At 31.3% G+C, this 138,957-nt stretch overlaps 18 protein-coding genes, 1 long non-coding RNA gene, 1 other non-coding gene and 1 pseudogene across 22 annotated transcripts; 11 read left to right on the top strand and 10 right to left on the bottom strand.

The window, feature by feature from the left end:
- Positions 1-2,068: 2,068 nt before the first annotated feature.
- On the bottom strand, positions 2,069-3,328 carry LOC25486200 (probable F-box protein At4g22030). Its single transcript, XM_013607411.2, has one exon. The coding sequence runs from the start codon at positions 3,326-3,328 to the stop codon at positions 2,069-2,071; it is 1,260 nt and encodes a 419-aa protein (XP_013462865.1).
- Positions 3,329-5,004: 1,676 nt separating this feature from the next.
- On the bottom strand, positions 5,005-10,115 carry LOC25486199 (peroxisomal membrane protein PMP22). The gene is made up of 7 exons (XM_013607410.3): positions 9,942-10,115; positions 9,611-9,709; positions 7,327-7,428; positions 6,850-6,925; positions 5,671-5,741; positions 5,483-5,568; positions 5,005-5,243 (listed from the first exon to the last, which is right to left on the bottom strand). The coding sequence occupies exons 1-7, from the start codon at positions 10,011-10,013 to the stop codon at positions 5,192-5,194; spliced, it is 558 nt and encodes a 185-aa protein (XP_013462864.1). The 5' UTR covers positions 10,014-10,115; the 3' UTR covers positions 5,005-5,191.
- Positions 10,116-21,901: 11,786 nt separating this feature from the next.
- LOC25486197 (probable F-box protein At4g22030) lies at positions 21,902-31,312 on the top strand. 2 transcript variants are annotated; one of them, XM_039830341.1, is made up of 2 exons: positions 21,902-22,987; positions 31,036-31,312. In XM_039830341.1, the coding sequence occupies exons 1-2, from the start codon at positions 21,978-21,980 to the stop codon at positions 31,295-31,297; spliced, it is 1,272 nt and encodes a 423-aa protein (XP_039686275.1). In that variant the 5' UTR covers positions 21,902-21,977; the 3' UTR covers positions 31,298-31,312. The 2 variants fall into 2 exon arrangements, with proteins under 2 accessions (XP_039686275.1, XP_039686274.1); XM_039830340.1 differs by having other exon boundaries at positions 21,902-22,998; positions 31,047-31,312.
- Positions 27,045-28,497, top strand: LOC120578140 (probable F-box protein At4g22030). Its single transcript, XM_039830339.1, has one exon. The coding sequence runs from the start codon at positions 27,076-27,078 to the stop codon at positions 28,348-28,350; it is 1,275 nt and encodes a 424-aa protein (XP_039686273.1). The 5' UTR covers positions 27,045-27,075; the 3' UTR covers positions 28,351-28,497.
- Positions 31,313-38,939: 7,627 nt separating the features above from the next.
- LOC25486194 (probable F-box protein At4g22030) lies at positions 38,940-40,403 on the bottom strand. The gene has a single exon (XM_013607405.3). The coding sequence runs from the start codon at positions 40,304-40,306 to the stop codon at positions 39,014-39,016; it is 1,293 nt and encodes a 430-aa protein (XP_013462859.1). The 5' UTR covers positions 40,307-40,403; the 3' UTR covers positions 38,940-39,013.
- Positions 40,404-44,048: 3,645 nt separating this feature from the next.
- Positions 44,049-45,396, top strand: LOC112419280 (probable F-box protein At4g22030). Its single transcript, XM_039830946.1, is given in 2 exon segments — positions 44,049-44,133; positions 44,224-45,396. Coding segments are annotated over 2 exon segments (1,089 nt in total). The 3' UTR covers positions 45,228-45,396.
- Positions 45,397-49,005: 3,609 nt separating this feature from the next.
- LOC25486192 (probable F-box protein At4g22030) lies at positions 49,006-50,458 on the top strand. The gene has a single exon (XM_013607403.3). It carries the CDS (start codon positions 49,037-49,039, stop codon positions 50,309-50,311), a length of 1,275 nt encoding a protein of 424 aa, XP_013462857.1. The 5' UTR covers positions 49,006-49,036; the 3' UTR covers positions 50,312-50,458.
- A 4,566-nt stretch (positions 50,459-55,024) lies between these two features.
- On the top strand, positions 55,025-56,490 carry LOC25486191 (probable F-box protein At4g22030). The gene has a single exon (XM_013607402.3). It carries the CDS (start codon positions 55,117-55,119, stop codon positions 56,368-56,370), a length of 1,254 nt encoding a protein of 417 aa, XP_013462856.3. The 5' UTR covers positions 55,025-55,116; the 3' UTR covers positions 56,371-56,490.
- Positions 56,491-57,001: 511 nt separating this feature from the next.
- LOC112419041 (probable F-box protein At4g22030) lies at positions 57,002-57,734 on the top strand (annotated as a pseudogene).
- Positions 57,735-57,804: 70 nt separating this feature from the next.
- Positions 57,805-58,339, top strand: LOC25486190 (probable F-box protein At4g22030). The gene has a single exon (XM_013607401.3). The coding sequence runs from the start codon at positions 57,805-57,807 to the stop codon at positions 58,324-58,326; it is 522 nt and encodes a 173-aa protein (XP_013462855.1). The 3' UTR covers positions 58,327-58,339.
- Positions 58,340-60,306: 1,967 nt separating this feature from the next.
- LOC25486189 (probable F-box protein At4g22030) lies at positions 60,307-61,757 on the bottom strand. Its single transcript, XM_013607400.3, has one exon. The coding sequence runs from the start codon at positions 61,687-61,689 to the stop codon at positions 60,391-60,393; it is 1,299 nt and encodes a 432-aa protein (XP_013462854.1). The 5' UTR covers positions 61,690-61,757; the 3' UTR covers positions 60,307-60,390.
- Positions 61,758-65,708: 3,951 nt separating this feature from the next.
- Positions 65,709-67,250, bottom strand: LOC25486187 (probable F-box protein At4g22030). Its single transcript, XM_013607398.3, has one exon. It carries the CDS (start codon positions 67,129-67,131, stop codon positions 65,857-65,859), a length of 1,275 nt encoding a protein of 424 aa, XP_013462852.2. The 5' UTR covers positions 67,132-67,250; the 3' UTR covers positions 65,709-65,856.
- Positions 67,251-79,020: 11,770 nt separating this feature from the next.
- LOC25486186 (cytochrome P450 716A67-like) lies at positions 79,021-83,235 on the top strand. Of its 2 annotated transcripts, none has more exons than XM_039830338.1 (6): positions 79,021-79,625; positions 79,766-79,980; positions 81,393-81,637; positions 81,729-82,116; positions 82,391-82,835; positions 82,948-83,066. In XM_039830338.1, exons 1-5 carry the CDS (start codon positions 79,343-79,345, stop codon positions 82,820-82,822), a joined length of 1,563 nt encoding a protein of 520 aa, XP_039686272.1. In that variant the 5' UTR covers positions 79,021-79,342; the 3' UTR covers positions 82,823-82,835; positions 82,948-83,066. The 2 variants fall into 2 exon arrangements, with proteins under 2 accessions (XP_039686272.1, NP_001391981.1); NM_001405052.1 differs by having other exon boundaries at positions 79,025-79,625; positions 82,391-82,848; positions 82,948-83,235.
- Positions 83,236-85,103: 1,868 nt separating this feature from the next.
- Positions 85,104-86,678, bottom strand: LOC25486185 (probable F-box protein At4g22030). Its single transcript, XM_013607395.3, has one exon. It carries the CDS (start codon positions 86,569-86,571, stop codon positions 85,300-85,302), a length of 1,272 nt encoding a protein of 423 aa, XP_013462849.2. The 5' UTR covers positions 86,572-86,678; the 3' UTR covers positions 85,104-85,299.
- A 5,703-nt stretch (positions 86,679-92,381) lies between these two features.
- On the top strand, positions 92,382-93,916 carry LOC25486184 (probable F-box protein At4g22030). The gene has a single exon (XM_013607394.3). The coding sequence runs from the start codon at positions 92,457-92,459 to the stop codon at positions 93,750-93,752; it is 1,296 nt and encodes a 431-aa protein (XP_013462848.1). The 5' UTR covers positions 92,382-92,456; the 3' UTR covers positions 93,753-93,916.
- Positions 93,917-102,417: 8,501 nt separating this feature from the next.
- Positions 102,418-104,590, top strand: LOC112419074 (uncharacterized). Its single transcript, XR_003009102.2, has 3 exons — positions 102,418-102,476; positions 103,905-104,260; positions 104,514-104,590. It is a non-coding gene; the product is annotated as an uncharacterized lncRNA (long non-coding RNA).
- Positions 104,591-110,082: 5,492 nt separating this feature from the next.
- On the bottom strand, positions 110,083-111,258 carry LOC25486182 (glycine-rich cell wall structural protein 1). Its single transcript, XM_013607392.3, has one exon. It carries the CDS (start codon positions 111,256-111,258, stop codon positions 110,083-110,085), a length of 1,176 nt encoding a protein of 391 aa, XP_013462846.1.
- Positions 111,259-116,681: 5,423 nt separating this feature from the next.
- Positions 116,682-117,332, bottom strand: LOC25486181 (glycine-rich protein 5). Its single transcript, XM_013607391.2, has one exon. It carries the CDS (start codon positions 117,330-117,332, stop codon positions 116,682-116,684), a length of 651 nt encoding a protein of 216 aa, XP_013462845.2.
- A 4,696-nt stretch (positions 117,333-122,028) lies between these two features.
- On the bottom strand, positions 122,029-123,501 carry LOC25486180 (berberine bridge enzyme-like 17; the record flags this gene model as incomplete). The annotated part of the gene is made up of 1 exon (XM_013607390.2): positions 122,029-123,501. A coding segment is annotated over one exon (1,473 nt), but the record flags the coding sequence as incomplete, so codon positions are not given.
- Positions 123,502-125,164: 1,663 nt separating this feature from the next.
- LOC25486179 (protein PHOSPHATE STARVATION RESPONSE 3) lies at positions 125,165-129,638 on the bottom strand. Its single transcript, XM_013607389.3, has 6 exons — positions 129,171-129,638; positions 128,859-128,935; positions 128,645-128,681; positions 126,908-127,001; positions 126,628-126,757; positions 125,165-125,568 (listed from the first exon to the last, which is right to left on the bottom strand). The coding sequence occupies exons 1-6, from the start codon at positions 129,454-129,456 to the stop codon at positions 125,428-125,430; spliced, it is 765 nt and encodes a 254-aa protein (XP_013462843.2). The 5' UTR covers positions 129,457-129,638; the 3' UTR covers positions 125,165-125,427.
- A 3,487-nt stretch (positions 129,639-133,125) lies between these two features.
- Positions 133,126-133,198, top strand: TRNAF-GAA (transfer RNA phenylalanine (anticodon GAA)). The gene has a single exon. It is a non-coding gene; the product is annotated as a tRNA-Phe (tRNA).
- Positions 133,199-138,957: the final 5,759 nt, after the last annotated feature.

Below are 138,957 nucleotides of genomic sequence, written 5' to 3'. Positions count from 1 at the left end.
TTGATACCACCAAAATGAATAGAAGATTTCATTGCGTTTATAATCTGACTAGAACAAACATCATATCTAGAAAAAATAGCTTCATGAGCCTCCAGGCTAGATAGCTTACCTTTGTAGTATACCATAAAGTCATTAGCATAAAAACAATGAGAAGGCACCTGCACATATCTAAAGCCTCTATAAGATCAATTTTACCTTCATCCACAAGCCTTGACATTCCTCTACTGAGAACTTTTTATGCCAAACAGAAAAAGGAGAGGGGATAAATAAAGAGTCACCTTGTTTGACCCCTCTCTTGCAATTGAAATAGCCATGTTGAGCTCCATTGATTGAAATTGAAATGGTTGTTGAGTAAGATGGTTTCAATTCAATTGCAAAAGACTGTACTTTAAGAAAAAACTCCCAATTAAGAGTATCAAAAGCTTTGGAAACAGCTATCTTGAGGGCCAAGTTACCACCGAATCTCTTTTTATCAAGCAGATTTATGGCTTTAGAAGCTAAAGCAATGCAATCTTTAATATTTCTACCTTCGATGAAACCTTTTTGTTATTTTGAGATAATAGAAGGAAAAATTTAAGCAAGCCTATCAACAAGGATTTTTTAAATAATTTGAACTTAAAATTGGCCAAAGCAAATGGTTTATATTTGTCAATGGAGTCAACATTAGGACTTTTGGGAATAAGAATGATGGTGTTAGAACTGAAGTTGGGAAGCAACCAATCAGATGTAAAGAATTCCAGAACAATATCAACTACATCGCACAATATTCCATTATGTTTGAAAGAAACAAGCTCTAAAGCCATCAAGTCCTGGAGCAACATCTTTAGTAAGATAAAAAACTGCATTTTTAATTTCCTCCTTAGATGGTAGCAAGGTGACCAAATTATTGATAGAATCATTAACCATATTAGGGATAATTTCCTCCAAGAGCAGTTGATCTTGCAAAAAAAGGTTAGAAGAAAACAAATTCGTATTGTAACAATGTGGCCTCCAAGAGCAGCTCATGATAACCACATCATCATTTCAGATTGATGAAATTAACTTGGTTTTTATTTTTTATTTTTGTCATTCTATGAAAGAATTTGGAGTTCCTCTATGACCTTAAATATGCCAACTCTATTATTCCAACAATTAGCAATGAAATCTTTACAGTTCTTACGGAGAGTCTGCATTTTCAAAAATTTCAAACTAGAAGCAAATAGCTGATTATCTGTATTGAATTCTAGCATGACAGACTTGTGCTTGATTAGAGTTAAGCAAGAGATAAAAGAGCAACAGTCAAGCCAATTTTGATTGCACACAACACGATCCAATCTTCTAATTTTTTTTTTTTTGAGGGAACAATCCAATCTTCTTTTGATATGTCTTCTACCACTTCTGCCATTTTTCCAAGTGAAAGCTACTCCCCTAGTTGGCTGATGAAGCAAATCATCATTTTCTGTCCAAGATTGAAAGTCCACCATAGTAGGTCTAGCTGGAGTATGAGAACACCAAGGTGCATCATTTTGAGACTGCACATTACTTAAAGCCTACAGAGATTCTTTCTCTTCAAGTAACCAGTTGAATCATAAATAGCTGATATAAAGAGCTCTTTGTCATTAATAAAAATAGAAAAGGAAAGATATCGATAATCGATGACATATTTGTTTACTTTTACTTTCATCAAATGAAATTTAAGGTCTCTCAATTTATCGAGAAGGAAACTCTTGTGTTGACATATTGGATTCTTTTGAGGTTTTTTCTCAAACCTTCACATGGTAGGATTCAATTCCTGCTTTTATTAGCTCGGACTTTTTCCGCCAATGTTGTTTTTACTTTTCTAGGCTAGGTTTATGTCTCTCCAAAATATTTGTTTTTCTTTTTCGTTCAATGGTGTCAATCTAGGATGATTGATCCTCTCTAATGCTTCTTGCTTTAAAAAACTCAAATGTAAAAACTCATGCAATGACACAACAATTCTACATTCAACCTTCAAACTCATGTATATTGACACATAACAATTCTACATTCAAGATTTAAGCTTAATTATAATTAACATTTATACTACAACACATCACATGTAATAATACTAGAAAAGCTTGCTAGCAAACTCTTCACAAGCATTATCATCATCCTCAGATAATACATCAGTAAATTCTCTGAGTTCTGAGACACTCCTACCAAGTTGTAAAGCAACTTTGATTTCAAACAACTCCCCATTTTCTCTTTTAAGAGGATCTTCTTCATTTATATTTAACTCAATAGTCTCTTCCATAAGCTTAAAGAAGCCACTAGCTGCTCTACAAGACTCAAAAACCATACCAACTTGCCCTCCATGTTCTAATGTGTTAACAACAGTTGCCAAAGCTCCACATATGATCCCTAACATCACAGGCCAAGGTGCATTAACAGAACCCAAAAAAATAGAACCAAAAGCTGCAAGACAAGTTAGTATTGGACCAGAAAAAGCTAATATCTTGTTAAACATCAAAACTTTTGTACTCAACTTCAAATAATCTTCCATATCTTTATTTTTCAAAACGTTAACGATCTTCTTCATTTCTTCTTCCAACTTTAGATTCCATCCATTATTTTTTCCTCCTTTTTCTGTTTGATATTTTTGCTTCTTCATTTGTGGCCACCATGTTGCTGGTTTCACAATTTGAGGGAATTTCTCAATCATCGAGCCTAACAAAGGAAGAGGGTAAGCTTTATCCAATGCCAAAACTTTCTTCATTGCTTCATTGACATCAGCTTCACTAAAATTCCCAAGAGCAAGCTTTGTTCTTACCTCTCCTTGAAGCTGCTTAAAAAATCTAGTAGCATTTCTTTGTTCTTCTGCAAGCTGCGATGGCTGAACTTTGTTCATGAACAGAAGTAAACCAGTTGCAGCCATGTAAAGAATTGTGGAAGAAACTTTCAATGCTACAAGTGATGCTTCACCTCCGGTCGAAGCAACCGCTGCAAGACCAACCATTGATGAAGCAGAAAGTGTCATCATGTTAATTGATGACAGTAAAAGATTATTCCAATTGTCGCGCTGGATTCCGATAATCTTGTGCATCTCTAACCTATCTGATATGACTTCCATAATCAAATGAAGCTTAACAACTTCCTTTGAATTTTGGTTAGATGCTATTGAACTGTTGTTGACTTTGGAGTTGTATGGATCATCCTTTATTTTGTAATTATTTACATAATTCAATTCTGCCACCAAAGATCTATTAGGAAGCCTTGGAATGGAAAATTTGGTCAGCTGAATCTTCTGCACCTTGTTTCTTGCTGAAATTCCTCTTGTATTACAATAACAAAAAGAAGAAATTCTATCTGAAATCAAAGATTTTTCCATGTGCTATAGTATCAAATGTGTGTCAGTATTTAATTATAGATTGTTGTTCTATATATGAAGGCTTGAACTAATGTATAGAATTGGTATGAGAATGAATTATAACATGATCTTATATATAGAACATGCATATAATTTATTTCACATTTCCTAATATTGCGGAATTAATACTATATAGTTTGAGGCATTGAAATTTATGTCGTTTTCCCTTTGTCCAGTTCTTAATATATGCTGACTTTGAACAGAATTAACGAGTAAGTTAACTACTTTAATACCAACTACATAAATATTTTGTTAAATAATTAAGAATTAAGACCATGCTAAAAAAAGTATATTAAATAATATAAAAGCCTGCAAGCTGAATGTTCAAAACCAGCTTTTTCCACAAACAACAACCAGAAGAAGTAATATCACATCACATGGTTATGTCGTTATGTGCTTATTGCTAACTAGTACATTATTTAATTAAGTGCATGGCAATGCATATAATTGTTAAATATTTTGACTGAGTTTAATTACGGATTACTCTAAGTCTTATTTTGTACAAGTTAGTTATTGTGTTCAAACATGTGGGTAGGTAAATGTTTTTCCACGGTTGATGACTAGCTGGAGCCGTGGTTCTTCACAATCATCACATTCACAGTCCATGTTGTAACTCATGAGAATGTTGGACCATTTTATTACTATAAATGTCTAACCAATGTTACCAATTTTAAAAACGTGTACTGTTTTTTGTTCCCATAGTTTCCTTTCATTCAAGTAATTTTGTTTTATGCACTATCGGACACAAAATGTGAACACCTCTCTTATTTGGGATTCAAATTTTCAATTCGCTATTTTGTTCCCATTGTTCCCTTTTATAAAAGTAATTTTATATGAAACACTATCCGACATTAAATATAGACAAATCGCTTAGTCCAAAGTCTTTTTTTTTTAGTTCGCTACCTTAGTTGAGTTTAGCTAATTCTGCTAGATTCAACCCTCATTGATGTGTATTTATATCCTTCCTTCACTCCAAAATCATAGTAATTGACACCTCCATTTCTTTGTATCCTAACTTTTTTGTCAAAATAAATCACGAAGACCCATTCTCTTATTTTAAATGTCAACTAACTTCATTACATGGAAATTTTATTTTCTTTATTTTTTTTATAAAAATATTTATAAATGCAGCAAAAATAAAACACATGAGTTTCAAATAATGAAATTTATAATTTTAAACTAGAAGTATGATCCATTTTGTATATTTAATACAAGAAAACCACATATACACGCTCTATAATACACGTCTAATTTTGTCAAAAAATAATAATACACGTCTAAAGTTTAACATTGCTACATTCTTACTCAAATTGGTCAAAAGTTTCTTCTTCTGACAACTCACGTTTATCATTTTTTGAGCATGTAAATGGAGCCAAAGATTTCTGTCATGTTCACATATATATCCGTTACTTGTTTCAATGTTGAATATTATACTTCACATTTTATGTTAAGTATTTGGTTATTTTTTACAATTCAATGCATTGCCAACATTTACAAAAATATTTAAAACAGTGATATAGAAATCATATTACTTTATTCATAAATTTATCATAGCATTTTAACTATGAATGAGCATCTAACTGGTAATGGTCATGAAGAGAGAAAAAGTACTTTCTCCATCATGAAGTACAAGGAAATTTCCCAAAAAAAATGTATTCTCTAATGAACAAAGTTGCAATAAACAATAATGTCTTGCTTGATTACTGTTTCATCTCCAATACTCTTCGACAATTACACACAAACACACAAATAAAATAAGGACAAAACAAAATACTAAAGGAGTACTAGTAGGAGCATCTACTATATATTGGAATCTCATTTCCCTCAAGATTTAGTCAATGTCATAGATCGTGCACGAAGGTTCAAAAATATTCCCCTGAAATATAACAGACATATAATGAATGATCTCATTTCAGTTGTTGTTCACTAAAAAGAACGACGATTTAGCGTGTTTGTTGCGTTGGTGTTGGCAGAGGCCAAACAGCCGTTAGTCTATAGCAATTATTAGCTAAGTTCAGCGGTTGATATGTTTTGCAAAGCACACAAACCACAAACTATACACATTCAATAAGTTAAGAAAAGTTGAGTGAAAGACAGGAGAAAAAAAGGGTGTACCAGACAAATGCTACTAAGCTGTGGAAAACAACACGGAAATGAAGAGGCATGAATTTGTAATTTATCCACCCAACAACAGGCCAGAACTGCAGTTCAATTCAATGGAGGTCTTTCTTAAAGTCAGAAACAATATAAACCAATTCTTGAAGTAAATTTTGTTTGATATTACAATTGTACTACAAGATTACCGTCCATGATGCTTTCTGCACTGATGGATAACCCTTCTTCACTCTAGCTTTCACATTGACCCAAGGTTGGCCTGCAGTCCACTTTTTCATTATATACATAACTACCAACAAGGCATCCATTTTACACATAAATGGCAATGGGATAAAAATGGGACGGATCGTATTCCAAATGAGATTGATCTTGATGCATAGTTTGTGTAAAACTTTTTACATTGGCAAATAATCACAATCCATCTTTCGTACGACTTTTAAGATACATATGATTAAAATCAAATGTTTTTGGAGATCAAACGATTATGATTAATTGAGAGCCTAAAAAATCTTTTTTTATACTGTAAATGCATATCAGTTAAATCTATTCCAATATACATTTTAAAACTGATATGTTAGAATTTAAAGCTGAGCCATCCAATCATCATCAGACAGGTGAAATCAAACAGCTGCGTGAGTACATGATTTTCTTTACCGCCGAGGGTCGGGTCCATTGTATCGTGCATACGCGTGCATACCGTTTTTTCTTTCTTTCAAAGACCACTAAGCTTGTGTTTGGTATTTTCAAAATTCACGTTACAACCGCACGTTCAGCTGAAGCTAGCAATTGCAGCTTCAAGAAAATTGCGGTGGAAAGGGTTTAAATGTGAGGTGGCAGTTACCCACTTGGTTACCAAACACCCAGTAATTTAAGTCGAGTTGACCCATTATAGAGCTCTCATAATACCAACATGTGACAAGAGACCTTACTAAAATAAAATTGAGCTTCTTACTACTCCGATAAGTAAGTTTATGTCCACACATCATTTTAGAATATATTGTTCAGTTTGTTTTTAAGAGGGGTAACCTTGGCGCAACTGGTAAAGTTGTTGTCATGTGACTGGAAGGTCACGGGTTCAAGTCCTGGAAACAGCCTCTTGTGTAAAACACAGGGTAAGGCTGCGTACAATACACCAAATGGTGGGACCCCTTCCCGGACCCTGCGTATGCCGGAGCTTTAGTGCACCGGGTTGCCCTTTTATAAATAAATAAATTACTAGTTGAATAGGAATGTCATTGGGTTGGGTAGCCTATCTTTGACACTGATGACAATTATTTTATTTGTCCATACTTTCCATATGTATTTGACTGTGTATATTCATGCTCCTTCAACTCAATGAAAAAGTTAGATGTTTAAAAATGACTAACCTTCAATAACTAATCCATAGTATATCATGAAAATCAAATTGTTCAAAGGAGAAGATGTCAACTGTTCAATCAGAACCTGAAAAAAAAAAAATCAAAAGAAAAAATAATTTAAAAATGCAAGTTACTTATCATGTTTTTCTCCTTTGTTGTGTGCATTAGGGGTGTGTGTGTGTGTGTGTAATAAGTTATATACATATATAACTTATTAAACTACAAATAAAGTCATGTGTAAAATGTGTTTGGAATAGTATTAACTTAAGAACTCAATTCATTCACATAGCAATTTGAGTGTAATATATCACATTTTGTAAGCCCTGAATTTTTAAGTATTTCCATACACTGCATGAGTTAGCTGATTATACATGCTATAAACACTTTGAAGAAAAGCAGATTGACAACAATTAACATGAGTGCCAGGCCTGAATTTAGGTCATGGATAGATGCAGATAATTAGAAGAAAAGGTTTTGTAGTATCACCCTCTTGATCACAGTTTTTGAATCTTTCTTTCCTTTGAAAATCTTTTCCAGTATTATATGAAAGTAGTGCCCAAACGGTCCAAGATAACCGGCTCCAAGAAGCTGCACCCAATAAAAAAAATTATATGATTCCTAATGCATATATATTTTATATATAACAACAAAAGGCACAAGTCAATCAATACTGCAATAATAAAAATGCAAATGACTGTATACGAAAGGAAGATAAATGTGATGGAAAAAAAAAAGAGAAGCAGAGATATACAGTAATTGTAAAAGAAATGGTGTGAAATAGTCAAAGCTCCGATTAACAGCAACATTGTAGAAATAGACCCTTTCAGAAATTTTTGTCTATATACTTTTCTTTTGGCAAATCCAGATAAGAAATAGAACCAATTTTAACATTTTAAACAGCTTTTTATCATAGAGGCCTAATTTTTTATCAAACCCAAGCCCATCCTCAATAATCTAGTACTATCTCTTCCACATGAATATTGGAGATTCAATAGAAGGTAACTGCAGTAACCAACTTAGTGATGAGACAAACTTCTCAACTAACACACCAAAAACATCAAAAGAAAATCTTTTGAGCTTTCTAAAATATAGTTTGTTGTATGAGTTTGAAGTTGGCCTTTCGGATCTCTACACAAGTTCCGTCCTTCAGAGACTGTGTACTGGGGACTTGTACCAATTCACCCTTTCCTCAAGTTTTTTATCTTTTCAACATGGATTGAACCAGGAACCTTCCACTTGAGAATATCCATGTACACATTCTTACATTCTAGACAAATTTGGTCGTGACCTATGTAGCACTGACAATTCAGACTAACAGTGTGTTTGGCGCGTTCAACAGAGACACATGTGGTTACATTCACTGATGATGACCACTAGTCCAAACCCTTTGGGTAAGTTGAAATTGGGTTGTAGACGTGTATCTAATCATCTAATTTTTTTTTAAATGGCAAAATTTATTCATGACAAGTACATGCAAGAAGCACTAAAAGACTTGCGGTAAACGGGAAAAAATACAAGTAGGTGTCGCATATATATGGAACACTGAAACACGAAAAAAAAACCCCTAGAAAAACCTCGGAAACAGGTTGTGAGGCCAACATATACAAGCTATAAACTGCTCGCATACCCCTGCCTCACACCCGAACCGCCCAAGAAGGAATCACACCAGCAAAACAAACAAGGGACCGCAGCTACTGATAGCAAGCCAGGACAGCACGGAAATGCAGCACCAAAAGGTCCTACCAGGCAGAACCGCAAGGCAGCAGGGTTAACCAAGAGGCTAAACAGAAGGACCTCACTGATACCCAACACAGACAGCCATAACAGTGCCACCAAGCTACCAAAAACACTACCGCCGCATCACTTCCCTACCAAGGCACAATTGGGGGTTCCAACATCACTCATAAAAAAGGCATGCCGGAATATGCATCCTACTCAACATCCATCTCCAAGACAACACCTTCACCTCCTCCACAATCTAATTGATTCCTTTAAAAAATTTATCATTCCGGACTTTCCACAAAACCCATATGGTAGTATGCCAAATCAACCATAAGCCCTTTTTAACATTTTTATTTCTTCCCCCCACTCCAACATTCCCAATGGACGAAGAGATTTGGAGGAGTAAGAAAGAAACGGTCTAGCCACCACATCAATTTTAGCCAAACCAAACTAGCCAAATCACAATGAAGGAAAAGGTGAATGGATGATTCCTCCATCCTACCACACAAAACACACAACTTCGATTCCTCCGGCCTAATAACATTCCTCAAAACAAGGTTGGATTTAGTTGGAATAGGTGTCTGATCATCTAATAACATACTCATATTTCATATAATGAAGATGTTGTAATTTGAACTGTAGTATTTAAATACAAATTTAACATTGTAAACCGTAATCTTTCACTGACAAAGGAATTGCAGCTGCCCTCCCATCGGAGACATAGGCAAAATTAACCGAACTTCATTAACAAACATCGTGAGTTCATTGTTTGCATTTATCGTTTTTTTAATTTTTTGTACCAAGTTTCTGTTCCAACACTATAATTTATTTTTGAACGATAAAGATAAGTATGTTAATTGTTATGTTAGTATTTTTCTCCTTACCAGGATTTGAACCTCGACCTTTAACTTCTCAACTCATTTAATCTTTGAGCGCAATCCAATTGAGCTACCCAACCCCCCTAAAACTATACTTTTAATTTGATTAAAAAAATCTCATAAATTAGAGCCTAACTCAAATTGAAAAACAAAATGGAAAAGAAACTAACCACTTTAAGAAGAAGTCTTTTGACTTGAAGTTTCTGTATCCCAGTAAGCTTCTGAGACACTATGTCACTTATCCCTGACAACACCCCTGCTGTAATTACCTGTTTTACCCCAAAATGATGAATGTCAAATCAGGTAGCCACAGTAAATGAGAAAAAAGTTCATGAATAATTTCAATTTGAATCAAAATAAACCCACCAATAATTCAATACCTAAAAGACTAAAAGTATATTTTTTTATACATGGGGTGAAGCAAATAAGATAAACAAAATATGGGATGTATAATAAGGGAAATTGAAAGTGAAAGAGATCGAGAAAGAAGAGGAAACTTACCTTGGTTCTCAAAGGATGCTCTTGAAGCTGTTTCACGTAACTGTTGAGTCCATTCTTTGCAACAGAACTCATCTTCCTCTGTTCGGTTGTTTGGTTTGACCGGAAAGATGAGTTGCGTTTGTACTTTGTAGTAGTTGGTTGTTGTTTTGTTTGAGACTGTTTTGTTTCAAACGTACTTTCCAATGTCCTAATAAGAGAAAAAACAACTATTGAAAAGTGATACTTTAGTCTTACATTTGACTTGAGTCAAAATCAAATAAAATTCTTACATGTGAGTGACTAATCTGAAATTACTAATGATGCAATTATAAATTTATCTTTTTATGTTCATTCAATTGATGATATATATGATCCATAATATAAATCAAATATATTATAATTGAATAAATCTACAAAATTAAATTTACTTATAATTAGAAATGAAGGGAGTATGTTATAGGTAGGGTTGGAGTTTAAACTCTGAACTCTCTACTTATTCACTTTAAAAATTAATATATAATAATGTATTTTTTGGTAGATAAAAATATAATAATGTGTGCATAAGGGTCCGATCGGTGCGACCAAACATGTTCGTTGAACTGAAACAACATTTTGTCAAATTGGATGGGGAGAGACGATGCATGCAAACAATGGTGAAAAAAAGCGTAATACTCCTTTCGATCTCAATTATAAGTAAAAATTAATTTTTGAATTCATTGAGTAATTAATGTATCTGATTTGTTTACACACCAATTACATTAGCTATTCAATGAATCTAAAATAGGTCAGGCAAGACCAAGAAAAATAGTATAGTTACAAACGATGTAAATTTTTTCGTAGGTCAGACTCATACCTTTTAAAGTCTGGCCTGATTTAACATTTTCCCACCCTAGTTACAAACGATGTCCTTCGATGTCTGAATTTGGTGGTTGTTGCGAGGCGTCATGAGTAGTTGAAGTGTTACGAGTTGGAGAGGATCTGAATCTGGTGATTTGTTTTGTTGGATTGGGCCCTTGTGATCATGAAGAATATGGGCCAAAAGCCAATTGAGAGAAAAATAAAGGGAATTACTTTTACCACCCTATAATCTTCTCCCGCGTCCTGTAAAATTTCCAAAAATGCCCTTGTGTATTCTGGATTTTAAAATTTGGATTCATGTTTACTATTTTGGATTTTATAATTCAGACAATTCTTATGTATAATCAGCCATCAGACTCTCTCACATTTCAGCAGTTTTGAGTTTTGCTTTTAAAAACAACAAAAAAACTAAATAAAAAAATGCTAAAAACATATCAAATAAAATCATAAAAATATAAAAATAGCACAAAAAAATTCTAAAAAACAAATAAAACTAATGCAAATCGAACGGTCCTCACCATTACAACAATTTTACCAAAAAGTTGTTGTAGAGAATAAATGTCTAGAAAAAAATGAAACGAAGCTGGCAAAAGGTAACAACAAATAAAGAAGACACAATTTGAGCGGGATGAATACATGCAAATGAATCCATCTTTAAAACCATGGGAGGGTAAAAGAAAACCGAAGAAACCTTAAAAACAATGATTAGCTTTATAGAACTTTACCAAGAGAGGTGGTTTAAAAAATGGAAGTATGGTTGTTTTTCGCGCCGTACAAAGTGGCATGTTATTCACTTTTTACCCACTTCGCTTCGTCTAATTCGGAGTATTGGGTAATTATTTTCTTTGTTATTAACATATTTCGTGACATATATTTAATAAATGTAAATAATAGTAAATATACTTCATAAACTATATTATATGAAATAAGTCAATTTAGTTCTGAACGGGTACAAAAATCTCTAAATTATTTTGTCTCTAACACCTTAATAACATGGATTAAAGTAACAAATTTTATATACTTCAGGGATTACTTATTATATTTACACACTTTAGAGACTAAATTGACGAAAGCGGTGGGTGATTTAAAGACTAAATTGATGACTTATTCGGAAAGAGTTATTATAATTATTTGTTTTAAAATAAATGTCATTTTTACTTTTTAATGTAGAGTTTATATAGAGAAAAAAAAAATCCAATTCTGCCATCTATACTATATGTACACTGCTCTCAAAATATTATATTTCACTTTGTTTTTATGATGGTGAAAAACACAACATTAGTTAACAAAGTTAATTTAGCAAAAGTTTCATGTCTTCATAAAAGTTTATTGTATTTCAGAATTTGTATGCAAAACCTTAAACAACACGGGGTGTAACCAGGCGGATAACAAAAGGTCTTACGATTTTGAGGGTTCAAATTTTGAGTTCTTTGTGAGAATATTTGTGTAATATAAGCATGGAATGTTTAATAAAGTTGATATGATTTTAGTTATAGCTCATCAGTTGTGTGTGAATTAAAATGTGTTGACAATGGAATTCGAACCAGAGACGTTGACTCGAAAATGCATTTTGTAAACCACCGAACCAATTAAGAAATCATATATTTTTTTTAATGAAAATAAGAAATTGTTTCACATTTAGGATTTTAACAATATATAAAGGTTAGTTTACTTGGTCCCATTTTACATATTTGATGTTATTGATGTTTATTTTTAATGAAAAAAAGATGTTATTGATGTTAGTTACACGGGTGACTATTTTTAATATTATTGATGTTATCAACAATATACATAGACGATGAGTCTTTTTCTATATATAATGGTCCTCACTTCTACAATTGTTAAACCATGCAGCTGTTGTAGAGAATACATGTCTTGAGAAAGAGAAACGAAGCTGGCAAAAGCTAAGATCCAAGAAAGAAGACACAATTTGAGCGGGAAGAATATGTATGACGAAGTACATGCATATAAATCCAAGTTTGAAACCGTGTGAACTGTTAAAGAAAGCCAAAGAAATCTTTAAACCAATGATCAACTTTAAATAACTTTACCGATAAAAGTTGCGTTAAAAATAGAAGTATGCTTGATATTCGCTCCGCACAATGCGATGTGTCATTCACTTTTTGACGACTTTCCCTCTGTATACTTCAGGATATTGTTTAATTCCTTTCCTTGTTAGTAATGTATTTTGTGACATATATTTATAAATGTGAATAATAAAAAATACAGTCCATAAAATATATAAAATTTGTCAATTTAGTTCCTTTTTGCCACACCTAGTTTATAAGCAAGTATAAACAACTTTTTTAAATGAACCCTCCGGATCTTAGGAAAAAGTTCCCTTATTATAATCTGGAGTTCAATTGAAAGTAAAGTAAAGTATGATAAAGACATTGTTTCACTCAGACATTAAACTCGGACTCTCACAAACAATTATACTATAAGAAGTTCATTAATACTTGACTCTAATTACTTGGTTATTAGCCTCTCACCCGTCTTTCTTTTGTGTCCGTAACTCTCTTTTCTCTCGCTCCATCCCCCCCCCCCCCCCCCCTCACTTCAATTTTGTTCATCAGTTTCGAACTAAAATCTCAATCTCTCCATAGTGAAGTCGAGGTATATCTTCTTCATCTCCTCTGTCTTTGTGGTTATAATTATATGTACATATATTAATTCCATACCATATATATACATTTTTAGTTATTAGTTTGATTTCATCTAATTATTTTCATACTGACAAACATAAAAGATCTTATACATGTTGTTTCATTGGCAACCAAAAAGTGAGTTAACTTAAACAGTTTTGGTTGTTGTGAACATTGCATGTAAGAACAACTCACAATAGTATATGTGTGAGTGATTTGATATAGGTTCATATAATTAGCTTTTCTATTCAAAATTACGAATAGTTGATAAAAAGTTTTTATAATGATTCAATTTTAATAGGGATTGTCCTTTTAATAGTACCACATATGAATTTTTTTTCTAAGATTAATTTTTATTTTATTTTATATAGTAATTTTGAGGAGACTTCTTTGATTTATATAGCTGAGGTTCCAATATATTAATGGAGGATCTACTAAATTTTTTAAATTGGGACTCAACCTACCGAATCAATCAAGTTGAATCGAGAACCAATCAATTTGTAGGTTAGTTTCATTCACGTAACATTGAAGTTTATGTGAAAATAATTTGTCGAATTGAATTGAAGTTTAAGCAATTTGACTGCAACTCAATCTTCTTTCTTTTTTTACATTTATTAATTGTTAAACAACTTTTTTACTAGAATATAAAAATATTTACGTTGTACAAAAACAAAACATTTTCTTACTTTGTTTATTTGTCATTTAGTTCAATTATAGTTGAACTGGTTAAATTATTTAAAGTAGGACTTAGAGACTTGATCGGTTCGATTTCAATTCCTCTTTTTAAAACATTTCTGTATATTGATGGTTTCCTTTCAATAATTTAATTTTCTTGTCAAGAATGTTTTAATTTGTTTCTTCTGCATATAAATGATCAAAGAATATATATTTTGTAGTCCATAATAACAACATGGATCAAAAGACACAAGAGGAATGATACACCAAACACAAACACAAACAAATGGCGAGAACCAAAACCAGTCAAACCAGATAGTGTCACTATAACATGCCCTACTTTTCACACTGCAGGTGCTTCTGCCTTTTAATGGAAAGACCATGTGAGCAATTAAATAATCCTGAAGAAATCTTAACAACAATGATCAATGTTATAGAACTTTATTAAGAGAGGTTGTTGTAAAAATGAAAGTATGCATGTTATTCGTTCCATATAATGCGGCATGTTATTCACTTTTTTGACTTCACTCCGTAATCCAGCGTATTGTGTAATTCTTTTCTTTGTTATTAATTAATGTATTTTGTGACATATTTTTTATAAATATGATAATAATAATAAAAATAAATATAGTCCATAAATTATATAAAATTAATTAGTTTTAAAGTATATGAAATCTGTCAATTTAGTTCGAAAAATATACAAATATTATATTATGAAAATTTCAATTGCTTTTTGATGGTCGAATTTAGGCAAGTGTACCAAATCGTTTACCAAGTAATAAAGTATAAGTAGATTATCGTATCCACATGGATTGTCGTTCCAACTAGACAACTCGCGTTACTTATTTAAAAACATAAAAAATAAAAAAGGTAAGGAGGGAGTTAGTGCAATTTGATCTGTTTCCTCATAGCGGGAGTTTAGAAGTAACCTATGTTGATTGTAGAATGATAGAGGCGGTTAGGATTATTTGAATCCCCTCTATTCATTTGTTGGAATTAAATAATGGTCAATCATTATTCAAGGATTGATTATATGTCTTCCATTTAAGTGACAAGTTCATGGGGTTTTATTCCCTTCCAGCTGTCAAGTTGCACCTATTGATCATACTAAGGTTATACGCGCGTTGCGTTATAGGGTCATCAATCCTATAGGGTCCGTACACCTTCGTAAGGATCATTAGTGTGGGGCCTTACCCTCTCAAAGGTAATTTAAACAAATAAGAAGAAGAATTCTTAAATTTTCATCTAAATGCTCTCCCTAATCTATGAATCTTAGGAGTACATCAACATACTCTCTCTTTCGGTAGTTCTACAAACGGACAACCCTATCTCGTCTATCTTACCAATGATGTAAGAAGAGTAAAATTATTATGCTAGTTCCTAGGTTCAGTTACCGTTGTTACTACTATTTTTCTAATTCGAGTGGTGACACAGTTATCTTAGTTACTTCCTAATTCGGATAGGTTTTCACCAATAATAGGTATGTCACTTCCCCAATTACTGTTATCTACAGGTTGGTTCGCTTCGAGTGAAGTTAAGAATTTGCATAATAAAATTAAACTAGATTCATTAAATAACTGAATAAAGAACTTAAATTAAATAGATCCAACAAATAAAATAGAGGTTCATCTTAAAACTCTACCCTATTAGGGTTTAGTTGCTCATGGTAACTAAACACAAATTACAAAAGAAATTAAACATACCCTAGAGACATAGAGTGAGGAGAATACTCCTCCCTTGAAGCTCATAGTGTTTGCCTTCTTATTGAACTGTTTCGTTTCGAATGAAAAATTATGAATGAGAGAGTTGTATTTATAGGCTTGATTTCCACCTGAGTTTGGGCCAAAAATTTTGGCTTTTCCACTTAAAAGTAGCAAAAAATAGATATTTAATGAAGTCATCATGCCTACATGGGTTATACGGCTTAGGCACCCAAGTGTTAATTTGGCATGCTCGGGGTGCATGAAACACTCCCACGGGCGCCTGAGTGTTATTTTGCGTGCCCGAGACGCCTGGCTCATGCCCATGGGGTGCGTCGATGCATTTTCTTGTGCGTAACCACTCGTTTCTTAGTCATTTGGGTGTTTTCTTTCATATAACTTGGCTTGGGACTTGAAACAGAATTTCTTCCCCTTGTAATGTCTTTAGAGGCATCTTGAATCTTCATTTATTGTATTCCTAAATCATCTAATGTCTTCAAGATGTTTTGCTTTGCCGATTTGCATAATTTCTTCTTGAATTACATCAAAAACACTATAAAATTGCTATGTCCCGAAAACACCATAAAAAACACCATAGAATTACATAAAAAACACTCGAAATGAAAACATTACAAAATGTCTCGAAAAATAATAGACAATTGCTCTAAAACTCCTCACTCTTGGATCAAAACTAACTAAAAAATATGTTAAGAATAACATAAGATGACATGTCATCACTTTTATTCGGTGAACGTTTCTCTTTAGACCCCTTAATATCTCTAAAACCCCCTAAATACACATTCGATAATTATCTACCAGATGTGTGTGTATGTATATATATATTTTTTTAAAAGGTACATATATATGGTAGATAACTACCATATTTGTATTTAGGGGCCCTTAGCCATATTAGAAGGCCTAAAGAAAAATATTCTAAATCTTTAATGATGTATTTTTTAGACTAAATTACCTTTTTTGTCCTCTAACTATTTAATTGGTATCGGATTAGCACTCTAATTAAAAATTGATTTACTTCGGTCCTCTAAGTTTATCACAGTTACTACATTTAGTCATTTAGTCATTTGGTCCCTTAACTAAAAAAAAGATTGTTTGAGTACTTTAAGTATTCTTAGAGCCAAAACGAGACTTAAAAAAAAACTTAAAGTGCTCAAACAATCTTTTTTTTTAGTTAAGGGACCGAAGCGATGCCAATTAAATACTTAAGGGACCAAAAGAGCATTTAAGCCATAAAACTAACAGAAATGACTAAATGTAGTAACGGTGAGAAACTTAGAGGACCGAAATAAATTAATTTTTAGTTAGATAACCAATCCGATATCAACTAAATAGTTAGAAGACCAAAAAGGTAATTAAACCTATTTTTTAATTGCAAGCTTTAATGGAGTTAAGATGCATAAAGATAAAGGAATTCTTTTGGATAAAGAATTTTTTTTTAAGTTGGTGGTCACATTACGTATTATATTCGGATGCCATTGCTTAATTACAAGCTTGATGAATAAAGGAAATTTTAGATACAATTAATTTAAAATTTTAAAATAAAATTTTAAAAACGTCATTAGATGTTTTAGATCTTAATATATTAGTATATTGTAATAAAATCGACACTTATTGGGTCAAATTAGGATCAAGTCTGAGTTTGCCCAAAAGATAATTAAAAAGAAATTTTAAGTAAATATTATACTTTTTACTGGTATCTTTTTTTTTTTTTAATTTTTTTTTTTATCATGTATTAAAAATATTGCTATGCACAGAAGCTAAAATTATCATGGGAATCAAGATTTCATTGATTGGTTGATAGTGAATTACTTTTATTTTTGAAGGAAATATAGTGAATTACTTGAAGCTTACAATGAGAGAAAGGTTTATATACAAGTTCAGTGATAATTGTTGATAGATCATACTCCCTCCGTCCCAAATTGTATGTTGCTTTGGAAAATAAATTTGTCCCAAATTATATGTCGCTTTACAATACTAATGAAATATTAATGTTACTTTTTCTATTATATCCTTAACTATTAATTACTCTCTCTTCTTTCAATTATTTCATTTATCTTTTCCATACCATTTATTAAGGATAATTTTGTAAAACAACTCATAATTTCTCTTCCCCACTTTAATTACATTTCTTAATACTTGTGAAATGGCCAAAACGTCATACAATTTAGGACGGAGGGAGTACTATCTTACAACACTTTGTAACACTTACAAAGTGTTGCTTATCCAAGTTCCAAGACATAATTATTACTACCTCTGTTCCTTTTTAATTGTCACTTTTTGACATTTTACACAAACCAAGACAATCAATAAGTGTACAATTGTTTTTACTTTTACTATAATGACCTTATTAATTTAATATTTCATTTCATTTGTTTCTCTCTCCGCAATAAATATCTAAGGGTAATATTGGTAAAAACAACATTTAATTTGCATTGAACTTTGAAAGTGACAGTTAAATAGGGACAAAAAATTTCTTCAAAAATGACAATTAAAAATGAGCGGAGGGGGAGTATATTAACTTTCTTAATGCTCTTAGGAGCGGTGAAACTAACTATGTTTTCGTGAGAGGGCAAAATCAAAATAACTGAAATTAAATATATTTTAATTGTTATTTTGATAAATTTTATTATTAATTAAGCTCCTTTGCTTAAGACATAATACTTCTATTAAACAAGTGGTTATTTTTTTAGCTTTTCTATTTCTACTAGCTTTTGATAAATAAACTTTTTTTGTAGCTAAATATATATTATTGGAATAACTAATTACATAGTATATATACCAACTTATTCAAATAAAAATAAATAATTTGGGGTAATCAAAACTACCCCTTTAAAGAACCCACATCCATACCACTTATATGAATGGTATAAATAGACCCCACTTAATTTTTTATAATATTATTCACTTTCTAATTATTTAAACTACTCAATTATATTTTTTAAATATCAATACTACTCATTCAATATCTACAATAGGTCCCACTAAATTCACAACAATCAATCACAATCCAACATGTATGTGTTATTTGTGATTTATATGTTTTTTTATTCTAACACAACATATACCACGGTGACAACAATTAAAGTCACTTTTCAAAGTTAAGTGCCATATTTTTCTGACAACTTCAGTAAAATCACAGTTGTTTTTCAACCATATTGATGCTCTTAATACTCATAGTTTCGCTCCTAGCTTAACGGTACTTATTAACATTTTTCTCAAGCTAAATATGGATTTTAAGAGTTGAATTGAAAATAACTTTAGAAGAACCGATAGAGTTTATAAAGAGACCATGTTCATATTTCCCACAATGACTTGATCATTTCCATGATTAAGAGAACTTTGGAAAAAATTGTGTTGCCTCGATGCAATGTGACGTTTTCAAAGAGTAGAGATTCTCTCAATTTCCTATGATAAATGGTAATGTCAATTATTATAATTTTGTTGTATAAATGTTTAAATAATGTCACATATTCTAAAAAAATGTACATTTATATCATGTATTTACTACAAAATTATAGTAATGAAAATTGCCATTTATTCAAAGAAATTGAGAGAATCTGAACTCATTTTTAAAGGAGTATATAACAATTACTCCCTCTAGTCACTATTATAAACAAATATTTTTGTTTTTAAATTCATTCAATAAATAATATATTTGGCCAAATATATTATTTATTGAACAAATATAAAAAAAATTAATTTTTGCTTATAAGTGACAGGAGGGAGTAGGCAACAAGCAGCTGCTTAGTTGCTCAGTGAGCGAAGGTGCCATTAAATTGCAAAGCCAAGGACGAGATTTTTTGCCACACTTGATAGGTAGGGTGTGGCCCACTAAAAACTGACAGATTGAGACGTGTTATCACTAATCCTCATTAATATATTCCTAAATTTTAATCAGGCAATTATTTAAACCATAATCTAGTTTTAGATTCGAATAAACCCAATGCTTATGAAAAAGGACTATGATGTATGTGCAAAACACTTGCGATGCATAGGTAATATGGTAAGAGTTAAAAGTAGTACAACTGATTAGAGGATAGAAATGTAATTATCAATTATAAGTAATACAATTCTTGCATTTTGTTTAAAATAAAATTTGACAAATTTTTATTTACCCATCAACATGTAGGTAGAATTACCCTTGTTGAATTTACGCCAAATAAAATCATTTATTTGTCTTATAACATAAATAATGGAAGACAAATGAATGATTTTAATTGATGTTAAATCATAATGAATAATAGTTTTCGTTGATGGTTAATGTAGTTGTCATTTTAATACTTCTTTGTAACACTCATCATAGTGTATGAAAAAAGATAAGTCAAAGATCGAGTTATTTTAAAATGAGATTTACTACGGTCAAAATTTGATGCGTTCATACATTCAATGCATCTGTGTTGTTGGACCAAGATCATACGATTCAGATTTCAATCTAGTTATTATTTTTGTAAAATAAAAATGGGTAATGCTAATGAGTGTCCCTGAACACCGATTAAGGAAGCCAAAAGAGGAAATTTTAAGGCAAAAGAGGAAGCATTTAAGCCCTGTTTGGATTGAGCTTATTTTGAGCTTATGAAAAAGTGTTTATGCAAATAAATAAGTTTTAATTTTAATTCATAAATTCTCACTAAAGAAAATTGTACCTTCATAAACTACATTAACAAACTTATAAATAATACATAAAAACATATTTATTTGCATAAGCTGCTTTGCATAAGCTCTAAATGAGCTTAATGTATTGATTACACAACTTTTGAATGCAAATATTACCCATTTGAAGTCATTATTTAAGCATTTAATACAAATATTACTATATTTGACTTCTTAACCAATGCCCCAGGGACACCGATAAACATGATCTAATAAATAATATCAAACTAGAGATATGAATCGTACTATCTCGATCCAACGATCATAAATGTGCGGATTTTATAAATACGTGAAGCTTGTGACATGGTCTAGTTATTTCGTGCTCACTAGTATAATTGCTCAACTCCACCAATGGAATATTGAGATCCCTAATGTAAGCGATTGGAGATCTATACGTACACGATACATCATCGAGAGTTGAAATTATTCTTGTTTTCTTTTCTTAATAGATTTGCCACTAAAAAACAATACACTGTGCTTTTTTTGTTCCTAAAATATTACCACATTCATCCATTGGAGTATTAGTATATATGACTATATAGTACTAGTATTGATAAAAAAAGTATGACTATATAGTATAGGAATATAATAAGACGATACGTAATAGATGACTGTCTGAAAATTGATATATGGCAGTGTAGATATGAGACAAGATGTATATTTATATGACAAATAGGGTATAATCTGTAATTAATTTATAACATACGATTACAACAAATTATTATATTATGACGTTTTCAAAATAGTTAACGAGAATGATGATTTTTTTAAATAAATAATTAAATTATGATTTTTTTATTTACCATAGCTTATCTCGAGGACACTTTAATGATGATATGTAATGTTAACGTTTGCTGAACTTTAAAGTTTGTCATAATCTCACGGAGCCTCTTGATCGAACCAAACTCACATAAATATTAGGTTATAAAAAAAAACCCTTAACTTTAGATGATTCAATTCGACATATAATTAGATATATTAAATGCAAACAATTGCCCATCTAAAAATTCAAACATTATTCATCACGTTAGGGGAGTCTCGCCTCTTTTCACTCGGACCCAACACCCTTGTTATAATTCCTAGTAAAATAATTTTATAGTTAAATAAAAGTATATCACATCACAATAGTATAATAATCCATGCATCCTAGCTATGCAATGACACCTTCAATGTTTAATAAACAAAATTCAACTATTGATGTATAAATATAAAAGAAATCCATGTGGGTAGGAGTAGTTGGTTGGCTTTACTACTTCTTGGTCCCTATTGAACGTTGAAAGAAGCCAAAACAAGCTTGTTGAATTTATTAATTAGAATACATAGAAAAGTCAATAAAAAGGCCAAGTCTAATCTTACGGTTAGTTGTGACTTCTTCCCATCTATTCTAGTTTTGATCCATTCTCTTCCCTATCTATATATATACCACCCACTCCCATTCATTGTTTTCATAAACTCTCATCTACAATTCATACACAAATTTTTTAAGCTCTCAATTCTCATCAATACAATACATGGTTTGTTTACAAATCTCAGCAGCAGCTAATTTATGTTCTTTGAGGACAGTTAATGCTGCTATCCATCTTCCAAAACTACCAAGTTTGTCTAATTTATCAATTCCACAATTATCAAAAACAAGAAAACTAATTGAGGAATTTAATGGATCCAAAGATCAAATAGAAAGGAATAATAATGTTGTCCTCACAACACAATCACATGATGAGTTGTACAGACAAAACAATAAGAAGTCAAATGCTATTATTAAATTATATGCAATCTTGGAAGCAGTTTCTGATAGAGTTGAAATGCATCAAAACATTGGCGAACAGCGTAGCAATTGGAACACTCTTCTCTTGAACTCCATCAACATGATTACTCTTACTGCTACAACCATGTCTGGTGTTGCTGCTACTGCTGCAGCTACTTGCTCTGATTCATCACTTTTGGCTTTGAAGTTATCTTCTGCTCTTTTATTCTCTGCAGCCACTGGATTGTTGCTTATCATGAACAAAATCCAACCTTCTCAATTGGCCGAGGAACAAAGAAATGCTACAAGATTGTTCAAGCAACTTCAAAGTCAAATCCAAACTAAAATTGCTATAGGAAATCCTACCGAGGAAGATGTCAAAGATGCAATGGAAAAGGTTTTGGCACTTGATAAAGCATACCCTCTTCCTTTATTGGGAGCAATGCTTGAAAAATACCCTTCAAAATTTGAACCTGCTAATTGGTGGCCTATGTCAAAAAAGGTAAAAACACAAAGCAAGAAAATGGGGAAAATGAATAATGGGTGGAGTAAAGAATTGGAAATGGAAATGAGGGAAGTTGTTGAAGTGATAAAGAGAAAAGACGCTGAAGATTATGACAGACTTGGAAACATAGCTTTGAAGGTAAACAAGAGTTTGGCAATTGCAGGGCCATTGCTCACAGGAATTGCAGCTATTGGATCGACGTTTGTAGGTAGTGGTTCTTTCGCTGCATTTGTTCCTCTCTTGGCTGGTTCATTGGCTTCTGCAATCAATACTTTTGAGCATGGTGGACAAGTTGGCATGGTTTTTGAAATGTATAGAGCTTCTGCTGGTTTTTTCAACTTGATAGAAACTTCAATTGAATCAACTTTGGGAGAGAAAGATTTAGAGAAAAGAGAAAATGGAGAGCTATTTGAAATGAAAATGGCTTTGCAATTGGGAAGAAGTGTATCAGAGCTGAGGGAACTTGCATCAAAATCAGCTTCTTGTCGCATCGAAGGTGTTGACATAGATGAATTTGCCAGCAAGTTATTCTGAGATAATCTTTAAGACTAACATATTACTTTGTTCTTTCATGTATAGATCCCAATTCACATTCTTTTATTATTTTATGTATAAACATTGTTAGTCCTTTGACATAGAAAGCAAATGTAAATATAGCCAACAGAGATCTGATTTTGCAAATATAATTTCAAACTTCATCCTCCAATTGAGTAGGAGAATTCATAATAACTATACTCTTTTCCCAACTTTGCTTCATTTAGTCCCTAGTTATCGAACTTAAAAGTTAGGCGACTATTCAGCTAATAGTTCTCAACAGTGATTTCTTTTTTGTCAAGTGATTATGCCAAATAAACGAACTATGTCCCGTAACTGTGTTGTCTTTAGTTCTTCCAAAGAGTATCTAAACTAGGAAAGACATAAGTTGAAATGTATTACATGATAAACCAAGACATTCCAACCATGTTGACACCATGCACCCCTTGGCCGCCACTTACCAAAGCACTACAGAAAAAGCTTTGCTATCTGTGGCGATCGGCACAAGCACAAATACATCGCGATTATATTTCAACCGATAGATGTTCATTTCAAACAATACATGAGTGGAGGAATATAAATAAAAGACTTAGCTACAATACCATTCATGCAGTATAGGTATGCATTGTCGTAGTGTCATTGGGGCAAATTTTTTGCAACATGTAGCATTTTTTCTTGATAAGTATCAATTAATTTTCATAAAATTACATGTTTATTCATGACACTTATTAATTGTTTTGCAAGTAATCTCATGAAAAAAATCCCCAATTTCATGTAAATACTAAGTTCTTATATCTTTTATGCCGGATAAGCTACTTTTACCTGTTTCCCTTCCTTTTTGCAGGTCTTTTGAGTTCTATTGCGAAGGAGAAGGAAAAGAGCAAAGATTGCGAGTTTAAGCAATTCCACTAAGCGAGCCAAGGCGATCTAGAAGTGAGTCAAGGCAGAAAGTCCAAGATTTTTCACTATTTAGAATCTTTTCAAATCCGTTCGGCGAATAGGAATCCACTAGAAATAATTGAAGACGACTAAAAAAGAGTTTTCCGAGCTGAAAAACGCTGAAACCTGAAGAAAGGTCAATCCACTAAGAGAATTTTGGCTTGTTGAGAAAATTCTCACTTTTCTTAATTTATAAAAAAGGCTCATATCTCATATTTTGACATTCTGAAAACAACTGAGGAAACACACACACACACACACACACACACACACACACACACACACACACACAGAGTAATGCAAAGGAAGATGGCCAAGGCGAAGGAGATCAAGGAAGCAACTTCAACATTAAATCTATTTTCGTCTTGCTATGTTGATGATTTTATTTCTGTTCTTACTAACCATAGGGCTAGATTTGCTAACCATAGGGCTAGATTTGCACACACATACACTGTCTGATCTTACTATCATTGAACTGATTAACTGAACGAGACATCAATAATTAATAGGTACAATGGATCTCACGTTTGCCCGCCATGGAAACGAATGATGATGGACATGTGGAAGCATAATTGAAAATTAGAAAGTATATAATCGATAAAGGAAAAGCATTAGATGATTAGTTAAGGAGGAACGATTCCTGCAATATTATCTTTTTACTCTTTGTTTTCAATTTTAACTGCAAAGATCCCACTCATGTACAAATAAACCCTACTTTCATAATCTGAATACTTATTTTTGATGCCTCTATAAAAGCAACTCATCAAATGGCGTTGGGACTTGTGTTTTAAGATATTGGAGGATCACAACGATTTTTATTGTTTTGAGTATATTAGTACATTTTTTTTAATATTGTATAGCAATATTTGTGTTCATCACTAACCCCTCTTTGCTAGCCAAGTAAAATCTTCTTGTTAGTTATTTCCTTTTCAGATTCTCCATATGAGATAGAGCCATGACTGATCGTGGTTACAACAACTTCTAAACTCAATTTGAGTATCAATTATACAACAATACAATCAACATCCTCCCGAGGAAGAAAGACCGTAAAAAATATAAGATGTTTTGAATTAATTCATGCAATATTAGTCCATGATAAACATGCAAAGAAACAATGAAATAATAAACAACTTAGCATATGTAATAGGACACATGAGTACACAACTAACTTGCACATCAGAAAGCATGAATGTTCGAATCAATGCTAGAACCATTCATGATGAACAAGACAATGTTACTAGTACTGATGAAGAATTTGGAGAGAGTATTGATGATATTGAAGAGGTCAAGATGATTTTGGGGAAGAGAAAAATGAGGAAGAAATAAAACACAAGATATGATAAGATTTTATCATGTCTTTGTCATATCAAAATTTAATTCAATTCTGTTATTTTTCTCCATTGTTATCATATGTAGCTACAAATGACATTACTTGTGCCATTATTTTTAGTTTGAAATGGGTATCCCCTTCTTCGGAATTATATATACTAATAGCATAATATGATTACAACACGTGGCAAGATTTTTTTTGTGATCAAATAACTTGGTAACGAGAATAAACGACGTTAAGTGTGGAGAAGGGCATAATCGTAGGGTTCGAACTTGCATGACAACAAATCGAATGTTCATGCAACTATCAAGTGAGGCGTACTTACAACCTCTTTCAAGAGTTTTAACATGGTTATATTTCCGAAGCTGAATTCCAACCTTCTTAAATGTGTAAAAACTAAATCTGGATTCGAACTCCAAAACCTCTAATTAAGCCGAAGGAAACTTGAATCATGTCATATAATTAAACACTAGAGTTTATTAGGTAATGCCATTTAGGTGTTAGTTAAATATGTAACAAACATTTTGTTAATAAAAAAATATCTCTAACTCACTATGTCTATTTCACTAAGGCTTTATTCGGAACAAATAACGGAAAATCGATAAATTAACTGATAGCTTATAATTGATGATTGATGGCTGATAGCTTATAGCTAACGATGGATGACTGATATTATATAAATTATAAGTTATAAACTAGCTTCTTGATCTTATCAAACATACTCTAATATTCTCGGGAACAAATAGTCTTTCTTTAGTGCCAATATCTGAATTCAGTAGTTTTTATATTTTACAACATTTTAGAATTTGATAGTGGATTGCTTTAAATTTAGGTTGGTATCCTCTTTGCACTTTTTAGGTTGACATGCTTGTTTCCATTGCAAAACATTGATTTATTAATTATTCAGTCCTCTTAAGTCAATGTTGATTTCAAATATTATTTTTCCCTAGTCTTCAAATTTTATTTGATAATAAATTAATTAAGAAAATAATGTCCATACAAAAGAGATATAGCAACGAACTGAAAATTCAAATTTTATGAAATTATAAATGTTGAACATTTTAAGACCTATGGTATATGGCCAGTTGAGTCAAAACAATGTTGGTGTGGCCAAACTGAAAGACACTTCAAAATAAAAGACATTTCTAAAATGGAGCATTAGCCATAGATTATATTGACAATTTAAAAGTAAAAGGATTAAATTGGTGAATGAAGAGATAAAGTCCATAGTTTTAATTTGTTATATGCTAATTACCAAGCTACTACGTAGTTTCGTTTTTCTTGCATGTAACGCAGTACTATTGTTCAGTCTTAATTATGGTTTTAATTTTACTATGTCGTATGTTGAGTGTGACCCAAACTAAGGACAAGGCTGGGAATTTTGAACAGAGACTATTTCAATTAAACTGGTCAATCAGGGTTTCTTTGTTTCATTCTGACCCCTTCTCTTTCGTTCTTTGCTATATATATAAATATTCATACCACCTTACACATATTAACATTCAACTAAAACCTTTCATATAAACACCCTTCAAATAATATTAATTCATATATATCATGGCTTTATTACAAACTTCAGTTCCAATTTCTTGTTCTTTATCATCATCTTCAAAGAAAGTAATTAATGCTTCAATCCATCTCCCAAAACTCACAAATATTTCATTGTCAAAGATACAAACTAGAAAACAAGTTGATGATCAAGAACTAAAAGTAATCAAACAGTACAAAAATACTCCATTATTAGAAAACAACAACATCACACAAATATTACAAGATCAACAACAAAAGCATTCTACAAATTCTAATGCTACAGTTCAACTCTATGCAGTCTTGGAAGCTGTATCAGACAGAATAGAAATGCATCACAACATTGGCGAACAACGTAACAACTGGAATAATCTTCTATTAAACTCCATCAACATGATTACTCTCACTGCTACAACCATGTCTGGCGTTGCAGCTGTCACAAGCGGGGAAGGTGCACCACTTATGGCTATGAAACTGTCCTCTGCTCTTTTATTCTCTGCTGCCACTGGATTATTGCTTATCATGAACAAAATCCAACCCTCTCAACTCACAGAGGAACAAAGAAATGCTACAAGATTGTTCAAGCAACTTCAAAGTCATATCAAAACTACAATTGCTATTGGAAATCCTACCGAGGAAGATGTCAAAGATGCAATGGAAAAGGTTTTGGCAATTGATAAAGCATACCCTCTTCCTTTATTGGGAGCAATGCTTGAAAAATACCCTTCAAAATTTGAACCTGCTAATTGGTGGCCTATTTCCAAAAAGGTAAAAACTCAAAGCAAGAAGATGGGGAAAATGAACAATGGATGGAGTGAAGAATTAGAAATGGAAATGCAGGAAGTCGCTGAAGTGATCAAGAGAAAAGATTCTGAAGATTATGACAGACTTGGAAACATAGCGTTGAAGGTAAACAAGAGTTTGGCAATTGCAGGGCCATTACTCACAGGAATTGCAGCAATTGGATCTACATTTGTAGGCAATAGTTCTTTGGCTGCATTTGTTCCTCTATTGACTGGTTCATTGGCTTCTGCTGTTAATACTTTTGAGCATGGTGGACAAGTTGGCATGGTTTTTGAAATGTATAGAGCTTCTGCTGGTTTTTTCAACTTGTTAGAAACTTCAATTGAATCAACTTTGGGAGAGAAAGATTTAGAGAAAAGAGAAAATGGAGAGCTATTTGAATTGAAAATGGCTTTGCGATTGGGAAGAAGTGTCACAGAGCTGAGGGAACTTGCCTCAAAATCAGCTTCTTGTCGCATGGAAAGTATCGAAATAGATGAATTTGCCAGCAAGCTCTTCTGAGATATTATTTCTTCAAGACAATAGACATTCTTTAATTCTTTCATAACATAGAAAACAAATGTAAATATAGATTACAGCGATCTGATTCTGTATATAATTTTTAACTTCATATATAATGTAATTGAGTAGGAGAATTCATGATATATATCTTTTCTTCCCCAATTTAGCTTGAGTCGGAGTAAAGTTGAGATTTTTTTAGTAAGAATGAGGGAAATGTACGAATAATGGTGGAAAAATTAAGGAATATGTTAAAATAGAAGTGTTAAAAAATTTGGGTAAAAATATTTTAGCTTAAGAATTAATAGACACTATTTAAACAATAAGAAAATTAGCGTCCAAATTTAGTAGACGTTAGAAATAATTAGCTTTTACGATTATAGTTTATAGCGTCCGCAAGACTGACGCGAAGATGCGTAAAAAAAGAAAGAAAGAAACATTTGTGTTAGATTTAGTGGATTCTAAATATATACTATGCTATTAATATCATAAATGGTTTGACGCTAAAATGTTTGATGCTAAATTGCAGTTTTCTTTTTGTGTGTACGTAAATTGATTATGTTTTATTAGATCTGAATGTTATGATTTGCCCGAATATTTAAATTGATTATATGTTTTTTTTTTTTAAAAGATGATTATATGTTTTTTTAAAGGTTTTTTCTAGATTATCTTTGAAGAATGGTGGATAATTTACCTGCCAACCAATGAAAATGAGCAATTTGTTGGTGTGGTCAAGATAGTTCATGGATACCACTTTAAAATATACTTATGTGGCTAATGTGTATTGGTTGGGGTAAATTACCCACCATTTCTGACGAAAAACAAACTCTAATATGTCTATGTTTGTTTCACAAATATTCTTTGGTCATAAGAACACAACTCAATTCCCCTGAACATTTCTTTTCTATAGTAATTCAACCCCAAATCTTTATTGATAGTAGTTGCTTTAAGGTTGGTATCCATCCTCTTTAGACTTTTTAGGTTGACATGTCTTTTTCCATTCCAAAACATTTATCTATTATTCAATATTTTTTTTGGTAGATTTAGTCAATCCTTTTATATCTATATTGATTTGAAATTATATTTTCTCATTCTTCAAATCTTAAATTGAAATAATAAAAAATCAACCAAAAAACTAAAATAACAGAATGTAACATAAGTGGTAGATACTTGATTCTCTATTTGATTCAAAGTTTAATTATGGAACATTAGTTGAGAGTGCATCTTAATTGTTTTGACTACCAAAACAAAAGTCCACATAGAAGAATATTCAAATTTTTAAAATTAAAATGCTGAAGATGGCTTATATATTGACAAATGGTATGACCAAACCCAAAGATACTTCAAAATCAAAGACATTTCTAAAACTAATGGAGCACTAGCCATATATAGCTTATATAATGACAAATGAAAAGTAAAAAATTAGTGAATGAAATGAAATAGAGAAAAAGTCCATAGCCTTTGTTGCAGGCTAATTACCAAGCTACTACTTAGTTTCATAATTCTTGCATGTAACGCAGCCTTAATTGTGGTTTTATTTGTACAACGTTGCATGTTGAGACCACCCAACATACACAAGGCTTGGAATTTTGAACAGAGACTATGTCAATTTTTAATTAATTCAATTGGTCAATCATAGTTTCCTTATTTGATTTTGACCCCTTCCCATTCTCTTTGGCATATAAATATTGCATACCACCTTACAAAATATAAAACATTCAAACAATATTACAAAAAACCAAAACCTTTTTATTTCCCCAACTATACACTATCCTAAATTAACACAAAGCAAACATCTTCAAATATTATTAATTTGTATATATCATGGCTTCAATATTACAAACTTCAGTTCTAACTTCTTGTTCTTTATCATCTTCAAAGAGAGTAATTAATGCTGCAATTAATCTTCCAAAACTCCCAAATATTTCATTGCCAACTATTCAAACCAGAAAACAAGTTGTTGATCAAGAATTAAAACTACAAAACAATGAACACATCAACAAAACAGAAATATTACAAGATCAACAACAAAAGCATTCTACAAATTCTAAAGCCACAATTCAACTCTACAGTTTTAGAAGCTGTATCAGACAGAATAGAAATGCATCACAACATTGGCGAACGTAACAACTGGAATAATCTTCTTTTGAACTCAATAAACATGATTACTCTCACTGCTAAGACTATGTCTGGTGTTGCAGCTGTCACAAGTGGGGAAGTTGCACCACTTTTGGCTCTGAAACTATCTTCTGCTCTCCTGTTTTCGGCAGCCAACGGATTGTTGCTTATCATGAACAAAATCCAACCCTCTCAACTCACAGAAGAACAAAGGAATGCCACAAGATTGTTCAAGTAACTTCAAAGGCAAATTCAAACTACAATTGCTCTTGGAAATCCTAGTGAGAAATATGTTAAGGGTGAGATGGAGAAATACAAATCGTCCAATAAAATAGGAAAAATGAACGAATGGAGTGAAGAATTAGAAATGGAAATGAGGGATGTTGTTGAAGTGATAAAGAGAAAAGACGTTGAAGATTATGATAGACTTGGAAACATAGCATTGAAGGTAAACAAGAGTTTGGCAATTGCAGGGCCATTACTCTCAGGAATTGCAGCTATAGGATCTACATTTATTGGCAATAGTTCTTTGGCTGCTTTTGTTCCTCTATTGGCTTCTGTAATTAATACTTTTGAGCATGGTGGACAAGTTGGCATGGTTTTTGAAATGTATAGAGCTTCTGCTGGTTTTTTCAACTTGATAGAAACTTCAATTGAATCAACTTTGGGAGAGAAAGATTTAGAGAAAAGAGAAAATGGAGAGCTATTTGAAATGAAGATGGCTTTGCAATTGGGAAAAAGTGTATCAGAGCTAAGGGAACTTGCATCAAAATCAGCTTCTTATCGCATGGAAGGTGTTGACATAGATGAATTTTCCAGCAAAATTTTCTAAGACATACATATATTTTGATATTTAGAGCTTTGCAAATAGAAAGACGCGACCTTACAACAATTTTTTTTTTCACACACAACACAAAAATCATATATTTTGATATTTAGAGCTTTGCAAATGGAAAGAAGTGACCTTACAACTTTTTTTTTTCACCGTTACCAATTATATATTGCATTTTATTATTCGTATGTCAATCCTTTACAATAAACCCAAGCGGAGCACGAGTCAAAAATCTAATATATAGTTACAATTTAGATTACAACAACGACTGTGAGCCCCTTGCCTCTCTTCCATTTCTATATATGAGTCATACTCAACAATATTCACTTTGATGAATATCAAACCTTATGGAGTTTTTCTGCATGATGTGCACTACTAGAAAAAACAAAATTAGCGGGGGAAATTAGTGACGGAAAAAATAAAATTCCTCACAAATTTTATGATCGTAAAATTTAGTGACGGAATTAGAGAGGGATTTCACGTTTTCCCTCACAAAATTTCCCTCACTAATTTTTGTTTTTTAGTAGTGGTGCTAGAATTTGAAACATTAAGATTTATAACTAAATTACATTTTTTAGGCTTTTTTTTTTTATCCAAAATTTTGAAGCATCTGGAGCAGATGTTTGCTTTGTATATTGTAGATGTGTAAAACACATTCACCTCCTATATATTGAGTTAGAAATGCCTAATAATCTAATGCAGAGGAGACAAACACACGAGACATATATGTTGACATGTTGTCTTGCGTGTCACAAATTCACAATATAGTATTTAAGAATAAGAAACATACGATACGAGACATGAGTCTTACTGTATTTCATTAGTATATGTAACTGAAGCGAAAGTACTATAGGGCCATGCATTTATTAGAATGTTAATTGATTGATATTAACGTACACCAATGATGGGATGGGGTTTCCATTTATGGCTTCATTACTTTAAACAGGAATTGGTCAAGATTATGACATAAGCACGTATCTAGCACCTTCTTTTCTAGTCGTGATTAGTACAAATAATTATTATTGTTTTGACTCAATTATTAGTATAAATAAAAAATTTTATGGTGAAGTTGTAAGAATGATTTTTCTGATAAAGTTAAATGACAACTGTTGCTAATACTTTTGAACAAGTTGGTATGATGTTTCAGATGTATAGAAACTGTAGTGGATTTTTTGAGCTTTTGGAAGAGACGGTTGAAGAAACTATTGAAGATAAAGATTTGAATAAAAGAGAAAACGGGGAAGTGTTTGAAATGAAGATTGCTTTAAAATTGGGAAGAAGTGTAATGGAGATGAGAGAATTTGCCTCGAAATCTGCTCTCTATCGGATGGAAGGACGTGAGATAGATGAATTCGCCAACAAACTCTTCTGAAAACAACATTTTTTTTTTGTTTGATTCATTCTTTTCATACGAATTCTTTCAATTATTTTGAAAATAAAACCGTTGAACGTTTGAGGAGTAACTTTAGAGAATTGTATAATGTACTCCCATTTTTCTTATAGTAAATACAACGGGTACGATAATGCTTGTGGAAAATACAACGATGCTTGATCTGTTTTGGCCACCTAGATTAGGTGGTCACATTGAACCAAGTGTTAGGCATTGACACAACCTGGATAGGGAAACACTCTCCAGGATAACAAAATCATTTATCCCCTAATTGACGAAAAATGCCATATTCATATGCATGAATCTTGGGAATGTTAATGAGCATAGGAGACAAATGAATAGCGACATGGTTCAAACATAGTTCTAAAATGCCAATCTCGACATTAACCATTATCGTTTGCCACCATTGCAATATGAGAATGTGAACTGTTATTGAGCAGTGACTTGTATGTTCACCAAAATCCTTTAGTAGATGCGTTAGGGCGCATCATTTTAGTCAACCAAATGGACCACAATGTTATCAAGTGGTCGAGCTAGGTCTCAATAGGGTTGGTTTTGACGTGGAACATCCTAATCATTCGTTCTTTACTTCTCCATCTTCTAAAAGGGCACAACACATGTTGAAGTCCCAAGAGGCGCTAAATATCCCAAATTGGCCATGTTCATAGGGGATATTGGGGAATCAATCATTAAACACATTGCAAAATTCTCCACAAAAATATGGGAATTTGCAATAGTTAAAATGAGTTTATCCCAAGTTCTTTAACCAAGAATGCATTCTCATGGCTATCCACCCTAAGTGAAATTCTATTCACTCATGGACTCGGTTAGAATTAAGGTTGTCAAAATCGGGATTTTGCTTTAGGTCGAAAGGGAATAGAAAAATCAAAAATTCTAAAATCGCAATCAAAATCGAAGGATTTTGCTCAACTATTTTTGTAGAATCAATATCAAAAATCGTAAAATCGCAATACAAATCGATGAATTATACCAAAACAAAAATAATGCTAACTATATATTATAAATTATATATAGTCATAAATTACTCGGTAAGTCCACAAAATATTTATACATAAATGACTAAAAAAAGTGGACTAAATCTTTCAAAATCCTTCAATTTTGTATGAATTTCGGGATTTTGTAGGATTTTGATACGATTTTACTAAGATTTTGCCTATTTTAAGATTCTCCTATGAATTTGAGTCATTAAAGGTAAGTAAAATCGCAAAATTTTAAATTTTAAGATTGAATTCTGAATTTTGACAACAATGGATAGAATGTAGTTTCCATAACCAATTCTTCAGAGGTGACCTAAAGGTTACATTAACCAATATTGATGGATTAGTACAATATCAAAAGAATTGGTAACGATTTTGCCGACAATTACCTATAAAGGTTTAGACATCATAATGGTTGTAGATTGGTGGTTTAGATTTTTACATTAGAGAAAAATTGGTCAATCAACATCTTGTTGACTTGGTCCAATTAGGAGAAAAAGTTCGACAAATTGAACAACTTAGGGCTGAAAAGTATCAAATTAATATGTTTTAAGTCCTCAGAATTGTCGGACCAAGACACTTGTGAAACAAATCTTACCAAGTTAAAGAATGCTCTTTCCTGTGTTTGTATCCCATACGAGGCTAAGATGAAACGCATATTTTAATAGAAAGGTTTATAGATGTGTTATTTGAACAATTATTTTGGTGGCAACTTTTGGAACAACCATAAATTTATAAAGGAAATTAGTTATTGACACGAAAACCAAAATAATAGAGAGAGAAAGTAAAAGTATAATGTAAGTATGAGAGAGAAAGTTGTCACAAAAATTGTCAAAAAATAGATGTTCAAATATCATTTCTCAAAGATTTATACATTTGGTGTCACTAAAACCGACAAAACATCTGACATCTTGTTGAAAGATACACAAATGAAATGTTATGATTGATAGGATTTTGGTAAATGTATCAAAATTATCGAAGTAATATTAAAGATTGTATTTATGAGGATTTTTGTTTACTTTTACTTAACAATTTCATTATTTAAAGGATGTATTAAATTTAAGGTTGTTCTAAGTAGTTGGGTTGGTATTTGTAACATAAATTGTTTAAAGCCGATAAAAGCTTTGGTTGTAGAAATTTATGAAAAAATATAGTTAAGACATTCGAATCATCCGATGTTCTTATTTGGTAATTTGCACCCCTGTTCAATCAATGTCTTTCTAGTTTAACAACAGATTAATAAAATGGTTCTACTCAATCTCTTGACCTAGAACCCTGTCTGCAAATGACAATCCCTTAAGGCGTGTTTGGATTGAGGGTTTAGGAGGGAAAGGGAGGGGAGAGTTTACTTTTCATTTTTAAAGTACAGACGATATAACATGTTTTTCTAAAATAAATTAAGTGCGATTGAAGTATTATATGATCATTTATCATGTTAACTTTTTAAAAAACATTTCATAGTGTCCTTAATTTAAAAATTAAAAGTAAACCCTCCCTTCCCTTCCCCTCCTAAACTCTCCATTCAAATACACCATTAATCTCTTAAGTGAATTCGAAACTTTAACAATCCGTTAATCCCTAAATCATAACCTAATAATTTTCTATCTCTAGCTTAATTACTTAGGTTAAACATGTTTCCTAGATCAGATATTCAAAAACCATGGCTAGTGGTCTTTTAAGTTCTAGGATCAATTTACACATTCGGGATGCTAGTGCTAGTAGTCAATCATAAACAAACATATAAACAACATTAAACACAAGGTAATAAATTAAAATAGACTTTCATTGATATATTCAAGAGAGTTCATACAAATTAGGTCTCCATAAAATTACACCAGTTTCATCTAAGTCTCAACCACAAGGAGATTAGTTACTCATAGCTAAAGTACAAATAACTAATGCGAAACCAAGATTCACACATGTAATGGAGGACTGACTATGAGTTTTGATGGCCTCCCACCAGATCTTCAATGCTTCAGCTTCAAAATATGTCTTTTTTCTCAAAAATCTCGAACCCTTCTTCAGAAAATGTGTTTGCCTTAAATAGATCCATCGAAAATCAGCCCCCGAAGTGTTAAAATCGGCCCCCGAAATCTTCATGAATTCAAATTTCAGCTGCACACTCCTGCGAAATCGGTGGCCAAAAAATGTCGAACCAAACTGGTTCTTGTGCCTTGAAATCGGCGCCCGATGGTAAGAAATTAAACGCCCGATTTTGCTTTTCTCAAACTTCCTGCTTACTGTTGTTTTTAACTTCCAACTCCCATGTTTACAATGAGTTTCACATAAAAAATGACTAACAACAGAGAGATGACATGACAGAGTGTCATCAATGATCACATGAATTCAAAAACGAAAAATATCACAATAGAATCAGTCACGCAACTAATAAATATTGTTTATGTTTTAAGGACATTTTCCAGGTAGCACCATTGAAAGGTTAAAGGTCCTATTCCTATAAACGTCAGCAAGATGGTGAACATACGCCATTATGATCAATAATAGAAAAATTTAATTACACTTTTGGTTCTTGTGTTTTGGTCTACTCACGAAATTGGTCCTGCCCTTTTAAAATAGAACAAAACTGTCCTTCAATTATCATTTTTGTTGCATTTTTCGTCTTACCCCCAATTTTATTCTCCAAAAACGCAGAGAAATGACAGTTTTAGACCTACCCCTATGATTAACCATGAAATAAACAAGGAATAAAGCATGTGGGTACAAAGAATCCACTTTATTTTATTCAACACACTAACCAAAAAAACCCTAATTTCTAAGATATTTTTCAAATTAGGTTTTTTTTTTTGTTAGTGTGCTGGATAGAATAGATTCCTTGTACCCACATGTTTTATTTCCTTGTTGATTTCATGGTTGAACATAGGGTAGGTCTAAAACCGCTTAAAACTGTCATTTCTCTGCATTTCTGGAGTTTGAAAATAGGAGGTAGGACGAAAAATGCAACACAAATGATAATTGAAGACCGTTTTGTTCTGTTTTAAAAAGGTAAGACCAATTTCGTGAGTAGGCCAAAACACAAGGACCAAAAGTGTAATTAAATCTAATAAAAAATCATTTCCACTCTACTGCTAGAGGCTTAGGCACCATACGATAAATTATGTGATTAATCACTTGTATTCTTGCTTACACTTTCCTTTATTTTTATGTTTTCTTTATAACCAGACTTTGTTGCTAAAAATTGTAAATATGCATGAATTGATTATATGTACAAAATCTTAAAATTATAAAATTGAAGTGTTGAGACCCGGTCCAAGGCTTATTAATAGCAGACTAATTGTGAATGCTCAATGGTCCCAAATGGCTTGACACCAAAGAGTGATTATGACTAGTTATAATCAATAACTAGTTGGTGTACAAAATGTCTAGACATCGAGGACTAATGAGTAGTTGATGGTCGTTAAAAAAAGTGAGTAGTTGGTGATTATTAGAAATCGTGGTTGAGCTTAACACAACCCCACAAAACTGGTTTGTGAGGTGATGATTGCCCCCACTTATAAATAAATTGTCAGACCAACTCCTAACTGATGTGGGACTTTTAACAATGATTAACCTAGATACGAAAAAATCTTACTTGTTACGTATAATTATAATAATATTGGTGTTGTAAAAAATAGGAATAAATTATCTCTATAAATAATAATCATCATACAAATAAAAGCATGAATTAAATATTGAAGAGAATAAACAAGAGGGATATCAAGTAAACTCATCCGTTCTTAAAAATAATTGAGGTAATTTGATCTCGGCAAAATCAAAGTAAACAAACACTAAACCATGAAAGTGATAACCTGCAAAACAGTAAACCATTACATAAACCTGAGACGTGATAGGATCACTGTCGTTAAGGATTCATCTGCCTCATAAGCACATTTTCTCTTAGGATACAACATGTTCTTCTCTGATATGAATCATTCTCTGATATGAATCATACTAGAGATGACAGAACAACTTAAATTTGATAAACTCAGGAGAGTCTGCCATGTAAAATAAAGGATATAGATATTTATTATATAAAAGAAAATGGTACTGCCAATTCTTCGAAACTAAAACGTGCGTTCCTGTTAATAGATGAAATTGGCAGTTTTAATAGTGAGAAAAAGTAGGCATTAACTTCTCAAATATAAAAGCAATTGATACTAAAAATATAACGTGCCTTTAATTATTTTCGGTTGCAACAAATGATAGTATAAATACTTAGATTTAACCAAGTCAAAATGATGTGGCCAAAAGAATTAGACCAAGTCAACTATTAATTTTAATCATAAATAAAATAATAATAATTCTCTATTAACTATATATATATTATAAAACTTTTGAAATATACAAAAATTACAACAATTGGTTGGTGGTTAATTAAATTTAGTTTCTATACAAGCAAATGTACACAAAAACTAGAGGTGTACGTGGGTGGGTTTGGGTTGGGTTTGACCAAACCCAAAACCCGAACCATATAGAGTACTCCGGTTTGGGTGAGGTAAAATGTCCATCCGTTATATTACTGGGTGGGTCTGGACAAACCCACTAGTTTTCGGTTTGGTTTGGGTTGGATGGTGGGTTACCCAAGTTATTTTTTTTTGTTTTTTTGTTAATACTAATGACGCATCCTCCTATTTTTTTCTCATAAAATTTACTCAACTTTTTATTTTCTTAATAAAATTGTGTAACCTATTTCACTATATTTTAACGTTATAAAATAATAAGTTATAATATTAAATAATAAATTTCATCATAAAATAAAATATTTGCAACAAACTAAAGTGGGATGGCATAAAATTGCTTTAACTTCAAAATAACTAAAAAGTTCAACATCATAATTTGTAACTCTAACATGTTTTTATTTTCAATATAGAGGATGTGTTGTGTCAATTTTAGAAATTAGACATTGATTTTCAATATAGATGATTTATTGTGTCAAATTTAGAAGTTAGACTTGGTTTATAACCATTTTATTTTAAAGAAAGATTATAACCAAAATCTTTGTTATTCTCCTTCCTCCCTATGAAAATGAAAATGAAAAAAAAAATAAACATTATTGGGTAAGTGGGTTTATTGGGTTTGGGTTTGGTTTTACCCAAAACCCGTTATTTTTTATGAGTTTTTTATTTTTTAAAACCATATCCACCCAATCACCCAACCCAACCCACTTTTTTGGTTTTTTTTGGGTGGGTTCGATGGTTTTTTGGATTTACCCAATCCATGAACACCCCTAACAAAAACAATCAAAAGGACACCAATGAATTTGTAAGAAATAATCATAATTGAATCAAAGAATTGTTAAGTTAGATCAAGAAAAAAGTAAACTAAAAACAATTAGAAAAGCTTGCTTGCAAATTCATCAACTATAGTTCCCTCAACACGAGAGTAAGCTGATTTTATAGCAAGATCTCTTAATTGTGACAAACTTCTTCCCAATTTCAAAGCCAATTTAATTTCAAACAAATCTCCATTTTCTCTTTGTTCTTCATCTTCTTCTAATATATTCTCTTGAATTGAACTTTCCATCATTTGAAAGAATCCACCACAAGCTCTATACATTTCAGAAACCATACCAACTTGTCCACCATGCTCAAAAGAATTAACAGCAGTAGCCAATGCTCCAGCCATAACAGGTACTATAGATGCCAATGAACCTTGACCAACAAATGTGGACCCCACAGCTGCAATTCCAGTGAGTAATGGTCCTGCAATAGCCAATGTCTTATTTATCTTCAACACCAAGTTTCCTAATCTCTCATAATCTTCCATATCTTTTCTCTTCATAACTTCTAATACATCTTTTACTTCACTTTCTAATCCTTCATTCCATCCATTTTTCTTTGTTTCATTATTTTCTGAATGAAAACTATTGTTGCTTCTTCTAGATGATTTTTTTGTAGGCCTCCAATTTGCAGGTTCATATTTTTGAGGGAATTTTTCAATCATAACTCCTAACAAAGGTAGTGGATAAGCTCTATCAAGAGCTAGAACTTCTTGAATAGTATCCTTTATATATTCCTCTGTGGGGTTCCCAATTGCTATTGTTGTTTCAATCTGGGACTTAAGCTGTTTGAACAATCTTGTTGCATTTCTTTGCTCCTCAGCAAGTTGTGAAGGTTGGATTTTGTTCATGATAATTAACATACCAGTAGAAGCTGAGAATAAAAGTGCGGAAGATAATTTGAGGGCTAAAAGAGGAGCACCGGAGCCGCTTATGGCTGATATACCTGCCATGGCGGTGGCGGTGAGAGTGATCATGTTGATGGAGTTTAATAGAAGGGTATTCCAATTATCGCGTTGTTCGCCAATGTTTTGATGCATTTCTATTCTGTCGGATACAGATTCAAGAATTGCATAGAGTTGAGTAATGGTTTTTGTTTTTGTTTTTGGTGATTTAGAAGAAGGAGAATTGTACTTGGGTGAATAATGATAATCATTTTCTTGAATCATTATTGGGATTGTGTGTATGAGTTGACCGTTTAATTCTTCAAACAGCTTCCTGCTTGGTCTTGTTTTTGGAACTATGGAAAGAGCTTTAGGGAGTTTTGGAACATTGAAAGAGGATTTAATCATTTTTTGATCTGAAGAAAAAGAAGAAAGCATAGATGAAACTTGTAAAGAAGCCATATATGTGATCTAATGAGAAATTAGATAGGTAGATGTTTGTTATGTGTGTTGAATTTCTTAAGGTTTTCTTGTGAAATTTTGTATGGTTGAATAAATGTGTGTGGGTTGTGTAATATATATATATATATATATATATATATATATATATATATATAGGTGATGACTGATGTGTGAACAAGAAGAGAATGAATGGGTCAGATAAGGAAACTATTTGACTGGGTGTTACTGGTTGACTTCATTTTGTTTGATTATTCAACTCTTACTGTTCAAACATTTTCACCTCGTACACGGTTGTATGGATACGTTCAAAAATTACATCGTGCGATACGAGATCAAAATTCAAAGGCTTTTCCTTGCTCATGCTTGATACTCCCCGTCACAAAACATGTGACCTAATTTCATATGTCGTAATTAATAATACATTAAATCTCATGAGATGGTGACATTTATAGTTTTGAAATGTCTTTTTAATATAATATTGCTATCATGTTTTTCTCTAAGTTGTCAAAATCATAATTTTAATGGTAATCTTAATATTTTTTTTTTGACCCAGCCATTTTATTATTTTTGCCACATTCTTTTATCATATATTGTTAACAATATTTGGCTTAGAAGAGACAAAAATATAAATGCTAGACTATGGCTGTCAAACTCGTGTAGATTCAGACTCGGGTAGTTTCAGATAGACTTGTAAATACTTTCATAGACCTGTGTGTCTGTGACGAGTTTGAGCCCATGATTTTTTTTTAGCAAATGATCAATTTGGTCCATGACTCGCATCTCACTGTCACAAAGGTCATTGACTCAGGATTAAATACAAAGTAGTCTCTGAATGTGTAATCGGTTTAGTCTCTGATGTTAAAAACTTCTATTAACTTACGAGGTGGTGTACATGAGGTGTCACAAAGATTAAACTGAAAGTGGAAAATAGTCGTTTGGTCCCTAAATTGAAAATCAATATTCCGAAATTGAATCTCAAATTCCTAAATCCCGAATTTAATCATAAAATCCCTAAATTTCATCTAATTCCCTCTTTTGTTCAAAATGAATTTTTTTTTGTTGTTGTTAATTATATGGACTGTACTAAATTCTAATGTTTATTAGAAATCACCACATTTTACTCATCAATTCCAAAAAGTATAATCTTTCTCTCATTCTATAGTGAAAATGCACTGAAGCTAATTAGTACGTTTTTACATGCATGTTTGATAAATGTGTTTTAGTACAAACTAAGATATGGTTGAAGCTATTTTGATCATGTTTAGTTAAGCCAAAGTTTGGAGGCATACTCAATTGTTTGACGGTTACGAAACATGCATAGATTTTTTTACTAAAATCACATTTGACATGAGACATACTATTAATTATAATAATCGACACCATATAAACTAAACTCTTTTGATTGACAACACAAAAGATTTGGAGTTTACTATGTTCATTTCTTACCACAAATCTCCACTGATTAACAACAGCTCAAAAATGAAATTGATATTGAACAAAGAGGAAATTAGATGAGATTTAGAGATTTAAGAATTTGAGGATTAAATTCGGGATTTAGAGATTTAGGGATTTGAGATTCAGGGATCAAAGTGACTAATTTCTTCTTTCACTTAGTCCGTGTGACATCTCATGCACGCCGCCTCATCAGTTAACATAAGTTTTTTAACATGACTAAACTGATAACAGAAGTGCACATTCAGGGACTACTTTGTATTTAATCTTGACTCAGGGACATTTGTGACCGCGAAATGCAGAGTCAGGGACCAAAGTGACCATTTACTCATTTTTTTAAATAAAAATTTTGTTGAAAAAAAACCAAACTAAACAAAATTTGAAAGAAAAAAAAAAAAATCTAGAATCCTTTTTTCTCTTGTATCATATATTTATGATTTTTTTTTTCTTCATAAAATAGTTAATGTTTTTTTAAATGAATGATTATGTTATGATATATTTTTCTTATGGGTTAAATAAGTTTTAGTTTCTTTAAAATTTTCAAATTTTGCCTTTAATCTATCTAAAAGTTTTCTTCAATATTTGGTCCTTAAAATATTTTTAGTCATTGAACCCTGCTTTTAAGTTTACTCATGTGTATTATTTAGAATTTTGATTTTTTTTTTCAATCATATTCAGTTCATTAAAGAATTCTCTCTTAAAAAATTATTGAGTATTTAAATTATTTTGTTTTTGACACTTAAAAACTCTTATTTAATTCATGTTTTGTTAAAAAAAACTAATTCTTTTGAAAAAGATTCTTATAATTCCAAACATTCTTTAAAAAACTCATTCAAAAATATGAAAAGTATACATGTGACATGACCTGACATAAAATTAGAAAACAAAAGTGTTGATGGAAAATATTTGGAGGACCAAAATTTTTAAAAAAAATATCAGACAGACTTGAATCAAAATGCAAACACCACTTTATAAGTATCAAAAACTTATTCATACCTCTTTTGATTTACCAGAAGTTTTCTCCACTTGAGCTAGTTCAATACGTCGAGTAAATGCAAACACCACTCCTTGTCAAATTCGAACATTATTCACCTCTACATTCGTTGTCATGATAAAATATTATGCCCTAATTAAATTAAAAATAAAAGGAAACAACCGACCCTAATTTTTTAGAGAGATAAATTTCATCTTCTCTCTAAATTTTCTCTTTCTTCGTTCACTGGAAATGGGGTGATCTTGTATATATTTTTTTTTGTCTGAAATCACTCATCTATATATTTTTTCTTCCTTGTTCTAAATAAGTAGTTTTCACATAAACTATAATTTTTTTTGGTGTCTTTTGGTGATTTCGCCACTTCAGCGTAACATTGATAAGGTGGTCATCTTGGTGCGATGTTGTTTGATGTTGTGTCATGGTACGATGTTAGTTTGGTTGATATTGACATATAAACTTCAATAAATGATTATATCGTCAATATTGTAGATTCATAGGCATGAATATTTCTATTACTTTGATTTGTTCGCAGATTTTTTTTTTTAGGGATGTTACATCCATGTTTATTTATGATATACTATTTCAATTTGAATGAATAACATTACTTTTATAATAAAAGAAAAATTGACTCCTCTATTGTTTAATAAATAAAAGGAAAATGATTCTTAGACATCCGAACTTCAATCTATAAGAGAAAGAAGTAAAGAGACTAATGTGATAATTTTGATAAGGAGAAATGCTAGTTCTCCCGAATTGTTTGGTCACGATAAAATCACTATGTGAGAAAGTAATTGCTGCAATAACCCCTTTTAGTTTTTCCCGCCCATGTTTTCCTAGAAATTGCCTGATCTAACGGTTGCAAATTGTTCGTGATCTCTTCTTGATGATTTTATCGCTATGTATAGCAATCCTCTTTTGATAAGTTTGTGATGTGATATGAGTAACGAGATTTTGAACAGATGTAATTTTTGTTGAGGGTGTACAAATATAAGTGATGTAAATAAAATTCAAGTATGATGCATAAAAGAAATCCAAGTGGGAAGGAGCAGTTTGTTGGCGTTACTACTTCGTGGCCTCTCTGTTCAATGTTGAAACAAACCAATGCAACCAAGCTTGTTGAGGAAGTCAATTATGAGGCCAAGTCTACTCTTACGGTTACGTATGACTTCTTCCCACATTTTCTGATCCATTCTCTTCCCTTGCTCTATGGTCAATTATATATATAATATATCATCCACTCCCATTCATTATTTTTCATAAACTCTCTTCATTTGAAAAATAATCTCTCATCAATACATGGTTAGTATACAATTCTCAGCAGCAGCTAATTTATCTTCTTTGAGGACAGTTAATGCTGTTATCCATCTTCCAAAACTCCCAAGTTTGTCTAATTTCTCAATTATCAAAAACAAGACAACTAATTGAGGAATTTAATGGATTCAAAGATCAATTAGAAAGGAATAATATGCAGTCTTGGAAGTTGTTTCTGACAGAATTGAAATGCATCACAACATTTGTGAACTACGTAACAATTGGAACACTCTTCTCTTGAATTCCATCAACATGATTACTCTCACTGCTACAACCATGTCTGGTCTTGCTGCTACTGTTCCCACTACTTGCTCAGATTCATCACTTTTGGCTTTGAAGTTATCTTCTGCTCTTTTGTTTTCTGCAGCCACCGGATTGTTGCTTATCATGAACAAAATCCAACCTTCTCAATTGGCCGAGGAGCAATGAAACACTACAAGATTGTTCAAGCAACTTCAAAGTCAAATCCAAACAAAAATTGCTCTTGGAAATTCTACTAAAGAAGATGTCAAAGAAGCTATTGAAAAAGTTTTGGCACATGATAAAGCACACCCACTTCCTTTATTGGGAGCAATGCTTGAAAATTACCCTGCTAAATTTGTTCCTGCTAATTGGTGGCCTTCCAAAAAAGGAAAAACACAAAGCAAGAAAATAGGGAAAATGAACAACGGATGGAGTAAAGAATTAGAAATGGAAATGCAGGAAGTTGTTGAAGTGATAAAGAGAAAAGATGCTGAAGATTATAACAGGCTTGGAAACATAGCTTTGAAGGTAGACAAGAGTTTAGCAATTGCAGGGCCATTACTCACAGGAATTGCCGCTATTGGATCTACATTTATAGGCAATGGCTCTTTGGCTGCCTTTGTTCCTCTATTGGCTGGTTCATTGGCTTCTGCAGTTAATACTTTTGAGCATGGTGGACAAGTTGGCATGGTTTTTGAAATGTAGAGCTTCTGGTGGTTTTTCAACTTGTTAGAAACTTCAATTGAATCAACTTTGGGAGAGAAAGATTTAGAGAAAAGAGAAAATGGAGAGCTATTTGAAATGAAAATGGCTTTGCAATTGGGAAGAAATGTATCAGAGCTGAGGGAACGTGCCACAAAATCAGCTTCTTGTCGCATCGAAGGTGTTGACATAGATGAATTTTCCAGCAAGCTATTCTGAGATAATCTTCAATATTAACACATTATTTTGTTCTTTCATGTATAGATCCTAATTCACATTATTTTATGTATATTCATTGTTAGTACTTTGACATAGAAAGCAAATGTAAAGATAGCCAACAGAGATCTGATTTTGCAAATATAATTTCAAACTTCATCCTCTAATTGAGTAGGAGAATTCATAATAACTATATTCTTTTCCTTATTTTGCTTCATTTAGTCTCTTGTTATCGAAGTTAAAAGTTAGGCGATGATTCAACTAATAGTTCTCAATAGTGATTTCTTTTTCGTCAAGTGGTTATGCCAAATGAATGAACTATGTCCCTTAACTGTGTGGTCTTTAGTTCTTCCAAATAGTGCAATGTATGAATTTTTGGAGATTTTGAGAACTACTAAATTTAGGAAAGACATAAGTAAAACTATTCTTTGATTGATTGAGAGTATTGAAAACAATTTTTCTTTTAAACAATAAGATATAATTCCATAATAAGTGCAAATGTACTACATGATAAGCCAAGACATTCCAACCATGTTGACACCATGCACCCCTTGGCCGCCACCTATCAAAGCACTCCAGAAAAAGCTTTGCTATTTTGTCGCGAGTGTCACAAGCACAAATACAACACAAATATATTTCAACCGATAGATCCTCCTTTCACACGATACATGAGTGGATATGAATACAAATTAAGACTTTGCTACAATACTGTCAAGTATGTAGTACATGTATGCAGTGTCATAATGTCATCAGGACAAAATTTTCAAAATATGTACCATTTTGCCCAGATAAGTACCAATTTTCTATTAAATTACATGTTTATTCATGACAATTATTAACTTGTTTTGCAAGTAATCTCAAGAAAAAAATTTCAATTTCATGTAAATACTATGTTCTTATACCTTTTATGCTGGATAAGCTACTTTTACTTGTTTTCCTTTTTTTTTTTAGGTCTTTTGAGTTCTATTGCGAAGGAGAAGGAAAAGAGCAAAAATTACAAGTTTAAGCAATTCCACTACGCGAGCCAAAGCGATCTAGAAGTGAGTCCAAGCAGAAAGTCCTAGATTTTTCACTATTTTGAATCCATTCAAACCTGTTCGGCAAGCAAGAATCCGCTAGGCAAATCTAAGGCTACTTAAAAGGCATTTTCTGAGCCGAAAAAGGCTTAACCCTGAAGAAAGTTCAATCCGCTGAGCGAATTTTGGCTCGTGGAGAAAATTCTCACTTGTCAATTGTCATAATTTATAAAAAAGGGCTCATATCTATATTTTGATATATATTGGCATTCTTAAAAAAGCTCAGAAACACACACACACATATGGAAGGAGAAAGCCAAGGCAAAGGAGATGGAGGAATCAACTTCAACATTAAATCTCTTTTCTTCAATCATCTCTATTATTGAGATTAAGTCTAATTGTTATGGTTCTGATGTAGATACTTGATCTGGCTAGTTATATAGAATATAATAATCTCTATTTTATTTTTGTTCTTAATGTTTTTCTCTGGCGTGCAATCCAAAAATAATATTTTGATTTAGAAAGTGCGAGACGTCGACTTTTTATTTACGGGATCTAAAATAATTTCATTTGTGAATGCTAGTTGCTCGGCATAGGGCTAATTTGCACTCACATTCGATGTATGATCTTAATGTCATTGAACCGATTAACTGAACGAGACATCATAAGTTAATATGTATAACAGATCTTGCGTTGTTTGCAAGGCATGGAAACAAATGATGAGGGACATGTGTAAGCATAATTGAACTTTAGAAATATATAATCGACGATCTAGGAAGGGCATTAGATAACGAAGAAAAATTCCTACAATATTATCTTTCTGCTCTTTGTTTTCGATTTTAATTAACTGCAAAGATCCCACTTATATGTACAAACAAACCCTACTTTCATACTCTGAATACTTTTTTTTTGAGGGAACTGAATACTTATTTTTGATGCCTCGATAGAAACAACTCATCAAATGGCGTCATTGTTGGGACTTGTGTTTAAGATATTGGAGCATCACAACGATTTATATTGTTTTGAGTATTTATAATTTTTTTTTTATAGTTTAGTATTTGTGTTTGCCACTAACCCCTCTTTTTCTAGCCAAATAAAACCTTCTTTTTAGTTATTTCCTTTTCAGATTCTCCATAGGAGATAGAGTCATGACGGATATGATCGTGGTTACAACAACAACTATATTGAATATGAGTATCAATTATATCAATTGTACTATCAACATCCTCCCGAGGAAGAAAGACCGTATAGTATATAAAATGTTTTGAATTAGTTCACACAATAGTCCATGATAAACATGAAACGAAACAATGAAATAATAAACAACTTCGCATGTCTAATAGGAGACATGAGTACACAACTAACTTATACATCAAAAAGCATGAACGTTCGAATCAATGGTACCATTCATGACGAATCGAACAAGACAATGATACTAGTAATGATGAAGAATTTGGAGAAGTGCATAATCGTAGGGTTCAAACTTGCACACCAACAAATCAAATATCCATGCGGCTATCAAGTGAGGAGTAATTACAAGACCGCTTTAGGAGTTTCAACGTGGTTATATTTCCAAAGCTGAAATATGTAAAAACAAAAGCTGGATTTCAAACTCCAAAACCTTTAATTAAGTCGAAGGAAACTTGAATCATCTCATGTAACTATCAACCCAAGTGAGTTGATAGTTTTTTATTTGACAACAGTTCTGAATTTGAAAGTGGATTGCTTTAAATTTAGGTTGGTATCCTCTTTGCACTTTTTAGGTTGACATGCTTGTTTCCATTGCAAAAAGCAGAAGAAGCAGGCGAACAAAGTGAAGCCTACTAGCTTCAACTCAACCGGAATGAGGACCCGTGCTCAAAAGGGTACCTCCAAAGCTGTCCTGCCATATACTGAATAGTTGGTTCAAATCTTTGTGAACATGGTTGTTAAGCTAGTAGCTTCTGCCATTTCTCTGTTGTTCTTCTTTTAGCAGTATCATTGTTAGTTTATTTCATTCACGATTTGCACAAGTCTTTCTTGTTATAGATCTCCGTGATATAATGTTTTGCACCTTCTTTTTGTTTTGATGTAAGCTTCTTTGTTGTTAAGGGATCTGGCCCTCTCCAGGTCTTTTATAGTATTTCTTTGCTTGATCAAAAAAAAAATATATACTCAATTGATTTCAAATATTATTTTTCCCCGGTCTTCAAATTTTATTTGATATATAATAAATTAATTAAGCAAATTAAGTCCGAACAGAAGATATATAGCAACGAACTGAAAATTCAAATTTTATGAAATTATAAATGTTGAACATTTTAAGACTTATGGTATATGGCCAGTTGAGTCAAAACAATGTTGGTGTGGCCAAACTGAAAGACACTTCAAAATAAAAGACATTTCTAAAATGGAGCATTAGCCATAGATTATATTGACAATTTAAAAGTAAAAGGATTAAATTGGTGAATGAAGAGATAAAGTCCATAGTTTTAATTTGTTATATGCTAATTACCAAGCTACTACGTAGTTTCGTTTTTCTTGCATGTAACGCAGTACTATTGTTCAGTCTTAATTATGGTTTTAATTTTACTATGTCGTATGTTGAGTGTGACCCAAACTAAGGACAAGGCTGGGAATTTTGAACAGAGACTATTTCAATTAAACTGGTCAATCAGGGTTTCTTTGTTTCATTCTGACCCCTTCTCTTTCGTTCTTTGCTATATATATAAATATTCATACCACCTTACACATATTAACATTCAACTAAAACCTTTCATATAAACACCCTTCAAATAATATTAATTCATATATATCATGGCTTTATTACAAACTTCAGTTCCAATTTCTTGTTCTTTATCATCATCTTCAAAGAAAGTAATTAATGCTTCAATCCATCTCCCAAAACTCACAAATATTTCATTGTCAAAGATACAAACTAGAAAACAAGTTGATGATCAAGAACTAAAAGTAATCAAACAGTACAAAAATACTCCATTATTAGAAAACAACAACATCACACAAATATTACAAGATCAACAACAAAAGCATTCTACAATTTCTAATGCTACAGTTCAACTCTATGCAGTCTTGGAAGCTGTATCAGACAGAATAGAAATGCATCACAACATTGGCGAACAACGTAACAACTGGAATAATCTTCTATTAAACTCAATAAATATGATTACTCTCACTGCTACAACCATGTCTGGTGTTGCAGCTGTCACAAACGGGGAAGGTGCACCACTTATGGCTATGAAACTGTCCTCTGCTCTTTTATTCTCTGCTGCCACTGGATTATTGTTTATCATGAACAAAATCCAACCCTCTCAACTCACAGAGGAACAAAGAAATGCTACAAGATTGTTCAAGCAACTTCAAAGTCATATCAAAACTACAATTGCTATTGGAAATCCTACCGAGGAAGATGTCAAAGATGCAATGGAAAAGGTTTTGGCAATTGATAAAGCATACCCTCTTCCTTTATTGGGAGCAATGCTTGAAAAATACCCTTCAAAATTTGAACCTGCTAATTGGTGGCCTATTTCCAAAAAGGTAAAAACTCAAAGCAAGAAGATGGGGAAAATGAACAATGGATGGAGTGAAGAATTAGAAATGGAAATGCAGGAAGTCGCTGAAGTGATCAAGAGAAAAGATTCTGAAGATTATGACAGACTTGGAAACATAGCGTTGAAGGTAAACAAGAGTTTGGCAATTGCAGGGCCATTACTCACAGGAATTGCAGCAATTGGATCTACATTTGTAGGCAATAGTTCTTTGGCTGCATTTGTTCCTCTATTGACTGGTTCATTGGCTTCTGCTGTTAATACTTTTGAGCATGGTGGACAAGTTGGCATGGTTTTTGAAATGTATAGAGCTTCTGCTGGTTTTTTCAACTTGTTAGAAACTTCAATTGAATCAACTTTGGGAGAGAAAGATTTAGAGAAAAGAGAAAATGGAGAGCTATTTGAATTGAAAATGGCTTTGCGATTGGGAAGAAGTGTCACAGAGCTGAGGGAACTTGCCTCAAAATCAGCTTCTTGTCGCATGGAAAGTATCGAAATAGATGAATTTGCCAGCAAGCTCTTCTGAGATATTATTTCTTCAAGACAATAGACATTCTTTAATTCTTTCATAACATAGAAAACAAATGTAAATATAGATTACAGCGATCTGATTCTGTATATAATTTTTAACTTCATATATAATGTAATTGAGTAGGAGAATTCATGATATATATCTTTTCTTCCCCAATTTAGCTTGAGTCGGAGTAAAGTTGAGATTTTTTTAGTAAGAATGAGGGAAATGTACAAATAATGGTGGAAAAATTAAGGAATATGTGAAAATAGAAGTGTTAAAAAATTTGGGTAAAAATATTTTAGCTTAACAATTAATAGACACTATTTAAACGATAGGAAAATTAGCGTCCAAATTTAGTAGACATTAGAAATAATTAGCTTTAACGATCATAGTTTATGAATTTGCGTAAAAAAAGAAAGAAAGAGACATTTGTGTTAGATTTAGTGGATGCTAAATAGATACTATGCTATTAACATCATAAATGGTTTGACGCTAAAATGTTTGAAGCTAAATTTCAATTTTTTTTTAGGCTTTGTTTGGGAGTTTGGAGGGGAGGGGAGGGTTTTGGAAAAAAATGAAGGAGCAAGTTGAGGAAATAGAAGACATTGGGAGGAGAGGGCTTTGGAGGTTAATTTTTTACTTATAATAAAAAATTCCCCTCATTTGGGGGAACTCAAAAATTGTATTGGGGGTGGGTTTTGGGGGGTTATGGAAGGTTTATATGAATTTTTCAAATTCAATCTATGTTGTTATAATATTCTTAAAATTAAAAGTATATTAATCATAAGTATTAATTTATCATTCTCTAAAAAACCTGTTCTTTCAAAAAATGTGAATTTTTTGTCCATTTTTCTATATATTTCCAACCCCCCAAAACCCTCCCCTCCCTTCCCTCCCCTTCCAAACTCTCAAACAAAGCCTCAGTGTGTACGTAAATTGATTATATGTTTTCTTAAATTGATTATATGTTTTATTAGATCTGAATGTTATGATTTCCCGAATATTTAAATTGATTATATGTTTTTTTTTTTTTAAAGATGATTATATGTTTTCTTAAAATTAAGGTTGTTACTATCTAATCAAGGACGTAGCTAAAAGGGAGACCAACACTCACTAACAAGTGACAATGGTCCTCTCAAACTTTTCAATTTTTTTTATACTACTATGTTATTATGTATTTTTTTTCTCTGTTTTTTTAATATGAAATTGTAGCTATTGGACATTTTTCTAACCAAATATATTGGGCCTAAACACTTGTTTCGAAGTTTAATTGCACCATCCTTAACATGAAATTATACGCCATACCCCTACAATTATACTCTCACCCTAAAATTTTACATAAATTATCCATTTTACCCTCAAACTACTTCAGATTTTTTTTTGTCTATCTAGCCCTTCACCCCAAAGTTTCAGGTTTTTTTTGGCTTTCGCACCGGTTTCCGACCCCCCAAAAGTGGGCGACTAATCCGGCTCGTGCGTAGAGGCATGCGCACTGGCCAAGTGTTGTTCCCCCTGGGAATCGAACCCGATATTCTCCGGGTACGTCCTTGGAAGGAGCTCCTTGCCACTGGAGCCCAAGCAACTTGGTTACCCCAACAATTCTATACCAGACAACTTCTCCCTTTCCGAAAAACAAACTTAGGTTGCACCCCAACAACAATATTCATCCCTTATAGAAACTTTCTCCCAAAAATCAGTGAATCACTGATTTTCAAGTCAACGAAAGTGAGTTCTAGAATCATTAATTTTATTCTTCTAGTTTGCGTTTTACTGTCGTAAACATCCCCTATGGCATTCAAAAACATGGATATGTGTTTCTGTTTAGGATAGGGTTAACAAAGATTGCAGTTTAGATGTCGTTAGCGGAAAACGCATATCACGATTCAGGTTCGGATTTGGTACAACTTTGCTGCAATTTTGACACAATTTTGCGACGGTTCTACGATTTTGCAACGATTCTAGTTTGTGTTTATGCGTTTACGGGAAACGTCTATAAAGAATTCTGAAACGATAATTTTTTTTTATTAAATTGTTAAAAATAATGTTTTTTTATTATTAATTGTTTTCTAAAATGATTGGAAAGAATTCCAGAAACATTGTGTTTGTAAACAATCAACATGGAAATCATCATAAAGAACGCAGGTACCAATTCTAGAAACATCATGCTTAGTTTTACGAGAATCAACAACAAATGGATAACTTTATTGTTGTTTTCCGGTTTGAATTTTTTGAAAGGTAATATGAATTTTTTAAAATTAAAACAAACCGGAAACATATTTGATAGTTATTCGGTAAAATATTTAAAGAAGTTGTTTGAAACATATAATGTCATGTACGGGTGAATTGATGTCAAAAAAAAGGATAAAATTGGAATTATAAATGATTTGTAAGGGTGAAAGTACAAATGTGGGGGCATAGGGTATAATGTTCTCCTTAACAACAGAAAAAAAAAAAAAAAAAAAATTTGTCGAAAATTTAAAAAAAAAAAAAAAATCCTTAACCAGAACCAAGTTTATGAGTTCTCCTCATTGCAATGTTGCTCAATTGTTTTGATTAATTATCCGCAATTTTGTTTGTGCACTATCAACAATTCACCACTTGCAATTTCATCGTAAACTCATCCACATACGTTTGCAATTTCATTATATATTTTCTTTCTTTGCAATTCCAAAATTGCTTTAGTCTTGTCATTTCATCGCAAGCCTCAAGGTGCTCATCTTTTATTATATCCTTGAAATAGTATATTTATTTCCTCATTTATAGGCTAGTATTATCCTTGAAAATTAAATTGCTAAAAAATTTACTTGCAATGAAAATCAATGATTTTAACTCTATGAAACAATGATGACCAAAACTTGAGAAGTAAAAATTAGACCTTTTATATTTGTTTGACAATATTAACTTTGAATACATCTTATAATTTTTAAAAATTTTCATATAAGTTGTACATTAGAAAATATATTTTTTATTTTTTAAATTTATTTATTTTCATAAATCGATCTAACTCCTCGTGATACGAGATTGGCAGTTGGTTAGTAAGTAGTGGGGTCAGTTAATAAAATTGCATCACATTTTTTTATGGCTAAGGATAAAAGTCACGGTATAAGATAAGTTACATATCAGATATCTTATTTAAATCCATTATTCGATGAATCAATATGGTATGATAAGATATTCACGAACCTTAGAATATCCTACCGCTCTTGTTTTTTAAAATGTTATCGTAGATAGAGACTAGATTAGAAACAAACATGATAGGATAAATAATGAAATAATTTACTAATTTTTTCATATAAAATATAAGTTTTCAAAAAATAATCAAATCAAATACTCCTATAAACATATATTATAAAATTAATATAAAATTGAAAATTAAAAATATTATTCTTTACGATTAACTTTAAACAAATGTTGTATGATTTTATCTTGAAAATATTAGTGTCCGCCCATTTTATCTTTAAACAAATGTAATGTCATTTGGTACTCCTTTGATTTTATCTCTTCTAATTTGTTTTGTCATACTATATAATCTAGAAAATTAACAATCAGATGAAATTAAAATATTAAAAATAAAAAATAATTAAAATCTGAATTTCAATTTTTTTTTTTAACAATTTTTTTATAAGGTAGTTTTGTTATTTACCTATAGATATATATTATATCACATGTACCTTATATTAAGTATACAATAAAATAATACACATTCCTTCAAAAAATATAAAATAATACATATCATGATCTATTTCAACCACTCTTTTGGATTTACAAGTGGTATATTTAGCTGTTAGTTAAAGAAATAATAAAAAAAAAAAAATGCTCACGAAAAAACAAACTCTAATATGTCTATGTCTGTTTCACAAATATTCTTTGGTCATAAGAACACAACTCAATTCCCCTGAACATTTCTTTTCTATAATAATTCAACCCCAAATCTTTATTTGATAGTAGTTGCTTTAAGGTTGGTATCCATCCTCTTTAGACATTTTACGTTGACATGCTTGTTTCCATTCCAAAACATTTATTTATTATTCAATATTTTTTTTGGTAGATTTAGTCAATCCTTTTATATCTATATTGATTTGAAATTATATTTTCTCATTCTTCAAATATTAAATTAAAATAATAAAAGGTCAACCAAAAAACTAAACCAACACGATGTAACATAAATGGTAGATACTTGATTCTCTATTTGATTCAGAGTTTAATTATGGAACATTAGTTGAGAGTGCATCTTAATTGTTTTGACTACCAAAACAAAATTCCACATAGAAGAATATTCAAATTTTTAAAAGTAAAATACTGAAGATGGCTTATATATTGACAAATGGTATGACCAAACCCAAAGACATTTCTAAAACTAATGGAGCACTAGCCATATATAGCTTATATAATGACAAATGAAAAGTAAAAAATTAGTGAATGAAATGAAATAGAGAAAAAGTCCATAGCCTTTGTTGCATGCTAATTACCAAGCTACTACTTAGTTTCATAATTCTTGCATGTAACGCAGCCTTAATTGTGGTTTTATTTGTACAACGTTGCATGTTGAGACCACCCAACATACACAAGGCTTGGAATTTTGAATAGAGACTATGTCAATTTTTAATTAATTCAATTGGTCAATCATAGTTTCCTTATTTGATTTTGACCCCTTCCCATTCTCTTTGGCATATAAATATTGCATACCACCTTACAAAATATAAAACATTCAAACAATATTATTACAAAAAACCAAAACCTTTTTATTTCCCCAACTATACACTATCCTAAATTAACACAAAGCAAACACCTTCAAATATTATTAATTTGTATATATCATGGCTTCAATATTACAAACTTCAGTTCTAACTTCTTGTTCTTTATCATCTTCAAAGAGAGTAATTAACGCTGCAATTAATCTTCCAAATCTCCCAAATATTTCATTGCCAACTATTCAAACCAGAAAACAAGTTGTTGATCAAGAATTAAAACTACAAAACAATGACCACATCATCAAAACACAAATATTACAAGATCAACAACAAAAGCATTCTATAAATTATAATGCTACAGTTCAACTCTATGCAGTCTTGGAAGCTGTATCAGACAGAATAGAAATGCATCACAACATTGGCGAACAACGTAACAACTGGAATAATCTTCTATTAAACTCAATAAATATGATTACTCTCACTGCTACAACCATGTCTGGTGTTGCAGCTGTCACAAGCGGGGAAGGTGCACCACTTATGGCTATGAAACTGTCCTCTGCTCTTTTATTCTCTGCTGCCACTGGATTATTGCTTATCATGAACAAAATCCAACCCTCTCAACTCACAGAGGAACAAAGAAATGCTACAAGATTGTTCAAACAACTTCAAAGCAATATTCAAACTACAATAGCTCTTGGAAATCCTAGTGAGGAAGATGTTAAGGGTGCAATGGAGAAAGTTTTGGCCCTTGACAAAGCATATCCACTTCCATTATTAGGAGCAATGCTTGAAAAATACCCTGCAAAATTTGAGCCTGCTACTTGGTGGCCTTCCAAAAAAGGAAAAACACAAAGCAAGAAAACGGGGAAAATGAATAATGGATGGAGTGAAGAATTGGAAATGGAAATGAGGGAAGTTGTTGACGTGGTAAAACGAAAAGACGCTGAAGATTATGACAGACTTGGAAACATAGCTTTGAAGGTAAACAAGAGTTTGGCAATTGCAGGGCCATTGCTCACAGGAATTGCAGCTATTGGATCTACATTTATTGGCAATGGTAGTTCTTTGGCTGCATTTGTTCCTCTCTTGGCTGGTTCATTGGCTTCTGCAATCAATACTTTTGAACATGGTGGACAAGTTGGCATGGTTTTTGAAATGTATAGAGCTTCTGCTGGTTTTTTCAACTTGTTAGAAACTTCAATTGAATCAACTTTGGGAGAGAAAGATTTAGAGAAAAGAGAAAATGGAGAGCTATTTGAAATGAAAATGGCTTTGCAATTGGGAAGAAGTGTATCGGAGCTGAGGGAACTTGCATCAAAATCAGCTTCTTATCGCATGGAAGGTGTTGACATAGATGAATTTGCAAGCAAAATATTCTAAGACATATAAATTATTTAATTCATTTTTTAATGTGTTATTCTTTCATTCTTTGTAAGTTACATGACTTTGTAGAAAAGAAACTTTCTATACGACATAGTTTATTGAAAAAAAAAAGGATAAATCGTAATTTTTGACTAAATTTTACTCAAATTTCAGCGAAACAGGGTGTCCTTTTTTCTTGAAATCCGGAAGTTGTTATTAAAGAAAAAAAAAACTAATTAGTACATTTTAATAAATTTGGTCCGATAATAGATATAATAAAAAAAGTGTTTTTTTTGTTTTTTTTGGTACTCAAATTTCAGCGAAACATGGGTGTCCTTTTCACAGTGTTTTTTTTTGTTTTTTTTTTGAGAGAATTATACAGTGTTTCTTTGAAAAGAATATTATACTGTATTTTTATCTAACTCAATATTATTTAGCATGATGGTGATTCCATTACATGGCTTCAATATTTTGAAGAGGAATGGGGTCAAGATTATGACATAAGCAAATATGTCAAGGGTAAACTGGACCCCCACATGTTAATGTTTCCGTATCCAGCACCTTCTTTTCTAGTTAGTTAATTATTTGTATAAATATATACATATACTAAAATCTTCAATCAAAAGGCTAAACACAAAATATTTGCAACATGCATTCATTAAAATTTTCATCACCACTTAACTGTTTACCTTCATCTAATTCTTCTTCTTCTTCATCTCATCTATCGTTGAATAGAATCACATGCTGTATCAATTTCCCAAAACTACCAAGACTTTGTTTATTTTCTGTTCCAAAAGCATCTAAGACAAGTGTGGTAATTAAGAAAAATACACAAAAAATATTACAAAAGATTATTGAAACCATAAATAAACTACACGAAAATGATCATGGTGATTATGATGAAAGTATATATAATTCTTCAAATTTTAATATTACTACTATAAAACTCTATGCAATTTCGGAGGCTGTATCAGACAGAATTGAAATGCATAAAAACTTAGGACAACAACGTGACAATTGGAACACGCTTTTATTAAACTCCATCAACATGATAACACTCACAGCTTCAACAATGTCTGCTATTGCATGTTGTTTTGATTCTGATGCACCCCTTCTGGCTTTGAAACTATCTTCTCTGCTATGTTATTTTCTGCCGCCACTGGAATATTACTTGTGATGAACAAAATCCAACCTTCACAACTTGCAGAAGAACAAAGGAACGCTACAAAACTCTTTAAACAACTTCGTAGACAAATCCAAACCAAACTATCACTTGGTAATAATAATCACAGTGAAGATGATGTGAGGGATGCAATTGAGAAGGTTTTGGCTCTTGATAAAGCCTATCCACTTCCTTTATTAGGAGGTGCAATGATTGAGAAATTTCCATCCAAATTTGAAGCATCTATGTGGTGGCCATGTCAAAAGAAAATGACTAGATAGAACAGTAAGATGGAGATTAATGAGGGGAATAATGGATGGAATTTGGAGTTGGAAAATGAAATGAAGGAGGTAATTGAAGTGGTGAAGAGAAAAGATATTGAGGATTATGAGAGATTAGGGAATATTGCATTAAAGATTAACAAGAGTTTAGCAATTTTAGGACCTTTGTTAACAGGAATTGCAGCTATAGGGTCATCATTTGTAGGTGATGAAATGTTGGTAAATTTTGTTCCTGCTTTTTCCGGTGCTTTGGCAACTGTTGTTAATACTTTTGAGCATGGAGGACAAGTTGGTATGGTGTTTGAGATGTATAGAAACTGTGGTGGATTTTTTGAGCTTTTGGAAGAGACAGTTGAAGAAATTATTGAAGAGAAAGATTTGAATAAAAGAGAAAATGATGAGGTGTTTGAGATGAAGATTGCATTGCAATTGGGAAGAAGTGTAATGCAGATGAGAGAGCTTGCCTCAAAATCTGATGTCTATCGGATGGAAGGACGTGAGATCGATGAATTCGCCAACAAGCTCTTCTGAAAACAACATTTTTGTTTTGATTTCTTGTTTGATTCATTCTTTACATATAGATTCTTTCGATTATTTTGAAAATAAATAAAGATGTTGAACGTTTGAGGTGAAACTCTTACTTAACACATGTTAGAGAATTGTATAATGTACTCCCATTTTTCTCATAATAAATACAATGGGTACGACAATGCTTGATGAATATATATAACAATGCTTGATCAATTTTGGCCACCTAGATGGCCAGATTGAACCAAGTGTTGGGCGTTGACGCAACCCGGATAGGGAAATATTCTCCATGATATGAACAAAATGATGTATCCCCTAATTAACAAAAAAAATGCCATATTCACATGAATCTTGGAAATGTTAATGAGCAAAAGGGACAAATGAATAGCGGCATGGTTCAAACATAGTTCTAAAATGATAATGTTGACGATAACCATTATCTTTTGCCTCCATTGCAATTTGAGAATTTTAATTCATTATTGAGCAAAGTTATGTAGTAGAGGCGTTAGGACGCAACATTTTCTGAATGGGTACAACATGTTGAAGTCCCAAGAGGAGAAAAATGCTTGATAGCACGACATACTAACAAGCACGAAGGCACACGAAAGTTCTAGTATGACCACATCATGGGAAATTACACTTCAGAAATAAATAGGAAAAGGACTATATCTTTCCATTGGCTTCCTATGACGGTGCTCACCACCATGTGACTCACTGATCTCAAGTACCCATGAAACCAAAGACTTTTCACCATTATTGTGGTTTGTTAAAATATGTGTTTTTTTTAAAACCATTTTTAGGATATCTTGCATGAAGGACAATGCATGTACTATACTATGAGCAAATCAAGTTTTAGTTCATGATAGAAAAGTCAAAATGTCATGTTTTCTCACTGTCGTGCATTTTCGTGCATACAATGTGTCGCACCATTTAGCACTGTTCTATCCCAAATTACCCATGTTCATAGGGGATATTGGGGAATCGAGCATTGAATACATTGCAAAATTCTCCACAAAAATATGGGAATTTGCAATGGTTAAAATGAGTTTATCACAGGTTCTTTAACCAAGAATGCAATATCATGGCTCTTCTATTCACTCATTGACTCGGTTAGAATGCACCTTTCACAAGCAATTATTTAGAGGCGACTTACAGATTACATTGGTGGATTAGTTAAATATAAAAAAATTAGTAACGATTTTGCCGACAATTACCTATAGAGGTTTAGACAAATGAAGAGTATGAGCTTCACACCTATACTAAAACTGGAAGTTGCCAAAACAGTTGTTGGTGGTTTAAATTTTTACATTAGAGAAAATTGGTTGACCAACATCTTGTTGACTTAGCCCAATTTGGAGAAAAATTGAACAAATATCAACATCTTGGTTGACTTTTAAGTCCATTTCAGCATAATATCAACAATGTCGAAATAGGTCACAATAATTACATCTAGAGACTTGGTCACAATAGGTCAAGTTATGTGATCAATCACCTGTATTATTCTTGCTTACATTTTTATTTATATGTTTTCTTTATAGTCATAATTTGTTGCCAAAAAATGTAAAGAGGCATGCATTAATTATATGCACAAGTAACAAATCTATCAATTATAAAATTAAAGTACTGAGACCCAGTCGAAAGCTTAATTAGCAGGCTAATTGGATGAATGGTCATTTGTCCTAATAAATGGCTAGATCGACGACAAGGACTACTTACTAACTATACTTTTATAATTAGTAATCAACAACTAGTTGGTGTCTAAAATGTCAACACCAAGGACTAATGAATAGTTGGTAATTGATAAGATAAAAAAAAAAAAAAAAAAAAAAAAAAAAAGAAGAAAAAAGAAAAAAAAAGAGGGCTAGTTGGTGACTAATCTAAGATACGAAAAATCTTACTTATTCAAAAGGCGCACAAAATTTAATAATATTGGTCGGTGATTATTTGAATTTAATTTTTCTACAATCACACAGGCGCAAAAAATATCACAAGAATAATCAATTTGTAAGAATAATCACAATTGAATCAAGAATTGTTAAGTTAGATCAAGAAAAAAAAACTAAAGACTTAGAAAAGTTTGCTAGCAAATTCATCAACTGTAGTTCCCTCAACACGAGAATAAGCTGATTTTCTAGCAAGATCTCTTAATTGTGACAAACTTCTTCCCAATTTCAAAGCCAATTTAATTTCAAATAAATCTCCATTTTCTCTTTGTTCTTCATCTTCTTCTAATATATTCTCTTGAATTGAACTTTCCATCATTTGAAAGAATCCACCACAAGCTCTATACATTTCAGAAACCATACCAACTTGTCCACCATGCTCAAAAGAATTAACAGCAGTAGCCAATGCTCCAGCCATAACAGGTACTATAGATGCCAATGAACCTTGACCAACAAATGTGGACCCCACAGCTGCAATTCCAGTGAGTAATGGTCCTGCAATAGCCAATGTCTTATTTATCTTCAACACCAAGTTTCCTAATCTCTCATAATCTTCCATATCTTTTCTCTTCATAACTTCTAATACATCTTTTACTTCACTTTCTAATCCTTCATTCCATCCATTTTTCTTTGTTTCATTATTTTCTGAATGAAAACTATTGTTGCTTCTTCTAGATGATTTTTTTGTAGGCCTCCAATTTGCAGGTTCATATTTTTGAGGGAATTTTTCAATCATAACTCCTAACAAAGGTAGTGGATAAGCTCTATCAAGAGCTAGAACTTCTTGAATAGTATCCTTTATATATTCCTCTGTGGGGTTTCCTATTGCTATTGTGGTTTCAATCTGAGACTTAAGCTGTTTGAACAATCTTGTTGCATTTCTTTGCTCCTCAGCAAGTTGTGAAGGTTGGATTTTGTTCATGATAATTAACATACCAGTAGAAGCTGAGAATAAAAGTGCGGAAGATAATTTGAGGGCTAAAAGAGGAGCACCGGAGCCGCTTATGGCTGATATACCTGCCATGGCGGTGGCGGTGAGAGTGATCATGTTGATGGAGTTTAATAGAAGGGTATTCCAATTATCGCGTTGTTCGCCAATGTTTTGATGCATTTCTATTCTGTCGGATACAGATTCAAGAATTGCATAGAGTTGAGTAATGGTTTTTGTTTTTGTTTTTGGTGATTTAGAAGAAGGAGAATTGTACTTGGGTGAATAATGATAATCATTTTCTTGAATCATTATTGGGATTGTGTGTTTGAGTTGGCCGTTTAATTCCTCAATTAGTTTTCTACTTGGTCTTATATTTGGAGCTATGGAAAGAACTTTAGGAAGTTTTGGGACATTGAAAGATGATTTAATCACTATTTCTGAAGATGATGAAGAAAAAGAAGAAAGCATAGATGAAACTTGTAAAGAAGCCATGTGATATATGATGAGAAGTTAGATAATTGATCTTTGTTTGTGTTAAGGTTTTTGTTGTTGTTGAGGATTTGTTTGATGGTTGAAGAAAGTGTGTAGGTTGTAATTAATAATATATAGTAGGTGATGTGTGGACAAGATGAGAATGGGTCAGATAAGGAAAGTGTTGACTGGGTATGGGTGGTACAAGTTGACTTTTATTTGTTTGTTTGATTTTTCATTAAATTCAACTCTTAAAACTGTTCAAAGTTCAAACATTTTCATCCCATACTCGGATCTACACTATGACGCAGTTTTTGTGTACTACGAGATAAAAGGGATTTCCTTTCTCGTGGTAGGTATTTCACATTCAAAAAAATATAAATACTATAGTTAGTTATACTTACTTTGTTTAGCAAGTTTTATTATTGTGCCATGGGTAACCAAGATGTCAAATATAATGTAAAGTAATTTAGTTTGACAGGTGCTCCTACGTAATTCAACATATTAAATCTAATGGTGGCATTTGTTTTGTTAATTGAGTCATTTTAAAGTAAGTTTTGTTACTTGTTAGTTGTTATCTATTTTTGTCTACGTTGTTCAATAAACAAATAGACAACATGTATACGTCAAAAAAAAATATGTCAAGGATGTAAACGAAATTACCATCCTTATTTCGTTGTGGAAATTCAGAGTAAAACACGTTTAAGTTAACGCTCAGCTCAGCTACTCAAATCATATTTTTCTGCAACGACTTAAGGCTTTTAAACACTTGTTTGTTTTTCAATAATGTCTATACTTAGTTTCAAAAAAAAAATATGATGCCTATACTTGTTTGGTTGGAGGCTAAGTGTTTGTTTGCGAGTTTGTTTTTGAAGAATTTATGAGAGAGACTTTGGAGAACTATGTATATATTTTGACATATAATTGATATTTTAAAAAAAAAAAATTAAAAGAACAATATCATACATGAGCTAAATTATAATGTTGTTCTTTTTAATTTTTTAAAAATATTGAATATATATCAAAATATAGACATAACTCTCCAAAATTATTTCATCCATACCTCTTCCAAAACCAACTCCCCAACATGGTTCAACGAAGGGAGGGGAGAAATGTTAAAATCATCTATGTTAGGTTCAACAAAGGGAGGTATGAGTTTTAATGGAGGAAAGATGTAAATATTTAAGATTAAATTGAATAAAAAGTATTTAAGTATAAATATCCCCACCTAAGGAAAAAAAAGTACAAATATCCCCTAAAATATGTACAAGTATGAAACTATTCTTCTCCCTCCTCCAAATCTCCCTATTTCGGAGGTGGGCTAAAATTGGCTTATGATAAATTTTTATCCCTTCTTGATGAAATCTTGTGCTTGGAGACTTTTCAAAATACTTGAAGAAGAAAAAAGGATAAACATCGTGATGATGATGATTGTACAAATAATTTAAAAACATGTGTCAGCACTAAGCTTTATATTTGATCCGCTCTCACCAATTTATATGAATCGAATGTAAATTGTATGAAAGGCAAATCTCCTTCAAAATATTTTGGAAACTTTTATATTAATTTCAACTCACATCAAATGTATTATTGATAAGTTACTTCAAAAAAAACAAATCAAATGTATTGATCAATTATATTTCACAAAACAAGGTTTCCTCAACTACCGTTAAGAATAGAAGAAATGACCTATAAATATTTTCGGCAAAATTTCCACTCATGAATGCATGAAATTTTTTCTATTTTCTACATACAAAGCATCTTTATTTATGGAGAAGTTCGTATTGATTGAGAAGGCAAACAACCTATGAATTTCAGACAACTACAACTGTTAACGCAAGGTTGAACACTACATACAAATGCAAGTGTGTCTGGGTTTGAAGAGCAACTCTTGCATAAATACAACCTTAAATGATATTTACTTGGACACACATACATGAATGATAAAGTTTAAAAGAGAAATAATATTAAGTGATGTGATCAAATTATTTCTATTTTAAATTTTACTATTCATGTATATATGCCCAAATACTTGTAAGTATTTCTCAGATTTAAATCCTATAAGCGTGTGTCTTGGCTTATTTCTGACCTATAAGCGTGTGTCTTGGCTTATTTCTGACCCAAAAAAAAAATAAAAAATCTTCCTATTTTAATATAAAAAAATCAAGCCTCTGTCTCTTGTTTGCGTCACATTGGGCCAAGCCAAAAAACAAACACTTCTCTATTAATCTATTTCTATTTTAACACCTGGTTCCACAACTAATACACACAATCACTTATTTTATTTTACTCATTCACAATTAAAATATTATTCTATGAAATTCTCATACTAAGATACTACCACTTTTAGCGAATTGTCAAAATAAGACAATAAATAAATAAAAAATTCTTCCAATTTTAATTAAATAAATAAAAAATCAAGCATATGTCTCTTGTTTGCGTCACATTGGGCCAAGCTCAAAAAACACATCTCTATTAATCTATTTCTATTTTAACACCTGGTTCCCCAAGTAATGCACATTATCACTTATTTTATTTTTCTCATTCACAATTAAAATATTATTCTCTAAAATTCTCATACTAAAATACTACCACTTTTAGAGAATTGTCAAAATAACAATAAAAAAATATAATATGAACACTTCAGTAAATCATGTAAGCATACGTATGCATTAACCACTTCATGGCACATATAAAGAAAATTAGTCGCAATATTACTAATATACCAAGATAATTATTTATAAAACACATAATTAAAATAGGATGAAAAGAAGTTCAAATATATCTATGCAAACAATTATTATTTTTTAATGCACACAAATGTGGATGAAAAAGTTTTTGTTTGAAGAGAGAATGTTGATGTGTCAAGTGTGATTTAAATTGAAGAGTAGATGTTGAGCAACATATCACTTGGAAAATTTATATACCAAATACCTAAATATTGATGAAGATGTGATGTCCAACCTCACTTGAGTGGTTGCTCTTAACTCAATGTGATGATCCACCTTAATGTATACCTCTTCAAGAAGTCCCAAAAGTGGTATCATCATAGCTCAATTCGACTTTATGGGAAAGTATTAGTGGATCTTATATTGAATCAAGAATGTGTAAAATCTCACACTTAAAAGAAAATCCGACATGAAAATCTTTAAGATTTTGGATTAAGATTTGGTGTTCAATTCCACTTATATGATAACTCTAAGTTCTACGTGATAAACCAACACTGACCTCATTGGCTATTAGAGATAAAAGAAAAATAATACTCCTACACATTAACATGTTATTACATGCAATTTCCGGTTTATATGAAGAGTTCACAAGAATACTTAGTTGGCACAACTCCAATTAAAAAATATTTAAACACACAAATTAATCATAAAATTTAGGTTAAATGCATTTAAAGGTCCTTTAAGTTTTTCGTTTTTCCTAAAGTGGTCCTTTAAGTTTCAAAAGTCTCAAACAAGTCATTTTAGTTTTTGAATCATTTCAAACAAGTCCTTTTAGAGGATGATGATGATGATTCAGATGATAGCAACAAAGAGCATTATCCACCATTTGTCATGCCTAAAAAGATGACTGATTTTAAGTGGGTTTTAGGAGCCATATTTGGTACCAAAGATGAGTTCAAGGAAGCAATTATCAACTATGCTATCTACAATGCGAGACTAAAAGGACTTGTTTGTGATTTTTGAAACTTAAATGACCACTTTGAAAAAAACAAAAAATTTATAGGACCTTTAGATGCATTTGACCTTTTTTTTTTTTTTAGGGAGATGCATTTGACCTAAAATTTAAAAGAGAAATAATTTAATTACATCAATATCATTTCTCTCTCAGATTTTATAAATAATGTGTTTGTGCCTAAATAAATTTTATTTGGGGTTATGTCTTTAAAAGACTTACCGAAGGGTCCAACTTTGAATTATTTAAAGGACCCGTCACAAAAGCACAAGATCTCGCAAAATAAATGTTGCCAAAAGATGTCTTAATACAAGATTTCTTATTGCATGCACTCTATACAAATACGCATGCAAGACCAGAAAAAGAAAAAGAAAAACAGAACAGTAAGAACTAGAAGCATGCATATGTGTAAGTTGATCTAAACAAAGTTTCTTTTCTATAAAGTCAGGTAACTACAAAGAATGAAAGAATAACACATTAAAAAATGAATTAAATAATTTATATGTCTTAGAATATTTTGCTTGCAAATTCATCTATGTCAACACCTTCCATGCGATAAGAAGCTGATTTTGATGCAAGTTCCCTCAGCTCCGATACACTTCTTCCCAATTGCAAAGCCATTTTCATTTCAAATAGCTCTCCATTTTCTCTTTTCTCTAAATCTTTCTCTCCCAAAGTTGATTCAATTGAAGTTTCTATCAAGTTGAAGAAACCACCAGAAGCTCTATACATTTCAAAAACCATGCCAATTTGTCCACCATGCTCAAAAGTATTAACAGCAGAAGCCAATGAACCAGCCAAGAGAGGAACAAATGCAGCCAAAGAACTACCATTGCCAATAAATGTAGATCCAATAGCTGCAATTCCTGTGAGCAATGGCCCTGCAATTGCCAAACTCTTGTTTACCTTCAAAGCTATGTTTCCAAGTCTGTCATAATCTTCAGCGTCTTTTCGTTTTACCACGTCAACAACTTCCCTCATTTCCATTTCCAATTCTTCACTCCATCCATTATTCATTTTCCCCGTTTTCTTGCTTTGTGTTTTTCCTTTTTTGGAAGGCCACCAAGTAGCAGGCTCAAATTTTGCAGGGTATTTTTCAAGCATTGCTCCTAATAATGGAAGTGGATATGCTTTGTCAAGGGCCAAAACTTTTTCCATTGCACCCTTAACATCTTCCTCACTAGGATTTCCAAGAGCTATTGTAGTTTGAATATTGCTTTGAAGTTGTTTGAACAATCTTGTAGCATTTCTTTGTTCCTCTGTGAGTTGAGAGGGTTGGATTTTGTTCATGATAAGCAATAATCCAGTGGCAGCAGAGAATAAAAGAGCAGAGGACAGTTTCATAGCCATAAGTGGTGCACCTTCCCCGTTTGTGACAGCTGCAACACCAGACATGGTTGTAGCAGTGAGAGTAATCATATTTATTGAGTTTAATAGAAGATTATTCCAGTTGTTACGTTGTTCGCCAATGTTGTGATGCATTTCTATTCTGTCTGATACAGCTTCCAAGACTGCATAGAGTTGAACTGTAGCATTAGAAATTGTAGAATGCTTTTGTTGTTGATCTTGTAATATTTGTGTGATGTTGTTGTTTTCTAATAATGGAGTATTTTTGTACTGTTTGATTACTTTTAGTTCTTGATCATCAACTTGTTTTCTAGTTTGTATCTTTGACAATGAAATATTTGTGAGTTTTGGGAGATGGATTGAAGCATTGATTACTCTATTTGAAGACGACGATAAAGAACAAGAAAGTAGAACTGAAGTTTGTATTGAAGACATGATATATATATTATTTGAAGGTGTTTATTGTTATGATGTGTGTGTTTAGGATTAGTATATAGTTGGGGAAATAAAAAAGGTTTGGTTAATTGTAATGTTTGAAATTTGAATGTTAGTATGTGTAAGGTGGTATCAATACTTATATGTATATATATATAGCAAAGAACCAAAGGGATGGGTAAGGAAAGGGTCAAAATCAGATAAGAAAATTCTGGTTGACTAGTTTGATTAAATAATTGACAAGGTCTCTGTTCAAAATTCCCAGCATTGATTTGGTGTCTTAGCATGCGACGTAGTAAAATTAAAACCACAAAGGCTGCACAACACTGCGTAGAACAAAAGCTATGAATTATTCAGAAATTTTTATTTGTACAATGCATGAACTTGGCTAGTGCTTCGTTTTAGAATGTTTTTTATTTTGATGTTTCTTTGGTCATACCAATTATGTCTTAAAATGCTCCACGCACATTTTAATTTAAAAAAGAACTGTGCTATATGGTGCGAACGTTATTTCGCACAAAACACGCGAACTAGTAATTTACGTGCAAAATCTTACTTTCTTAGAAAAAAGACCAATTTTATTTTCATACTTCCTTAAAAAAAACTAATATTTTTGAAAGAAAAAACCATGCTTAATTACAAAGTATTTTTTTTTAAAAAATAAAATAAAATCAGAATGGTCAAAATAGTATTCCCACCTTAACCTTAGGCACATAGAAATGCACCCATATATTTTATCTGGTTACATTTATAAGCAATTTTTGCTTTTTTAGATACATCGGTTATTTAATGAATTTAAAAAAGTAAAAGTTGTTTATAAATATGACCAAAGAGAGTATATACTTCTACGGAACATACGCAAGTTGAAGTGTATCTATTATTTGCTTTATTAATCAATAAATTAACGATCACTTTATTAAAATAAAAAATATTTATCAAATTGTATATTGTGTCGGTGTATATTTATTTTACACATTAATCATATTTTTTTGTGCATGTGTAAAATAATTTTATACATGCATCAAATGATGTGTAAAATAATTTTAGGCATATATACAAATTACTCCCTCCGTCTCTATATATAGACACACATTTAACTAAAAAATTATCCCTAAATATAAACCCATTTTTAAATTACAAGATACATTTATTATTTTTTTTACTAAATATACCCTTAATTAATTAAGTGCTACTAACTTATCTTGAAACATGAAAAAACAAATTTAAAACACATACAAACAAAGAAAAATTTGATAATATTAACACACAAAACAAACACATTAACTACATTAATAATTTCTTTTTAAAAATTGCTAAAAAATAAAAATAAAAATCTTAAGAAATGTGAATAATATAAGGGGGCTTATACTATAATGAGAGAGGGAGCAGTGGTTGGTTACTTATATTAGTTAATGTTTGTGGGTTTGCACAAAAATAAAAAATAGTAGTAAAAAGTTAATGTTTTGTGGGATCAAGGTGATAGAGCCGAATATTTTGAACTTGTCAAGTCATTCGCTCAATTCCGACGAATTTTTCTCTCGCACCAAAAAGCATTTTCCTTTAAAAAAATTGAATTTTCAATTCGTTATTATGGACTTAATGTGCTTAAGGGTTTGATGAAAGAGGAAATATAATTGGAGATCAATTTTGATTTAAGAGGACTGAAAATAATAAATATATAAATTGTTTCAAGCATATCAACCTAAGTCGAAAGAGGATACAAACATAAAAATTAATTCCAACAGCTAACACATTCGGTATCACATGGTATAATTGAATTAAGAGTTAAATATGTTTTTGGTCCCTATAAAATTGGGACCTTCTAAATTTAGTCCTTACTTAATTTTAATGGTTGTTTTAGTCCCAATAAAAAATATCTACTTTCAATATTATTCCTTACTCAATCCAAATTTGTTTAATTTATGCTTAAACTCTTAAGTTTTTCAACAATTTTTTACAAACGTGTTAAGAATGTTATTAAAAGTTTCTCCATAAAAGAATATCATAAAAAATTGATTTCTATGTGTACATTTTGGTTACTTTTATCTGAAACTTTTGTCGTTTACAAAAATTCATATTTAATTTATTTCACGTTAAAAAATTCTAGATTTTATTAAATGAACCTTTTATATTGTTCTAAAACTTGTCTGTTGAAAAGTTTAAGAGTTTAAGGATAATTAAACAAATTTTGTTTTAGCAGGGACTAAAATTATAAGTAAATTTTTTTTGTAGGGATTAAAAAAACTATTAAAATTAAGTAATGATTATACTTAGAAGTTCTCAATCTTATAGGGATCAAAAAGATATTTAATCCTTGAATTAATAGAGTTAATTGAATTAATAGAGTTTACTTAATCTAACTTTGTTTTTACTGAAATTTAATTTTACTAATTAATCAAATTTAATCATGTGATTTGACTCAACTGGTTAATAAACTTTATTGAATGACAATAAAGAATTTGAATTTGATTCTTCCATAAAAGAATTATTAATCATGTTACACTTACCTTATAATGCCGAACTCCGAATTATCAAACCTCTTTCCCTATATAAATCAGCATTAATAATAAAAATAGAATTACCCAAATTCAAAGCGACGATACTATGCAATAGAGATTTTTGTTAAAAAGAAAAAACTGTCAAACCAGATTTAGGGTCAAAATAATAGAAAAATTAAAGGGAATTGAGTTTGACCATAGAATGTTTGTCAAATTGACATATTGAATTCGAGTTTTTTTGCATAAGCGACTAAAGAAATAAACCCCTTACTATTTTGACAAATTGACCAACCATTACAATTTATTAAAATGAGCACTATTTTATTTAGTGGCAAAAGATATGAAAAGTAACCCCATACTTTTTTGTCTCAGTTTTTCCATTTTCAGATAAAATTACTGACTTTCTGACTAGTCGTCATTTAAAAGAATTACATCGTACATAAAACTTTGAGCCTAACCACGTATCTTAAACTTCTCTAATAAATTAAAGATATTAGACTAAAATTAATATGCATCGATGTTGATTAAAGCAAGACTCCAATCTTCAACCTTAATCGCTAGCTAAGTATGTCAAACTCCCTACTGCAAGAAACCACTAATGCTCGAAACATATGAAATATAACTCATATCATAACTGAATAAACGACTAGCATTAATAAGATCCAACAAATAAATAGAAGTTCATCATAGAACTCTTATCAAAATGTGTTTAATTACTCATGGTAATGAAATGCATAATTAGAAAGAAATAAAACATTTTCTTAGAACAAAACGTGGAGAAGGTATCGATGTTCGCCTGGCGTTTGTTTCGCCATAGATTGCCTTCTAAAATGAATTTGTTCCGTAGAGGCGTCATTCTTCCAGATGATCAATATTGTGTTAGTGGTTGCGGTTATCATGAATTTGAGAGTCACATATTTCTGTCTTGTGATTTTTTCGGACAACTTTGGCAACTTGTAAGGAACTGGCTCGATGTTCATTCAGCGGATCCCACTCATATTATGGATCACTTTATTTAGTTTGGTTCCTCTACATGTTTTGGTCAGTCTAGACGCTCTTTCATGCATTTGATTTGGTTTGCCACGATTTGGGTAATCTGAAAGGAAATAAATGCTAGAATATTTCGAGGTAATCAAAACTCTCCTACGCAGCTTCTGTAATAACTCAAATTGTCTACTAAACTTTCACAAAAACATACTGAAAATAAAGTAAGATCAGCGGGGTACAAATGGTTAATCTCTAAATTTATCAAGTTAAAACTTGTTACGGGCCTACGTGATTTGAACTACATTACTTTTTTTTTGTGGCATTTCAAAAGGAGAATTGTTTAAAATACTTTTTAAAACTGAAAACATTGTGTCCACCTCCAAACCATTGAAACTTATGCGCCTCTACTTGGAGATAAAAATATTTTTATTCCTAGGCAAATTGTTTAACACTTTTTAAAACACTCCGTATAAATTGTTTAAGGGAAGAAATTCCAATATATTTTATTTTCATCAGTTTGGATTTATCTATTACATCTTGAACGCCAAGGTTCATCTAAAGAATTTTTTTGTGAAAACTCAAAAATGTATTCTATTTGTTGTGAATTCCGGTACAAAATCACACCAATGAAAAATAAAGATGTGTGGAGTAAAGGAAGTGGTAATCAATGGATAAAGTGTATCCAAACAACAACAACAACAAAAACCAGACCTAGATCTAAGTGTAGAGCAACACCACAAGCATAATCAAAGCACAAAGATAAGCGATGAAAGAAATGAACAAACACACCAAAATTGTTGACCCAGTTCGGTCCAAAATGACCTAATTTGGGGGAGAGAGCAGCTCTCCAATCCACTATGATGAAAGTGTTAAAAAAGAGTTACAAGAAATTAGCTTACAAGCTTGCACAAGAACAAGACCTAATTTCTACCCATTTTGTGTCACCCACTCTCACAATATGAATCCTAAGAGAAAACACAAGAGGAAGCTTTTTGATTCTTCCAATGGTAAAATCTCACTATCCAAGGTGTTTACAATGTTTCCTAACCCAAGAGATCATCACTACAAAGACCCTCAACCCTAAAGTTATCTCCTTTGTAATCCAAGTTTCTCTCTCTTCCAGCTCTACTTCAAAATCTGCACAGGAACACTTAAATAACAGTCTTCAGCTATCAAAATCGTGTCATGTTTTTCCAAATCATGACATGATTGGTGCGTACGACCCAAGGTACGTCCAACCTTATCCTGAAAAACGTACTCAGCAAGTTTGAAAATCGTGTCACGTTTTCCCAAAATCGTGACACGAGAACACCCTGCAAATCATACTCACTGCCTGGAAATCTTGACACGTTGATGAAATCGTGTCACGATTTCTCTGTTCTTCCAAACCACAAATTTGAAGCCAATATACAACGCTATTAAGATATTTTGAACACTCAAAGGCATACAAAATGTATAATTCACAAACTTTAAAAGTTGAAGAATCTATACATATAAAATTTGATGACAAAGTTGGACAATGAAAATTCAACGCTAGTTGGAGAATTTGCAGTTTTTGGAAATCGTATCACAGCATACACCTTGTGTGATTGATACACCCGAAGAACTAAAAGTTACTCCATATGATATTGTAGATTCTAGCGTACAAGAGGATGCCCAAGTTGAGGCGGATAAATCCGTAGAATATTATTTTTCCCACTCTATGCATGATTAGTGCGTCATGTAAATTTTCGAAAAATGTCTTTGTGCAATTTGAATTTTAAAATTCGAATTCATGTTTCACTAATTCGGATTTTATAATCTGAACTATGTTTATGTATAATCAGCAATCATAATCTCTCACATTTCAGCAGTTTTGCATTTTTCTTTTAAAAACAAAAAAAAAATAAAGTAAAAAATGCTAAAAACATGTCAAATAAAATCATAAAAATATAAACATACCATCGTAAAATTCTAAAAATCAAATAAAACTAATGCAAATTTTTTCGGATTTTTTTGAGTATATGAAAAATAAAAATTGGGTCTAAACGATGGAATTTTGGATTTTGAAGGGTGGAGACCCTTCTAGGGGAGTTGTGATCCATGATTATTTTTTTCTGATTTTCTGGAAAATTTTCGGAGCATTTCAATCAAGTAGCTCGAAAACCCGATTTTAGACTAAGAACAGCCAACAATGACCCAAAACTGAAGGATGAGAGTTAGGAAGATTAATATTGTCCATAAGATGGCAATCCATGTTACAAACATCTTTAGAATTTGTGCTGATACATTTCGGACTATATAATCTGAACTGTTTTTTCCTTAAAAAAGAGTGTTTAAGGGGTGTTAGGATTATATAATCCAAAACAATCAAGTAGCGCACCATATATTTTTTGAAATTTTCGGATTATATAATCCAAAAAAAAAATCGAATTGGTGAAGAACTCATTTTTTTTTTCACCCTATAACAAAGGAAAAACTGAATTTGGATTACAAAATCCGAATTGCTCAAGGGAATTTTCGAAAAATTTACAGGGCGCCCTAGTAAGGGATAGGGTTGGAAAAATAATAGTCAAATCTTTAAGGACAATGATTTCGTCGCGTTTCAGGTTATATAACGGTTTATTATTTTGCAAGTTATATATGAGTTGTTAATGGAAGATGTTGATAGAGTTGTATCAACAACCTAGTTATACAACAAAATTTAGGACATATAAGTTTATTGATCTTTTTTTTTTTGCTTATATTTGATTGATGATTATATGTACATGTTGATTATTACTTGGAGATAATTCTTATGAATAATTTATACTACAACACACACTTCCGTATCATTTAATGAAGTGACACATCATCAAAATTGAAAGTCGTATGAAGTGGAGATCAAATGTATGAATTTTTTAAAATGAGGGACCAAAAATACGGGAAAAAAGCAAGAAGATTGAAATTACAGATTTCATGTAATAAACAGACCAAAATTACATTTAAACCAAATTATTATCTTACAATCTTTAGTGGCACCCCAAAATTTTCCATCTGCACTCAATTTTAATCAAAATTTAATCTTAACACGAAAATTGTTCACGTTCACATAATTACATAGAATGTTCTCGTGAGTTTAACTCAATTGGTAAGGACAATGCATAATATATTCAAGGTCTGGAATTCATTTTTGAAAGACAGGACAGGGCATAACACCCAAAATCTAGCTAAAAATTCCTTGTGCTAACAATTCTTGAATTACATTCTTTCCAATTGACCCAAAGACAGGACAACCACACAACCTGAGAGCATAGACGAATGTTCTTTTTGAAAGCATGCACGCCAATAAAATTGTTGCGCATAACACCCAAAATTTAGGGGAACAACGGTAGAAATATCCAACAAACAATGAATGAGCTACCATATACTACCAAAAAAGTCACACTCCAAGAATAGAGGATTAATCATTTCCTCTTGAGCGCAGCCGCCTGAGCACATAACCGAATTGAAACGAACTACTCCTCTACACACTAAGTTATCCTTTGGTGGAACTCTCTTGTTAATTGTTCATCACACAAAGAGTGACACCTTGAAGGACATTGATTATCTCCAAATTACATTTAAATGCATGTCATTAGGGAGATGACAAATTCGTAGTTATAATAATATGATAAACACCCTTTACTAAATACCCTCGTACATGGTCATGTTCCAAATCCACTTGTAGTTTAAATCAGCCTGCAAAAAAAGATACTATCGAGGAGTCTAGCACATTCTACCACTTGTTCTTCCTCCCACGCAACCAACCTTATTCTCCACCGACACCCCTCCCCGTCAACCTCTCAACCTAACCTCCTCATATCCAAACTGTAACATTAGGATCCACACTACTAAATATTACGAGTAGTAAAAATTGAGAAATATTTTTTTTTTTATTTTCGAGACACTTTTGTTAAATATTACTAGGTATTATAATTGTAGATTATAGGAAATATTTTTTTTTATCCAAATAGAGTTGAATGATTCTTTTATCCAAATAAAGTGGTACTTGTTTGCTAACTTAGACCTTAATATTTATAAGTTGGTCTAAGTTAGCAACCCCATATATATATATATATATATATATATATATATATATATATATATTGCTAGAACACACCCATTAGTTTTTATGTGGGAGTGTTTTATCAAGCTACATCTTAGGGTGTATTTAACTACTTTTTAGTTATAACTTGCTAAAACATATCTTGTAAAAAAATAAGTGGGTGTATTCTAGCAAATGCATATAGGAGTTGCTAACATACACCCAACCACTTTTTTTAGAAGGAGTGTTTTAGCAACATTCACCTTAAAGTGTATTTAACAACTTTTTAGTTATATCTTTGCTAAAACACACCTTAATGAAAACTAGTGGGTGTATCCTAACAAACCCCTATATATATCAACTTTGAAATAGTTACATAACCTGAAGGTTAAATGGAGTATTTAAAACTAATCAATAACTTGAATATTTAAAAAATATTTAGTTAAATTGCTCTTTTAATCCCTCAACTATTTTGTAGGTATCGCTTCTGTTTCACTCCTTTAATTTCATCTCCGTTAATTTTAATAATAAAACGTTAATTGTTGTACACGTGTCATTTTGGTATTGACTTTGGAAATTCTTATTACCTTTTTTCTTCATGTTCATCAACATCTTCATCAAATAAATCCAATAAATAAATAAAAATAGAAAAATCAGTAAGGAAAAAAGAGGGAAAAAAAACTCACTCACATGGCATATGTCTCAAACCCAGGAAATCACTAACATACAATCAATTACAATCATCCATTTTCCCATTAGCCTAAAAATATTAAACATACAACTTAGAAAGGAAAAAAAACAATAAAACTCTACCTTTTCCCCTCTCTCCCCTCCCATGGCTTCTCTCTTGTTGGAAAACTCTATCTTCACTCACCCTCAATTCCGGTCCACTCAATTTCAGTTCACCTAGTTTCAATTCATCCCCAATTTCGAATTTTACATATACTTTTAAGATCCCCAATTTCTTAGAAACTACAACACAATTTTGGTTCTCCCAAATTTCTTCGTCTTCCAACATAAATGAGTTTAGGACTTCAGGTTGAGATATCAATTTCTTCTTCTGAAACAATTTCCTTTTTTTAATCTTTTTTTTTTCTTTCACCACTTTATTTATTGTGTTTGTGATTGATTTTCCGGATTTGGTTTTGAATATGGGTTTTAGGTAATTCTTCAATGGTTTCATGGTGTATTGATGATAGAGAGTTAACATAAAAGGAAGGTGATGAATGATGATGGTATGAGAGAGAGGGCAAGGGGGAGGAGAGGAGAGATAAAGATAGAGAGAGAGTTTTTACTAGTTTTTTTTTTTTTTCTGGGTTTAGTTGATGAATATGATGAAGGTTTTGATGAAGATGAAGAACATAAGGAAAAAGCTAATAAGAATTTTCAGAGTCAATGCCGAAATGAAACGTATACAACCGTTAATTTTTTTTGTCTATTAAAACTAACGGAAGAGACTAAAATGTTTAACGGAGATAAAATTAAAAGACTAGAAGAAACTTGCCAAAAAATAGTTAACAGACTAAAAGAGCAATTTAACCGAAATATTTGTTAGCTTGCACTTATTTTGCTAACTTATACCCACTTTGTCATAAACACATTTATTTTGCTAACAAGTTAAAATTAACACAAATGTCTACAAATATGTTTCATTAATTCGATGGTTCATAAATAAATTTGGTGAAAATTAGCAAAATGAGCATAAATTCAGAAACATTACATTCAAATTTACATATTTATCCTTTAAGTGAGCATTTTGTTCATTTCACGCGTATTAAGAAAAAATGTATAAATGAAAAGTAGAAAAAAATTGTTTTGAGTGTCTTGTCAAGTATTGTTTCATTTCTCATTATCATAAATGTAAAATATAATATATTGAACTGAAAATGATGAAAGTAGAAATAATTAAAGTTATAATTGAAAAATGTAATTAATATTGTATTGAAAAGTGAAATAAGTCAATTATTTTAGAACATTTTTTTTTTTTGCAAAATGCTCACTTAATTTGGGACGGAGAGACTAAGACCTAATTATTTTAAGGTTGGTCTAAGTTGGCAATGTTTCTACTTCCTCCGTCCCAATTTAAATGAGTTATTGATTATATTTTACATATATTAAGAAAAGTGTATAAGTGAAGAAGAGATAACAATGATTCCTAAGTGTCTGTGTTAAGTATCGATGCATTCACTGTTATCAAAAATGCAAACTGGAAGATTTTGAACTGAAAGTGATGAAGATAATATTAATTAGAGTTATAATTGGAAGTGTTCGGATCGTTATGACATCACATCAGGTATTGGATTGGTGTGTCTGGTGTTGACCTTCACAATATTAGTGAGCATTTCTTTCAATTTACTCATTATACAGGTCATTCAAAGGCTCGCCGATCGTTTCTCCAATTACTTTGGCTTCTGTGTGTCTGGTTGCTCTAGAGTGAACGTAATAACAAGATATTCAACAACATATAAACTCCTATTTTACAGCTCTTAGATCATGTTAAATTTCATTCGTTAAGGTGACTTAAGGCTAAGAATGTTACATTTGTGCACGTTTCTCAGAGATGGTGGTCGGACCCTTATTATGTTTAGGTCTTGACTGATCTTTTTATCTTGTATATACTTTGTAAGATGGTTTGTCTTTAAGGGTGATCTCTTTGGTACATCTTATACTAGGGAGCTCGCATCGCCATTGTTAATATATCCCATTTTGATTTCTTCAGAAAAAGAGTTACGATTGAAAAAAAATAATTAATATTACATTGAAAAAGAGTTCAGAAAAAGAGTTAAATAAGTCTGTTTTTTTTTACAAATGAGTTAGTTATTTTAAAACGTAAAAAATATACACACATCATCTTTTTAACTCACTTTTTATTTATACTCTCTCTATCCCTATATCTAAGCACTTCTTACTTTTTCATATTTCTTAAGAAAAATAGTTAGTGCAATTAATGTGTTTATTTTGTGTGTTAATATTACCAAATTGTCATTTGTCTTTATGTATTAAATATGATTTTTCATATTTCAAGACTAAACTAGTAGTATTAATTAAGGGTATGTTAAGGAAAAAAATAAATATATTTAGTAATTTGAAAAGATGTTTACATTTAAGGATACTTTTTTGTCAAGTAAATGCTTAGATATAAGGACGAATATAATATTTATTTTCCCATTAGTATTGAGAACTGTTTGAAGTTCAAATTAAGTTTTAATTACAATTTATTTGGGAATATAAGTTTTAGTACATAAATTGGTCTTTTTATTTTGAAAACTAAAAAAGTTAGGATAAATCTGTGTTGATAAAAGTGATAGTGCAATTTTTAAGAAGTAGAGCGAGAATTCCATTAGTCACGAGATACACGAGTAATGACCCTCGAGATGCACGAGTACATTACCCTCGAGATGCACGAGTATTATAAACATTTATGACTTTTTTTTTTTGGGGAACACTAATATTTTTTGTAAGGCATGCCCACACATGACGGTAGGAACCAGAAGACGTGCTGCATTAATGTAGGAATGAGTGTAGTACGTTGTTGTGATAATCCTACATTATGTAGGAAACATCTTACACTCTCCCTCCCGTCGTTATTATAAACAAAATTTTGCATTTTAAATTCATTCATTAATATGGTAATTTTTACAAAAATATTATGGGAAGACACATACTCTCCGGTTATTAATATAAGCAAAAAACTACATTTTAGATTCATTTATTTAATGATGTATGTGATCTATAATAAAGACCATGTACATTATTAAATGAATGAATCTAAAATATAGATTTTTGTTTATAATGGTGACCGGAGGGATTCTTTCATACCATTCACTATATTTATACGGAGTACCATTTTTTATAGGCTATAAAGAATGATGATTTGGAAGCACCACCCTTCTTTAATTTTAATAGATTCCACTTAATAAATTATATTAATAATATTGTTCAAAAAAAAATTATATTAATAATAATATGAACATTTAGTAAATATGATAACTCACATGTTTTTATATTGACATGACAATATATTAGCATATGTATTTATCCTATATGGTACTCCCTCCGTCTCAAAATATAAGTAAATTTTATTTTTTAGGTTCATTCAATTAATAATATATATGGTTCATAATATAAACCACATACGTCATTAATTGAATGAACCTAAAAAATTAAATTTGCTTATATTTTGAAACGGATGGAGTATGCTAATTGAATTTATAGTAACATTAACATGCCGCAAAATCAACAATGTGTACATGTGACGCTCATTTAAATATTCATAATGAAGAGATAATGCTTTTAATATTGTTGTTGACCATCACATATACAAACTTAAGCGGTAGCCAAATACATTTGTCAATAATATCAAGTTTGTTTTAATAGAAATCAAACCACTATTATTATTGCCCACACTTTCTCTTTCCCTTTCTGTTTCTCTTAGCAGAGATCAACCAACTAGATTCCAAAACACCAGTAAAAAGGTAAGAAAAACCCACGTCCACACCAATGCTCCCACAAACAATAATGAATGATTCTTACTTGCCCACACCTACCAAATTCTATAAAGCAATTAGAGAAATGAAGCATCATTCACTGGCCATAAATTCTCTATTCTCTACTTAATTTGGTTTCATTGTTGCATTCTCTATTCTCTATCTACTACTTTTTATCACCTACAAGCAGAGAAATGGAAGCATCATTGGCCATATATTATGGCATAATTCTCATCACTGTAACACTTGGTTTAGTATACACATGGAGAGTACTGAATTGGATTTGGTTGAAGCCAAAGAGGCTAGAGAAGCTCTTACGAGAACAAGGATGTAATGGAAATTCTTATAGACTTGTGCTTGGGGACTTGAAGGATTCATATAAGATGGGAAAGAAAGCCAAATCCAAACCCATGGAACTGTCGGATGATATAATCCCTCGTGTCATTCCCTACATTCAACAACTTGTTCAAATTTACGGTACGTACGTTATTCTTTACTCAATCGAGCAACACTTACTTACATGGTCACAAGCCTTAGGAGTTTAATAAAATAAAAAATAATATGTTTACGGTATATATATATATATTTTTTAACCTTTTAAATGTAATTCAATGCAGGGAAGAATCCTTTCATTTGGTCTGGAACAACACCAAGGCTGATTCTCACAGAACCAGAGCTAATAAAAGATGTCTTAAACAGAACTTCTGAATTACAAAAGCCAAAATATGAGATTTTCAAATTTCTATTTAGTGGTCTTATAATTCACGAGGGAGAAAAGTGGAGAAAGCATAGAAGGTTAATGAACGCTGCTTTCCAGTTAGAAAAATTGAAGGTTATTTTCTTTTAACTAGATATTTATAAATTGGTTCAAGCATGTCTCTATTTTCCTTTGTTTATCTGCAAAATACACGTACCTATTTGTAAAAAATATTTGTCCCACGATACTTGACCTTCTCAAATTTCTAAATAAAATTTGACAGATTTACCCCTTATAAATACTTTTTGTGGTCTTCATGTTAAAATTTGTAGTGGAACAAAGAAAGTAATCATTACTTAAAAATGAAAAAGTTTCAAAATAATGACAAGGGCAACTCAGTAAAAGTATCACTCTATTTCTTTCATCTTTACATTTTTCTTAATCTGTGTGAAATGGTCAAATAGATCACTTATTCAGGGACGGAGGGAGTACAAAGTTTTAGGGACTGACCCAAGTGAGATGGTGTGTAGGCCTTGGCCTATACTTGGTTTTAGAAAATAAATAAACTTTAGTACTTACTTAATACATTAAAAAAAGAAATGAACCTGATCTATATTATAAATTGTGACTCCACTATGTTTTGATATTTTTTTAAGAAAAATGCTATATGTTGCGAGAACATCCATCCATCCCGCATAGATCATGATACCGAGGCATTCTTCCATAGTCACAAGAATAGTGTTTGGTCATACACATATAAAAATGTCATTTCTTGAAATACTAAATCATTTTGATATCAATTTTTTTTTCATTATTAAAAAAAATATTGTAAGGTGTGTGTGCTCAAACACTATGCGTTTGTGACTTCAAAGATTTTCTCCATGATAGTTATCTAAGGTGATTTTCGTCTTTTCCAAAACAAAAGTTAGTTGCAATTTTCTTTTTAACTTAAAATAGGTAACGTTAAAATTTAGTGAATACATATTTCGTTATCTCTAATACTCCTCTTTAAACGTGTAATTATGATTTAATGCAGTCAAGTTTTTCACACATTCATTACTTTAATAACCGTCTGATCTTGATCAAGTAGCTCAGAAAAAATTATTTAATTTTTATTTATAATTCTGTTCTCAAATCAGGACCATCCGATCATAATCGGACGATCGAAAATGCATGACTGCGTGAATGTGGCAAGTTGCCAACTGCAGTCAATCACAGTCCTTAAAAATGTCTCTTTAATCAGTTAATTTGTTCCTCGAATATAGTTTTTGCAAGTTAATTTGATAAATAAAATTACTAAAGAGATATTTGAGAATGTGATTTTCTTTAAATTCATATGCATCACACATTTATGACCAAAATAATTTTTTACCATTCATTTAAAACTATGCAAGTGACATATCGTTGAAAGAGATATATGATGCCTTCACTATTCGATATTTCTGCATCTGTCCCTGCAAGATACATAATTTTGTTTATAAGCTACAAGTACTTAGTTTGACACAAAATTTGAATCCTTTGGTTGTTTCTTTCTTATTACACCACAGATCATGGCACCAAGTTTCCTCACAAGTTGCATTGATATGATTAGCAAATGGGAGTCAACGTTGTCATCAGATGGATCAGGTGAAATAGACATATGGCCTTCCCTACAGAATTTGACAAGTGATGTTATTTCTCGAAACGCATTTGGAAGTAGTTACGAAGAAGGAAAAAGAATATTTGATCTTCAAAGAGAGCAAGGTGAACTTGTTATGAAAAATCTAGTGAAATCTTTAATCCCTTTATGGAGGTAAGACTAATGTTCATATCATAATTTCTATCATTACTTCAAGATTTTTAAAAAGAGGCTAGTTTTACATGACTACTATTTTTACTTGTAGGTTTATACCTACAGCTACTCAAAGGAGGATGCATGAAATTGAAAAAGATATAGATTCTTCTCTTAGATATATAATTAACAAAAGAGAGAAAGCAATGAAGGCAGGTGAAGCAACTGAGAATGACTTGTTAGGTCTTCTTCTAGAGTCAAACCACCAAGAAATTAGAGATCATGGAAACAACAAGAATATGGGAATGAGTCTTGAAGATGTAGTGGGGGAATGCAAGTTATTCTACTTGGCAGGGCAAGAATCTACTTCAACTATGCTTGTTTGGACAATGATATTGTTGAGTAGGTACCCTGATTGGCAAGAACGTGCTAGGGAGGAAGTATTACAAATATTTGGCAACAAAAAACCAGACTATGAAGGACTAAATAAACTTAAGATTGTAAGTATTTTAATGTATTAGCTGTATCTTCTTGTATTTTTCCTTTAAAAATTGCATCTTTTGAACCCATTTGAGGTTGACTTAGTGGTTGGCTTGAAATCTTGAAGTCTATTCATCTCAAGGTCTCAGGTTTGATTGATTCCTCCTGATGCCAATCTCAGTGGGCGAGTCCATGCTCTGACTTTAAGTGTGCGGTGGGATTGATCCGCTCAGATTAAAAATATATAAACTTTATTGGACTCACTTATTGATAGCATAAATCTTTTTGTGACAGCTCCCTATGATTTTGTATGAGGTTCTAAGGTTGTATCCACCAGCATTTGGTGTTACTCGATATGTTGGCAAAGACATAAAGTTTGGAAACATGGAAGTACCTGCTGGAGTGGAAGTTTTCTTACCAATTATTTTGCTTCAACATAACAATGAACTATGGGGTGATGATGCAAAGATGTTCAATCCTGAGAGATTTGCTGAAGGAATTTCCAAAGCAACAAATGGTAGATTTATATATTTTCCATTTGGAGGGGGTCCTAGAGTTTGCATGGGACAAAACTTTTCCCTATTGGAAGCAAAGATGGCAGTGTCAATGATTTTACAAAATTTCTATTTTGAACTTTCTCCAACCTATGCTCATACTCCAAATTTAGTGATGACTATTCAGCCAGAAAAGGGTGCTCATGTTATTCTACGCAAAGTGAAAGCATAAAAGCAGCATCACAGTAAGATTTTAAGGTATGAATTTTATTACATAGTGTGTCACTTTTAGCATCTATAATATTTTCTTTCACTGAAAACTCATATCAATTGTGTCATGTTTTCTTGCACCTACAGGTACCACTAAGCTCATACAGCGTTTGGCGACAAGTGTGAAGCACATCATGGATTTGATAGTTAGAGATGTCACCATCTGTCACGAAGTGCATGACACTTAATGGAGTTATCACCATCTATATGTTATCCAAATTTAAATTTAATTATTCATGTTTTATGCTTTAAAATTCAAATTTGAACAATAATATGCGTTGTTAAAGGAAAATTTGTAACACATATCTAGATTTTGTGTTTTAATACTATGTGTTTTATATAAAGAAACACAAATAACATATATATATATATTTTTTCAAATCTCTAACAAAAATATCTAGATTTTTATAACACAATCTATTTTTAAAAAATATAAAACAAACACATCCATAGTCTCTTCAAAATTCGCAGCCTTATCCCTTAGTTTGGGTCTCATTCAACATACGACATAGTAAAAATAAAACCATAACTGCACAATAGTACTGCGATATATGCAAAGAAATACGAAACTACGTAGTAGCTTGGTAAATAGCCTACTACAAATTAGAGTTGTGGACGACTTTTTCTCTTCATTCACCAATTTTCAATTTTTACTTTTAATTTGTCAATATAAGCTATGGCTAATGCTCCATTTTAGAAATGTCTTTTATTTTGAAGTGTCTTTGGATTTGGCCAAACCAACATTGTTTTGACTCAACTGGCCATACCATAAGTCTTAAAATGTTCAACATTATAAAGTTCAAATTAAAAAAATTGAATTTTCAATTCGTTATTATATCTCTTCTGTGAGGACTTAATTTGTTTGATTAATTTGTTATCAAATAAAATTTGAAGACTGGGGAAAAATAATATTTGAAATTAATTTGTTATCAAGCATGTCAAGTCAACCTAAAAAGTCAATTCTTTCAAAACAAAAAGAAACCTAAAAAGTCCAAAGAGGATATCAACCTAAATTTAAACCAATCCACCATCAAATTCAGAATTGTTCTCAACTAAATAAACTATTGAATTCAGATTTGGCACTACAGAAAAACGATTTTGTCCGAGAATATTAGTGAAATAGACATAGAGAATTAGAGATATTTTTTCATTAACAAATGGTTTATTATTTCTTTAACTAACATCTAAATGGCATTAGCTAGTAAATTCAATGGTGTTTAATTTATATGAGATGAGATGAGATGATGTAGTTCAAGTTTCTTTCGACTTCATTAGATGTTTCTTTCGACTTCTTTTGACCTCTTGAAGGAGATTTTGTAAGTATTGTTCGGTTGATAGTTGCATAAACATTTGATTAGTTGGGGTGCAAGTTCGAACCCTACGATTATACACTTTTCCATACTTAAGATATATGGTTCTCGTTACTAAGTTATTTGACAACAAAAAAAAAAATCTTCAAGGAGAGTTTTACCGCATGTGGTAATCATATTCTGCTTTGGGGATTTATAGTATGTAGTTCTGAAGTGGAGTAACTAAAACTAATGGCACAAGTGATGTCATTTTGATATACCAGAATTGGATAGAAAAACATAATTGGATAAAAATTTGATTTAACAAAGACATGATAAAATCTTATCATATCATGTTTAATTTATATAAATCCACTCATGTATTGTGTGAAAAGAGGATCTATCAGTCGAAATATATTTGCAATGTATAATGTATTCAAGATTGTGCCGCTCGCAACAAATAGCAAAACTCTTTCTTGAGTGCTTAGGTAGGTGGTGGCCAAGAGGTGCAGGGTGTCGACATAGTTGGATTATCTTCGTTTATCATGCAATGTATTTGAACTATTTTTTGTTATAAATACAAAGAAAGGGGAATAAAGGTCGTCTTTTAAAGTACAGTCCGGGACAACAGTTGTCACCACGAACAGCTCTGGTATATATAACAGAAAACCGGCACATGAACGCGTTGCAAACAAATGTAATATGGAGAAAACCGGCCGAGGATCCCTTCAAAGACGCATCCTTCTCCGCATCCTTGAATTGTGTTGAGTTTGGGATGTGTACCCAAGACGACAAAGGGAATTTCGTTCTAGCCAAAACATTATGGTCTAACCCGATTGTTTCTACAGACATTGGTGAAGCAATGGGAATTTACATGGCATACATTGGGTGCATGAATTGCAACTTCTAAGTTCGATAACAAGAGACTAAATGAAACAAATTGGGAAAAGAATATATTTATCAGTGCTCCTACTCAATTAGAGGATGAAGTTAGAAATTATATATGCAAAATCAGATCTATGTTGTCTATATTTACATTTGCTTTCTATGTCAAAGGACTAACAATGTTTATACATAAAATAATAAAAGAATGTGAATAGGAATCTATACATGAAAGAACAAAAATAATGTGTTAGTCTTGAAGATTATCTCAGAATAGCTTGCTGGCAAATTCATCAATTTCGATACCTTCCATGCGACAAGAAGCTGATTTTGAGGCAAGTTCCCTCAGCTCTGATACACTTCTTCCCAATTGCAAAGCCATTTTCATTTCAAATAGCTCTCCATTTTCTCTTTTCTCTAAATCTTTCTCTCCCAAAGTTGAATCAATTGAAGTTTCTATCAAGTTGAAGAAACCACCAGAAGCTCTATACATTTCAAAAACCATGCCAACTTGTCCACCATGCTCAAAAGTATTAATTACAGAAGCCAATGAACCAGCCAAAAGAGGAACAAAAGCAGCCAAAGAACCACTACCTACAAATGTCGATCCAATAGCTGCAATTCCTGTGAGCAATGGCCCTGCAATTGCCAAACTCTTGTTTACCTTCAATGCTATGTTTCCAAGTCTGTCATAATCTTCAGCGTCTTTTCTCTTTATCACTTCAACAACTTCCCTCATTTCCATTTCCAATTCTTTACTCCACCCATTATTCATTTTCCCCATTTTCTTGCTTTGTGTTTTTACCTTTTTTGACATAGGCCACCAATTAGCAGGTTCAAATTTTGAAGGGTATTTTTCAAGCATTGCTCCCAATAAAGGAAGAGGGTATGCTTTATCAAGTGCCAAAACCTTTTCCATTGCATCTTTGACATCTTCCTCGGTAGGATTTCCTATAGCAATTTTAGTTTGGATTTGACTTTGAAGTTGCTTGAACAATCTTGTAGCATTTCTTTGTTCCTCGGCCAATTGAGAAGGTTGGATTTTGTTCATGATAAGCAACAATCCAGTGGCTGCAGAGAATAAAAGAGCAGAAGATAACTTCAAAGCCAAAAGTGATGAATCAGAGCAAGTAGCTGCAGCAGTAGCAGCAACACCAGACATGGTTGTAGCAGTAAGAGTAATCATGTTGATGGAGTTCAAGAGAAGAGTGTTCCAATTGTTACGCTGTTCGCCAATGTTTTGATGCATTTCAACTCTATCAGAAACTGCTTCCAAGATTGCATATAATTTAATAATAGCATTTGACTTCTTATTGTTTTGTCTGTACAACTCATCATGTGATTGTGTTGTGAGGACAACATTATTATTCCTTTCTATTTGATCTTTGGATCCATTAAATTCCTCAATTAGTTTTCTTGTTTTTGATAATTGTGGAATTGATAAATTAGACAAACTTGGTAGTTTTGGAAGATGGATAGCAGCATTAACTGTCCTCAAAGAACATAAATTAGCTGCTGCTGAGATTTGTAAACAAACCATGTATTGTATTGATGAGAATTGAGAGCTTAAAAAATTTGTGTATGAATTGTAGATGAGAGTTTATTGTTTTATTTTTTTGATAAAAGATGAGAGTTTATGAAAACAATGAATGGGAGTGAGTGGTATATATATAGACAGAGGAATGAAATGGATCAAAATTAGAATAGATGGGAAGAAGTCATGAGCAACCGTAACATTAGATTAGACTTGGCCTTTTTATTGACTTTCTATGTATTCTCTAATTAATAAATTTCAACAAGTTTGGCTGCCTTGGCTTGTTTCAACGATCAATAGGGACCACGAAGTAGTAAAGCCAACCAACTACTACTGCCCACTTGGATTTCTTCTATGCATCATATATAATTGAATTTTGTATAGAGTAATGAATGAATAATGATATTTGTTATGTTTTTATCCGAGATCTGTTGGATTATCTGGTATTAGGTTTTCACCAGTGAGGCGCTCGAGTCACGTTTTATATGTTCCGACATTGTTCCATGAGTCTCACATTATATGAGAGATGATTTGAACATTTACATGTGTATAAGCGGATACAATCCTCATCTTACAAGTTGATTTCATAGAATTGAGTTAGGATCAACTTAAATTCTAAGATGCTTAGCTAACAACTAAGTGTTTGTGTTTGAGATATAAATAGAGACTTGTAATTTGTTTTAGGGTAAATTGCATATTGAGTCCCTTAACTTATTTGTTGTTTTTCATTTTGGTCTTCTAACTAATTAATTTTACATTTTGGTCCCCTTAACTTGAGTCCCTTAAATAAATAAATCCTCACCGTCATATTTTTTTTTTAAAAAAAATGTTAACATTCATCACATTCATCATCAAATCCAAAAATTCTAAAAAAAAATCATCATCTTCGTTCATCACTTTCAACATCAAACCCAACAAATTAAAATAAAAAACTCAATATTTCAATGCAAATTAGATTAATGTTCAATTTTTCCTCAAATTCAAAACTATATAGCTTAGTAAGTTCCTTTTGATCTTCGACTATATGAGAAAGCCATGTCAATTAACATTGATCTTCAAATATTAATGATCCAAACACACAATTATGGCTTCTGGCTTAACGTGATTTTAATAGTTTAACGTGATTTTAATGTGATAAAATGATGTTTGGTTCTTCATATGTAAAATTATTCTTCATCTTAAAATTGATTCTAAGCAAAACTATACAACCTATAGTTTCTGGCTTCTTGCCACAATCAATTCTCTATTATGACAAAAGATCAAGTATTGTTTGTCTTAATTTCTAATTTTTTACATTTCAAACCCAACTCAAACTCCGAAAGTTAGAATAATTGTTAGTTTTTTTATTTGGAAAGAAATTTGTTATGACTCAACTTCTTAAAAAAATTAATTAATACTCCATCCGTCCCTTAATAAGTGACACAGTTGACCCAATTACGTATATCAATGTGTAATTTTAAGTTTAAATATCTTGAATAATATATTGGAAAAAATTATGAAAATTTGATATTTTGAAAATACTCATCGAGACGAATCTAACGACATCTTATATGATATTATTTATCTTTGTATATTAGTAGAAAAATATGGTCAAAGTAAGTTAGGTCAAAATTGCACATTTTCAAACAGATCATTTATTGCGGGACAGAGGGAGTATATGACTCAATTATGGGTTCTCTTGAGTTTTCTTTTAATGTTGCTTTAATTTACAGTTTACGTAAGCAAAATTATTTTTTTCTTATAAATAAAGGGTACTGCTAACCGGTGCTCCCGGGGCACTGGTTAAGAAGTAATAAATGAATAGATTATATTTATTTTACCTTAATTAAAGTGATAAATAAGTCAATTAATTAAAATAAAATAAAGTTGTATTTAATACTATATCAAATTTCCTTTCCTTTATTTTACCTTTGTTTTACCTTTATTTTTCACGTGGATTTTACTTCCTTATCCTATTAAAAATATGATTTTCTTTCCTTTAAATAATTAACTAATTAAAATAAAAGAGAGGTGTATTATTTTCATTTCTTAACAATTATTATTTTTTTCACGTGGATTTTACTCAAATGAATTTTCTTTTTTCCGTAAATTTTTTATGAATCATTTTTTTTTTCTTTTGAACCTCCGTGAATTCTTTATGAATTGTTTAAAAAAAAAAGAATTCAATGCTTTTTTTGAAGGAAAAAGAAGTAAAAGAATTTAATGCTTGTATCTCAAAATAGGAAATTTGACAACGTATTGAATGCACATTTTCCTTATTTTAATTAGTTTATTTATTTTTCACTTTAATAGAGGTAAAACTAGTGGGATTGATTCATTTATTGCATGTTCATTTATTGCTTCTTAACCAATGTCTCGGGGGCATTGGATAGCATTGTCCTTAAATTAAATATAATATATTAATTTAAAAAAGTTATTGTATTTTACTTCTTTATATTTGGTCTTCTCCTACTACTAGGTTCGACGTTGGGCTTCGTGGCTCCATTTTTCTTTCTAAAGTTAATTAAGTTTTTAGGCCTTATAAATATCTGCAGTTTTGTTTTTAGTCGCTATAAAAATAAATCACATTTTTTAGGATAAAAAGTGTGATTTATTTTTATAACGACTAAAAACAAAACTGCAGATATTTATAGGGATAAAAAAATTAACTAACCCTTCTTTCTAATAACCCAAACTAGTCCATCGAAGTTGAGAGTAGCAGACTTCAATATTTAGGGTATACACTTGTCACTCACACCCTCCTTATCAAGTGTGTGGTAGACATTCATGGCCACAATGTTATTTATTGCTGGTATGTACTTTACAAATCTTTCAACTCTATGCTTCAAGCCTCTCGCACTTGGCTATACAGTTTCCTTTCCTCGTCCACAGTCCACACCCTCCTTGGCAACTTAGCAGATTGTTCCCTATATGCTTACGACTACCCTACACTTATATTTTGTCTCTTATCTAAAATGACAACAAATATATCACTAAAAAAAATTAATATCATATAGTGATGTAGCAATAATGGATTAGTTAATGACGTGTGTCAAAAATATCCTTTAACATGTTGGCCTGGCTGTGTATATATCTATATTTTTTTTTAACAAGCTTGTGTATATATCTATATTATTAGACAAATTCTATGGTACATCCAATAATTTAAGTGTATTGATACACCAAATTTTTAAATTAATAGTTAAATAAATTATTTTTTGTAGGAATTAAGATAACATTAACATTTTTTTTAACAAGATAAGATTACTATTATAAGAACATGTAACAAAAATCTATTTATCTAAAATAGTGGCAACACAACACATAAGTGGAAAATATGTTGTTTATTTTATACGTTGTTGTGTGTCTTCAAATTAATTTTTTTCTTTAGCGGTAAAAACTATACTTTTGTTAATTGTAATTAAGCCAAATTAATGTTTTTTTTTTTTTTAAGAAGCTTAAATGAAATTTCATTACTCATAAAACCTGACCATATAGAGTACTCCGGTTTGGGTGAGGTAAAATGTCCACCCGTTATAACCAAAATCTTTGTTATTCTCCTTCCTCCCTATGAAAATGAAAATGAAAAAAAAAATAAACATTATTGGGTAAGTGGGTTTATTGGGTTTGGGTTTGGTTTTACCCAAAACCCGTTATTTTTTATGGGTTTTTTATTTCTTAAAATCATATCCACCCAATCACCCAACCCAACCCACTTTTTTGAATTTTTTTGGATGGGTTTGATGGTTTTTTGGGTTTACCCAACCCATGAACACCCCTACTGACAATTTAAGCACAAAGAGTGCCTGAAAATAGGAAAATCAAAACAATTACATTAATAGTTTGATAAAAGGAACAAAAGCAAAAGGAAATACATTACAAAAAGATCCGCAGACAATTAAGAGGATTTAAGCACCATAGGTGATAGTTTTTTTTTTTTTTTAGGGAAGCACCAAAGGTGATAGTTAAAAGCAGTGTTGCAGGTTGCTTTTATCCAACAGAAAGTTTGAAGCTTAATTTTGTCAAACAATTGTTGTAATGAGGACTCTTGTTGACGAAAAAACTTTGCATTTCTTTCATTCCAGATTTCCCACACACAAGAGAGCCAATTGAGATTAAAAACAATGTGGACAATTTTAAACACGCGCCTAGACTTTCAAATTGGTAAAAATGATATGCTATTTGCACTAGTTGAACCATTATGAAGCAAAACCAATGCAAAATGGCATCCCATATTTTCCCAAAATAGCTACAAAACAAGAATAAGTGATCACAATCTTCCATCGAACCGCATTCACTCACACAAAGTTGAGTGTTATGCTGAATAATGTGTCTCCTTATTAAGTTGTCCATTATTCATAACCGAATTCGAAACAGACGACAAACAAACAAGCTGATCTTAAGTCAAATGTTGTTGAAATGAAATAATTTAAGATTGTGGAAATAATGGATTATAATTGAGTGACATGTGTCGATAATGTTCTTTAATGTGAGTTTTTTTTTAAGGCTTTAACGTGTGTTGATTGTTTATATTATTAAAATTATCGTTGGAATTAAAATCATGATTATTCCAAAAATAAAATTTAAAAAATCATGACTTGACAATTTATAGACTTATAAAGAAAAACATGAAAGACATAACAAAACACAATGTCACCATCTTCATGAGATTTAATATATTGAGCTACATGTGGGCGGCTGTTCAACTAAATATTTTGAGTGAAAATTTATTTTAATCCCTTAAAAAAATCGTGAGATCTTATTTATTTATGAGATCTCATTTATTTCTCAAAAAAATTAAACTAAGTTTAAGTATTTATTTCTCAAAAAAATTAAACTAAGTTTAAGTAAAAGTTAAATCTCCAACAATTTTTTAAGAAAAGGTTCCTACATAATTATTATTTTTGTCAAGTAGTTTAGTGGCCGGAGAAATTCACCTTAAAAGTGAAGGTTTCTACATAATTTATTCTTTAATAAATTATTCATTAATGTTATTTTTCTTATTTAACATTCAAACAACCACTATATCACATAGATATATCAATACCAATGTAACCATGAACAAAGTAACATCTACTTTTGTTATTGGTACACTGTTGTTATCATTTTTGGATATGTTATGAATCATTTTTAGAATTTCTAAATAATATTGATACTATTCAAATTGAACAAAATTTTGCTGTTGAATGTCTTTATTTGAATATGTTAAAGAAGAAAAAAAAAACAAAAAATAGCTTTTAATTTTGTCTAAGACCAAATTGAGTTTCGTAGTTTTTTTCAAGGACTAAAATATATTATTTTTTTGAAAGAAGGACTAAAATATATATTTACTTTATTATTTGATATCTTGGTTGCCAATGACACAATAATAAACCATGGTGAAACACGCAAGTATATATTTGTCTATGAGATGTGATAATAGTTTCACTAACATTGAACTAGGTTTAAATTCTGTATAAAATCGTTACTAATAATAATTTTTCATTGTTGCTGCTAGTGAACGGTGAGATACAGAAATTTTAAAACAAAAAATAAGTTCTCATTGACTAATTTTTTTTATCAAAAAATATAAACCACGAGGAAGGAAAAGCCTTTGAATTTTGATCTCGTAGTGCACAAAAACTACGTCGTAATATAGTTTCACACGACCGAGTATGAGATGAAAATGTTTGAACAGTAAGAGTTGAATTTTATTACGTACAAACCAAAGAATGTCAACATGTAACACCTTAGTCAACAGTTTTCCCTTATCTGACCTATTCTCTTCTTGTTCACACATTTAGCTATTATATATTACAACATACACACATTTCTTCAACCATCAAACAAATCCACAACAACATCATCAAACAACAAAAACCTTAACACAAATCAAACACACATAAACAAAGATCAAGTATCTAACATATAATATGGCTTCCTTACAAGTATTTTCTTCTTTAATTTCATCATCATCATCTTCTTCTTCAGAAAGAATCAAATCATCTTTCAATGTCCCAAAACTCCCTAAAGTTCTTTCCATAGTTCCAAAAACAAGACCAAGCAGAAAGCTATTTGAGGAGTTAAACGGCCAACTTACACACACAATCCCAATAATAATTCAAGAAAATGATTATCATTCACCCAAGTACTATTCCCCTTCTTCTAAATCACCAAAAACAAAAACAAAAACCATTACTCAACTCTATGCAATTCTTGAATCTGTATCCGACAGAATAGAAATGCATCAAAACATTGGCGAACAACGCGATAATTGGAATACCCTTCTATTAAACTCCATCAACATGATCACTCTCACCGCCACCGCCATGGCAGGTATATCAGCCATAAGCGGCTCCGGTGCTCCTCTTTTAGCCCTCAAATTATCTTCGGCACTTTTATTCTCAGCTTCTACTGGTATGTTAATTATCATGAACAAAATCCAACCTTCACAACTTGCTGAGGAGCAAAGAAATGCAACAAGATTGTTCAAACAGCTTAAGTCCCAGATTGAAACAACAATAGCAATTGGGAACCCCACAGAGGAATATATAAAGGATACTATTCAAGAAGTTCTAGCTCTTGATAGAGCTTATCCACTACCTTTGTTAGGAGTTATGATTGAAAAATTCCCTCAAAAATATGAACCTGCAAATTGGAGGCCTACAAAAAAATCATCTAGAAGAAGCAACAATAGTTTTCATTCAGAAAATAATGAAACAAAGAAAAATGGATGGAATGAAGGATTAGAAAGTGAAGTAAAAGATGTATTAGAAGTTATGAAGAGAAAAGATATGGAAGATTATGAGAGATTAGGAAACTTGGTGTTGAAGATAAATAAGACATTGGCTATTGCAGGACCATTACTCACTGGAATTGCAGCTGTGGGGTCCACATTTGTTGGTCAAGGTTCATTGGCATCTATAGTACCTGTTATGGCTGGAGCATTGGCTACTGCTGTTAATTCTTTTGAGCATGGTGGACAAGTTGGTATGGTTTCTGAAATGTATAGAGCTTGTGGTGGATTCTTTCAAATGATGGAAAGTTCAATTCAAGAGAATATATTAGAAGAAGATGAAGAACAAAGAGAAAATGGAGATTTGTTTGAAATTAAATTGGCTTTGAAATTGGGAAGAAGTTTGTCACAATTAAGAGATCTTGCTAGAAAATCAGCTTATTCTCGTGTTGAGGGAACTACAGTTGATGAATTTGCTAGCAAACTTTTCTAAGTCTTTAGTTTTTTTTCTTGATCTAACTTAACAATTCTTTGATTCAATTGTGATTATTCTATACAAATTCATTGATCCTTTTGAATTATTTTTTATTTTTGTGTACATGTGCTTGTAGAGAAATTAATTTGTTTTGATTTATAGAAACGAGAATGGATTGATCATTGACCATACCTAGTCAAACTATTACAATGCTACATTGACGTTATCTTTTAGGAAATCGATAATCGTGTAGAGTTTATTTGTTTTCTTAAATAAAAAAGTTTAAATGAGTTGCATCACCTTGAGAGTTTATTTATTTACTCATTTGGCGCATCTCCAATGAGAGAGGAATAGCTAAATGATTTAAAAATTAAGGTGTTAAAAATCGGAACTTGTGTAGGAGGTTTGCTGCAGTAACTTGATGAAAACGATGATGAAGATGAACATGATGAAGAGAACACATAAGTTTAAGTGTGTGTAAGACAACTGACTTTTAGTTTCGATTCGCCCTATTAGTTATGTCAGTCGGATGTAAAAGGGTATACCAGCGAATTCCTTTCAGAATACTTTAGAATCCTTAACGTGACTTGCACATTCCCACCTATGTATCGATCAATAATAGTTCATAGAATAAAGTTATGTCGATTTCTCATACGCACTAGATAAAAGAATGAAGATTTGGTATTAATTTTTATAAAATTTTGATTCACAAGAATGTGATTTTTTGTCTCATTTTCTGCCTTAAAAGTGTCTTTATTTATTATAAAAATTTATGTCCTTTTGGTAAAGAGAAACATCTCTTTAGAAGAGTTTCTTCGTGAATAGACACAATAATTACATTGTTTTAATATTCAAGCATGACATCATTTCACATAAAGATCTATATACAACCGTTGAAAATTCTCAAATTTACACATTATTCTAGAAATTGCATGGTATCAGATAAGGTTATCCCACGATTTGAACTATTACTTAGTAATTTAAGTTTTCACTCATCCCTAAATAGAATGATAGGCGAGATTCAAACCAACTATTGATTACAATAAATGTGCATAACTGACACATGAAATCTTGGTACTACTAATCGAATTATAGAAATGACATGTTTATTAAGGTCTTGTGTCATGTATCATTTTCATGAGAATTTAAAAGTCAAGCCCTTGAACTCAATGAAGCGGCCACACTTCATTCTCATATAGGTAGACTGTCAGAAATGCTTCATAAGTATGCATTTAAACAACTATATGTTATATGTTTATTAAGAGAAAAATCTATACCTACCATTTTTCTTCTTATGGTCCAAGTAATTTTACCTCTTGGGATGTATCTATCGTCAGATACTTCAAACACTATAATAGTATATTTTCACCATTGAACTCAAGATTTGATGCTACTCGAGTGTGGGTTGAGTTTCCACCATTGGTGATTAATAAGTTTTGGGCTTGTGTCACCTAATGTTGTCTTCAATTAATGTGATCAACATCATATCATTGTCAATCATTTCGTCAAATAATTACAAGATTTTCTTTTTACTTTTATAAATTTGAATATTCAATCATTCACATAGATTTTTGAATTTTCATATCCATGTCTATGAATTAACTTATATACTCTTGATAGCATTCACCAACTATCCTCAAACGATGTTCTTTTATCGATTGAGTATATTGTAATAATACACAAACTTTTATGTCATTATATCTTTGCTAAAATATTTAATAACCACTTCGATTTGAAGTTTTTCTTCCACTAATATATACAAGATATCATATATTCAATCCATAAAATATAAATTGCAACAACAAACACGGTCATAAAAATTTGCCATAAACAACTTTAACTTCATAAGGTGGGTCTAAACATGTGAGTCATGTATTCCACATGAAATTAAATCTAACTTAAATATTTTCATCTTAGTTATCTTATACATCATTAATTGAATGAACTTAAAAAGTAAAATTTGCTTATAATTAGAAATAGAGGAAGTGCATCATAAATTTCATTTTTTAAATTCAAGTTTTATGTTTAATTGTGTTTCATGGTAAATCATAAAATAATTTTCACAATAAACCAAAATATTTAATATTTTTCTATAATTTTCCTCCATAAATGTTTAACAACTTACAATAACTTTTGTTTAAGAAAATGGAGTGTAAATGGTGAACCAATTGCAACATCCTGGATAAATATATAAATAAAAATAAACAAAAACAAAAGAAGAAGAGGAGCAAGAACTAAAACATGTTGAACGCGGATGACTGAAGGATCACAACCTGAAAAACAAGAACATGAAAAATAAAACCTGAGGCGTGACTATGTCACTGAACTAAGCGAAATCATATTCATCAATGAGATAAATCTACTTATAGATTTATTCTCATTGGATTCAAGTCTAGTCATCATCATTGTATATTACTTAATTGTATTAGTTAATACAATGGCTCTTTCACGTTACAAAAGGTCTGTATTTGCTTCCAGTAAGTATACGCTAACGTGTCATAATGAATTCTCATACTATGAGCATTATATACTCCCACAATGAAGTATATTTCACACGAATTTCATTGCACATCATTGTATTAGAATGATACAATGGATAATCCATATAAACCATTTAATATTTTGTGGTACTCAAACATCTCTCATTCTACAATATAATAAAAAAAATTCATACATTTCCGAACAATATTTCCTCGATCTACTTCTAAAAATATAAGCATAATATTTCACAACAAAATAAATCTTCTCACAACCACATCGGTATGTATTATATCAAAAGAGTACTACGGCTAAAATGAACTCACAAGTGAACCAAAATTCATCATGAACAAATAGCAAAGTGTGGATAAATAAAATACTTATCATGACTTCAATCTCAAGACCACACTATCAAACATATTTTAATTAATTTATAATAACATGCATGGGCCCAAAATAATTACTCCTCAATAATACAATTCCACACAAAAAGAAAAAAAAAACAGCATTATTAGTCAAAGAGTCTAAATACAGCAAGCCTTAAAGCACAAATAAATGCTCCAATTTTAGTTGCCACACAGTTTGGTCTAAAACAAATTTAGCAAGAACTACCCACTGTAAATATCATCAAATTTTGAATTGGAGCAAATTTTAAAGTTCATGTTGTTCAATCATAACAGACAGGAAGACACAACTTTACATGGCAATTGCTTGCAACGTCATAGTTAGAAATTGTGATAATCATGTTTCTATTTAATGTCAATAATGATAATAACAATAACTCCTAATACCATAAACACTTAGGCACATCTTAATGCATAACAATTAAAAAAAAACAAATTTATTGTAGGCATCAAATTTAAAATCTATACAAATGCACATATGTCTATAAATGTTTAAGGATATATGGATTGCAATTAAATTGTCACAAGTTTATTAAAAAAAATATTAAATTGTCGCAAGTTAATTAAACATCAATTTTTTTTTTTCAAGTAGCATTGATCATAAGGGACACTCAACTCTCTTTTCAGAATACAAACTTCATAAGAACCTTTTCAAAACAATATTCTTGTGTAGTGAATTATACTATCACACATCCTTATGATCTTAGACCACAAATCAAACTTGATTATCTTATACCTTACACATTAATATAAAGGTCTTCTTCTTATGTAAATAAAAAATTAGCTTCATAAGAGATATTCAAGCAAGCTGAAGACATACCTCATCTCCTTGCTAAGCTAAGTAAAGGCTGCTTGCCTTTCCATGCCCACTAAATAGTATGGTAAATCTTTATCATAGTATACAAACTTCACACCATAAAGAAATAGTTATGTAGTGCATTATCTTCCGAATTAATATACTCCTATGCAACAGAACTCATTAAGTTCAGCCGTCAAAATCATTCCACCATGTGATCCTGTAAATTTTTTTGGATGGGCATTCGATAAGTGCATCTAATTTGATGCATATCCACTTTGACAATACTAAAAGTTGAATTGTTAGAAGAATGTACCAACCTTCATAATAAAATCCATAAATTTTCCAATATCTATCAATTTAATATATTTGAATTCAAGATGAATCAAAATAGACATTATATATACATTATTATTTTAATTTCTCAAAATTATTTCCAATTAAAAAAAAACATCTACCCAAGTTTTCAAAATAAGAACACGCCTAAACCATTTTATAAACATTGAGTAAATTTCAATAAGATGTATTCAAATTTCTAGTAAGCTAAATTGAATACTCACTTAAAGGTTTTAAAAGGCTAGATCACAAATCATATTCGCTTGAGGCAGATTAGTTAAGGAGACTTACCTGAATCTTTAGCATACAAATAGAATGTAAACCCTCCACATTTGTACATACCAGTAACATCAGCAAACTATATGGTGTATGCGACAAAGCCTGAGTGCCGGTAACTGCGGAAGAAGTGAAATCATCATACTTGTTACCATTGTCATAATCTTCTCCAGTCATAATTCCTTAGATTGTTAAATGCGGAAGGCTGAAGGATCACAACCTGCAAAACAAGAAAATGAAAGGTAAAACCTGATGCGTGACTATGTCACTGAACTAAGGAATTATCCGCAGAATTGCGCAACTCCTCCAGAGTACAACAGGGTCATCTCAGAGGTAATCGTACCGAGGCTATCAGGACACGAGAAAAATACACAGATTCAATGACGAGAAAAATACACAGATTCAATGACTCAAGCACTTAGTATTTTTGTAACACCGAAAGAAGTAGCTTTGAAGAAGAAAAAAAAGGTTTGTAACTCTGTTGCTTTTTTACGTAATGAAATTGTGTTCTTATAGAATACACACTCAGAGATATTAAACACATTTATATTTCCACCGAAATGTAAGTGGATGCTACTAATTAGGTAAGTGGGGATTGACCAAAAACAGTTGCAAAAGTGATGGCAGACTATGAGTAATATCTCAATAGCAAGTAAATAGGTAACAAACAATTTTGATTGTTAATCAAAATTAATTTATTGAAAATTGTTAGTCAGCGTGATAACTAGTCTTGAGACAAGGTAGGAACAATTTAAACACTACAACCACGTTTCTTTTTCTTCTCTTTAATAGCTAATCATAATAATAATAATTTTAAGGCAAATTCTATGACACACCCAACAATTTGAGTGTACCGGTACACCAAATTATTAAATTAATAATTAAACGAGTTGTTTTTTTTGAAGAAAAATAACTGTTTTCTATCATTGACAATTACAATAATTAAATCGTATTTACCAAAAGCGTCAATGAAATAATTTTATTTTTTTTTTAAATTTTTGTTACATATAACAAAGAATATTGATTATTTTTTTTATGAGAAAATGTTAAAAATTTAATATAATTCTTATAAACAATGAAATGATGTTTTTTTCTTATAAAATGATGTTTTCTAAAATATAAATATTGATGAATAAGTCTTTATTTCATAAAATAATCGTTAAATTATAAATTTTTGAAATAGGAGTACCAGTACACCTCAATTTATGAGGTGTACCGTAGAAGTCCCCTAATTTTAATAATAGTAATAATAATAATAACTTTTGAAATATTTAAAATATACAACAAAACATTCTCAAACGATAAAAGATAAGAAAAAAAATAGGCAGGATACATCATACCCAAGAAAACGAAGAGAAAAAAAAAACAAGAAAACAAACCATTCACAAGATAAGATAAGTAAGAATTAAGAAGAAAAAACAATATCTTAAAACATACCCAATTATTTTTAATATGAAGATAAGTAAGGATTAACAATCACTTTCACATTACCATACACGTATAATATAAAAGGCAAATGTTATGTATCTCGACAATTTTGTCCCAATGACGCACGACATTGTGCATGTTCATAGTAGCAAAGTCATATACTTACATTCATCCATTTATGTATTGTATGACATGTTTATCTAACAGTGACATTATGTTCGCTAATTTATTCAGGAAAGGGAAGTTCACTTTATATAGCAAAGCTCAATATAAAATCATCACTTCTTACTCAAACCAACAATGCATGCACTTGATGTATAAATATGATAAAAGTCATATTAACCGATGTCCACGGAAGACAATTATAACAAAGCATATAATATATTCATTTTAATTAACTAATTAATTTTTCAAAACATATTATCTATGAACATAAAAATTCATGAACCATTCAAATTATAAATCAAACATTGTCATGATTTCCCCTCAAAAGAACATTGTCATGATTCGGTGCTTAAAAAACACATTTTCGCTACTTGAACCTTCGGTTTCAAATTCATGAGATATCGTTTTCAAATTTATGACAAACCTTGGGTGTACTAACTATTGATTTTATTTATACTTTTAAGTTTCAAATCGTAACAATCAAACTTAATATTGAATCAAATGGTATAAATGATTGGCATAGTGTTCCTGATGCCACAAAGGATAAGATTTGGAAATCAATCACGGCAATTTTTAATCGTGTTTGTCACTATTGTACTTAGCTTTAATTTTGTCATATACTAACTCCTATATTTGTTGTGTAATGTAGAATAAATGGGATATGCCCAATGATAAGATTGTGAAAAAGAAAACTATATCGTACTCGGGTGAGCGTTGGAGATCATTCAAAAATAGTTTAACAAGTAGGTATTTATTTAAGGGAGCCCTTAATATGGTCCTCAAAAATAAAGGTCCACTGGTGGACCTGTTTAAATGACTGGCTGCAATCGGTTACTCTCACTTTAATTACTAGAATTTATTGTGTAAATACTAGTACTAATCTTATCTTGATTCATTCCATGCGGCCCCCACTAGAACAACATAAACAACAATTCACATGCTTCTGATCTTCTCAACCTGCATAGATCTGCATTGAAGAGTTTACTTGTGAGGGTTGGTAGAATGAAAAGAGAATGAGTTTTTGCAACCAGTGGAGTTCGAAAACAACCATGGAAGATTTTCTATACAGATCTATTGAGATTGGACTTCATCATCACTATTTCGTTTTGAGCCTTTCATTTATTTCTTCTTGTTCAATGTCTAGTTGCTCAAAATTGTTTTACGAAAAGTACGTAACATTCAATTCATATATGTTGACCTAATTTTTTACTTTTGCCTTGTGTAATCTCTTGGCTGGCTGCTTGACAGAAACAAAAAGCAAACAATACTTTAGATAGTTTATTTTTATTAATCCCATTTAGATAATAAAAATCGATTCCCATGAAGAATTAAAAAAAAAATAGTAACCCAAAGTCTCTAAGTTTGGTGGTTAAGTCATTGTATCACTATCAAGGGCTTCTTCTCTTTTTACATCCATAAGCTTCTCAAATTTCAAGTGATTATGCAGCATATTGCTTCACGCCGGTTGGTGCTTGAAGAAGGGTGGGAGTTCGTGCAGTGAAAGAAATAATTGAGCTTAGTGATGGAGAGGACACACTCAAGGCTAATTAAATTAAACTGTTTAACTAAATTGAGGATGATCGGTTGCAGCAAGTAATATGTAAAGGTCTCTCAATGGACCTTTATTTTTGAGGTCCATATTAGGGGCTCCCTTTATTTAATGGTATAAAAAAAGACAAGTCTCCTGTAGAGACTTACGAGTTTATTGATGAGGGCATATGGCAGGAGTTTATTAAGACGCGAGCCGATCCTTCCATTCTGGTTTATTTCCTAAATCAAGTTTCATTTTTGTATTACCTAATGAATCAATGTGTTGTTTATATAAGAGAAAAGACAAAATGCACAACAGACTCAAACTAATAATAAATATCCCCATAGATTGTCTCAAGGGGGATATGAATTACTTGAGCACTACTACAAAATATACATTTAACATCATGGGGGTTTTAGTTTTCACATCAGCACGAAAAATATCTGAAGGAAAATATACACACTGTGAGTTTTTACATCAGTTGACATAAGCACATGAGGGGAATTCCTAATAGCATATAACATTTACATCAGTGGATAATTGAAATGAGGGGAAAAACACGCGGTGGCATTTTCGCAATTTGAGTAAATTTGGTATTTTACATCAGTGGAGAAAAACACATGAGGGGAAAACCAATTTATCACTATTTTCCTTTGGCCTCTCCTCGTAAAACACAATTCTTAGATTTTTTTTCGCTCACACCTCTCACACTGGCCGTCGAACAAGAACCCTGACCTCAGATCCATTGCCATTTTCACAGATCATATATCTCATACTCTACATCGCTTCATCACTCAACACAACACCCAAACACCATCCCCCAATCCCTTTTTCTATGTTCACTCCTACGGCGCAATTCTCATCTCTTACGGTGGTTCTCGCGGCCATATACGATGCCTCTCCGATTTCGATTTTACCTTCATTGTTCGGTTAGGTTTCTCAACTTCACTTCCAATTTCTAGATCTGTTTTTTCCTCTCTTGCTCTTGTTCCAATTGCAATTCATCGATTTTCGTGTTCTGAATTTGGCAACTGAAAACCTAATTTAGGGTGTCTGTGTTTTGTTTTTAACAATTTTGATGGTTTTGCTGAACTCGATTATTCATAGATATGTGATAGTTGATGGAGTTGTAGTTAATCACTTTATTCATTTGCTCATAGTGTTTGTGTTTTCACAGATCTGGACCGTTTTCAGAGATTTGTTGTAGTCTTTCGCTGAACTGTCATCATATCCGTTTTCCTGCTTTCACAAACAAACGTCGTCGTTCCTGCCATTAACAGACGTAAGACCTCGCTTGGAAATTTGGCGACGTGAAGCTTTACCAATCTGTAAGCTTTATCAGATTTTATCAGTTTGATTTTAATTAGGTTTTGATTTTTCACTGAATATAACCATCGGTAACTTGATTGTGTTTGTTTATTAACTCTTGAATTCAATCCTAATTGCTTCTTAGTAATATATGATGTTGATAAATTTTGTATTTGTTAGCTTCACTGTTATATTACTATTGATTTTATATTTACTTATTTTGTTTATTCTGAATTGCTAAGAAAGTAATGGGCTGATTTCACACAACAAATTATCAATGCATTGTTGGTCACATGTTTGTGGTTTCTCTATCTGCTATCCCAAATAGTTCTCTGTTGTGTGTTAATAGAACTATCTACATGCTCATGAAGGGATAATAGTTATTGAGAGGGATAGGCCTAGTACAGATTTTGTGATAAAAGAAATTGAGAGTAATTTTATTATTATTGTATATAGTTTCTGTCACTACTATTCTAATTTTTATTATCCTTAGACTGTTTTTTTTTTTACCATTCCTTTTGCTTTTTGAGGGTTTTGGCCTAACACCTCTTGTATATATTTTTTTTCCTTTTTAATAATATATATCAAGTAGTACACAGTAGAGAATGAGAGTTTCGGTTAGGTGTCAACCTAATTGAGATTTTTTTGATTTTTCTTGATGCCTAACCTATCTCTTGGGTTATCGAAAAAAAGACTAATTGAAAATTTTGATATCAAAATCCATAGGAAAAAAAAAAGAAGAAATTTTGAAATTATGAACACACCGAGAGATAGATAATAAATTAACAAAGCAATCATGAAAGTGCAAGCGTAGTAAAGAAGCACCCATACGGTTCTCTCATTGAACTGCAGCTTTAACAACACTTCTAATAGTGCTCAAAGCATTAGGGCATGTGTAGTCATAGTAATTTGTTGTGAGTGCTGAAAATGTTGCTGCTGCAAGAGCTTCTAACACTATTGTGTGGAAGAACATTGATGCATATTTATAGTGACACAAGACACGTGAGCATGCATTAAAAATACCTAGTGAGTGGTGGACTAGGCCTAAAATTCATATTATGTGAAATACATGGAAGGTGTCTCTTCCTATTAGTTTAACCTGCCCATTATCACTTTAATTTAATTAATTCATATAAAATAGGCGAAACCAACTTTGAATCCTATTTTACTCATTCTTAGTTTTTATTTTGAGGGGTCATTCTTAGTTTATTAACTATTATCATGTATTCTCAATAAAGAGGCATATTAACTATTTATATGCTCGTGAAGAGATAATATTATAACCAAACTATCCTAGGTTCATTCGGGTTTTTTAACTGAGATTAGGCTTTGTCAAGAACGGCCTATAATTCAAACCTTTCATAGGAGTGCACAAAAAAATCATGTATTGAATGGAAGTGAGAACAAATTACGCTCTTAGATTAAACATGGAGTTTTTTTGATTTCAGGGAAAACATTTCCAACACTTGATCCACGCACAGGGGAAGTGATTGCTCACGTTGCTGAAGGTGATGCTGAAGATATTAACCGTGCAGTTTCAGCAGCTCGTGAGGCCTTTCATAATGGACCTTGGCCTAAAATGAATGCTTATGTAAGCATTTCCTTCAGAGTGTCCTTTCTTACATGAACTTATATTAGTTTTAAAATTACGTTGATGATGACTTATTGCTGCGTTTTGCTGATTTGGTTGAGAAGCACAATGCTAAGATTGCAGCTCTGGAGGCATGGAACAATGGAAAGCTTTATTAACAGGCTGACAAAGCTGAAGTACCTATGTTTGTGCGTTTATTTCGTTATTATGCTGGTAAGATCAGTAACAACAACTACTACATGTTCCTTATGCCAATGCTTTTTAAATTGTTGTAAAAAAAAAAAAAAGAATCATGCTAATATCCCCATTGTACGATGGTTAGTTGGCTCTTAGCTGGCCATCTGTCACTGGACATCTTCATTGCTTCTCATTTTTGTGTAATTCACTTTCTTTTGGATTCTATACATATGTAGGACTTGATTTTTTTCTCTCTCTAGAAAAGCTTATGTGCATACTGTTTTTGCAGGATTATGGTATCGATTTTGACGATGATGATTAGAATGTGGCGCTGTTTTGGTGCAAATATGGCAGTAAATTATGCAGGAATATAAAGCACTCAAATAGTAAGTTTAATCTTCCTTTCTATGTAATGTGCATAAGTTTGTTTTATTTTCAATATGATTATTCAATTCCTACACTGTGGCCTTCTCTACTTCGTTTAAAAATTCTTTTTGCATTGTGAATTTTGGGTTTCATCCTCCGTCACGTCTTCATCCCCTCTTCAATTGTAGAAACGATTTATACAGAAACACTTTTACAATAAACTTTCATTTAATATAAACGCTTAACTAAGTGTGTGAATATAAGTTGTTTACATAAATGCTCCCTCAATTGCTTGCTTTGTTGTAGATATTGTAAGCTAACTAGTTTTTGCACATATCACTAATAGTCTATATATCACATAGTTGATTCCGCTTGAATGCCAAGATGTTAGGCATTAACGAGGCTCAATTAACAAGACTCTTGATTGTATTCTGTGCTTGTTGTAAATTTAGAGTCTTGTGCTTACAGTTTAGTCATCAACGAGTCATGTCTGTCGTGCTCTATTCCATGAAACTTAATCACCTTACGCTACACACAAAATATGTTTCCTTCTTGAAATAAAATGTTATTAATTTGTTTTACCCTCTCATAATGCAGGAATCATTAGATCATCAATAACTGGGTGATTAATAGGCATTCTCTGCTAAACTAAATTTGTTGTCAGATATCCATGATGTTGATTAGTTGTCCAAGACGTAGGCTATTGAATCAGGCCTCTTCTATTTTCATTTGTCTGTTTACACTATGTTTTGTTGAGAGTATACTTGTGAGGGTTATAAATGAAATTTTGTATTTGTTAGCTAATTAACTTCATTTTTGGCATTAAAATATCCATATTTTTTTTCATATTTTTAATATAAATAAAAGAAAAAAACATGGTCTCAAGCTGAATTTGGTAAGCAGTTTTAAAAAAAAAAATGCCTATTTTTTTTTATAAAAATTGTAGAATTCACATCAGTGTGACAAAGGATTGATGTTAAATATACTTATATAACTTCAGTGTCTATCACACAACTGATGTAAAACTCGTGATCTTAAATTTTAAAGAGAACATATCACATCAGTGGGAAAAGGCCGGATGTGGAAAATTTGTTATCACATCAGTTCGTACCTGATGTGAAATGATGTTGACATACCACATCATATCACTTTACATCGGACGCTACCTGATGTGAAAAGTACTTTCCAACTGATGTAAAAACTCATTTCTGTAGTAGTGGAGACAAAGATGATGCAAGAAAAATTAAAAGAAAGACAAGAAGCAGCTGGAGACACATAATTTCCACCTCCATCTCCACCTCAACGTCATGAGAAGTGGAAAAGAGCCAGAATAAAACCATCAGGAGAGTATACATCAGAAGACACTCGTGTTGTTGCAGAAACAATTGTAAGTAAATGCTTAAGTTCTTTTTTCCAACTTATAAATATATGGGATCAAACTACACTCAAATTTGTATTCGACGCTGATTCATATTCAGAATGTGCGCACACCCATTACACTTGTTTGTTGTTGCATAGGGTTATGTGGCCCTACTGATTTGGCTGATTCCAAGTAGTTCTCCCCTGTTTTGGAAGATATTAAGCAATGTACACCTATTTTGCAGTGTGTTTTTAGAAAGCTCTTAGTGGCTCACATTTCTTTGGCATAGCTGCCTATTCTGAGCATCTAATTTGTAAACTTGTCTACTATCTTTGTTGTCACAACTAGCAATTGCTTCATGTCTGCTATATTAATTGTTGGGTTCAATGCTTTGAGCTCACAATTTTTTTTTCTTTGCTTAATATGTTTGTCTCTTGCTTTAACTACTACCTATATAAACTTTGCTAAATCGTTATTGTAGTGAGACAATGTTATATTAAATAAACTGTGACTATATTGCTATTATGCTTTGAAAAAATTGACTAAACATAGGTTGCAGGACAATTATGCATATTAAATTTGATGATAAATTTTGTTGTTGTAGGATTCTCTATTGTCAGACGGATTTGTGCGAAATGGACGTGAGGACATCATGGTGAAAGCCCTTGGGCAAACTGAACACCCTGGTCGTGTTCGTGTTGTTGGTCGAGGTGTGGGAATTCGAGAATACTTTGGATCAAAATATCATTCAACCCCGTCTGTTATCAGTGAGGCCCAACTAGCAACCTTGACTAAGAAGACTACACAGGACGTGCTGCAGACTCTTAGCTTTCAAAAGAATCAAAATTTCCCAATTTATTCTCCTATTACCACTCAACATGTTAGCACAAAGGGCAGTTGCTCTATTTTTCCACAGACACCAGATGATGAAGAGGATATGGATATCCCAGAAGAGTGTGAATTGTATATCGATGGAAGTAGTAATGTGATGGCACATGCTAATGTGTACAACCTAGGGCCCACTATACACAATCATGTGCTAAGTAATGATATGGTTAGAGTGGTTGTTACCAAGGTGATAGATGCAAAAAGTACCTATGCCCACTGATGAGGTGACAACAATTGTTGAGGCCGTCAACACTTTCATTAAATGGCCGAAAAGACTTTTGCAAGTTATTGCTAATAATGTATTTATTTTATTTATGCCTATCACTATTTACACTTGATATTGTTTAAATTTGTGTAATGTTTTATTATTATGGTTTAGGATGTTGGTATACCTATGAAAGTTGATGTTCCACCAAAAATCCCAGAACCTATTTGTCAAAAATTGATAGTGAAGGCAATGTATATGGAACAAGCTTTGAAGTTTAAGGCTGAACATAGTGGGATTGATATTGAGCTACCAAGGGACGATATCATGGACGTGTGTTTGGGTAAAAAAGAATTACACTTGACTATTTTGCAAGTGTGGCTGACGTAATTATATTTTGTTTGTAAATTTAACGGTCGTTCAATTACTTAATTTTATTTATAATGTAATTTTGTTTCACTATCTTAGGTATCTACACCGTCATTGTGTTGAATTTGGCAAAAGTGACATATACGGATTTCTTGATCGATATTACACTCTTGGTCAAAATGACCATGTTAGTGTTCAAACCTACATTCAAAACATGATGGACCATAATAAAAAGGATTTGTACCTAGCTCCTTGCTTTAACAAGTAATTTTTCTTCTCTCTTTATATCCCAATCACCTGTAATATATTGATTTGAATTTTATAAATAACTTAATTGTTTATTGCCCTTGTAGTCATCACTGGCAGTTGCTCATAATTAATCCCAAGAAGCGTGAGGTGACATTTTTATGTTCATTAGGAAAGAAGCTGGCGGCAGATAAAAAAATATTAGCCATTGTTGATCTATAAGTATTCAATTTATTTATTATACATGAACTGTGATATGTTTAATGATACAAGTAGTAACGATTAAGTATTAATTATTGTAGAGCTTTGGAAGGTTATAATAAGCTACAAGGGGTGAGAAGGCATAATAAAGTAGTATGGTTTTATCCCACTGTAAGTTGTTTACACATGCTACTACTTCATCTATCATTTTTGAATAGTATTTACCGACTAAACGGTCACATTGGATCATATTCAATTTCCGAGTCAAAGGCAATCTGTTTGTTACGAGAGCGGATACTTTATAATGCTACATATGTTGAACATTGTATCCAGTGGTGTTGTGGATTCATGGATGCAAGTACGTATAAGATTTTTTTAACAACTATTTTCAATTAATTAATTTTATTTTTACATGTTTGTATGATAAACTAATATTATGTCATCATTTATTTAATCAGATATTTGCGGATTCAACTCCATTTCAGAAGGATGAAGTTAAAAATGATCAAGAACGCAGTGAAAATTTGATTCTGGAACTTATCGAAGGAAATGCGGAGTCATCTTAGTGTGAGACCGGTTTGTGGAGCAGGTGGGGAGTAAGCTTTAGTGTGACATCGGTTTTTTTAGCAGTTGGGGTTTTAGCTTTAGTGTTAGCCCTGTTTTGAGTTTTTTGTACTATTTGCATTTTGGTCCTAACATGCACTTTACTCTGCCAGCGCAGTGACTATTTAGGTAACTATTTATGTATGACATTATAGTTCTATGGTTTTATTTAAGAGCAATGATATTTTAACAACCATTTGCTAACAACTTCAATGACAACCTTCTTTTTCTCTCTTCTCATTGATCAAAAACACTGGAGAGAGAAAAAGGAAGAGAGAGAGTAAGAATATAATGTGAGTATGAGAGAGAAAATTGTCTAAAAGTTATTAAAAAATAGTTGTACAAATATCATTTCTCTTTATTTAATTAGTATATGTGGAATTTGGTTATGGTTTGCTATTCAATATATATTTATATTATTATAAGTTAGTGACATCAGACATTTTGCATGTATTCCGTCCAAAAAAAAAATAGATATTCTGCATTGGACAAAAAAAATTGTTGCAGGAAAAAAAATGGAGCATATTCTGCATATTTGCTATAAGAAAAAAAATTGAACTTTGTAAGTCTGTTGGAACAACGCGACTTAAGAAGTTAATATATTAGGTCGGGTTAATTTGTCGCTAATGGTCTTTAGGCCCATAATTCCTAAGTCAGCTCACAGATAATCGACTTAAAAATTGATGCCTTAAGACGGCTACTAAATCTGACTAACAAAGCAAAAACTTCTTATGACGGGAGATATTAGGTCGGATTTAAAACAGACTTTAAAAGCTCAATTTAACCGACTTAAAAAATTATGTTTAAGACGGTTGCTAAATCCGACTTACAAAGGCAAAACTTCTAATGACGGGAGATATTAGGTCGGACACGCGCCCGACTTAAACAGTCCTTTTTAACCTACTTAAAAAGGGTTTTTTTTGTACTAGTGCTGATTCCATTTTTTCTTATTTTTGTTTATTTATCATTCCGATTCTTTTTGTCTGGAATTCAATTTCTTAAATTTATCTTTTTTTTTCCCATCGATTTGTCTTCATTTTCTTTTTCTTTTAAATTCATCTTCATTTTTTTAATCGATTTGAACTTTCTTCTTCCTTTTCTTTTTAGATTTCTATTCTTTTTTTTTTTTTTTAAGATTCCTTTTAATTGTTTTTTTTATGGCCATCATGGATTTCAGTTTTTCCTCTATGATGTTGCTGTAATATCTATAATATAAAAATCTATTAAAATATGTTAAAAAATGTTATTGATTATATAAGGGTAGTTTTGTAATTTAATATGATAAAATATTGCTATCCTGATGGTTATCATGCACGCATCAAACACATGTTATGATAAATGTTATCTTGTATATATCCTATCACATCTCTATCCAGTTTCATATCATATCATATCTCTATCCTATCATGCGCACCAAACGAACCCTAAATAGTATCATTTTAAATTATAAAATATGATTCATGTGTTGAATAAAATAAGTAAAGTGAGAGCATACAACACAATACATTAAATTCCCTAGTTACATGCAAAAGGTGATATAAATGTTTCATATCCAATATTATCTTTCATTGTAGGTTTGATTTTCCAAATTGTTGGAAAACTTTTGGGTCATGTACCAATCTAAGGATTGTTGGTATCACCTTGACCGGTGACATCTACTCCATTGGCTCCCATTCCAAAACCAAAACCCATGCCCATGCCAAATCCAATTCCCATGCCATTTTTACCACCACGATTATTGCCCTCACCTTTGGTAGTACCACCTCCAGTTGTACCGATTCCAGCACCAAAGCCACTACCATGGCCATACCCTCCTCCAATGCTACCTCCACCACCACCACCACCACCTCCACCTCCGCCTCCTCCTCCTCCCGTTTCGCCACCTATACCTCCACCAAAACCACTTCCATGACCATGACCTTCCCCTCCACTACTACCTTCTCCGCCCCCACCCCCTCCTCCACCTCCGCCACCGCCTCCTCCTCCTCCTATACCTGCACCTGCACCAAAACCACTCCCATAACCTCGACCTCCATTGTCGCCTCCTTCACCCTCACCCCCGCCACCTCCTCCTCCCCCTCCCATGCCAACTTGTCCTACACCCGCACCCCCTCCAAAACCGCCACCATGACCTTGTCCTTCTCCTCCTCCGTTACCTGCTCCCCCACCTTCACCACCACCACCTCCTCCTCCATTTCCTCCCAACCCACCAGTTCCTCCACCTGCACCAAAACCGCTCCCCCGACCATGCCCTCCTCCATTGCTCGTTCCGCCTCCACTCCCTCCTCCTCCTCCTCCTCCACCACTATGTCCCCCATTGACTCCGCCCATCCCAAAACCAGCTCCAAAACCACTACCTTGACCTACTCCTCCATTACCTATACCACCACCTCCTCCACCACCACTTCCACCTCCAAAACCACCAAACCCTACCGCATCACCAAAACCATTACCATGACCATAACCTGCACCATTCCCACCAATGCCACTACCTTCTCCTCCTCCCCCTCCTCCTCCAATACCCATTGCCCCATCTCCATTGTTTCCTTCGCCTGCACCATAACCTTCACCATGTCTTGAACCCCCAACAGCACCACCTTTTCCACCACATCTCCAACTTCTATATAAACAATAATCATCATCATTATCATCACCAGACCTCCAACGATTAGGATCAACAAAACTACCACCTATATTCCTCCCATGACAAATACCATTCATAAAAACACAAAGAGTACTAAACACAAGCAATGCTAAGTGGAAATACTTTGCATTAGCAGCAGTACTAGCACCCATAATGATTTTAGACAACTTACTTTGCTTGACGTTCTTGGTTGTAATGTCTCTTTATATAGAGAACTACGTACACTAAAATAACACTACATGCTCATTATTGAATCATAAAGATAACTTAGACATGTGGCATGTGCTATAGAATTTGAACATCGAATTGCTTTAAGGTCCAATCAGTTTCTCGCCTATTGGTCAACCATGGCCGACAATATATGTTAAACAACCTTAGGTTCATATGATTGTTGTAATGTTGTGTTTTAATCTAATGAACCTCCAGCTAGACAGCAATATTGTATCATAGTCATTAGTTATTTGTAGTGGAGTGGGTAGCTAAGTATATCTTCTAATAATATTTAAATATATGATTGATAATTATATCATGCTATATATCAATTGGTTTCTAAATTTTTTCAATGTGTAAAAAACAATAATGGGGTTTCTTAATTAACTGTTCGCACTTGAGAAAAATTAAAGCAAGAGCAGCAATGTGGATACCATGTGACCAATATACTTGTTCTTTTTGGCATAGAGCAATGTTTGGTTTGATAATGGCTTAGACACTTGAAGTGTACGCCTATAAAATTACAAACATATCCCCCACTTCCAAGGCACTCCCAAATTTTCATCTTTAAATTATTATTTTTTTTATAAACAAGGATTACCCACTTTGAGCAAACAAGTTAAAGGGTTACCACACCAATAAAAAAAAACTTAATTTCTCCTTAATTTACCAACAAACCAAGTCCAAGATGTTGCTTTGATTAGTTCATCAAAATCAACCACTTCACCATTGAAAATTATACCCCTCCAATATCGAATATAAAAAATAAAATGTTATATTTTATAGTCTAAAAAAATCTCAACTATTGGTATCATATTTCCTCCGCTCATATTTATAAGAAATATTTAGGCCAACAAAAGTTAATGTATCTCAAAAAAAAAAATTGTATCTCGTCCAAATTTTAAATTAGATATATCAACTATGTCAAATATCTCTTATAAATATGACCAGATGAAATATTTAATACTACTTTTCCTAAAATACTATTTAATTAATTTTAATTTTATTTTTCGATAACTCTTCTAACTGTTAATTTAATTTAATGGATACATTACATAGTTGATGACAGCTTGCCTTTTAATTTAATGGATAAAATTTAACAACGAGCACAATTTTTATTTTTTTTTCTAGAAATAAATTTATGTTAGGGGGCACAACTTTTTTGTTGTTGAAATAAAATTTATCGCAAGGACATGACGCCTCAATCCAAGGCAAGACCTTCGTGTTCAAAGAACACTTAATTACAAATATATTTATATTTATGTTTCTCTAAGGGCATTCATTTGGCTCGAATATGGGAACTCTCATATTCAAATTATATATTTTTACCTCTAGATCAAGCCCTTAAATTTAGGGTAGACACACCTAAGCAATCACAAAATATTTTTATAGCACATATCTTCAGGTAGAGGAATACTAGGGTAACACGCAATCTTTTATTTGATGAAATTAATGTATGTTCCACCATTTTAAATGGAATCTATTTTTAAAGTGTAAGACTCACTTTGATATAAACCAACAAGGAACTGAGTATTTGAGAAAAGATAGTGTTACTAACACTACTATGTTCAGGTATACTCATACGCATATTAATTGTTTGAGAATCGAGACTAATGGTTAATTTATAAACAACATTTATTGATCATCGACTCACAAATGCGTGTTTTAACCAAGAATAAAACTGTAAAAACTTGTTCTCAAAAAAAAAAAAAACTGTAAAAACTTACACACAAATACACAATGTCTAATGCGGACAGTAACTCGAAAAAGAGGTATGCAAAGTTGAGGTTGGAACATATACTAATTTTTGGTTTTTAATCGCATTGATGATACAAGTTATATGAGTATATTTTAATCGGTCTTAAGCATTGAATTAAAAAAATACAGTAATTTCATTAAAAAAATACAGGAATTTTTTTGAATTTTTTAAATTAGCTAATAAACATTTTTCATAGCCATTGGTCAGTAAATCTTTCAGTGATGATTACTGATTACCTCGCTTTAATATGCATATGCTCCTAACATGGTATTCGAATTTACATGTGCTATAGTCTTCATTATTGACTATTTTCAAATATTCATATAAAGTATAGCGTAAAGTCAATCATTTTTATAATCAAAACTCAAAAGTGATAGAATGATTTAAAAGTTATATAAGAATTGAAATAGGCATTGGATGCTTTCCTTTTGGGCAGAAAATTAGTGTCTTATTGAGCACTTGCGTATCTCAAGATCATTGCTTGTTGGGGCACAATCTCCATTTTTAAGTTTATGGGACCTAACAATATTTGTCACGTTATAAATAAGTTTTTTTTCAAAAGAAAAACCTTATAAATAAGTTAGAAAGCTAGAAAAGTAGTATAAATAATGAAGATCGCATTTGTCTAATCTCGGAAGTGATTCAACAAATCAAGAACCGAGTGGTATATTAGGGGTTTTAAAAAACTTTAGGAGGTCCAAAATCTTCCGAAGATCTTCCGACTAAGGTTAGAGATCGTTATTTATTCATAATGCTATGATGTGGTTGTAGTGTGTGGGGGAGTTTTTATATTTTTTGTTTTTGTTTTGAAAAGGTTAATAAAAAATGAAAAGTGCTATATTCAGCGACAAAATTTATCACGAAACCTTTCCAAAAATGAAAGCAGCGAATTAATTATAAACAAGGATTTAGCAGAAATCAAGGGAAGATGGGAAGTAAATGGAGGTAAAAAATAAAAATTGTATTGAGGAATAGGCTTCGCTATGTCCTCGGGAAGAAAATTTTGATATATAAGAATAAACCTATTAGAGAATAAGTGCTATATTCATAGACAAAATTTATCACGAAACCTTCCCGAAAATGAAAGCAGCAGATTATAAACAAGGATTTAGCATAAATCAAGGAAAGTTGGAAAGTAAATGGAGGTAAAAAATAAAAGGATAATTCTATATACAAAGAATTTTCTTCGCGAGGACATAACGAAGCCTATTCCTTCATGCAATTTTTTTTTTTAACTCCATTTATTTCCCAACTTCCCTTGATTTATGCTAAATCCTTGTTTATAATTCGCTGCTTTCATTTTTGGGAAGGTTTCGTGATAAATTTTGTCGTTCAATATAGCACTTCTCAATCATTATATAGTGGGTGAGTGGAATACATACAACTTATATCGTGAAATATTTGATGGTGCTATTTTCGCTTTAAATAACATTTTTGTTTTAATAATAGACTCTATATGATTAAATAGTGGTATTATTTACTAAATTATCCGCAATACATCTCCTCAATTCATAATTCTAAAAACAAAAACATATAACAAAAAACTAACTCTTATGTTTATCAATAGAAACAGAAATTTTATAATCTTCATAGTCTTTGTCATTTACCAATTGATCTTCAGTTGGGTAATATACTACCTCTAGCTCCTCTTTGATCACTTGCTCTCTCAAAAAGTGAAATCGAGTCTATATATGCTCGCTTCTAACATGTGAAACTGGGTTCTTTGTAAGATCAATGACTAATTTTTTTATCAATTTTTTTTTTGACAAAGTTTTTTATCAATCTTAGAAACTGTAAAGGTTTCTTCACTTTACAATTCAGTTAAATTAACAATAAATTTATTTAATCGAGTTGCTTGACAAGCTCGATATGAGCATGATATGTACTATTCATCTTCACATGATGACAAAGAAGTAACCGGTTATTTTTTAGAACACGAAAAGATTGATGCTCCTTGAAACTTGAACAAGTAACTATTAAAAGTACTCCTTCAATCTATCTCATTTGTTAAACAATAAGGCATGTTTCATTTTTTTTGAGTAAATAGTCAATTTCCTCCGTTAAATTTTTCTGTTAGTGAACATGACGTTTTGCAAATATTCTCCTGAAGTTTTGCACTTATGTGCAAAATGCTTCCCAAACTTAAAAATTTATATTACTTTTTTCTTAAAAACAAACAATTAATAGTTAAATATTAAAACTATTAATTTTGGAATTTTGGAAAACTACATGCATATATACATCAAAATAGGCTCCAAAATATGGAAAAATATGTATTTTTTAAAGTGACAATAATGAGATGATTTGTGGATTAATATTGGGGGTTGTGTAGTTTAAATGGTTTGAGCAAATTGTTGAAGGAGTTGGAGGAGTTAAAAGACTAAGATGGTGAAGGAGAAAATATAAATTTAAATCTGATTATTTATTTATTTATAAACCTCTAAAAATAATAATTTGTCTATTAGAAATAACCATGATTGTCACTTTAAAAATACACATTTTCCCTATTTTGATGTATATATGTATGTAGTTTTTCCAAACTCCAAAATTAATAGTTAGCTTTAATATTTAACTATTAATTGTTTGTTTTTAAGAAAAAATAATATAAATTTTTAAGTTTAGGGGGCATTTTGCACATAAGTGCAAAACTTCAGGGGGGGTATTTGCAAAACGTCATGTTCACTAACAGAAAAATTTGACGGAGGGGTAAATTGATTAATGTTGTAAAATTTCAAGGGATTAATTGAAGTTTTGTTAATTTCAGGAAGATAATTGATGTAACTTACAATTTCAGAAAGAAAATTGAATATTTACTCTTCATTTTTCCTTTAACATATTTTTCCTTTAACATATCTAACCATTCGTTTTATAGCTAATAAATGTGACTTCCCAGGGTCATGCATAAGTCTGTTTATCACTCCTACATCAAAGTAAGTATCTTAGGGATCCTACTAACTGTTTGAACAAAGCAAAATTTTAAATAAATTTTGTTAGGAACGTCTATAATATAATAAGAATCTCTTCTAAAAAATAGAATTTTTTAACAAAGCATGAATTAAATATTAATTTTAATGATTTTGGTGCTTAAATTTTTTTTTGTTTGATTAAAAAAATCTAATTTTTTTTATGAGAAATTCTTCTAATATTCTTAACATTCATGCAAAAATTCATTCAAAAAATCAAAGAGTAAACATAATCTAACTTAAAAGCATAAACCGAAAGTATACAGACAAAAAAAATCTAAGCAACTAAAAGTCGAATAATTTTTTAAAAAAACTAAAAGTTAAAATATTTATAGAAATCACAAACATATTTAATCCTTTATTTTAAAATAAATTAATTAAAAAAAATGACATGATGAATATATACTCAACAAAACTCTAAAATTTCAACAAATTTATTGCTTCAACCCCTTTTCTAAAATTTGTAGAAGATCTTATTGGATGTTTTATTAGTTAAACAAGAAGTTATGGAGAAATCTGCCTTATTTCTCTCTCAACTAATACTAATAAGTTACATAACCCTGCATGATTAATTAAGAGGAAGTTGAAATGAACTCAAAACATTGATGTGTATGTTATAGGTGAAAGTGTGTTGAATGGCAAATCATGGTCGTAGCTGATTAAAAATTTCCCCACCATATCCACCACCTATACCTCCGCCGCCAGATCCTCCATTTCCATTACTATAACCACCACCTCCGCTACCTCCACTGCCACCCCCATATCCTCCATTTCCCGCACCATAACCACCGCCAACCCCACCACCACTTCCGCTGCCAAATCCTCCATTTCCACCACCATAACCACCACCTATTGCTCCACCACCAGATCCACCATTCCCACCACCTATACCTCCACTGCTAGATCCTCCAATTCCATCACCATAACCACCACCTATTCCTCCACCACCAGACCCTCCAAAACTACCACCTCCACTGCTAGAACCTCCATTTCCACCACCCATTCCACTCCCATCTCCATTCCCTCCACTAAATCCTCCATGACTATTTCCGGGGTTATATCCACCTCCAACTACACCCCCAGAACCAGGTCCTACACCAACTCCACCACTACCTGAACCACCAACTGCACCATTGCCGTATCCTCCACCACTATTAATGCCAATACCACCACCATAGCTATGCAAATGATGAAGATGTCTCATTTCTTCACTATCTCCACCAAGCTTTCTAAAGCGACTAGCTAGACAAGTAATTGGACAAAGAAAAACAAGTAAAAACAATTTAGAAATCATGACTACCAATTGCGTAACACTTTGTGATATGACAAAAAAAAATATTTAGACATAGGTTATATATATATATGAGTGTTACTGAGCTTCTATTTAAACAAAAATGTGAAGTTATCCCATGTAATCCATGCTCGGTCACTAGTAGCTAGTGTGCTCTCAAATTGTGAATGAATAGGTTGTGCATGACATTTGCATGGTCTAGAGAAATAAAGATATACTATTATAATAGCACATCCTTAAAAAAAAAAAAGTAACACATGTTTGTAAATATAATTATTCTAAAGAAAAATATGTTTTATTAACTTATATATTTTTATATTTTTATAAGTTATATAGAAACATTTGCTCAAAAAAAGTTATATAGAAACATTGTCCCTGTTCATTCAATCTTTAATTTAATAATTTACTAACTTTACGGATAAGGGGGTTTCCGGATTGAGTCGTGTACTTGCTTTGCATTTGTTTCTTTTCTTGCTCTTTTTCTTTTCCTTTTGATTTTCTTGTTTTTTTATCTTTTCATTTCTCTCTTTGTTGAATGTGGCGTTTTGCCCCTAACTTTTTGCGTTTCTTTTTAGTTTGAGAAGGTTTTGGTCTATGCCCCCTTCTCTTTTTGTTCTTGTTTTCTATCTTTTATATATTTCTATTAGCCTAAAAAAAAAAAAAACTTTGCTATATGCATTAAATATGATTTTTTTTTTTTAGGAAGCATTGAATATGATGTTGATAAATCTAATTTTATTTCAATTTTGCTTACAATAATCACATACTAATACTATTCTGGAATAAAATATAGGTAAAACGATAATTGAAAAATAATTTGGACTTTATGTTATATGATCCTCTAATCAAAGAATTAACTCATAACGTGTTTCATATAATTGTCGTCACTAAGAATATTTTAGATTAATGAGTGTATTTCTTCCTTTATGTTCTATTTTTTTTTTATACCAATAGATATATTTTTGTTATGATTTTCTATATAAACAAAAGTTTATGAAATAGATTATTTTTGTTATAACCTAGCATATATGGTGTGCAAATGTTAAATTTTCTCTTTAGAAACTTTATTTTGATCTCATTAATTTAAGACTCTTGTTAGACCAATTGGAAATAGGAATGATTTAGATATTATATATCGCATAAAACTTCCATATCACTCATTCATACCGATTTATGTATCCAGTGAATTCATGTGGTGGTTGTCGGGGTTTATGGTCCGTTTTGATTGACTTACTTTTGAGTTTATGCAAATACATATTTTTTTATGTATTATTATAAGCTTGTCAATGTATTTTATGCAAAAATAATTTATGAAGATACAATTTTCGTTAGAGTGAATTTATAATTAGCATAAAAATTTTATTTATTTTTATAAGATATTTTTCATAAGTTCATCAAATGGCCCTTAGTGTTATACGTGAGTGCAAACCGTTGTACAATTATCTCATTATTTATGTATGGGGTGGATCAGATTATAAAAATAAATAGCATTTAGATGTACGCTTGAAGAATTATTATATAATTAGCAAGATATGTTTCTCAAGTGGGAGATTGTTGGAATATTTTATTAAATATTATATTTCAATATTATTATGTTGTCATATATATTTCTTTAATTATATAGTTATTTATCAATCATAAGTGTTAGCTAATTAGTGATCAAATTAAATAATAAGATTAATTAGATTTCTAATTAGATAATTAATTATATGTTTAAGGTTTAATGATGTGTTTCGTCCTTACAATTAGGCGTCATTTAAAAATTAGTCTCTGTAATCAATAATCCTGACAATTTACCCTTGCATTGTTTAATTATTTAAAATTTCGTCCTTTGAACAACTTAATCACTGCCGCGTCATCAAATTGGCATGGGAATGGACAAAAATAACCTTGTCATCTATTTGTAAAATGACATTTTTACCCCTGTCTTCTTCTTCTTATCATAATAAAGACGAGGGTATTTTTGTCAATTCCCATGCCATTTTGCTAATTTGATGACTTGGTAGTGATTAAGTTGGTCAAAGGACGAAATTTTAAATGATTAAACAATGCAAGGATAAATTGCCAGGATTACCAATTACATAGACTAATTTTTAAATGACGCTTAATTGCAAGGACGAAACACATCATTAAACCTATGTTTAATTAATTGATATGAAATCAATTTGAGTGGATGTGAAGATAACCCATTTTTAAATCAAGAAATTCTAATTTACGATCACACTATATATAGGTTATGGTCCCCTATGATTATCGTTTCTCCTCATTTGAAGAGTTTCTAAGGCATGAGGAATATAAGTATAGCAAGAACCTCGAGACTCCCACTTCACCACATTTTATTTTTTATAGTGTCTTCACCACATTTAACTAAAGAAAAATCGAGTAAGAACCACTTGTCAACGGATGCTAGTTACATGTCCTCTCTTTCATGCTACAAATCATTGTCGCTGAAGGACTTTAGCTTCAATTCAGATATTCCTAATATCCTTGATAAAGCAACATGTTGTAAGTCGTAAAGTTTATTACAATACATGTATGCTCTTGATATTATTATTATTATTATTCCCTCCGTCCCAAATTGTATGTCATTTTAGAAAAAATATTTGTCCTAAATTGTATATTACTTTAGAATACCAATGAAACATTAATGTTACTTTTTCTATTATATCTTTAACTATTTATTACTCTTTCTTTTTTCAATTCTTTCATTTATCTTTCTCATATCATTTATTAAGGATAATTTTATAAAACAACTCATAATATCTCTTTCCCACATAATATTAATTACATTTCTTAATTTCTTAATATGTGTGAAATGCTCAAAACGTCATACAATTTAGGACGGAGGGAGTATTTTGAAATAATGGATTCTCTTGGTATTTACGCACTTGTGCTTTATACAATTAGTCGTATCTCTAAATCATAGTAGGATCGATGAACATGTTTTTTGATATGTTTAACTATTTATTTTTACAGCAGTGCTATTTCTTGCGAATATTTTTAACGCGAATGTCCTACAAATTTCCATTGATCAAAAAAAGCATGTTCTGGCCGCGAGACACGTAGGCTGTGTTTGGTAACACAAATAAGCTAGCTTATAACTTGTTGGACTAGCTTATAAGCTTACTTTGATAGAATGAGATGTGTTTGGCAAAAAGCTTTTCTCACTAGCTTATAACGTATTTTAAGAAGTTAATCCAAGTAGTTTTTGAGCTTATAGCTTTTAGCTTTTTATACTTTCTTTCAATTTTAACCTTTTCTTAATTTTATTTTATTTTATTATAATAAAAAAAAAACTACACAAAATCTTTTTAAACTAACCACGGTTACCATGTTGTCATATAAATGGATATGAGTTTTTAAATTCTCTTGTTCACTTTTTTGTTTTTTATACCTTGCTCATAATTCATATAATATATAATTTTATATAAAATAACAATAAATAGTGAAGCAAGTTTAGTTAAATAAAAATCATAAAAATAAAATAAAAATTGTTAAATAAATTTTTTTGAATGAATTCATAAATTCATTTTAGAGATGAAAATAATTTGAAATATATTTAAATATTTAAAAATAAATGTGTTAAGTAATAAAAATTATATATATCATATTAAAAAAAATTAAACAAACATGTACATTTTGTCATTTTATATTTATAGTTATTTCAACAGTTAATTTTACCAAACACTTTTAATTTTAATAAGCTAACTTTTCAGTTATAAACTATCAGCTATCAGGCTCTGTTTGGTAAAAATAGCGGATAGCTGATAGCTTTTAGCTGATAAGCTAGCTAATAGCTTTTAGCTGATAAGCTAACTGAAGTGTTTGGTAAAAATAGCGGTTCAACAAGCTGATAAATGTAAAATGACATAAAGGGTATTCTTAATTCATAATAAAAATTATATCAATTAATATTTAAGTATTTGTAATTTTGTAAACTAATTTATCTTTAAAAAAAATACTTACCTCAAAAAAAAAAAAAAAAGTAACACTAATAGAGTAATAGTATTTTGTTGCGTAAAAAAAACGAAGGTATATATTTTTACAACATAAAAAAATAGCCAGCTGATATATATACAAAAATTGGAATAAAGGGATAGTACGTCTTTATTACGTAACTTATTATAAAAATTGTAATGGATAAAAATGGAATTTAAATGAATTAATAAGGGTAAAATTGGAAGAAAAAGTGAGAAGCTATAAGCTCTAAGCTCAAACGCTACTTGGAATAGCTTTTGAAAAATAGCTTATAAATTCGTAAAATAAACTATAAGCTCATGATGAAAAAGTGTTACCAAACAGAACTTTTTTCGTCAAACGAACTTATAAACTATAAGTTAAGAGCTAAAAGCTCTTTTTTAAATGTTACCAAACAGACCCTAACTTTTCAACTATCAACTATGTTACCAAACAGACCCTAACTATCAGCTAGTTTATAGCTTATTTTTTTTCCATACACACCCTAATGGTGGGTGTAGTGTAATGGAGGCTAGACTTTCAACTAGCACTTCTTGATTTTACCGAGATTTGTTTTTTCGCTATATATTAAGCATACAGATATTTTTAATTATATCTCACGTGCTCCCTTTAATATATAATTTAACTTATTAAAAAATTGAGATCTGAAATAAGGAAAATAAAACGGTGTATGCCATTTAATAAGTATTTGTATTATTCCATTTCTTTGTTAGGAATTACACTAAATTTGACTTTCATATGACCTGGTAGCTGGTATACTTTGTTCATATCTGAAAAAATTCTTAGGATCAACTTTGGCTTTCACATTAATTAATCTTTCAAAGTTTCCTTTAAAAAGCTTACTTCCATATGCTTTAGCAATATCGATTTTTGTTACATTACTTGGATGATTAGCATCAATATCTGCATCCCTATAATTGAAGAAAGCCTCCCTCGAAGAATTTGAAACGTAGGGTGTTATAAATTCATGAAACGACCTTGAAAAATTCACATGACGTTCAATAGCTCTTGAAGATTCTTCAATCCAAATATTAAGATATTGAATCAAGAACAAGTTTCCTGCTCTATGGGGAAATGGTGTTTCTGATGGCAATATCTCTTCCATCCTTCCGCCATCAGGATTCCATTGCATAAACAAAGTCTCACCTTCAATCATCGATTTCCATATCGATTCTATAGCTTCTTTTGGAATAGGTTTGTTCACAGAATCCGATCCACCTTTGAGATACATTGGATGAGGATATTTTGGTTCATCCAACAATGCTTCAAGAGGAGTACCAATTGGCTTGTCATACCAAAAAAGAGTGGAATTTACCCAAGGCATTAAAAAGCAATCACTTTTCTTCAAAGCCAATTTAGGGAAACTCTCACTCACCAAAGGTATAAGCCTTTCAATTGTGCCCAAAAATTGACCAATGAAACTAACTTGCACTATCTTTTTACCACTAATTTTAACAACATTATGTTGCACTCTAATAAAAATATCTTTATGCAATTTTGGTGCAACTAATTGCCATTTGTAAACAACATCAGTTGCACCTTCATCCATATTTCTTTTCACATTGAAAACTGAAACTTGTGGAGTTATTTGAACCAATTTAAGTTTCCATGAAAGAATAACACCAAAACTAGCACCACCACCACCCCTAATAGCCCAAAACAGATCTTCTCCCATTGATTTTCTATCAAGAGTATTACCATTGACATCAATAATTTTTGCGTCAATGATATTATCAACAGAAAGACCAAACTTTCTCATCAAATTTCCATACCCACCACCCGAAAAATGACCACCAGCACCTAGTGTAGAACAGACCCCAGACGGGAAAGCAAGAGAATTGTTTTTCTTTGCAATGGTATAATAAATCTTACCGATTGTTGCACCAGATTCAACCCATGCAGTTTCATCTTGTAAATTGAGATCAACTGAATTGAGGTGAAGCAGGTCAATTATAACAAAAGATATGTCTGATACGTAAGAGAAGCCTTCGTAGTCGTGGCCGCCACTTCGAATTCTTATCTGAATATTGTTGCTTTTGGCACATTTAATTGTTGCTTGGACATGAGAAGCATCTTTTGCAGTTATAATTGCCAAAGATTTTGGTGTTGTTTTTGTTTCAAATCTCTTGTTATGTATTTTCATGTTTAGGATGGTTGAGAATGAGGTGTTGTTTGGTGTGTAAATGACTTCAGAGATAGGGGAATTTGAAGTTTGAGAAAAACAATTGAGAAAAGTTTAAATGGATGATTGTGATGTTGTTGTTGAAATAGACATAAAAATTGTTAAGGTTGTCAAGAGAAAAGACAATGTACACATTGTCTCAGTTGTACTAATAACAATGTGGTTTGTTACTTTGATGTGCATCTCTTTGTTGCACTCTATATATATACTAATGTACAGTATCATCTTCTTCTAAAGTGAGGGTCAATATTATGTGTCATTTAATGAAGGAATAGAAATTAATATTTTCTTTTTGACTCCAATGAATGGCAGAAATTATATTGTCTAGTCTTTCTGAAATTAAGTGAAAACATATTTCGATATGTTTTATTACAAGAGTAAGTACTAAACTTTGTTTGTTCTTTAAGAGTTTTCTTTTACAAAACTCTTTAAGAAAAACATCAAAATTATATAGCCTAGTCTTGTTTCTAAGAGTGGAGAAGTTGCATTAAATGGAAATGAAAATATTGTTATTATATTTACTACACATTTCGATCACTATTATAAGCATTAAACCATTTTTTAAGTTCATTCAATAAATGATGTAGACAGCATATTATATAGACATCATACATCAATTCATCATAGACGACTACATATATCATTTATTGAATGAACTTTAAAAGTAAATTTTTATTAGTGATCGGATGGTGCATATTAAAGTTTGGTCTAGTATTTTTTTTTTTTTTCAAAGGTGTCTAGACTAGTCTATTTGTTAAAAAAAAAAGTGTATAGCATAGTCTTTGTGAAGGGATATTTTGCATTAAATGGAAATAATGAAAAATGATTCAAAACATCAAATTTGATTTTGATTTTACTATTTACCATAACTTCTAAAATATAAAATCTCTTGAGAATCATTTTTTCTCGAGAATATTAAATCAAAATAATGAAAAATGATTTAAAGCAAAAAAATATAATTTGATTTTATCATATACCATAACATCTAAAATATAAAATATCTCGAGAATCATTTCCATTAACAATTTTCCTCAAAAAAAAAAAAACCATTAACAATTAATTACATTACCAAATATACGTTATATAAATTTCAAATTATCTACTTATGGAGAGTATAATATCAGCCCAACATATTAAAAAATACATTCTAAAATATTAGTATATAATAAAATATAGGTTTTTATCCTCTCAAAAAAAAAAAATGTATAGTCGACCCATTAAAAAGGTAGTCCGTATGAAATTTAAAACGGTAGTAACTTGATCATGCCAAAGATTGATTTATAACTGCTTATCTAAGGCTCCTTCAAAAAAAAAATGTGCTTATATAAGGCATGAGGCACGCACGCGAAAAATACCTTGTTCTCTGTATTTTTAACCAAACAAAAATCGTTGCTCAAAAAAAAAAAAAAAAACCAAACAAAAATCTTGTTACAAATAACATTGTTTTTTAAGAGGAAGAACATTGTTATCTTATCTCTCTCAAAAAAAAAACTTTGTTATCTTCAAACCAAAATTAAGCACAAAAGGCTTTTTCTCATGTTTTGTATAAATTAGTTTTAAGATATAGGATAGTGCCAAAGAGTAAATTTCAAAACAAGAGAATGCTATCTAAATGAGCAGAGGATCGACCAAACAATTTGATAAACCAGGCAGTCACGCTGAACAACATCCCAAATTGCAAACAAAATCATACAGTTACGGTCATATTTCTAATTTGGATATAATCAAGTCACATTGAACTACAATGTCATTATAAACTATAATTCATCATATACTATGATCCACATGCATGCATATATTATGTTCTTATGTTAACTAAACAAAACCATCATTAATATTACAAGTTCATTCCAAAACCAACATTAAAGTTCTACCATCGAGATATAAAAGGATTAAACTTAGACTTGTTTTTTTTTATTTTGTGCATGAAGCATGATTTCAGTTGAGTTTGAGCTCAAGAGAGACATCATTTGTGTTTGGACCTCCTGAGTTTGTTGATGGGGACAGTACTGTGTCTTCATTCACTCTCTCTCCTCTCCTGATTATATCTCCAAATCTTTGTTGGTCGCTTTTGGTCCCCTGAGAAGCAAAATGGAATGAATATTATTGTTTTGTAGCATTTTCACTCAGTTGACCCCATCAAATGAATGTAAGGTCAATATAATTTAGTGCAATCAATTTGAGAATAGGAGCAAATATGTTAAACTATAAGGTGGATGAACAATGGTACATAGTAGTTCTTCCATTGCATGCACAGTTATAAGGTGGGTGAATTGATTTGGAGTGGATATGGAGAATATAGGAAAACGTTTGGAGGACGAGGTGGAGAGAAAGAGAGAATGATTTGATAGATCGATAATGTTACACAAAGAAAGATTGAGGTAAAATGGAATAATGATATATGAACATCTAAAAATTAACAATTTTTGGACAACTTGTATAAAAATACATCAATTATAACTATTGATGTGACCATAAGAGAGAAACAACTAATTAAAAAATGATATAGTATCTATACAGTATAGATATACGATGTTGGACAACTAAAAGGTTGTCAATATATCATTTCTAGGTAAAATGATATATTAAATGGATGTTTTAAGTTATAAGGTGTACAAATATCATTATTAAAAAGAATATTATAGATATACTATTTGATGTCACACATTCAACATCAAATTCACACAACACATATTGTAAATAAATAAATAACACACTAGTGACAATTAATATGTATAGTTCAACTCCCCTTCAAAAAAAATAATAATAATATGTATGGTTCAAAAATAGAAAGAAAACAAAAATTGTCCTCAGAATACCGAATAGGCACAAGAGAAGGATCTAAAAATAGAATTAAAAAATAAATGTTGCATTGAAAATATAAGTTTTTAAACTTTTAACATTATGAATGCATAATTTTTAAAATTAAATTACTGCATTGAGTTCCTTATTTTGTGCCCTTACGACCCAAGTTAGCAAGACTCTTCAAAATTTAAATTATCTTCAAAATATATATTTATTTATTATTATACAGAACTAATGTCCAATCACTTGTTCGTTTATATAAATATTTTTATCTCAACATAGTATTAGTATATGTAGAAAGGAGAGACTAATTGAGAGGAATGATTTACGTACTTGGACAGTCTGGCCTTTGAGAATACCATCAAAGAGGATGTAAGTGTGCATCTTCTGCTCATCCCCGTTACAGATCACAATTGATTGATTACCTTGAGTTCCATTGAAAGACTCTAGCCAATAAGCACCCCTGGAATAATTAAGAGAGCATTTCTAAAATTATAAGCATTGTAAAGAAGAGAAGAGCATGAAAAAAATTCAGAAATTATAATGCAAAATATAAAGTTCAAAGAATTATAAGCGAGAAGGGAGGAATAAAAAAAAAAGTTTGGAGAATTACATTCTTTGGCCATGACTCAGTTGGTAGCTAGGAACAAGGGCTGAGGAGATTGCTGAAACTGATAAACCAGCTGCCATGTCCTTTCTCTTTGCAGCTGGTAAATATGTAAGCTTATATCAAATTACTCTATTACAATTCTGATGTTATAAGATATATTATGAATGAATTTAATTTGTATGCATGCAGTCTTAGACTATCATTTAATTATTTTACATCCATTGAATCACACATTACATTCTAGATATTTGTAAAGATGTTTCAAGCACTCTATGTATATTTTTTTAACCGGCAAAAGTAGAAATATATTAAACAACCGAAGCATGTCCTACCAGCACAAGATGTATCGGATCAGACTTGATAAAAGTATAATTACAACCACGACTCAGAGAAAAAAAAAACCAATCTACAGAATAACAATAACAGATAAATAGGGAACATATTCAAAAAACTGGAACTATCATAATTTGGCAAATTTTATGGTACACCTAAATATTTGATTGTACCGATACACCAAATTGTTAAATTATTAATCAAATGAGTTGTTTTTTTGAAGAAATCTATCATTTACAATTATAAAAATTAAATCTTATTTACCAAAAGCGACGAAATAAAATTTAATTTTTTTGAATTTTTATTACCCATAATGAAGATTATTGATTATTTTTTATGAGTAATGTTAAAAATTTAATATGATTCATATAAACAATGAAATTATGTTTTTCTTCAATGATGTATTCTAAAGGATAACCTTGACAAATAGCTTTTTACTTCCTAAAATAATCATAAATTTATCAATTTATGAAGCAAGGAGTACCGGTACACCTCAATTTGTGAGGTGTACCGTAGAAGTTCCCTCATAATTTATATATGTAAATTTTAATTTGTAAATACTAATAGTGTAAAATAGTTTTATACAAACATCCAATCAAATTTCACTATTTAGATATTTTGTAAACATTTTAGTAAATAATATTTTAACATATCTAAAGTATGAAACTGAATATCTACATAAAAATAACATACTTCATCAAGGTTAAAATGCACAAAGTTTTTGTACAACAAAAAATGCGCAAAGTTTTTTAAGTAATTATTCTTTAATAAAGTCAAACATTTCAATTCTCAATGCATCGAATACACAAATTTTTATAAAAACTTACCATCTAAATTTTTTTACACTCGTTAACCTTTCCCTATAATAAAAAAAATGGGAAATGTTAACCTTTCCACTAATAGAAATGTTGTATCGAAAATTGTGTTAATTTATTGTTCAGAAAATTCAATATTAATTTTTTTCAATTAATACTTATCATTAATGGTAAAAAATTTAATGTTTAACATGTGCCTAAAAATCTACTTCTACCACGTTTATTGAGGTTTATAATTTCTTTGGGAAAAAATTTGAGTGTGAGACAACTCTGATATGACGAAAGTAGAGTAGCAGTCCAACAAAAAATGATGTATTTTTCTAGGAACAAAATCTGGAAGAATATTTGACGTTACTTTTCTCTATCTTGGTCACGGAATAAAGAATCAACCAGTTATGCTTACGTACACCTATTTCTTGTTTTGTTCCTTTATTTTCACAGATCTAATTTCCTCTATTGTACCAAACAATATGTCTAATGTAATCTTCATCAACCTATTTCTTCCATTTACAAAGATGCATACATGTGTTTCCGTGACATGATAACATGCATTTAATTAACAGTACTATAGCACAATTAATATTAGTAATACCTTCAATCATCTGCTCTTGTTTCATGCTCCTGTACATCTGCCAACAAAAACATTGATATTTCAAAATTTTAGGATTTACAAAATTATTATTTTTATTTATTTAAAAAAACAAACATAAAGAAGGTAATTAGTTAGCAAGAGGTGAAAAAGATGGTATTTTTATTAATCAATCATTTTTAGTGGTTAATTATTTATATATGAAGAGAAAGAGTACCTGAAGGTGGCTTTTGACATGAGATATAGTAAGCCCCTTAACATTCATTAGGGTTAAAACCATCTTTGGTGTAGCCCCTGTAATATAAAACATACATGTAAATTATTAAAACCAAAAATAATGTTTTCTAGTCAAATTAACAACAAAGGAATGATTTTTTTAATAGTAGATGTTATGTTAGTGGCAATTGAAAGTCAAGATTTTTTTTAAGACATGATCAATCATTTGTGATTATTATATATAGAGAGAAATTTAAATTAAAAAATAGGATCTAAGTGTATAATATTGATAAAAAGAACTAGTGTAGCTTACTATCTTCTCCTCCAAGCCTTTGAACTGCATGCACAAAGCAACGGTGAAGATCTGGTGTCCAACGAAGCCGAGGCAACTTTGATCGAACATAAGGTCTCACCACAGGTGCTTTTAGACTCATCTCTGGAGTCTGATCAGAATCTAAACGGCGGCGAAAAATTGGCACATCAGAAGGTTGTGAAGGGTTAGTGTCCACAACTCCGCTACTAGGAGAAGAAGAAGAAGAAGATGAAGACATAGTTTTTTGGGATGGTTTGAGAGAGATTTCAGTTTCACTACCCTTCATTGAATTTATATGCTTATTGCATTTTATTTTCTCTGTTTTTATTGAGAAGGGAAGGGAAGGAGTGGTGAAGGTGGTCTTATGAAGAAACAAAAGAGAATAAATACTAAGTAACGTTATACAGCAGAAAATGCTTGTCGTTTAGTGCAGCTTTTTTGTGCCCAAATGGTCAATTTAGTCCTAAAGAGTTTCGATGGATAAATGGAAAATTTCTGACACTGAAACTCTGAAGGAAAAAAATGTTCAAAAATGCCTTCATGATTGGTGAAAATGAAAGGTTAAAAAGGTGAATGGGGCAGAAGTCTTTGAGATATCATTTTCTTTAGACATTCTTTGGGTCTTTTCTAGACATTCTTTGTCTCTTAAGGAAACGAATCATCGTATATTTATCATTAAAAAATACAGTTGACAAGAACATCAACAGTAAAATTACCATAATCTTATATATATAAATTGAACATCAAGGAATTTGATGTAGTTTTTTCTTTTAACTTTATTATTTATTAAACTCTTTTACTCACAAAAGGGAAAACATAAGAAGCAAAATTTCCCTAAAATAAGTAAAGGGACAAAATCATACAATCACAATATTTGAAGGGTTAAAAGTACGGTTAAACCAATGATAAATTATTGAAATGATACAAGGAGGTTTTTTTTTTTTTTGAACAAATCAAAATGAAATATATTGCTCAAGATACAAGAAGGATTTTATTTTGAATAAAAAGGGTACAAGGAATTAATGCTCATGTAAGATCTAAAAATGCAATTCCAAATAGTCCATATTAACTGTAATAACATTAGGGATGTATGGTTGATTCCAAAAAAAAAAAAAAAACCAATAGAAATATACATTGCTATTTTTTTTCTTAAAATTCATAATAAATATCGATTATTGATCAACGTGTTTCATAAGGGAATGGATCCTCTCATAGACAATTTTCAAATAAGAGGGTAAAGTGTATCCGTCACCATTTGAAAGAAAATAAAAATACTTGAGAAGTTTAAATAGCCAGAGATCACACTTTACTTTCATGTGAAAACCCTAGTTAAAAGTATTCATTTTCGCACGTTTCATAAGATAGGATAATTAAAAGTCGGCGGAGATTGTCGCGTACTAATTAGACATAGATTTGTATTCAAATTTAGAGTTCTTTTGGCTAATAGATTATACATTAAATAATGGTTATTGCTACTTGTCGCGAGAGAAATAGACACGACAATATCATAAATCGGTTACGAAAATACTGGCGCATAAACTACACATCCATTTGTCCCGTGTTTTCCGACCAATAGACAAGTCAGTTATCGAATATTATCTCATAAATTATACTCATTTACACACATGTTTTTCGGCCAACAAAAATTTCATTAGCTAAATGCATTTCATGACCATTTCGTAAAATTATCTCTCGATAAATAACATTCCTCTTAAAAAAAACTAGGGCATATAAATGTTCCTAATAAGTAATTTGACTCAAGAGAAATTTAAAAAAGAAATCTAAAAATTTGCAATCAAAAGAAATAAAATTAACTATAGAATTTTGTGTACATTTGATGTCACGGTAAATTTGTTAGAATCACGATGAAATTATTAAACATGCCCTAAATAGTTGTGATGTGAAATTTGAAAGTTACATAGTAAAAACAGCACATTAACCTAACCATTGGAATGTAAAAATAACAAAAGTATATATAAGGAAAGTTGCAGGGGTATAAGGAAAATGTGGACTTAAAGACATGGTCAAATAAGGTGAAATTAAAAAGAATGACATAAGCAAACTTAAATGTGTTTAAAGAAAGGAACAATGAATATAGCTCCGTATTCCACTCTCTTTGTTATAGAGCCAAGCCAATATACATTACGCAGGGCAAATAAATTCTCTTACATATATTCAGGTTCAAATACTTTAACCATGCACGTGAACACAAGTTTAACAACCAATAAAATGAAGACATGGATTGCCACATAGACATATTCGCATGTCTGAGTTTCCTCTCATGCTTACACCTCGTTTGAGAGTTACCATTGGTGAGTATATGTTTATGTGTATTTAAGCACTTTGAGATTGGTGGCATCACTCGAATGGAAGTTTCTGTGGAAAATGACAAACTGCTTTCAACTGAAACCAAACAAATGCGTTAGACTTTACACACACGCGCTTATCTAGTCGGTTTCAAATTAAGGAGTATTCCCTAAGAAGATTAGCAGATGGCGTGGAGAAGGAGGCCGGATTAACCGAATAATGTATGAAAAATGATATTTATATAACTATTTTGTGATAATTTTTGGACAATTCTCTCTCATATTTATATTATATTCTTACTCTCTTTTCTTTCTTCTCTTTCTCTTGTTTCATGTTAATAAAAAGAAAATTGAAAGTTATCTTAAAAGTTAAGGTGTTGTTAACCAGTACCCTCGGGGCACTAGTTAAGGAACTAAAAGTAGAAAGAAAATTCAAGTTTTGCATTAAAAAGAACACCATTTTAACTTTCAAAAAGTAGAATACATAATTTCCAAAATAATATTTCCTTATATAATTCCTTAACAAGTATCCCGGAGCACCGATTAACATTTCTTTAAAAGTTATCACTATCTTGTTGTTCCTCGTAATAATAATAATCCAAAGTAATAGATTATATCGCATGTCTACTTATCTCAACTCATGAAAAATGAAAATGCTAACGCACTATATCCAAAGTAATTTACTTGATAGAGTAATTTGTGATTAGGTGAGCAATTACTAATCGACTCGGACTATGGTCTCCTCTACTTGCAAGTTTGGTTATGCCTATCTCATCTCATTTAGTAAAAGTAAAATAGTCTCACTCGAATTTTTTACAAAAAATAAAAAATAAAAGTTTAACACAAAATTCCCTCTCAAAAAAAAAAAGTTTAACACAAAATTCATGATATTTAATTTGTTGGCCTATTAGCCGTTTTAGAAAAAATTTAAATGGTATTTTTAAAAGTTTTAACAAAAAATATAGATTTTTAAACAAGCTAATAATCCAGGAAAGATTTTAAAAAGGTCATATTAAGTCAAACTTAAATTAAAGTTTTTGACAGATGATAATAGAAGTTCAAACTTCATTTTTATAAACTAAGTATTACTTGTCTGACCTATTTTCACCCATAATTTCAAGTCATGATAGGCTAAAATTAACTCTCGAGTTATCCGACTCATCCTTAATATACTTTTTTTAAAAAATAGCAGATACTTTGAAACGGTCCGGTAAAAAATAAAAAGTTGTTTGCGCAAGAAAAAGTCTTATGAGACATTTTATAGTACTTGTCATGTATTTGAAAAAATGGTTTTCCTCAGTACTAATCCACCAGTAAATTAGGCTTGAGAAAAAAAAATTACTACTTAACAAAATTGGACACTCCATGGCAATGTTACATTTGTAACAATAGTAATAAAGAAATTTACAATCAGTAGAAAAGATAAATAAAATAAAAAAACAACAACTTTTGCTGTGTTTGACGGTAAAAAGAAGAATATTCAATTTGAATTCATCTATTTAACACGACACATTATTAAAAAAAAATTACATGTATTTATCGGAAAAATCACTTGCTTATTATTTTTCACCAAAAAAGTACCAGCATGGTGTATTTTTTTTGGGGTAATTTATTAATAATAATAGGAAAATAGTAAAACAAATCAACATGCGGGGATAGCTCAGTTGGGAGAGCGTCAGACTGAAGATCTGAAGGTCGCGTGTTCGATCCACGCTCACCGCATTTTTTTTTTCTTTCTATGCTTTCACGTTTTTTCATTAAAGTCTCTAGTAAAAAAATCAAGCCCAGCACACAAATAGAATTCATTAGGGCAGAGCTTAGGGTTGTACTTGGCAATAAGCATCATAGGCTATCCTCGTTCATGAAATATTATAAAATAAGTTTTTTTTTTTATGACTAAAAAAATTAATGTTTATTTTTCCATAGACTCTCCTTTTTACCTCAGTTTGGTGGAAAAAAATTGATTAGCATCGAAGGTTGGGCAGGTGAAGGGGGTTGGAAGCTTGTTTACCAATAACATACAAGGTGGAAGATAACACAAACACTTTATTTTGATGGGATCTTTAGTCGGATGGAGGGCTTTTGAAATTCAGATTTAATCGCGTGATTGTTTCGGATATGTTCCCTTTAAGTTGGAGGGAAGGTGGTGAGGCTTGGAAATAGCGGCAGAATTTGTTGGCTTGGGAGAAAGATCTAATGAGGGAGTATTGTGTGTCATTACATTCTATTGTTGTTATGGGTGGATTTGACAACTTTATGTTTCTTCAAAATACAATGTAACCAAAAGTGAAAGGATAATAATATCATCTTTGAATTAGGTTGGGTAAAATAACCTTTTAAGAATTCCAAGAAAAAAATTAAACTATATCTTATTCAGGACCGTCCCTAAAAATTCGGAGGCTCAGTTCTGGAAATGAAAAGAGATCAGTGATAAAATCAAAACGTATTTTTTTTAAAAAAGCAATGATCTATTTATATTTTTTAAAAGATAAATATAAGGTGGCGGAACCCCCACCTAACACCAAAAGCAAGAGGACCTAATTCTAATAGGCCTAAAAGGCTAAAACAAGGGGACAGAAAATGGCTGGGGGGTATTAAAAAAAAATTGGAGGGCAGTAGTACTAGTGGGTATTAAAAAAAAATTGAGGCCCATGACTGAGGGAGGCCCAGCTCTGTTGAGCTGTTTGCTTTGCACCCCCCAGAGCCGGGTCTGATCCTATTACATGAAAATTTCAACGTTTAGACTAAATTTTAGTACTGATTATAATTTGATTATAATTAAATTTACACTTTAAGATTAACCCATAAAAATTTTAAACTATATTATCAAATTATCAAAATAAAATTAACAACTTTTTCAAGCAGCTTAAGTACATGTGTTCTTAGTTGCGAAATCATAATTTATTACCCAAACCAAACTACTTCGTGTTTGATGAGTTAATAATGTTCGATGAGTTAATAGTTTGGTGACCATGTAACCCATAGTTAATTTTTTAGTTCTTTTTTTAGAGAAACCCATAGTTGGGTTATAAAAGAGTTGGTATTTATAAATGACTAAAAAGAGGAAAATATTAAAGAGTGTCTTTAGATCATTGGTTAAGAGGATAAAAATAAAAATATTGCTTTGAGAAATAATGAAAAGTGAAAAATTTAACTTTTTAAAAGTTAAAATATTATTAATAGACAAAATTTCTCATACCACATAGGGGTGTATATTATTAATATGCCACATAGAATGGTCAACCTATCACTACTTGTTAGCACAACCCAAAAGAAAAAGAAGTAAAATAGACTCATATTTCAATTTTGCACCTTATATTTACTCAAAGGTGATGGTTTGAACTCAAGCAATATATAAAATTACCATAATCTTATATATAAAATGAACATCAAGGAATTTGACGTAGTTTTTTCTTTTAACTTTACCATTTATTAAACTCTTTTACTCACAAATGGGAAAACATAAGAGCCAAAATTGATGTACAATCACAATATTTGAAGGGTTAAAAGTACGGTTAAACCAAAAATAAATTATATTAACTGTAAAAATATTAGGGATGTCTGGTTGATACCCAAAAAAAATCACCATTATTAATATCCATTGCTATTTTTTTTCTTAAAATTCATAATAAACTATCAATTATTGATCAATATGTTTCATAAGGGAATGGATCCTCCCACGAACAAATTTCACATAACAGGGTAAAGTGTATCCGTCACCATTTAAAAGAAAAGAAAATACTTGAAAAGTTTAAATGTGATGAGTTTAAATAGCGAGAGATCAAACTTTACTTTCATATGAAAACCTTAGTTAAAAGTATTTATTTTCGTGCGTTTCATAAAATAGGATAATTAAAACTCAACGAAGATTGGTGCATACTAATCGGACCTCAGTGAGATTAATTTGTATTCAAATTTAGAATTCTTTTGGTTGATAGATTACATATTAAATAAAGGTTATTGTTAAATTCGTGAGAGAAATACATACGACAATATCACAAATTGATTACTAAAATATTGTCACATAAACTACACATCCATTTACCCCGTGTTTTTCGGCCAACAACACACAAGTCAGTTACCAAATATTATCTCTCATAAATTACACACATTTACGTACCCACATGTTTTTCGGTCGACGAAAATTCCATTATCTAAATGCATTTTATGACCACTTCGCGAAATTATCTCTCGATAAATAACATTACTCTTAAAAAAATCTAGGGCATATAAATGTTCGTAAAAAGTAATTTGACTCAAATAAGAAAAAGAAGTAAAATAGACTCATATTTCAATTTTGCACCTTATTTTTTTACTCAAAGGTGGTGATTTGAACTTGGCCCGTAGTTAGCTTATTTATAGTAAAATTGAAAACTAAAAAAACAAGAACAAAAAAAGAAAAGGTTTCACTTCACCGGTTTGCTTTTTTTTTAAAGAACTTCACAGATTTGCTTGTTTTTTACGTAAGGTTTTTAACGTGTATAAAATTCGTGAATTGAGTATATTCTTTATTGTTGAAGAAGAAATTTCTGATCGTTTTCATTGCGTTTTCAGAAGTTATTAAACTATCATAATTCATTTTCTTTTAACAATTCTTTTTCAATGTTATGATTTTCTATCTTAGCCATTAAGTAATACGTTCTTTTTTTTTTGTTATGAAAATCATAAAAGGAGAGATTAGTCCTTTTAAAAATTTGTCAAAATATAAGTCCTTCTAAAAAATGATTCCTATTTTTTTGGATTCACACAAGTTTGTTTCCTTTTTTTTTCATCACAATTAATTATGTGTCTTGCCATATGATACATTGGTTTGCTTGTTTTTCACGTAAGGTTTTTAGCGTGTATAAAATTCGAAAATTGATGATATTCTTTATTTTAATTTTTTACACAAATGATATTCTTTATTGTTAGAAAAAGAAATTTTTGATCGTTTTCATTGCGTTTTCAGAAGTTATTAAATTATCATGATTAATTTTCTTTTAACAATTCTTTTTCAATGAATAATAAAGTCAACTTAAATAATCTTTATTGAGATATTGTCGATCTTAGATAAAATTTATTAATTTTAATTGTGATTAAAAAAATTAATACTTTTGTGAAAATCGTTAATTTAAAAGATGTTGTTGTTATGTCATCATTAATGTTGTTGCTCCTCCTCTCGCACACACGCGTACGCTCACATGTGCACGCATGCGCGCGCACTCGAGTTAAGAAAAAATATAAATTAGGACCTAAAGCAAGAGTTTTACTTGGCTAATGGCTCTGACTGACAGCCCTGCACTTTGATCACACAACTCTTCACATTACATCCTCTCTTGAGTTTTCAAGAATGGAAAACCATAAATCATCTTCCCCATACTACTCAATAATAATATCATCTAAGAATGCAATTTATAAGACGCAACTACTCTTATAATATAATACATTTTATAAAAGGAGTATATACAAGAATGCTCTTTAACCTATTTTATAAGACGCAACTACTCTTATAATATAATATAATATATAATAATAAGTATTGGTTGACAACCTTTTTTCTATACTACTCATGTACATTCCCATGTGGCAGGGATATTTTAGGAATTTCTTCTTACCACAATTCTCTCTTTCATTGTGTGTAGGAACCACGTGGACATGTCACTTGAGTGATCTATGTATCACCACTCATAATATAATATAATGCAATTTATAAATACATGCATATCCCTCTCAAAAAAAAAAAAAAAATACATGCATATCTTTGGTACACTCCAAAAAATATTCACAGTTCATGGCCTCTGGCCATTGAACACCGGGCGGGTGGATGCTCAAGTGTAACCTTAAATGCCATTAACTAAGTTTATATTAATTCGCATTTTATGATTTTTTTTTTATCATATATTATTGTTGAACATAATCTTTTATTTTTCATTTTCGTCTCAATCAGATTCCAATTTTTCTCCTGTTTGTTTAGATTTCAGGCTAGGTACATGTTGTACCAAGTGTTTTGTGATAAATATATAAGTATTTATTTATGAATTCTCTCCTACTCTAGTGCATAATTTTAAATTTATATCAAAGATAATTTTTTATTTTTCATTTTGGTTTCATCGGATTCAAGTTTTGACGTCAATTCTTACAATTCCATGGCCAAATATAATTGGCAAATTTAATGATGAACAATTTTGGAAGAAAGAGTTTTTGTAAAAAAAAAATTGGAAGAAAGGGTGGAATAAACACGGAACATGCTCGACCTTCAAAAGATAGACTACTTTCAACATGCTGAGACAATATCACAACTCTTATGTTGCTACTTAGAGCATCCGCAGCCATGTCATTAATATGGGTGGTATAAATGGACTTCTCTCAATATATTTAAACAATGTTATGTTTGAAACAGAGAGCAAGTTGCTTGCAGATGCCATAAATTCTTCTTCACCTTTACACAACGAGCTTGGGGACCTGCTAGTTCAGTGTAGGGGTCTCTTGGTTACTTTCGACTTTGTAGTATCGTTCATTCGAAGACAAACAAATAAAGTTGCACATAGCATAACTAGAGCATCCTTATCTCATCCTAACCCCCATATCTTTTATAATGTTCCACATGATGTGTACGCTATAATTATTAATGAAATGGATTAACTCAGCTTTTGCTAAAAAAAAAAAAAAAAGACATGGCAACAAGGCGGGGACGGGACAGGTTTTAACATATACCCGGCCCTGACCCCGACCCCGTTTCACTCTACTCAGCCCCACCCCCATCCCCAAACCCGACGGAGATAGAAACTTTACCCCCAGACCTACCCCCAACGGGGACGGGTTTTCCGACCCTGCCCCAACCCCCACCTGCAAAAACTATGACAAAAAAATAATAATTACTGAAGAAGAAACATGGAAATTTACAGGACAAGATAAAAACATGCAAAATTTAAGAACACAGAAGAAGACGAAAAACAATTACTTACTGAAGAGATGCATTGCTGGAAAGAGTGTTGGAGTGAGAAGAGTGATTTGAATTTGAATTAACGTTGGGATTCATGAATTCAGCCAAACTCAAACTTTGTAGGTATCAAGATTCAAGACGGGTTTGGTTTGAGGAATAAAACAAATATTTCTTTATTTTTATAGGCTGTTAATTAATGGGTTCCTGGATAAAGATAAAAATATATTACAAATTTTATTTTTTTTTTTATCAGGTAGCCTAGTGGTTAGAACTCATACAATTAAATTGTGGAGAAGTGGGATGTCCAGGGTTCGAACCCCGACCCCTGTATATAATATGCAATACCCCTACCAACTGAACTAAGCTCATTAGGATAAAATATATTACAAATCTATTTGTCCGGAATATAAACCGAATAAATCTTTTAAATACACATGCTAATTTAAGTAAAATAAGGGTAATAAGGAAAATTTGCATATACAGGTGTGGACTTGGGTTGGGTGCGGGGTGGGGTGAATATCCCCCGGCCCCACATTAAAACTATGGGTTTTTTCCACAC

Source organism: Medicago truncatula, chromosome 2 (genome assembly GCF_003473485.1).
Source record: "Medicago truncatula cultivar Jemalong A17 chromosome 2, MtrunA17r5.0-ANR, whole genome shotgun sequence".
Lineage (NCBI taxonomy): Eukaryota > Viridiplantae > Streptophyta > Magnoliopsida > Fabales > Fabaceae > Medicago > Medicago truncatula.
This window is presented reverse-complemented; position numbering and strand designations above follow the sequence as displayed.

Coding starts and splice junctions, on each gene's coding strand:
- LOC25486186 (NM_001405052.1), top strand. CDS start 79,343: ATGGAAGCATCATTGGCCATATATTATGGCATAATTCTCATCACTGTA. Junction 79,626..79,765: donor ACAACTTGTTCAAATTTACG/GTACGTACGTTA, acceptor AATTCAATGCAG/GGAAGAATCCTTTCATTTGG. Junction 79,981..81,392: donor TCCAGTTAGAAAAATTGAAG/GTTATTTTCTTT, acceptor ATTACACCACAG/ATCATGGCACCAAGTTTCCT.
- LOC25486199 (XM_013607410.3), bottom strand. CDS start 10,013: ATGAGTTCTGTTGCAAAGAATGGACTCAACAGTTACGTGAAACAGCTT. Junction 6,926..7,326: donor CAAAAACTGTGATCAAGAGG/GTGATACTACAA, acceptor TTTTTTTTTCAG/GTTCTGATTGAACAGTTGAC. Junction 5,742..6,849: donor CTATGGATTAGTTATTGAAG/GTTAGTCATTTT, acceptor AGTGGACTGCAG/GCCAACCTTGGGTCAATGTG.
- LOC25486185 (XM_013607395.3), bottom strand. CDS start 86,571: ATGGTTTGTTTACAAATCTCAGCAGCAGCTAATTTATGTTCTTTGAGG.
- LOC25486187 (XM_013607398.3), bottom strand. CDS start 67,131: ATGTCTTCAATACAAACTTCAGTTCTACTTTCTTGTTCTTTATCGTCG.
- LOC25486200 (XM_013607411.2), bottom strand. CDS start 3,328: ATGGAAAAATCTTTGATTTCAGATAGAATTTCTTCTTTTTGTTATTGT.
- LOC25486179 (XM_013607389.3), bottom strand. CDS start 129,456: ATGAAGGGTAGTGAAACTGAAATCTCTCTCAAACCATCCCAAAAAACT. Junction 126,758..126,907: donor CTGAGTCATGGCCAAAGAAT/GTAATTCTCCAA, acceptor TAATTATTCCAG/GGGTGCTTATTGGCTAGAGT. Junction 125,569..126,627: donor TCAAAGGCCAGACTGTCCAA/GTACGTAAATCA, acceptor TTTGCTTCTCAG/GGGACCAAAAGCGACCAACA.
- LOC25486192 (XM_013607403.3), top strand. CDS start 49,037: ATGGCTTTATTACAAACTTCAGTTCCAATTTCTTGTTCTTTATCATCA.
- LOC25486190 (XM_013607401.3), top strand. CDS start 57,805: ATGGAGATTAATGAGGGGAATAATGGATGGAATTTGGAGTTGGAAAAT.
- LOC25486191 (XM_013607402.3), top strand. CDS start 55,117: ATGGCTTCAATATTACAAACTTCAGTTCTAACTTCTTGTTCTTTATCA.
- LOC25486189 (XM_013607400.3), bottom strand. CDS start 61,689: ATGGCTTCTTTACAAGTTTCATCTATGCTTTCTTCTTTTTCTTCATCA.
- LOC25486182 (XM_013607392.3), bottom strand. CDS start 111,258: ATGGGTGCTAGTACTGCTGCTAATGCAAAGTATTTCCACTTAGCATTG.
- LOC120578140 (XM_039830339.1), top strand. CDS start 27,076: ATGGCTTTATTACAAACTTCAGTTCCAATTTCTTGTTCTTTATCATCA.
- LOC25486184 (XM_013607394.3), top strand. CDS start 92,457: ATGGCTTCCTTACAAGTATTTTCTTCTTTAATTTCATCATCATCATCT.
- LOC25486181 (XM_013607391.2), bottom strand. CDS start 117,332: ATGATTTCTAAATTGTTTTTACTTGTTTTTCTTTGTCCAATTACTTGT.
- LOC25486194 (XM_013607405.3), bottom strand. CDS start 40,306: ATGGCTTCTTTACAAGTTTCATCTATGCTTTCTTCTTTTTCTTCAGAT.
- LOC25486197 (XM_039830341.1), top strand. CDS start 21,978: ATGGTTTGTTTACAAATCTCAGCAGCAGCTAATTTATGTTCTTTGAGG. Junction 22,988..31,035: donor TTGGCTTCTGCAATCAATAC/TTTTGAGCATGG, acceptor TGTAATTAATAC/TTTTGAGCATGGTGGACAAG.